Source organism: Euprymna scolopes, chromosome 30, assembly GCF_053919585.1.
Source record: "Euprymna scolopes isolate OS-2025 chromosome 30, ASM5391958v1, whole genome shotgun sequence".
Lineage (NCBI taxonomy): Eukaryota > Metazoa > Mollusca > Cephalopoda > Sepiida > Sepiolidae > Euprymna > Euprymna scolopes.
The window spans coordinates 85,478,842-85,623,020 of NC_136511.1; the positions used below are offsets into that span (position 1 = coordinate 85,478,842).

Sequence of the window (144,179 nt, forward strand, 5' to 3'; positions counted from 1 at the left end):
GGTCGATCTTTTTATATACGACATCACTGTTTGTCTCTTCTTATTTTATTTTTTTTTTTTTGTTACATTTTCACCCCAAACAAGGCAAATTGCCACTTTGGTGTACTTGGCTACTATCAGGGGCAACAACTACTGGGGTACGATGTAGGGATTTGGGCAGCAAGATGTCAGTTCACGTTGCACTTGAACTTCTGCACGTCAGTACTGTTGGGGAAGCAGGGACCTGGAATGGAATTCCAAAGTCTAGCGGTTCTGGGGAAGAAACTATTGGAGTAGAAAGATGCTTTACATCTAGGGATCTATACAGTGTGGGGGTGAGATTTAGCAGCCTGTCGGGTTTGTCGAGGGTGCTCACGTCGTCGGGGCACAAGTGTCTGCAGTTCGTCAGAGCATTCACCACTAAAATACTTGTAGAACAGGCAGAGGGATGCAACATTTCGTCGATGGGACAGAGGCTGAAGCTTAGATGCAAGTTCAGAGCCTATCAGGTTTGCGACTCTCTTCTGTACCTTGTCAAGGAGCGAGAGACTAGTAGCCGATGCACCAGGGTTTATAATTTTTCTTCTACTCTTATTTTTGGGTGTTTGATTATTAGATGTAGGCTGAATATATTCTAGTTTTGGATTTTTGTGACCACTGTCTTTAAGTGCTTTATCTTAGAATAGTTTGTGAGTGTTTAAAATATCTACACTAGAGCAATTATTGCTAATTCTTTTATTGGTGGAATTTGGAGTGTGTTTTATTATGCATTTTAGATGGTTTGAGTGTGGATTTATGCATGTGGGGTCTGTATTATCTTTTTTTGTAGAGTACATATATTTTATTCTTTAAATCTAAAGTTACATCTAAAAAATTACACGTTTTGATATTTAATACTATTTCCACTTTTAAATTAATTCTTCTAAATTCATTAAGGCTTATCTTTCTCATTTTTTTCACAATTAGGGCCATTGGAGTCCCTTGTGATCATAAGTCTATTGTCTCTGTACAAGCCAATATCTTCTCAATATGTCATATATATAAAAATTCAGTGAACTGTTCCTAATTGATAAATGAATACCACCTCCACCATCTACCTAATCAAAATTATCTGAAATAACGTTTTCTGCCTTTCCCATACCCTTCTCATTTATATTCATTTGTATCCATTCTCTTTGTCTCTGTACAAGCCAATATCTACTTCAATGTTCTTGGTTAAATCATACAAGATATATAATCTCACTAGGTCAGTCATTTAGTCGACTCTAGGGATCCCATAAAAACATCAAAAAGGCCAACCTGATCAGTTCTGGTGGGATTTATCAATCTAGTTGAGGGTTTATGTAGGAAATTTATGATCTTTTAATAGTATGCTTTTTTGTGAAGCTTTGTTATATTTTCATTTAAATTGTTTTGTTCTTACTGTTTAAAATATTTTCATTTAAATTGTTTTGTTCTTACTAATTAACAAAAAAAATAGATATGCAAATTCAGTTTCTTGCCACGTAATTTTGCATGTGTTTCTTTTTCTTTAAAAGACTGAGTTCTTTCTCTCTTGCTTGAGTAACTGTGAATTTTGTTCGATAAACTGCAGTGTTGTAAGTAAATGAAGATGTAAAACAAAACCCCTTTCCAAGGCTTTATTGAACAAAATTTTATTTCCCTTATGGAGAAGCTCATTCGTTTTGACAAATTTGATGTATCCTCGGCAGACTCTCGGGCTAGCAAGCGTTGGAGATTGTGGTATCGTAACTTTAATTGCTATTTATCAACTATTGCTTTGTTAAACCCTTATAAGCTTGAAGTTCTTTATTTAAACATCGGTTCCACCATTGCTGACATTATCGAGGGTTGTTCAGGATTTGAACATGCTGTCGAATTACTGAAAGGTGTTTACGACAAGTCTCCGAGCATTATACATGCTAGACATCTGCTTTCCATGTGTCTTGAACAAGAAAACGAGTTTGTTGACCAATATCTTCAGGTCTTGAATTGACTTGCTGCTGACTGTTACTTTAAAGATGTTACTGCTACTACTTACTGGGATGAATCTGTCCGTGATGCATTTATACGTGGTCTCCGGTCCTCAGTAATACGTGCTAGACTACTTGAAACTGATACGCTAACTTTCAAAAAGGCTACTCAATGTGCTAGGGCTTTAGAACAAGCTCACTTTTGTGCTGAATCATACGCTTCCCTGATTGGAGCAGCCGCTGCTACTACTACTACTACTTCTATTAGAACTAACAATGTGTCTACTGATCCTGCCGAGGAGGCCGCTATTACTAAAATTTCTAATTCTATTGGTTCTCGTATGGTGTGTGACTCTGTACAATTTTCTGCTGTCCTTCCTGCTCATGGCAAATGTTACAACTGTGGAGGGAGACGTCACTTTAAGGATGATCGCCGTCATTGTCCTTCCCACAATAAGGTTCTACTTCTGCTATTATGGTAGTCCATGCTAAAGGTGGTGATAGGTGCCCTCTCATTACTAAAATTGTTGAATTAAAAGGAAAAAAATTTAACTGCCTTCATAGACACCGGCAGTTCTGATAACTTTATCAGTGCTCATATTGTTAAAACAATGAAGCTGTCTACTTCAAAATGTAATTCTGTAATTTCCATGGCATTATCTGCCGTTTCTCTCAAACAACGGAATATTGCACAAAGAAATTTCCTTCAATGGTTGCGAGTATAAAGAAATTGACTTCACAGTGCTTCCTGATTCCTGTATGGATATTATACTCAGAGTGCCTTTTTTAAAACTACATCAGGGTATCACTATTTCTTTTGGTGGACCTCAGGATATTCTAAAAATCTGTGCCCTAACCAAGATCAGCTGTGCCCCTGTGAAATTGTTTCAAAACTTAACCCCTGATTGCAAACCTATTGCTACTAAATCCCAAAATTACTGTGCGGAGGATGCTCGATTCATTCAAAAGGAAATTCTACAACTGCTTGAGGATGATGTAATTGAAACAAGTTATTCACCATGACGTGCTCAGATTGTTGTGATTTCGTTGCCTAATAAAAAGAAACAATTAGTAATTGATTTCTCCCAAACTATTAATTGTTTCGCCTTACTTGATGCATACCCTTTGCATCGGATTGAGGATCTCGTGAACCAAGTAGCCCAATACAGTATATTTAGTACAATTGACTTATCCAAAGTATACTACCAGATCGAAATTTGTCCTGAAGATCGGCCCTACACGGCCTTTCAAACTGGAAATCATTTGTACCAATTCCAACGAATACCCATGGGTGTCACTAATGGAGTTTCTGCTTTTCAACGGTTTATGAATTCTTTAATTTCTGACAACAAATTATCTGGAACTTTTTCATATATAGATGATATTACTGTTTGCGGTAACACTCAGGAGGAACATCATGTTAATTTGGAATGTTTTTTAAAGGCTGCCTCGACATATAACCTCGAAATAAACCGAGAAAGTTTTCACTTCATTCCATACATTTGCTTGAGTACCAAATTTGTAATGGAACTATGCAACCAGATCCTGAGCATTTGAAACCTCTTTTACAAATGCCTCCTCCTTCCAATTCAGATTCGTTAAAGAGGTGTCTTGGAATGTTCTTGTACTACGTGAAATGGATACCTAAGTATTCAAACAAAATTCATCCCTTAGTCGAAAATAAACAATTTCCCATGCCTCCTATAGCTATCAATTCCTTTGAAAAACTAAAGAAAGATGTTGCCTAATCGTCTGTAAAAGTTATTGATGATGAATTATCATTTACTATTGAAACTGATGCCTCAGAAGAGGCTATCGGAGGCACGCTCTTACAGGCCAGTAGCATTCTTTTCTCGATCGCTAAACCCATCTGAAATATGACTTCACATAGTCAAGAAAGAGGCTTATGCCATAGTCGAGTGCATCCAAAAATGGAAGGATCTCCTTGCTGGGAAGCACTTCACTACTGTAACAGATCAGCAAGCCATATCTTTTATGTTTAAACCTGCTAACCGAGGAAAAATTAAAAATGATAAAATTATACAATGGAAAATGGAACTTCTTCCGGTGTCATATGACATAAAACACCGTCCCGGAAGTGAAAACATTGTTGGCGATGCATTATCGAGAGTATGTGGTGCTGCTGTGCTGTTGAAGGAACTAAAGTTACTACACAATTTATTAATACATCCTCGAGTACAACGCTTTTGGCATTTTGTAAAGTCACAAAATATGTCATATTCAATTGATGAAGTCTGAATGTACGACTTGTGCTAAAATAAAACCTCAATTCTTCGATTCTACTAATAATACACTGATCCGTTCTACTGCTCCCTTTCAGCGTCTCTCCATAGACTACAAAGGATCTGTCCCGGTATCTTTGATGGGATATCGTTACATATTTACTGTCGTCGCTGAATACAGTCGATTTTCTTTTGCTTTCCCTTGTCGCGATTGTTCTTCGCAAACTGCAATCCAGTGCCTGACAAATATTTTCTCCATTTTAGGACTTCCCTCATTTATCCATTCCAATCAAGGAACTTCGTTTATGTTGGAAGAATTCAAAAAATTTTTGACGTGACTTGGAATTGGATCCAGCAACACTACTGCATACAACCCAAGAGGCAAGTCAATGCGAGCGCTACAACGGCATTATTTGGAACACTCTGTTATTAGCTCTGGAATCTTGACAATTACCCCTTAGCGCTTGGCAGGATGTTCTACAAGATGTTTTAAATGCTATTCGCTCCCTGTTGTGCACTACTACAAATGCAACTCCTCACGAATGCATGTTCAACTTTGAAAGGCGTTCTTCTACTGGTACTGCTTTACATGTTTGGCCCTCTGACCCTGGGGAGGTATTATTAAAACGGTTTGGTAACAGGAGCAAATATGACCCTATTATCGAGGTAGTGGAACTCCTCGAAGCTAGCCCTATATATGCAAGAATACGACATAATGATGGCCGGGAAAATTCAGTAGCGCTGAGACATCTAGCTCGTTTTCCACACTGATAGACCTCAAAATCCTGCTAAAAGTATTCAACCCAACATTGCAAATGCAGACCCGACCCAGTTGATCAAAACAAGTCCTGTTAGTACTACGCCTAATACAGAAAATGAATTTGACTATAATAGTCAGAACCCTGAGAACCAACCTTCCCAGAGGACCACTGGTCCTTCAAATGGTAAACTACCTCCACGCCGATCCAATAAAATTCGCAGACCAGTCCAGTGACTGGATTTATAAAACAAAAAAACTATGTACAATCTCTTTTACAAGTGGGGGAGATTGTTATATTTTCATTTAAATTGTTTTGTTCTTACTGTTTAAAATATTTTCATTTAAATTGTTTTTTCTTACTAATAAAAAAAGAAATAGATATGCAAATTCAGTTTCTTGCCATGTAATTTTGCACGTGTTCCTTTTTCTTTAAAAGACTGAGTTCTTTCTCTCTTGCTTGAGTAGCTGTGAATTTTGTTCAATAAAGCCTTGGAAAGAGGTTTTATTTTATGTCTTCATTTACTTACAAGACTACAAGCTTACCAAGTCTATTGCTAATATCTAGTTTATCGGTTATTTTACTATCAGAGTCTATTTTCTGAACAATCCCAGAGTTAGATTTTTTGTAGTTGGTTGTAATGTTTTGTTTAAGTAATTTTTTGTATTCAGGTTTTTCAAGTTTATAGAAGTTATGGGTTTTAACTGCTTTTACAAAGATATTCTTAGATTTGGTAATTTCCTTGACTGTTTTGTCCAGCTGTCTTTGGAAATGATTTTTACTTTTGTGAAAAGTTATTTTGTTTATCATGGTCATATCTTTAATCACCTGGAAAAGATTGGAAGTTATGTAAATAAAAATATTGTGAAAATGACACTGAAGATGAGAACAGTTGTCCGAAGAAATCAAATAATACAATTATTAGCTATGTATGTGCATACATGTTTCAGCTGTGATTTCTTTTGAAATCCAGCAAATCAGGCCTCTAATCTCAACAGATTTTAAATTTATATTAATTGAGACTAGAGGTCTGATGATGTTGGAGTTTGAAAGAAAACACAACTGAATGCACATTTGTATGAATAAAGAAAATTATATGAGATTATATATATATATATATATATATATATATATATATATATATATATATGAAAATTATGTCTCTTCACTAACTATGTTTAGATTATTATTTCATATTTTAAAAAACTGATGCAAATTTTCCTTCTTGTTTTCGTTTTCTGTAACATTGAGGGAGCATAAAACCTGATGTAAAGTCATTATATCTCTTACATTACAGAAAATTTTAAATGTATGACAAATTATGATCATCAAAATGAAATGGATTACTCAGGTCCTGAAATGCACCTGCAATTTTTAGAGTTGTTTCCATTTCATGGTTCTTCTGCCAATGTTTAATTCCAAGATACAAATAAGAAATACAAGACAATTCCAATAATGATTGGAGACAAAAACATCTTATTGAAAAATACTTTTTTTTTCTACTTCCTTGAAAAATTATTCAGTGTTTTCAATCAATTAAGGTAATAATGTAATGCATATATGTTTACGGTAATTAAGGTAATAATGTAATGCATATATGTTTACCTGTTTGCATCCTTCTGTTGCAGGGACTTGATCTGTTTATCTGTAGCTTTCTTTGTTTTTAAAGCAATTGTTTTATGTCATTGTACCTTTCAATTTTAACATAGTATTTTTAATTTAAGTTACTTGACCCAATTTCAAAATTATTTAAGTCAATTGACATCACATAAAAAGTAATGTCTATGCAAACATTTTGCAATTTCTTCTGTCAACTACATTTCAAATAATCTTTTTAATTTTTTATTATTTTTATTTGCATTACATTAGGAACTGTCTTCCTTAGCTGTCTTGTCTTAAAGGTTCTCAAAATTGTTTTCATCAAAGCAGTATGATTTTGATTGTATTGAAGTATTTTGAGGCATTTGGTATTTTTTAAAGGGATCCTCAATTAAGCCCATACCCTGTCTTTTCTCTTGATTTTATTTTATCTTTGATTTTAAATACTTGAAAGACAAAAATGTTTCTTTGGCCTTTTCACTCAGATTTGTAGTATGTGTGCTTACTCTTATCTTGGAGGCCACTCTTAAGCAATCACTTGTCAAGTTAAAGATTGAAACTTTTCTACCTGGGGGACTTTTGAGCAGTTATCTTCTGGCCATTCCGGAGTAACTTGCTTTATTATGAATTGATTTATTGTTGTTTTAGATTTTCTTTTAGCAGTCTCAGATTAAGCAGTCGACAAGTTTGGGTTGACTAATACAAGTAGACAGTTTGAGTCTTAATTCTGCGGTTCAGTGTGAGACTGGAGTATAAATTAGGAGTGTTGCTCTTCACAGAATATGGTTGTTGGGTTTGGAGATTGCTATATTCAGTAGCACCTCAGCTGCATCTCACTTTCTTAAAATTCTAATATATATATATATATATATATATATATATTTGTTGATTTTTAAGCGATAAACCATGGAAAATCTTTTTCCTTAGAAAATCGCCTATATTTTTTTGGACATAAACAAATAAACAAATATTAATTATTTTACTTATAAAACAGTAATCTACAAACATACATGTCTCAAGGTCCTACCTCTCATCAGCGTAGTTTGACTGTTTCTAGGATTTGAACCTCAGACCATATGTATGGACATTACCAAATTGCTTTAAATTCATCGCTACACATTCACCGAAATTAGTTGCCATTGGCAACTAATAACCAATCAGCATGGATACTTGCAGTATAAGAGGTGCTTTCAATAAGTTTCCAGACTTCCTTCAAATGGGCACTCACTTTTACTGATAGTAGACACATGAAACTTTAGTCCCCTTCAACATAATCTCCTCTGGCTGCACTTGTACTGTTCCAACAACTTCTGGAAGGCCCCATGGAAGTCCTCTTGTGTGAGCATGTCAATGACCCTCGTCACAGCCTCTTTCATCTCCTAAATTGTCCCATAATGACTAAGGTTTTCCTTGAGCTTAGGGAATAATCAAAAGTCACTGGGAGCAAGGTCTGGACTATAGGGAGGGTGAGGAACTGTCTTGATGCCCATCTTAATCTGTGACAAGGATGCAGTTATGGACTGCACCCTTGGGATAAACTTTGCGCAAATCTTCTGCATCTTCAATTCCTCACAAATAATTGTGTTTACAGTTCCCACGCTGACATCAAACTGTGCACTTATTGTCTCTATAGACACACGACGGTGTTTATCCATGAAATTCTTTACTTGGCCAATCAACTCTGGTGCTCTGACTTCCTTACTCCTCCCACACCTCTCATTATCCCTCACAGACTTCCTGCCTTCCTTGAATCTCTTATGCCACTCAAAAACTGATACTGGATTCATGCAAGATGGTCCAAAAGTAGTCTGAAGTATTCCAGAAGTTACTGTGGCATTTTTTCAAACTTTAAAACTGAATTTTATTGCATGTTGTTCTTCTAAAGTGTCCTCACGCCCACATTACTTGTTGGAATTCACCACCTGTGACAATAATGCTTCAGTAGGGTGTATTCCAATTACAATTCCTGCTTTAGCTGTTCATTTGAACTTGAAATCATAAAAATTGATTGGCCATCTCATGAGATGTATAGCAATAACATTGAATTTTCAAGAGTCTACGACAATTTTAAATGCATGTACAAAAAAAGTCTGAAAACTTATTGAAGGCAACTCATATATTACAAATGTGTAAGTTTGCTGATATTTTCAGCTTTCAGTTCTAAATAATCACTACCATGTGGAGGATGAGCAAACTGATGATGCAATTTAAGAACCTTTTGCTCAGCATCCAAAGTTTAACAACTTTGTCATGTTACCTCGATAAACAAGTCTTTTGGGATCTCCTCAAGATTACAGAGATCTACTCCATAGAAGGGTGTTGAATGTAGTATACTTTTATGCTCATATATGAGCTGTATCATCATTACAATTTAATCTATATAATTATAAAACTCAAATGACCCTGTAACGGGTGTTGTAACCCAACATCCGGTTTCCGACTTTCGGTTGCGCATGTGTACATAAACAAATAATCAATGCGACAATAAAACATATTATTTTACTATGTACGCTTTCAGCGTGCCAATTGTTTTTTTTTTGCGTTTAAATTATCCAAATAAACAATTGTTAATACTTTCTGCATTTTTTTTTTTTTTTACATCGTTCATTTCCGTATTACATTTAAGTTATTTTAACGCAATTTTCTTACAAATAAATCTACTTTAACCCATTGATAACCATAAGAGCATTTTTCAACGGCGATTTACCCACCGCTTTCCTTTTTTTTTTAAGTTTATTCTCCATTTTTTAATACACCTTTCTTAAAAACATTCATACATTTTCTTCTACACTACCAACATAAATAAATAACCCTGAAAATGTTTTTTTTTTAATTTGCGTAACCAATGAATAATCAACGCGACAATAAAGCAGTTTTATTGTGTATGTTTTCAGCGTCCGAATTGTTTTTTTTTTTGTGCTTAAATTAAAAGATATATCAAAATTTGAATTTAACTTTAAGTATTATGGTATCTGTTCAGTGCACATTTGCATATAAGTATGGCAAACTACTTATAATTCAGTGGCTTAAGTTTTTTTTTTTTTTTTCAAAAATAAACAATACTAAACAGAACGACTCCGAAATCTATCTATATTCTTTTTTCATTTTAATATACTTTCATAGAAATGTTTGTTATGTCACAAAAAACTATTTTATTTACGTCACAAGTGTCATGCTCATACATTAATTTCATAACTAATATAACATACTGACCCAACGGGTCACGGGTAGTCTAGTTTTATATAAACTTTCTTCATGAACTGTTCGGATTAATAACAGTGATATATCAGTATCCACAATCAATCAAAGCTTGTCATAAAGAAACATTTGTGTCATCTCCAAACTTAGACACATTTTTGCTTTGCTTATATTGAAACCTTTTTTTATCTTCTTCATTTAAAGAATCATAATACCAATCAAACTACGTTTGACCATGCACCATTTCATTAGTGCTACAATTCAAAATATCACAATTTACTGATTTTCAAGTCTTTATATGGTTCACTTGAGTTTGATCTGAATAGAATTATATAAAAGTAGATACGTTCTGTTTCTGATGAAAAGTTTTGTTTTTTAATCTGGGTATTTATTTACCCAATGATTAAAGCTATCACATTAAAGACATTTTGTTGAATTTCTAAATTTATCAAATAGATTTATACATCTTTTCTCTTGATTTGGATCTGATGCCATTAGTTTCAGATATCTATAGATCTTTTATAAAAATACTAATCGCGTCTATTCTTTGAGTAATTATATCCGTATAACACATCTGATTCCTCAATTTAAATTTTTTCTTCGATCTTTATTTACTTTGAGATTAATTTTTTAAAATTGAATTTTCATGTTATCATATGTGAGCATATTAACAGTAACTCTTGCTAATTGTTCTTAATGGAGAGGGAAAATTTGCCAATTTTAACAAACAGAAACCAAGCAGATTGTCAGATATTTGTTCTACAGGATATTGCTCTATTTCACTGGATAATAAAATCACTGTAATAGTTTGCACTTGAGAACATGTTTTATAATTCATAGAGGTATAAAATAGTGATAAAAAACAAACATATAATAAATGTTACCAAAGGCAAGAAAGGTTACTCTTCTACCTACCTAGATGTGTTTTTTGGCTGTGATGTATCTCTTAAATCTTTGAAGTCTCCACAATGACTTAATAATAAAAACTTAAACAAAATACTGTTAGAAATCCAGCCAATAAATTTCACAATAATATTTATTGAGTATGCTCTACCACTATTTTGTTTAATTTTTTATTTTTAAGTCATTATCAAGACTTCATAGATGTAAAGAGATATTTGACAGCCATTTTTCTTTGTTCTTGTGCAATGCTTGACATTACTTATTTTTCGAACCAAATAAACATTTAATCCAGCTAGGTAGAAAAGTAACTTTGCTTGTCATAACACTTATTGGTCATGCAATTTTTTTGGCATTTTTTTAATTTCTCGGATTGTAAAAAAAAAAACGAGAACGTTTTAAGCCTTCAATAAGTTTTGGAATTTTCTAGAATCCTATTACTCAGATAGAACATATCAAAGATTGCTATTGTTTTTAATTCCTTCTTCACTATTAATGGAGTTTATTTCTAGCTGTAATACAGAATCCACACTGAGTATAAAGACTATTGCTGGTCCTTGTTTGTTTTTTTTGTTTTTTTACATGGAGTTCACCACTTATCAAGGCCCAATGGCCACTCAGGGATAAGGGTTATTGTGTGTACAGTAATCAAAGGGATAGTGTAGCAATAGTATTGGAGAAATTGTAAGGTGTCATTAATTAGGGGAGGGGCGGTTCATCAGGAATTTGTTTGTGTTGGACTTGAAGACATCCAGGTTGAAGTCGGGAGGGAAACAGGCAAGCGGAACAAAGTTCCACAGGCGTGCAGTTCTAAGAAAGAAGCTTTGTTCATGGTATCTACGTTTTGATTTAGGCACAGATAGGGAGTGGGGAAAATTATTGACGGTGGTTTCAGCCAGTCGGGTGTTTTTTGAAAAAGATTGGCGAGGGTGGACCAGAGAATGGAGCTCAGACGAGCACCTGCCATGGAAATAACGATAGAACAATGACAGGCTCGCTACATCTCTTCTGTGGGAAAGAGGTTGCAGGGTAGAGAAAAGGGCATCCCCCACCAAGCCACGAAGTCTATTTTGTACTGTCAAGGCAAGATAGGCTGTTTTTAGAAGCCCCCACCCAGATGTGGCAGCAGTACTCCATCTTTGGACGTACTTGGCTCTTATATAGATAGAGAATTGCATCATTAGTGAGATATCTTCTGGAGCGGTAGAAGGATCCCACCATTTTCCCAGCAACCTTGGCCACAGACTTGATGTATGTGTTCCATTTAAGATCAGGTGTAAAGGTCAAACCCAGGAGCTTAGACGAGAGCCATCCATTTCAATTGATGCCAGATGGGGATCAAAGCGTTTATGATGTAGAGATAGGAGCTTGGTCTTAGATGCATTAAAGGTAACCAGCCACCTCTTTCCACACTGTACCACACGCTCAAGATCAGAGGAGAGTGAATCAGAGAGAACATCATTTACAGCCTTTGATGTGTTGCCATAGATGGTCGTGTCATCAGCATAGATGTCAACGAAAGATTTTAGTATGTGTTTTGGGAGATCATTGATGTAGATCAGGAAGAGAGTTGGGCCCAGTATGGATCCTTGAGGGACTCCAGCATTAATACTGTGGGCCTCTGATTTCTGCCCATCAACCACTACTCTTATGAGCCTATCTGAGAGAAATGACTTAATGATAGAGAAAACATTTCCAGTTATACCGTAGCTGGAAATCTTGTGTAGTAGGCCTTTATGCCAAATCTTATCGAAGGCCTTTGATATGTTGAGGGCAATTGCCCTAGAAATGAAGCCTTTGTCGAGAGATTCACTAATCCTATGAGATATAACCTTTAGCACATCTGCTGTAGATCTAGCAGAGCGGAAACCATATTGCGTGTCACTAAGAAGGTTATTTCTGCTGAGGTGGTTGACTACTTCTCTATTTATTGTGGATTCCAGCAACTTACTCATGACACACAGGAGACTTATTGGTCTGTACTGAGAGGGAGATGACTTATCTCCTGAATTCTTAAATACAGGGCATACTGATGAGGTTTTCCAAGGTGTTGGAAAGCACTTCTCCTTAAGGCAACGCTTAAACAGTTTGGAAAGTATGGGGGCAAGTTCTGGTTGTAATTTTTTAACACTATAATTGGAATACCGTTGGGACCAGTTGCTTTACTGGAGTCAAGGTTCTTGATTAGCTTGGCGACCTCACGCACAGATATTTGTATGTTGCATAGCGTGTTGTCTGTTATAGGAGGGAATATGGGGAGTTGATGGCCTTCGTCACACAGGGTAGAATTTGCCGCAAAGTTTTTGGCAAATAGTTTTGCCTTGTCGGATGCTGTCGAGATGACCTCTGGTCCATTGATAATGGTTGGGATAGAACGCATGTTTCTGTTCAGGATCCTATTTGCTATTTGCCAGAACTGGTGGGAACCAAGCCACTGCTCAGCTACTTTGGACTTAACGGATTGCGCATATAGTTCTCTTGCATTTTTTATTACTCTTTTACAGTGGTTGCTGGCGGTTCTGAAAGCAGCTTTAGTTTCAGTGCATCTATTACCTTGGTAGCTATGGAAAAAGTGATTTCTGTGTGCGATGGCAACAGCACATTCGGGGGAGAACCATGGCTGGCTGTTAGGTTTTTGCTGGAATTTTTTGTTTCCTTTTTTTTTTTTTTATTAAAATAGTGAAACTTGGCCAGAGTTGTACCTATTTACTATGCCTCCCCACGGGACAGAGTTAGACACCAGGGTCGTTTTTTAACGTGGAGAAAAGGTACAAAAATAAAAATTGTCTCAGTCGTGAAGGATTTCTCCTCCACCGAAAGACCAGCCAGAGTTGTAACAGATTTTTATACTTCCCATAACTGTCCCATTTCTTAATTAGAGGTGGATCTTTTTTTAAAGTTAATATAGATCGAATAAATGAACTTGTTTCAAGTCCAACACAATTTTGTAGAAAAGCACCTACTATATTGAAGTTACTATTTTCTTTGAAATAAAATTTCGTAAGCCAAACAAATAGACTTGGACCTCATTACAAACTTTAATCTCTTGTTTGTTTCTTTATTATGGCAGAACCATACACTCTACACTTACTTTACTCTTTGAGCAGTATATCTGCCTTAAATGCATTGAACTTATTGGTTTTTCTTTTTAAAACAGCAAAAATACCTTCCACATTTTAAACTATCAACTACATTAATTTTTATTTGTAGCAGACTATTATCCTTATCTTTTTTTTTTTAAGTTGTTGTTTCATAACGTTTCAACCAACTATTCCTCTGGCCTTCGTCGGGTGGTAACCGTGACAGGATAGGAATTCTGAATCTCCTAATTGCATTCTCAGCAATTATTGCCATCCATAGTTGTTGTCGTCTCACCATGTTTTTGGTCAAGTAAACCTCTGGCTGGCTTTGGGTAGGATTGAAACTGTTATCTTCAGACAATTTTCACCTGGAGATTCAACGTCTCTATCCACTGCACCACAGACCCCAAGGAGGAATAGTTGGCCAAAACATTGTGAAACAACAACTTAAAAAAAGATGAGGATAATAGTCCGCAATAAATAAAAATTAATAAATAATACTCGTCTCAATAATGAATTCGAATTAAATAATATATAAATCAGCTATAAGTTGTTAATGAACTTACACAAATTCCAATGATGTATTGATTCAGCTAATGGTTTACCATTTTTTCAGATATCTGATATAGAAACGATTTTCAAGAATAGTAAATATATATGCATGGCGTTCCAAAAGAAATGTCTCTTATTTTCTTATTCCAGCCAAATGGATCAAAGGGAACTGCAAATTGTATTATGATGACTGAACTTATGTATTCATGACTTGAAAGTTGCAGATATTAACAGTGTAAGACTATAAGAAAGCAACCCCTGACATGGATGTGTGTCAGAAGCAGAGATGCGTCATTGAATTCCTGACAAAAGTGCATCAAGAATGGTAGTGACTTTGTAGAAAAATGAATTCTGGAGCACAAAAGGTCATTTGTTTTAATGGTACCACTCCTATTTTCATAGTTCTTTAATTTTTTTGAGTTAAAAAATAAAATAGAAGGCTTTACTTTTGGAACAACTCTTGTACTTGCAATGCAAAGAGTTTTTCAAGCGCATTATATGTTAGGCCAGTATGATGGAGAATCCTGATTACTTGTGTTGTAAATTTCAGAGCTAGAAGTTTGGCACCTAAAAAATGTCGCGTGCGAGACTTCAAAGCACTCAAACTCCAAACAGTGTTCAAGCTGTGAAACTTTCTGTTAATCAGTCTCCTACACGTTCAGCTTTAAACATAGTTTGTCTTTGAATTGTCTGATGAAATAGTCAGACAAATTCCATCCATACAAATTAACTGAAGAGACACAGTCAAGTACCATCTTTCAAATATGGGAGGTATTTTTGCTCTATCTGTTTTTAAACATAACAGACCAAAATATGGACAGACAGTGTATCTAATAAAAAGGTATGAAAAAAAAAATGTTATTGTAAATCTAAGTATGATCGACTAACAAAAATATAATTTCAAACATGGAATTTCAATTATGGAATAATTTGGTTGTGGAAAAGAAAGGAAAGAAAAATGTTGAAATTTATTTACAAATTTAATTTAAGGTTTTAATGTTTTTGCTTTTTTTGTTTTTGCTTTTTCTCTTTTTTTCGGTTTCTTCTCAAGATTTTATTGTAGTGTTTGATTGAGTGATCGGCTTTCGTGATCAATTTCTTCAGTTGTTCCTCCTACAATGACAACAAAGAAAAATTATTATTAGAAATATTGAACTTGACCTTGAGTCAGTCAAGTTCAAACAGGTAGTCAGCAAATTTTAAAGTTGGCACAATTTGTTGTAGCTTCTCTTTAGGGCAGGAAAAAAGATTTACTTCCTCACCATAATTCCATCATCTACTTATTGATAGGATAGAAATGCACCTTGCAACAATGTAGAAGTTGCTTTTTATTTATATACGCAGTGTTAAAAATGAATTTGACACTTTTTGACAAAAACAACATATCTTGGACAATTGATATATTCTCAAAGCCTAGCAGAAGTACTTTTCATCTGAGAAGAAGCAGAACAGTTTAAAAAATCCTTTAGACTTATACAAGATTTGAACTTGTACGAAATTGACAATGTCTTAATGATGTGTACCCTGTCAATTCCTTTTTGTAAACCAATCACGTTTCTATTTGCATATGAGCAAATTCAAAAACCACCATAACTTTTTAATACTATATAGATTATTAAAAAGAAAATTAAAAAAAAAAAACGTAAAAATTTGACCAACACAAAAGACAGCATTTAAGACAGAGAATCAATTTTCTCTACCATTTGAGTAAAAACCAAGTGAAAACAGGTGAGATATTCTAATGGTCCTGATAGTAAAATTGGACAGAAAATGCTATTTTAAAAACTTTATTTACTAAAGAAGTCAAAAAGTCGCTCAAGGAAAAGAGTTAATATTAGGTTGAGAAGAAAGTTCTTTCAGAATTTTTTATTTTGATTTCAAATAAGTTTTTATTATAATATCTTTACTTTAAAGAGCGTTTTTTGCTCTAATCGTTCAGATTACAATCGTTTTAAAAGAATTTTGTCTTCTTTTCAGAACGTTGAATACAAGATAGAAAAAAAGTAAACTTGCGCAATTTTCTTATCTATTCAAGCTAGGCCGAAAAGCTGCTGAAACAGCTCAAGATATCAACGAAGTACAATGGTGGTTTAAGAAATTTTGTGGCGGCAACAAGAATCTTGAAGATGATGAACATAGTGGTTGGCCATCAGATGTTGACAACAATAAATCAGATGTTGACAACGGTCAATTTAGAGCCTTAGTCGAAGCCAATCCATGCACAACTTCAGGCACTTGCTTCTGAATTAGACATAATGTATACAACAATTTCTAATCACTTGAGAGAGATTGGAAAGACACAAAAACTTGATAAATGGGTGCCTTACAAATTGAACAACAACCAAAGGAAATGCTGTTATGAAGTGTCATCTCTTCTTTTATGCAACAAGTATGACCCGCTTCTCAACCAGATCGTGACTTATGATGAAAAGTGGGCTCTTTACGACAACTGGTGACACTCAACTCAGTGGTTAGATGCCGATATGAAGTTCACTTCCCGAATAGCAGAGTAGCACCAAAAGGTCATGCTGTTTGATAGACAGTTGTCAACGGAGTACTCAGAAGTTCAAATTTGACATAAATCGTGGGTATATTCGTAAGATGAGAAGTGCAGTTCAGATATCATGCAATAAAGGGGCAGAATACAATTCATTTGGATGTAAGTCAAAGACAAATGTTAGTATATACCTCTTAAAAACAGTACTGACCCTCTGTTTCTGACTTTTAGATCATATTGAAGATAAAGTGAAATAAAAACCTACATGATTCGGATATAAATGACCGTTTCAGAATTTTTTAGATGAAGATTGATAATTTGTATTACTCGGACTACTGTTCTCATCTGGGATATTATTCTCACAATGTTTCAGCTCATGTAATCACCAACTTTCTTCAGGAGCATCTTCATGTTCAACAAAAAGATTTCCGAGTTCAACAAGATGCACCTGAAAAAGGTCAGAGGTTACATCATCCAAAACAGTGTGAGAATAACATCCAAGATGAGAACAGGAGTTCAAAAATTCAAATAATACATAAATGACTCTTTTGTTAATTGTAATTAATAATAAACTGGCCACACAGAGACATCTCTATGAACTTTTTATTTTATAAAATCCTCATAATTGTCATACTGACACCAATCTAGACAGAATTCAACAAACTATAAATGCAATTTTTTTCTTTTAAATATTAGAATTTAAAAAAAAATGAAGGATGGCCAAAGAGAAGAAAAAAAAGATTCTTATGCTGATCAAATGACTTATCTCGAAACAGTATATGAAAAAATGTCTGCTTACCCGGTTGATGTTGTCATTCTTTCGGTCTTTTATTTTTTTTTCTTTTTCTTCCTTTTTTCTTAATGTTAACGATTTGTAATTCTCACAACGTTTCACTTTCGGAGGCTGAATAAGAAAATTAAATTAATTTTTAACTTCTTAAATTAAGACAAAAAAAAAATTAAGATTGATTCTTCTCATGGCAAAAAATATTTGCAAGAAATTAAAAAAAATTTTTAAACAGAAAATTTCAAATATTTAGTATCAGTGACCATGATGAGGAAAGGTATGAGGTATCTATGTAACAATTCATACTGATCATAATCACAGATTTCAAGGAGTGGGGTACTAAAATAGTCATATTTAAAAACCTAATCACATTAAGTTTTCAAAATACCATCATCTTATTCTGTTTTCAATTGGGGATAGATGAAAGTATACTTTCTAATATCATTTTCAACTCTTCATGGATAGCTTCCATATTATTATACGTCCTTAGATGGCTTCCATGTTATTATATGTCCTTAGATGGCTTCCATGTTATTATATGTCCTTAGATGGCATCCATGTTATTATACGTCCTTAGATGGCTTCCATGTTATTATATGTCCTTAGATGGCTTCCATGTTATTATATGTCCTTAGATGGCTTCCATGTTATTATATGTCCTTAGATGGTTTCCATGTTATTATACGTCCTTAGATGGCTTCCGTGTTATTATATGTCCTTAGATGGCTTCCATGTTATTATATGTCCTTAGATGGCTTCCTTATTATTATATGTCCTAAGATGGCTTCCATGTTATTATACGTCCTTTGATGGCTTCCATGTTATTATAGGTCCTTTGATGGCTTCCATGTTATTATATGTCCTTAGATGGCTTTCATGTTATTATTGTCTTTAGCTGGATAACGATCTTAGAATACCAGATGATATATGCAAAATGTGGTCCTAGTGGCTTTGCAAGCTGAGGATAATTTGCAAATATAATGAACATAACAGACAGTCCTGGATCATTTGTTGTGATCTGCACTCACCAAACACTGGCTAAAGAGAGCAGAATTCAGACATTTATTATATAACAGAGAGTCCTGGGCCGTTTGTTGTGATCTGCACTCACCAAACACTGACCAAAGAGAGCAGAATTCAGACATTTATTATTACAAGTAAATTAGACAGATAGATGAAGAAAGCAACTGTGGAATTTCTATGGGTCACACTAACAATAAAGATTAGTAATCTTTTTGGTAAACGTCTATAAAATAGATGCAAGCAAATAAAAAAATGTTTTTAGAAAAGTGAGAAATTCTTATGTAATGTTAGTATCTTGTGATAAATGAAAGATAATTTTAATGGAAGCAATAATTATTAAACATTGGATAAAATCCCATTATAACCATTGACAAAACATGCAAAAATGACAAAATCACAACTTTGACTATCTAGATTGATTTCAACAGGTAACACATTGAATCTTTCTAATATGATTCATAACACACTTTTGTTTTAATAGTAAGTCAATTGTTTAAAACTCAGACATGAGCAATGTTAAAACAAAGAGAAGCACAACTTAATAAAAGGACAAAATTTCTTTAATATTTCATTCACTAAAGTTTTTCATTTGGATTTTGGTATGTGAAAGACAATTCAAAACCTTATATTAAGCCCGCAATGTTGATGAATGGCCCTTTTTCTTTAAGACGAGTTTGGTTGTTTAAAGCAAAACAACCAAACTCATCTTAAAAAAAGTGGGGGGGGGGGGGGTCATGGCATATCAACCCTTTTCAAGTTATTTAATGCTGAATCCAATAATTAAAAAAAAAAAGTTTTTATGCTTCAAGTGGATTATATCTTCAAATATTTATTTATGGTGTTTGGTTTGGTTGTTTTGTAACATATCAACCCTTTTTCGGGTTTAATCATTTTGACAAAAGTTTCTATGCTTCAATTTCCTCATATCTCCAAATATTTATTCATGGTGTTTAGTTGTTTTATAAAGAAAAAAATGTTTTTTACTTTGCAGAACATTTTTTAATTGAGTTTTGCAAAGAAAAAGGAAAAAAAACGACATTAATGTTTGGTGCATTTAAGTCAGGAAGCCAATATCTTCAGACAGCTCAATTTGGTAACACCAGTTCTTGAAGATAGGACTTTCTTTATCTTTAGAGATACACAATATAATGCAAATTTGAAAAAAAAAACACTATGTAAAAAAATGAATTGCATGTTGCTTAAAATTGTAACTTCACTAGAAGTAATCTGTAAAAAAGACGTAAGAGAAAGAATTTCACATTTATAAATCTTGTTTACATGAATCTCAAAATAACCAAAAAATATTAAATGGAAAATCACAAGTTGAAACTCAAGAGAATTTCCCATTAACCATTTTCATACTATAAACTAGATTGGAGTGTGATATTTATTAACAATAAACTTTATAGAAACTTCTTGTTTGTCAACAAAATGCAACACTATTCTAAGATTTTACAAACATTAAAGTGTTCATGTTCACACCAGAAATTGGTATATTTAAAAAATAATACATTTCTTTGCATGTTAGGTTGATTGTAAAGAACTAAAATATCTTCACGTGAAAAATTATCATAAAAACATTTAAGTGAAAAATGTATGAGCCAAACAAGTGAAAGAAAGTGTATCTTACTGACCTGAGCTCCAAGACTAACTAGATATGAAATCATTGCTTGACGTTTTTCACCTCCATCATTATAAGCACCTAACGACAATTTCTGAACCTCAATTTTTGCTTGGGAAAAATTAAAGTTTGGTTTGCTTTTGTCTACGACTTTTCCATGCTTCATGTCTGCTTTCTGTTTCCCTCGTTCTTCATTTTTCTTAAATGGCTTCTTTTGGAATTCCTGAAATATGAAAAGAAAGTGGATTAATAGTTTAGGATCTTTTCTCTAAAATGAATGAGTGAATTTGTTTTTACCTATTTACAATGTCTCCCCACGGGACAGAGTTAGACACCAGAGTCGTTTTTTAATGTGGAGAAAAGGTTTGTAGCAGACATCTATCTATATATATATAAAAGGCAAAATGTGTGTGATCATTTTGTGTATGTCTTCAAAAGGCTTCTTTCGCACACGCTCCCAGGGTCGTTACTATCGCTTAAAACTGTGTATATAGGTCCTATATCATAATATCTAGGAATTAGGAAAGCACGTAGCGTATAGATTTATTTACGTCGATTTTTACAAAATTATTGTTATCTTGGCTTCTCGCATGTTGATTGGGCTTTTTAGTATAAATAAAATGAAACTAAACTCAAACGGACGTGTTCGCGGCAATGCGCCATGAACAGACGCTTACGCTGCGTGACTTCTATTTGACCTTCTTAATTAGGTCAAATAGAAGCAGCAAAGTTAACTTTTATTACGCACGCCTGTTTTTATAGTTATAGTTAGATAATAAATTCAAACACGTCTACGCTGTATGTTGCGGTGGCCCAATGGTAACATCGCACGTTTTTTTTTTCACACATTAATTTCCAACTCAAGGGTACGGGTTCGATTCTCATACTCGCCTACCAAAACATTTTTTTATTATTATTTTTTTATTATTATTTAACCCCCCCCCCCCCCAGAGTTTTGATTTACCTCAAGACACCCGGGCATCGCAGGATACCCCCCCGCTAGTATATATATAAAAGCGAAAATGTGTGTTTGTTTGTGCGTTTTTGTGTATGTCCGCAAAAGGCTTTTTTCCGGGAAGGGATCGATCAGCTCGCTCCTTCTTAAAACTTTTTATATCACGTCTAAATCATAATATCTATGAGTTAATAACAGGGGTCGCCTGTCTATTTAATTTGCCCGACTTTGAAAAGTTAAATATTGTGCATTTTTGGATCGCCACGTATAAAAGCAAAACTAATTCAAAGCTTGCGGCATTGTTCCCGGCACGATCGCCGGGAACATCCAAAAGCAATCAGCTTTGATCAATACGGAGTTTCTCCTTATATCAGACAATTGCTATTCAATTTAGACAATCCCCTTTTTATGGGGAGCTGGTTCTACCCCCCCCCCCCCAACATCTTGAGGAAACAAAAAAACTGTCTCCAGTAAATAAAAAAACTGCCCCGCAGTGAAAGTTAACTCTGTTACTAATATGTGACCTCATTAAGTCATTAAGTGTGGGCATCTGCCAATTCTTAATACTTAAATAAATTCAAACATGTTTCAGTTACTATTTCTTGCTGGCTGAGCGGTTAACGTCGCACATTTTTTTTCACACTTTATTTTCCAACTTCGCCTCAAGGTTTCGGGTTCGATCCTTCCTACTTACCTACTAAAACTTTTCTTTAACCCCCACCCCCAACACAAACACCCGAGCAATGACTTTTTTAAGAAGTTTTCGGTTATTCTTCTGTTTTGATTTACCCAAAAGCACACATACCTCTAAACACCCGGGCAACGCTGGGTACCCATGCTAGTGTTACATAAAAGTCAGAAATTAAGATTAAATTCTATGTGAGTCCATGACAATTTCTATATAAATGGACATGAATGGTGTTGCTGGTTTCAGAATTATCAGTGATCTTCATTGGATTATATCACATTTATCTCCCTTTCATTCTACTAGCTAATGAAAAATTTACTCTCCTGTTCCAGAAATCAACGTGGTGAATGTGATGGGCATACTTGGAAGTGCCCGAGAACAGTGTGTATGTGCTTTCCCTGGACACCCCTTGAAATATCAGAATGAACTCACCCAAGAGCTATATAAAGATGACACCCGAGTCATTTGGCAGTAACTTCACAAGTTGCTCTTGGATTGTGTCAGCATTCATAATTATTGACATTACTGTTCGAGTCATGTTGGGTCATATCCATGTTACTGTTGGGTTCATGCAAACAAATGTTCTGATTTGAGTGAAGAGTTTGCTTGCTTTTATTGAGAAAGTTCTCTCTCTTTCTCTTTTCCAAGTTAACAGTCAAGACAAGCACGCCTTTCACAAACTCTGGTAGGAGTTATTTTCATACTCTTTCTTCTGGTCATAGTGAAAGGCTCCCAAAACAATGTGTAACAGAAGTTATATTTTGTTGCACATTGTTTATGTATCTCTATTCTCTAACCTCGACAACACGTTTTTATTGTAACGTTAATTTATTCTTTTAATAATTAGGTCTGTGGTTTATGCATCATTTTTCATATATCCCATTTATATTTGTCTCTGAGAATAACTTGTACTTGTTTAACCATTCACCCTGAAGCGATTAGGCTGGTTCCATCCAGAGAATTTGCCGCATCCTAAACGAATGCTGACCTGGCACAATGGCCCATTGCAATCGTAGATGCAAATGTTAACCAATCACAGTTCCAATAGAGAACCCTTAGAAGGCAAGAACCCAGGATCAACTTGATAAACTGTTTCACTGTTCTGAGCCAAATTTTCAGCTGACCTCAGCATCATTTTTTTTCAATTCTAATGATGATGGGCTGGATGAAATCATCTGGATGATGAGAAAGAACATGACTAAACCAGTGAAGATCTCTTGAGAGGAAGGCTTGCTGCAACGAGAATGAACAATGATACTTGAATGTTTCTGTCCTTTTTTTCCCAACACTCCTTTCTGTATCCAAGAGAACACAGCACACAAACTGATGACCATGTTTGGTAACGATATACAAACATGTGGTTGCTAAATTCTAGAATAGCTTTACAGAGTCTATTTGTGGTGTCCCTATTTACCTTAATGAGGACAAAGTTAAACATAAGCTGGGTCTTTAATGTGGGGAATAAGCTTATGCAGTTCTTCCACAAAAGAAGAATTGGATTGGAACAAATATTAAAACTGCCTCAGTCTAAAGGATTTTATCTCCATTCACTTAGGGCAGAACAGATACTTCATCCAGGAATTCAATTAAAAACAAAACCACATGATTTTTCAAAAGTATTTTTGATAGGCTACTAATGTAGAAGAGATATAAGAATTTAACAGAATCTCGAGTTTCAATAAATTTTGGATTTGGCCAAGATATGAAGAGGATAAATTGGCAGATGCTTTTACCAGTTTATTTTCATATATTCCTGATTTGGACCTGTTTTCAGATAAAAAATATCACTCTTTCCTTCTTATATTTCGACAACATTAGAATTCAATCCGATAAAAAAAAAAGAAATACCGAAAAATCTTTATGACATATGTACCGATCACAGAACGAAACTGCCATATTCCAAAAATAACAGAAAAGTTTTTTCTTTATATAGATTATTTTTTACAATTTTTAGTGATTAATAATAAATCATAGCCATCACATGGCTGATTTTGATCTCTGCTTCTAGAGAAGTTATTAAAAGGCAAGTAACATGTGATGAATTTTATAGATGGTGAAGCAAGACACACCGTCCTCATGAAATTTGATCTTCTTAGAATAAAAAAAAATATTTATAGAAATGGTACTTCTGCAGTTTAAATCCTGCTTTTCCGTGAGCCTTGCTTGGCAACGCCTGACGAACGATGAAAACTGACGGATTATACCGAGTGATCAAAAAGAGACGCAAGCAGACAGCAAAAACTAGGAAGAAATTAAATATTTTTTTATGACCTAACTCAGCATAGTATAAACATCCCCAACCTCAAAAGTCATTCTTAACATGGGGAGGTTGGTGGTGTTTATACTACGCTGAGTTAGGTTGTAAAAAATACTTTATAATAACATATTAGGCAGAAAAAAAAGGTAAATTTCCATATTTTTTTTAGGAGTTAAACGACGTGGGTTACATTGTGAAAAAATACAAAAATAACTTTCCATAGACAAACAAAACTGTAGTAAAAATTGAATGTGACTGCAGTTACGGAGGTGGGCCGCGTGTGCGAACTCGAAACCCGAGTGATGAGAGACGAGAAGGCAACAAATCAGCAGGTTCGAATGCGCATTAATTTGCATAAATGAAATAATATAAGGCCAGGAGTTAAGATGTTTGAGTGAGTCGAGCCGTTTAGTTCTCGAGAATTGGATGGAACCTGGTTAGAGCGGAGAGTGTCGCTGAGAATCGAGTCCCAGTTTTTTTGTTTTTTTTTCGGTTAGGAGCTATTTCAGCGTTAAATATGGAACCAATGCGGCCGAGATGAAATAGGAAATTTTAAATGATTCGCGTCGAACCTAGAAAATTAAAAGTCGCGTTGAAAATTGAAAAGTGTTGTCAAAGAAAGAATTGAATGAGTCGTGCCAAACTGCGAAGGTTGAAGATATGAAGTGAGTCGGACTGTTTTTGTCTTTTTGTTTGTTAATCCCAGTGGGATTCGTTGGATTTCTTTAACTATCGCCGTCAAAGGAACGTGGAATTTGGAATGAAATTCGCTTATATTTGTTGAAAAACAAAAAAAAGTCGTCGCTGTTAACAGAACTTAAAATACGATTTGGACGACTTGTGCATTTAAATTCGTTTTTCACTGAGGAATTTAAAATGAGATTCTGTTGTGTTAAAAAGAAAAAAGTTGATTTTTTTTTTTAATGAAAATGATTTTATAAAAGTACAATTCGATTCGGATTTTATTGCTTGAAAAAAGTCATCGTTGTTAAAAGAACTTAAAATACGATTCGGATGACTTGTATGTACAGAAATCCTATTTCAATGCGGAATTTAAAATGAAATCCTGTTGTGCTGACAAGGGAGAAGGGTGTCGTTTTTAAACGATGGATTTATTTTATAAAAGTACAGTTCTAGTCGGATTGTATTGTTTGAAAAAAAAGTCATCGCTGTAAAAAGAACTTAAGATGCGGTTCGAATGGCTTGTATGCATTGAATTTGCTTTTCAACGAGGAATTTAAAATGTGTTAAAAAAAAAAAAAAGGTGTCGTTTTTAAACAACTTTCGTTTTTAATGAAAATACAAATCGAGTCCAGATTTTTTTTTCCGATTAGGCTGTGATAGTAGAATCTTTTTAAAAATTATTTTGACCTTCTAATATATATCATTTAATATCTTATATTTTTTTAGATAAGGTGATGTGGTTCTCAATTGATTAGCTGTGTCTAGGAGGAGTGTAAAGCGCTAGCTGTGTCTAGGAGGAGTGTAGAAGAAACAAAACTTTTAATACCGATATAAACCCAGAAAAGAACATTTGGCATTAAAAAAAATAAATAAAACAGTAAAATTTATCAATTTCTTACGGTAGGTGAATTATTTTAATTTTTCTTTTTTGTTCGTTTTTTTTTTTTATTGACTTCTGTTTGCTTGGTATGATATGGTGGTTTTCATCGTTCGTCGGCCGTTGCCAAGCGAGACTCAGGGAAAAATAAGATTTAAATTGCAGAAGTACTATAGAAATTGTTATGGACTCGCATAGATTTTAATTTAAATTTTTAACTTTATGTAGTATGTCTGCTACAAGCAATTTCTCTCATTTATATGTTTTTGGAATACGACATTTTCATTTTGTGATGGGTACGTACATCATTCTGTATTTTTGTTTTTTAATTAGGTTGGATTCTGTGAAGAAAAGGATTAATGATTGCTCAAAAGAGAGGGAGATCTGTGTGCACTTACCTTGCTTACTAATAAAAAAAGAGTATTGTTGCCTTAGCAGTAGTTTTGAAGCTTTTTTCCAGAGTATTTCTCTCCTATGGACCAAAATCGGAACGATTTTGGAGATGGCTCATCAGGAGGATGAACTCTCTGGAAAATCATTCTCTGCACTGCAAAATCTATTGTTGAGTATTTGACGGAAGTAGACATATGCACCAGTAAAATTCAACTTAAATCTTCTGATGAAGAGGACTGGGTGCAAACTGAAAAGGAATCCCTTGTACATACCCTGAAATTCCAAAGAGAATTGGAGTGTTTTGAGCTAAAGTTCCTCCCTGCTGCCGCCAAGTCCATAAGTCTTGCTCCTAGTTCCCCAGAAGTTGGAAGAGATGTATCCTCATTTACTGTGAAGCCTCCTCAGATTCAAATTACTGGAGCGACTTTTGATGGGTTGGATATGCAATCTAACCCCATGAACTTCAGGAATTTTTTGTATCGTTTCGAAAACCGTGTAGCCGGCATGGCCAACAATGCTAAGAGACTAAACTTCTTGAAATGTTCACTGTCTGGTCAACCTCTATTGTTAATTAACCACCTTACTATCTATAACAGAAATTATGAGGTGGCTCTTTCTGTCCTGCAGAGTGAGTAACTCGATGGGGATGAAATTATAGACAGTATCTTCCAGGACATATTGGACTTCTCCTATAAACAGGACGGATCCTTTGCTACCTTAACTAACTTCGTAATAAAAGCAGCCTCACTTCTGGCAGAGTTGGAGGGCTTCTTTGATTGTTCCTTTTCTAATGATTATTCTTCTGGAGCCCGCCTTATGGCTAAGATTCTCTTCTCCAAGTTCCCCAAAGAGGTCACAAGAGATTTAATTCAAATTTCTGGTAAGAGAATCCCCACCTTGTCATCTATTTTACAAAATACTAAGAAGGCTGTCAAATGTTTTATCAAAGGGGATGTTGTCCCTGGCTCAACCCTTAACACTGGTTGCGGTTCCTTGGGGATGTACAGTCTAGGCCAATGCCCTGTTCCTCACGAAGGGATACTTCTCTTCAAGTTAACTGCCTGTCACACACAGTATGAAAATTTCTCTAGTCTCTTCCTTGTTTTGTGTTACCCTTGGTAAGGACGGTAACTATGTTTCTGCCAACTGTTTGTTTGATACTGGCAGTGACCGGACTTATCTGTCTAGTAAGGTCCTCTTGGTCCTTTAGAGTCTATTGAACTGGATTGTGAGATCTATCTGACTACCATCCTTGGAGATTGTGACAGGCACTTTAGGGAGGTAGTGTTGGAAACTAACGTTAGATCTCATTATGCCTTTCTCTTCCGGTACTGATAACATTGATATTTCAGTACGTGTTGAGGACCTGGATTTATTTTTAGATGAGTTCCAACGCCTTAATTGCTCTCTAGCTGGTAGCTTTGATCGCGGCATTAGTTTTATTCTGATTCATGGAATTTTATCCAGCATTTGGGAACCCTTCAGCTGGTTCCTTGTTTGCGCAGACAAGCCTTAACAACTCCAATAGGACTCGTTCCCTTTGGTGAGGTGAAGCAATTCCTTTACTTGGACCATTCTCTGAACAAGAGACCGGAGAGACCTTCAATTCAGTTCATGCGTCGACTGCTGAAGTCGACCCTTCTCACCTGCATTTTGTGCTAGAGTCTCAGAGCATGTTTGAGGATCCACTAGGCAATTTTTTCCTAGACAATGATGTGCAAAAATGGTTAAAGAAAATGTCAATCTGGAGACTCTAGATATAAGTGAACAAGAACTATGCTTAAGTTTATACTAATGGATGCCCATGTTGAGTGCCAACACTTAGAAATTGCATCCACCTTAGCTGAATTAAGAGGTTGTGATTATTGAGTGCCCAAAGGTAGACAGGCAGTGAAGACTGTCCTGGCCTTATGTGCTCTGTGTCTAAAGTACAATGCTAGAGAGGTCTTGCTTCCCAATGTGGCCAACTTGCCTGCTTCCCATGTCAAACTGGAGGTTCTCTTCAAACATACGAGAGTGGATTTCATGGGTCACCTTTGGGTTAGGGAAGGTAGTAAGGAGGTGAAAATGTACCTGCTCATCTTCACTTGTCTTTGTATCTTGAGGTAGTACCGGACATGAGTGTGTTGGCCTTTCTGCAGGCATTGGTGCGGCTTACGAACCTATATTGCATTCTGACCACTGTTTATTGTGACAATACAAAAACATTTCTGGAAGGTGGTCAGTTATTTAAAAGGTTAATGTTGAGCCAGGATTACCAGTAGAAGTTTAGCTCCTGTTTGATCAAGTTCTATCCCATTCCTCTTTTCTCACCCTGGGTTGGAAGTGTCTGGGAGAGGAGCAGCCAGACAATCAAGAATTGTCTTTACAAAGTGGTTGTTGAGGTAAGATGGATTATTTCACCTTACTAACCATTGTATCTGATATACAACAAACTATTAACAACCGCCTTCTAACATCGAGAATCAGCAGAAATAGAGTTAGAGGTTGTAACTCCCAACATGTTTTTGTGACCTAATGAGAATTCTGGGCTGCTCTTGAATCTGAATAATGAGGATTTTGCCTCACACCTCCCTCTCAGCCAAGAAAGACTCCTTAAAACCAGTGTCTGGAGAAATTCCAAACTCTATGGGATAATGAATACCTGTTGAGCCTCAGAGAGAAACCCCAGGGCCGTTCTAGAGTGCCATTCTGAAACAGACTGAAGGTTGGAGATGTGGTGTTGGTCAGGAGTCCTCTTAAGCCTAGGCCCTTTTGGATTCTCGGGATCATCTTGGAGACGTTTTGCGGAGAGGATGGTGTAGTCAGGTCAGCAAAGGTCAAGCAAAAGGAGAATGCTGTGCATATTCACTTGTTATCAAACCTATCCCCTCTTGAGTTACCCTTAAGCAGAGAGGATCAAGCTCAATCAGTACTTTGCATCATTGATACGCCTGCTGAGGGTCGGTTCAATCAACTTCTTTGAATGAAGAAGTCATTTGGCTTTGTCCCATACATGGTTCCCCGCAGGGTGATCAGGACATGATTGGTTGTGATGGATGTGACAACTGCTGTCACTTCTGATGTGTGGGGATTGAATCTATGCTCCCTGAAAGACAAAAGTGATATTGTCTGGATTGTGCACTACAGAAGCCTCCTCCCAGAATCATTAGGGACCTAATAAAAAAAAAATAAATAAATAAAAATGTACTACCATGTTAACTGCATACCTTCATATTTTTGTTTTTCTTCATTTTCTTTTTCCCCTTTTCTTGGGGATTGTGTGAAGAAAAGGACTAATGATTGCTCAAAAGAGAGGGAGGTCTGTGTGGACTTACCTTGCGTACTGACAACAAAAAAAAAAGAGTATTGTTGCTTTAGCAGCAGGCTTAAATCCCCCCCCCCCCGATCATCGGTTTACGGTTTACTTTTAAAAAGGAGGTAATATCACCATTCAGGAGGTTTTTTTGTTTTTTTTCTTGGATACCAGTTGTGTTCTCCAACATTGGGAAGTTATTTCTATATCTACGACTTTTTGCCTGGTGAGACGTTAACAGACTGTCACGTCGCAATTCTTCCGTAACCTAAGGTAGGTGTACATTGCTTCCTTTTCTCGACTGAGCAGTCATCAATTCTTTTCTTTAAGAAAAAAAATTTTTTTTTTTCACACATTGTTTCCTGCAACTTTTAATATTTCGTAAACATGCCTAACTCCAATTTATCACCCCTACTTCCATTTGCAGTGCCCCCTACCATTAAGCTCACGTGGCAACAAACCTTCCTAAAATGAGACAGAAAGAATAATAAATAAATAAATAAATAAATAAATAAATAAATAAATTTTTGACTTCTGGTTTTCTTTTGTTACTCCCCCCCCCCAATAGTTTTATTTTGCAGCAGTATGTAAAACATGTGCTGACGTTTTATTCGGGTAGCTACTATGTTAAGACTCGGGAATCTCTGTAAGTGCTCAAAGTATTTTGGATATCACAGCCACTGTCCCAATACACAATCTTAAAATCGGTTCTTAATAAGATAATAATCAAACATATTTTCTTTTTCTCTAATTCAAAACCGCAAATGGGTTTGTATTACTGTACACATAGATTCGAAAAAGTTGTCAAAAAACAAATATATAACAAATAAATGTTATCAAAGGCAAGATAAGTTACTTTTCTACCTAACTGGATATAATTTTCGTGTTTTTATTCAATGTAACATGTTTATTCAGCTCAAAAAACATAGTTTTTACCGATGTATTGGAAAATTCAAGATGGCGTCCCACCCACACCCTCTTTAACACCGTAAGTTTGGGAAAAGGTGTTATAAATAAAAAAAACTATACAAAATACTATTAAAAACCCGCCGAATATATGTCAACCTATGTCACGGTAAACATATATTGAGCGAGTTTTTTAACAGTATTTTAACCGGTTTTTTATTTAAACCACCTTTTCCCAAACTTACCATGTTAAAGAGAGAATCAGACGCCATCTTGAATGTTCCAATACATCGGTAAACACTGTATGGTTTTCGAGCTGAATAAACATGTTACATTGAATAAAAACACGAAAAATATATCCAGTTTGGTAGAAAAGTAACTTATCTTGCCTTTGATAACATTTATTTGTTATATATTTGTTTTTTGACAACTTTTTCGAATCTATGTGTACAGTAATACAAACCCTTAATTATTTTAAATGTTCTGAGTTTTAATACAATCGTCTCTTACCGTCTGTTTTCGTTTAGTTGGATCTTTAAAAACCACGATTTCGGGTTGAAATTTCAATGGTTTTGTTGACATGGAAGCCATGCTTGTTTTTGGTGACCGGATGTTATATAAATTAATCTCGCAGCAAATACCGGAAGTTCGCAGTTTTTTATGTGCGCACGCGCATATTCTGGCTCGGTGTTAAATAAAAGAAACGCCTTTACAATTTTGATCGAGGCTTCTAGAGTTAGTATGGATGGCCTGAAAAGTGTTATAAAATCTTGGTTGAATGTAATGTTATTTGAACTTTTACAAACATTGCAAAAAATATAGGTTTTTTAATTTTTAAATCATTTATTTTTTTATCAATCTTTTTGCTAGAGAATAAAACAATTTATTTACAAAAACAAAATTATTTTTTGAAACTAGATTTTTTTAAAAACATTTGGTACTTGTACAGTCAAAAAAAATCAAAACATTAAAAAATGAAAATATCGAAAAAAGTTATATTGTACGTCTCCGTTTTGGACTGAAGTTCTCTGAAAAATTTTTTATTTAATTTGATCGGGTAGTTTTTTTTTTGTTGTTTTTTTTTAAGCGGAAAAATGCGTTTTTATTTTTTTTTATTTTTTTACACAGTGCACCACTTATCAAGGCCCGGAAGCCACTCAGGGATAAGGGTTATTGCAAGTACATTAATTTAGTGAGGAGATTTGCTGAAGTGTTTACTTAAGGGGGCGGTTCAGGAATTTGTTAACATTGGACTTGAAGACATCCAAGTTGTAGTCCGAAGGGAAGCAGGCAGACGGAACAGAGTTCCACAGACGTGCAGTTCTAGGAAAGAAGCTTTGTTCATGGAATCCGCGTTTTGATTTAGGCACAGATAAAGAGTGGGGGAAATTTTTCACAGTAGATTCAGCTAGACGGGTGTTTTTTGTGAAAGATTGGCGAGGGGGCACCAGAGATTGGAGTTCAGACGAGCATCTGCCATGGAAATAACGATAAAACAAGGACAGGCTCGCAACATCTCTTCTGTGGGAGAGAGGTTGCAGGGTAGAGAAAAGGGCATCCCCCACTAAGCCACGAAGTCTATTTTGTACTCTGTCAAGGCAGGATAGGCTGTTTTTAGCAGCTCCTGCCCAGATATGGCAACAGTATTCCATCCTTCGACGTACTTAGCTTTTATATAGATAGAGAATTGCATCGGTAGTGAGATATCTTCTGGAGCGGTAGAAGGATCCCACCATCTTTCCAGCGACCTTGGCAACAGACTTGATGTACGTGTTCCATTTCAGATCAAGAGTAAAGGTCAAACCCAGAAGCTTGTCAAAACATGGAGCCTCACCCAGACGAGAGCCATCCATCACAATTGATGCCAGCTGGGGATCAGAGCGTTGATGATGTAAGGATAGGAGTTTGGTTTTGGATGCATTAAAGGTAACCAGCCACATCTTCCCCCACTGAACCACGCGCTCGAGATCAGAGGATAGAGAATCAGAGAGAACTTTGTCATTTACGGCCTTTGATGTGTTGCCATAGATGGTCGTGTCATCGGCATAGATGTCAACGAATGATTTAAGTATGTGTTTAGGGAGGTCATTGATGTAGATCAGGAAGAGAGTTGGGCCCAGGATTGACCCCTGGGGGACTCCAGCATTTATATTGCAGGCCTCCGATTTTTGTCCATCGACCACTACTCTTATGAGCCTATCGGAGAGAAATGATTTAATGATTGAGAAAACATTTCCCGTTATACCATAGCTGGAAATCTTGTGAAGTAGACCCTTATGCCATACCTTGTCAAAGGCCTTTAATATGTCAAGAGCAATTGCCCTATAAAGGAAGCCTTTGTCAAGAGATTCACTTATCCTGTGGGATATAACCGTCAGCACATCTGCGGTAGATCTTGCAGAGCGGAAACCATATTGAGTGTCACTAAGAAGGTTATTTCTGCTGAGGTGGTTGACTATTTCTCTATTTAATATGGATTCCAGCCACTTACTCATAACACAGAGGAGACTTATAGGTCTGTATTGAGAGGGAGATGACTTATCACCTGAATTCTTAAATATAGGGCAAACTGAAGAGGTCTTCCAGGGAGTCGGAAAGCACTTCTCCTTAAGGCAGCGCTTAAATAGTTTCGTAAGTATGGGAGCAAGTTCTGGTTGAAGCTTTTTTAACACTATAATTGGGATGCCATCAGGGCCAGTTGCTTTACTGGAATCTAGGTTCTTTATTAGTTTGGCGACCTCCTGCATGGATATTTGTATGTTACCTAGCTTGTTCTGTGTTATAGGAGGAAATATGGGGAGTTGATGGCCTTCGTTGCATAGGGTAGAATTAGCTGCAAAGTTCTTTGCAAATAGTTTGGCCTTGTCTGACGCTGACGAGATGACCTCTGGTCCATTGATAATGGTTGGTATAGAACGCGCACTTCTGTTCAAGATTTTCTTTGTTATTTGCCAAAACTGGTGGGATCCAAGTCGCTGATCAGCTACCTTGGACTTAACAGACTGGGCATATTGCTCTCTTGCATTTTTGATTACTCTTTTACAGTGGTTGCTGGCAGACCTGAAAGCAGCTTTAGTTTCAGTGCATCTATTACGTTGGTAGCTATGGAAAAAGTGATTTCTGTGCGCGATAGCAGCAGCACATTCTGGGGAGAACCATGGCTGGCTGTTAGGTTTTTGTTGAAATTTTTTAGATGGTATGAATTGGTCTATGCCTACAATTAACCATTCGGTCAGTTCTGATACTATAGAGGACACATCCTTTTTAAACATGGAGTGCAGAGGTAAATCAGATATGAATGTCAGCCATAGAGTATCGGTATACAGTACGGTGGAGGGGTACGTCTGGGGGCTTCTTACATTTCGTTTTTATCTTAACTGATACGACGGAGTGGTCGGAGGATCCTAGAGGAGAATGAACAGAACATGAACATAGCTCAGGGGAAGTTGAGAGAAAAAGGTCTAAGAGGCTTGCATATTGACCGGGTGTATCGGGCACACGGGTGGGTTCGCGAACAATCTGAGTGAGGTCATAAGCAATGGCAAAATCATGACAAAACCTTCCCTCGTCATCTGTCTTATTTGAATGGGTCAGCCATTCCACGTTATGGACGTTGAAATCACCACATATGTGGATGTTAGCCGAGGGATGTGAAGACTGTGGTCAATTTTCTCAGATATGCTCTTAAAGATAGTAACTCCGCTGTTGTGGGGCCTATAGAGGGCATATATAAATGCAGTGGTGTTAGAAAGTGCAACTCTGAAGCACATATAGGGTAAATTAGGATCTTCTCTAGAGATATCCCTGCCACACGGGAAGCCATCCTTAATGTAGGCACATATTCCATGCCCATGGCGATCTTGGGGGTCAGATTTAGCTGTTAAATTTGAGTATCCATTAATTATGAACTCGTCTAGGGTAGTGGTCGGTCCTATTCCAGTTTCACTTAGAAATAATATGTCCGGTTTTGTCTCCTGTAATTGGGTTTCAACCTCTGGAAGGTTGGAACGTAGACCCCTGATGTTGGAGAAGGAGACCTGGTAGTAGGGGTCTACGTTGAAAGATGGGGTTCTAGGTTTAATCGAGTTTTTATTCTGGATATATTTCATGTTGAGGTTTGGGGATTTGTGGAATAGGTCGGCATACTTGGTTAGAGCAGTACAGAGAGGGAAAGTAAGAGAGAAAAAGACAGGAATTTTTTTTTTTTTTTTGTAGCACACGAAAAGGTAAAGCCGTAACAATTACCCACTAGTATGGCATCGAGAGGCCCCACCAGAGACTACTGCATGGTCCAGATCCACTCACCAAATGGCAATACAGCAGTCCCAGTACTTTGCGCCTGCTGATAGGACAGCCTCCTCAGTGGTTAATCCAAGGTTCGGGTCCCTGACTATCAGGCGGATAACGTCAGCCCAGACAAACGTTTACCTCCAGCACCCTTACTAGTGACATGGCCACAAGGACAGACAGAGACAGAAAAATTTCCGACATCTCAGACTCCTGGTCACCAAGTACTACCGACCTTTAAGCAGCTTTTTCTTCACCCTTTATCAGAAAAATCACTCATTGAATGAGGACTGAATGACAAAATAGGAGAAGCGAGAGTTACTGGAGCTGCCGATAACACATCCACTGTATTATCTACTCTCCATTAAGAAAAAAAAAAAAAAAAAAAAAGTGGGGGGGGGGGATGGGGACAAGTGACTTATCTATATCTAAGTAGTAAGTCCGGTGCTTAGTTAACAATTCAGGACACTTTTGATGATAATGTCCCCCCCCCATATTAATGGGGGGAAGTGTCGTTATCTATCGAGTTTAAATCATTAGAGTTTCATCTTATAAATTAATTAAAATCCAATAATTAACTATTATTAATTTGTAAAGTCGGCTTAATATTACTTTACATTCGAGTTTAGACAATTATTCAATTATTTATTATGACGGAGCGCTGAAAGTAACCATGGTTAACACGCCACGGGGAGATAACTCAGTCTAAAGCGCCGATATCCCCTCCCCATGTTAAATCATAGCTTTTCTTCTTAAAAATCGAAACATGTCTACCCTTTGATCGGTATCATAGCAAGTTGTTTTTTCACTGTCAAAAAAATAAAATAAAAATAAAAAAATACTACTTGATCAAATTAAGTGAATTTTTTTGGTAAATGTTACCTTACGCTACGAACACCGACCACTCTAATTTGTTTTTTAGGGGTATTCGAGGTCACTAACAACGAATCTGATAATCAAACCCTCCGCAAAATTTACCGTTTGCATGGTATGAACCCTTAGACGTTGGGACTATTTTGCGCCATTTCATCGTCTTCAGTAGTGTTTTTGTTTTTCTTACATGATACGTTACCTTTTTTTTTCCGGAGAACTTCATATCATAAGGGATACGTACAATATAACATTTTTCGATATTTTCATTTTTTAATGTCTTGATTAAACTATACAAGTACCAACTTTTTTAACGGGATTTCCTTTTTCATGTGAATTCTTGTTCTAATAAAATTTTTTGCGCTTCTACACTATTGGGACGAAATTCCGGAAATTGTAATACTTTCACATGAAAACAATATTATCTACTTATTCCTCGTATTTTTAAGATGATTATAATATCAAAAAATTACGAAAATCGATAAGGTATAAAATTATTTATTAAAGAAAATAAAAAATAGAATTTGATGAAAACGATCGTACCACACAGGAGAGTTCAAAAGGGGAGGTAATTTTTCGTTTTGATTCAAATAAGATGGCGGCAATTTTTCATCTGCTAACACGATTAAAGTTGTTTTGTTTAATAATTCAGTAATATTCAGGTAATTTCGACTGCATAATTTGGAAGCTTCCATTGTAACGTATTAGAATTGACAAAAAAATCAGTTGAAACCATTGTTTTTTTATTATCTGAAAACTCCATTTATCGACTACAAAATCTCGTCCCAAATCTGTAAAAGCGCCGATTGTTTTTTTTTTTTGTTTGTTTTTGTGTTTGTACCCCCCCCCTCTTCTACGAGTAAAACAAATTTTAATGGTCATCTGCAAGAATTCTTCTGGTGTTGAAGGAAACAAAACTAGTTTAGAAATATTTTGTTTTGAATACGCTTTTTATGGTGTTTGATTAAAAAGAATTATTAAAATAGAACTGCAGTTAAATGAGCTGGTAAACAACAAAACAAAATAAACCAAATACAATAAGCAAAAGTCCAGCCAGAATTCGTCACTGTCAACTTTCTCTCTCAACTTCCAGCACGTGTTCTCCCAACTGCCTCTGCCAACAGACATTTTATCAGAAAACTAACCCCATTCCATTTGTATATGTGTGCAGTGGAAGATGAGATCTCGTGAGATTCCATGAGACTACACCTTATAAATCCATGGCTGCCATCTTTAATTTCTCTTTCTCTCAGATCCCATCCAGGCGCTTTCTTCTTTGATTATTACATTCAACTCTACACTCCCCGCTGATCTCCAGACCACACACGTGGCATGGTGGACGTGGTCGTTTGTTGTGGGCACTCCTACGAAGGGAGATTGACTGGACTACTTCATCTTCATTGGAGTTCTCAGAAGCTGTTTCGGAACCATTAGCATCAGTGTTAGGGTGTACAGTCATACCATCGACTAGCATGCTTGCTCACTGATGATGCCAGTGATTCGCCCTTTTTGAAAGCTGTTGGAGCATCGATTATTGGGAGGCTTCACCCAGTGTCCCCTAACTCATACGACCCTTGGGTTTCCTGCCGATCAGGCAGACGGGCGTCAATGTCCTTGATGTGCACTCGATAGCAATGGATCGCATTGGTGGGTGCACTTGCAGCAGTCATGCCATCGTTTGGAGTTGCATTATATCTATAGACCGCCTTTGCGATATGCATTGTTTTCTTGCTGCGATCCTCTTCACGCTTCGATGGCACTGTTCTGCTATGCCGTTGCCACTTGGTACATATGCACATCTGTATCTAAGCTGGATCCCCCACTTGTTATGTCCATACCCAGTCGGCTCCAAGACACGTCTACTCCCAGCTGACCTTTCTGGCCGGGGCGGGGTTGTTTGACTGGCATGTTTGGCACTCTTTGACTACTGCTTTCACTGCACTTTTGGACACTGACGGATTAGACAACTGCACAAAATAACATGTCCGTCTCACTCCTGGGTGTCCACTGAGGTGGTGTATCTTCCTGATTTCATCTGCCCCCTCAATAGAGGCGGCACATAATGGTACTAGCTCGGCTTTCTTCTTGATGGTGTCATACCATCTCTGTGGGACCTAAGTGAGCCTATCAGCAAGGTTGCAATTTGAAGTGACCAGTACCGCATCCACAGACAGGTTGTACTCTGTTACCAGCTTTTTTACGGTCTCAAACCTCCGTCTGATCAGTATTTTGCTGGCTGGCTTCGTGCACACTCTGGTCTTGCCTGTCAGTGTGTCTGATATCCAGTGGTACACGCATAGTGAATCTGTGTGTATGTGTAATTTCCTGACTTTCCACTGGAGAGCCAGGTTGATACCTTTTATCACCGCATCGAGCTCTGCCAAGTTGATATGAGCAGCATCATTTGCCAGTCGCAACCAGCAGGAGTCCTCAATCGCAGCACCATTCTTCTCCAACAGCACACCAATTGCCAGAGAGCTCGCATCCACTCACACGTTCAGTTTGTCTCCCTGCATGCACCATCTGCTTTGGCGGGGTGATCCTGCTTTACCCTTGCGATGGTCTCCTTTACCATGCAAACCAACAGATCGTCGGCTGTTTCATCATCCTAGCCTTTGGTGACTGCGCTTGCCCTCCTTTTTATGATGCCTGTTGCCACACGAGTCCATCCACACAATGGTAGGTGTCTCACAATTTTCCACACAGGGAGAATACTGCTTGCCTCATAAAGACATTGGTTACTTCAGGAACTGCAGTTCTGTGCCTCCATTTCAAAGCCCCTCGTTCCTGTCAAACATTCAGGTACAAGACAAGGACGCCATTCTCCAAACGTTCTGGGTCCTTGCACGTCAAACCAAATTCAGCCAGTTTGACCCTCACATGTGATGATGACACAATGTCTTCGTTCACATATATGTTGTAGAAGACTAGGATATAAATACCCAAACTCGCTACAAGAAAAAATAATGAAACAAATTGAATGAAGCAAACAAAGAACTCAAATGCTGGAATAAAATAAACATGTCGTTTATTTTCTGTTGAGAAATGAAAGTCTTGGGTGTACACGTGTTCGTTCGACCGTTGACAACTACGCGCATGGAAGGAAAGGGGAATGCAATAGAGAAACGCGAAGTGGCAAGCCGGCCTGTAGAAAGAGAGGGTTAAGCTCAGTAGAGAGTCGCACCTATGTCTGTTTTGATGGACCAAAGTGAAGGGGAGATAGAGTGAGAATGTCAATCCAGTTCATGGAGAGAGAAAGCGTATAAAGTTTATGTACTGTCTGTTGGCTTTTTGTCCCACATAGTAGCAAGTGGTGTGAGGCACGCGCGTGCGTGCGCACGCATGCCGAAAAGGCACGCTGTCGGTCCGTAGACCGTACAGCTCAAAAGCTGGTCCTAAAAGGAAGAAGCCGCTTATTGCTCTTTCTTTTATAGGTGTTTCCGATGGTCTTTTGCGCATGTGTGGATTTCCTTTGAAAGAGGAAGTGATGTCCATGCATGCGTGTATGTGAGTACATGTGTGTACGTTAGCGTGTGTGCATATACATGTGAATGTGAGTGTATGTACGTGAACGTGAATATATGTACGTGTGTGAACGTGGGCGCGTATGTTTGTGTGCGCGTATGTATATGACAAGTAATATAGCTTGAAATGTGAACGCGTGTTTTTGTGTGAGACTAGAAAAGGCTCGCACAATGTAATCAAGGTACACTGATGTCCCATCTTTTATTGTTTCTTTCTGTGACAACACAGCGTTAATGATGGTCTTCATTATTTGGGGTGCAACATTCAGTCTGAAGCCTAGTCTGGTAAGGCAGTACCTCCTGCCAGCAAACACTAACGTCTGAAATGGCCACATTGTTTCACTGATTCGGACCTGCAGGTATGCTTTTCTTAGATCCAGCAGGGACACATTGGAACCCTGCTGGCGCCACTCTTGTAACTTGCTGGCACAAATGTCAGCATCTGCTGTGAATGCATCAACATACGTGTTCAGTTCACGATAATTCATCACTGGCCTCACCTTTGCATTATTGTGCTGAGCGACCCCCATCAGCAGAATCAGGCCTCTGGGAGGTTCAAGTTTCTCGTAAGGGTAGGGAATTAAACAGCCATCCTTGATCTAATCATGAAGTTCCTCTTCATATGCAGGCCTCATTTGGTCGGGCACATTGTACTCTGTTACCTCATTTCGCAGTTTGGCTGGTTCCTTGTTTTCCGACCACTTCCACGCGGCTGTCCAAGCCTTCTGCTGCTGGTCAAATTCAGCAATAAAGTCTGGCTGATCAATCTTCAAAGCAGCGCACACTGGAACTTTCTCCTGAAACTGTACCGCCCCTGTTTGCATTATGTGAGCACCACCTAGGGCTCTGATGGCATCATAGTCTAGAAGCAGGTCAAAGCTCAGCGATTTCTTGAGTACTACCAGCGCTTTGATGTTAGCTGAATTTCCAGTTTTAGTGTGAATGTTCACAGCGCCCACCTCACAACATGTCCGCATCGCTTCACTGAGAGTGGTTACTATAGTAGTCTTCTTCTTCCAAGTGCGGCAGAGGTCCGCACTCACTATGGTGCAGAAGCACCCAGAGTTGAGGTGTGCTGAGCACAATGTCTCATTGATATAGACCTGAATGGTCAGAACCGCCTTGTCTAATTTCTGTTTGGGGATGAGGTCGATGCTGGTACCTGGTCCCCAACCCCGTTTTCCGAACAATCCCGGGCCATATGACCAGTCTTATTACATTGGTAGCAGCGAATAGCTGTCAGTCGCCACCGGCAGTTCCTCGCAATGTGGCCCTGGTCATTGCATCTATAACACATGACTTCACCACGCAGGCCAGGCCCCTGGGACGGTCTATCATCACTTGATGCGAGCTGTGCAGCAACGACTACCAGTTCTCTCATCTCATAAGTATTCTTCATCACGGTCCTGGCCCAGTTCTTGAGCTAGCCCGCAGGAGTTGCTTTGCTCCAATTGAGAGCCCTGCCAAAAATTTGCATGCCAAGGCCCGCTCAGGCAGCCCACCAAACAACACCATCAACTTTGTCAGCTTGGCCAAATGAACGTTGACAGTTTCGCCGGGATGCAAGGTTCTTGCCTCAAATTGCTCCCAACAGTGGCAGGGTCGATAGTGAATGCCTTGTATAATGCCGCCTTGATCCTTTCATAATCCTGTTTTTCCTCAGGACAAAGCTGTTGATATACCGCAAAAGCCTTGTCAGACAGACGTAGAGGAACCATGTGTTCAATGTTCTTCACACTAGACAACAGGCAATGTAGTTCCACCTTCTCCACCCAGTCAAGTACCGTGGTTGAGCCGTCGAATTCTGGTATTAATTTAAGGTCGAACTTTCCCCCATTACGTCGAAATAGCTTGCAGTTAAATGGACTGGTAAACAGCAAAACAAAATAAAATAAATACAATAAGCAAAAGTTCAGCTAGAATTCGTCACTGACAACTTTCTCTCTCAACTTTTAGCACGTGTTCTCCCAACTGCCTCTGCCATTTTATTAGAAAACTGACCCCATTCCATTTGCATACGTGTGCATTGGTGGAAGATGAGATCTCTTGAGATTCCATGAGACTATACCTTATAAATCCATGGCTGCCATCTTTAATTTCTCTTTCTCTCAGATCCCATCCGAAGGTAAGTTCTATGACTGCATGATACACACACAAGCGGCCGCTTTCTTCTTTGATTATTACATTCAACTCTACAAGAACATTTCAAAGTGAGAAATTAAACAAAAAATTAACACCTTTAGATAAAGACTATTTTTTTTGTTTGTAAAAAAATTTAAAAATGTTTTTTCTAATGCTTGATTAATGTTAAAATGATCAATGATTGATATTGAAAAAAATATATTTATGATAAAATATATATTTTTATGTTTATTTTTATGTTTGTAAAAATAAAATGCATTTTTTAATGTTTGATTAAGAAAAAGATTTTATGATAAAAAAAAATATTTTAGTGTTTATTTTTTATAAAATAAATGTATTTTTTCAAATAAAAACGTTTGTGAGATTTCTCTCACAAGGTTTTTGCCCTGGCAGAATGGAAGAAAACCAAACAGAAATTACAACAAACTCACCTTAAAACTTCAACATAAATTTTATTAAAGTAAAAAAAGGTCCATGTAAAAGATGCATTATCTTCAGCTATCTGCCACTAAGGGCTGGTAACATTCCCAAAGGGAATAATAGTTCATCTTCAATAAAGGCTCGGTAGAATTCCCGCTGACAAAGTAGTGCACAGGTTGGATATGTCGAGTTGACTTCCAAGTCGGGCTGCTAGCTGGGCATACACAAGGAGTATCTCTCCAATGTAGAATCTCTCTAATGGCCGACAAATGACAGGTCAAACAATAGACCTTAATTTCGTCTTTACAGACATCAAATTGTAGCACAAAAGTGCAAATATCATTCGCCCTACTTAAAGGCATTGGTATTGCAATGATAAAGTTCCACTCCACATTTGGCATTAAAACATCCCGAAGCAACAAGTAATTTTTGCTGCCTCAATTCGAGGGAGAAATCCACGTCTGTTTTTCCCTGTGTCTTTCTGGATTCTGGTCTGAAAAGGAATTTTGGCGCCGAGAACATTCTTGGCAGTTAGTTATAACATGCAATTTGATTGGTTAAAATAAATCTGTGGGCAGAGAAACCGTCCAATAAAAAGCTTGCTTATTTCTGCAGAATTTCTTACACACTGTCAAGGAAAGGAAGAAAAACTAATGGATAATCATTACTTTTTTAAACAAGATAAAAAAAAAACTGTCAATAAGTGACGGGTAAGAAATTTTTCCTGACGGACTTAACATTAATACAAATAATAGCAGTGAATTCAATGTGTGTCTGCTGCCAAATTCAAAATTATAACAAGTCATTCTAGTCTAACTAGAGAAATTATCAATGATAAGAAAAAGTGACTTATAAGAATTTATTTTGACATTTTGTCCATACAACTCGAACACACCCACTCACCTATGGTGTCCCGCTGGTCAAGCCCAACACAACTGAAATGATACCAATTATCGCATGAGTCGCAACACACCATAGGTGTTGTTCCATCATTTGCGATCGAACATGTAGGGCAGAAGAAATAGCCTCCTTCTTCCATAAATTCTGCTATTGCAGATTCAGAATTGTGTTTTACCTCTAGGGGATAAATATTTTTTCCTTCATCCTTCAAAACTGAAGCCGAGTGGACCTTATGGTCATTACCAACCAATAATTTTATTACTTTGCCCAAACTCCAGAAAGGTCTGGACTTATTCGGAGATTTGATAAGAACAATTTCACCCTCCGAGACTCTCGGTGGGGCCGTGATCTTTAATGTTGGCGTCTACTTCTCTAATTAAGAGCAAGTAGTTATTGTGCCAAATACGTCTAAATTTACTAACGAATTTGTCCCTCAGTTCAAGGGAATACAAGAGCGTATTTCTATTGAGAGGTTCTGGGGAAAGATCCTCTGAACCACAATTATTGATAAACAAGCGGGGGTGATATCCTGTCTGCAAAAAAATAATTGGGGGGTCAAAATATCAAGGCTTCTATCTGAAGCTGCAATAAATGTGTATGGTAGGGAATTGATTCTCCTACATATGATACAGCTACGGAGAACAGATTTCACTGCTTGTCTCCCCTGGGGGAACCAAAAACCAGATAGCCTTAATTTGCTAAGGGTAGAATTTGCTTCCATATGACAACAATTCAAGTGAGATTCAATAATGACCAATTTGGTCAGGTGACAATTTTTTCCTAACAGTATAGGAAATTTTACATTATATGAAAAAACATTGGAGTTCTAAATGCGTCCTTGGGTCCGCATCAGTCTATCCTTATCCAGAAATAAGCCAAGGGCCGTCACCCTTGGGAGTGCAACTTTATTTGTAAGTTGCTTCAAATAAGGCAATTCCAAGGGAAAAGCTTCATTTTGCATAAGAGAAAAAAGCAACAATTTAGCTCTTTTAACGGTGTCAGTCTTTCGGTGTCGTACTTTGTCACCGAATCTAAAAACTTTTTCTAAGGCATTAATCACCTTAGTTAATGTGGAGAAATCAGATATTTTAATTGGTAAACGACTTTCGTTTGAATCAGTTTCATCCGAGAACATACATGTTCCAATTTTTTTGTTATTGTTGTTAAGACAGGGTAAGGGAGATATGAGCCAGCAGATATTAATTTGATTAAGCCAATTTGGTCCGCGGATCCAAAATTTGAACAAGTGTTCGAACTTAGAGGTAGTAATGCCTCTGGTTAGAAGACTCGCTGGATTGTTCGGTGAAGGAACATATTTGAATTTATGGGTTACCCCACATTTAAGGCTAACCTCCATGAAAGCATTTATTTTTTCTTGATCAAGAGAAGACAACTTTTTTGTTTTGTTAATACCAATGGAGTCTAGGGATAAAAACCTTTCCACTCCACGTTCCACAGCAGAATTGTCGACAAAAAGGTTAAAGTAAGTAGCTACAGGATTTAATACACTATCAATTAAGTAAGATTGGCTGGTACGTAGTGCTTTAATAACTTGATCAAAAGCCGGTAACTCTTCCTTAACCTTTGCATTGGAATTCAAAAATTTGGACCCCTCGCCGAAGGGAATTATGTACTTGGGGAGTTTCCATGCAGCACCTCCCAAGCATTTAATTAACCGGAGATTATCTATTCGTGGAATAAGGTCCAGGCCAGTTATGCCGTGAATAGCAGACCCATTCAATTCAGAGTATCCAGGACAAAGACGAAAACCCTCTTTAGTCAATTTTGACGTGATCTCATCAAATTTGCCCACTTGAAATTTTAACTTCAAATCATCTGCAAACAAGGCAGAAAAAGGAAAGGAATGCTGATGTCCCAATTTAAGAGACACTTCCAGCTCCCTAAGTTTTAAAGAATTAGTCCCCACAAGAGTATTAACAGGCATTTCCACCATCCCAGGTTTTAATTTATTTCAGGGACTTAAACAGTTTAGTATTACATCAGAAAAGAAGGATTTCTGGCTACCCATATTCAAAAGACAGTAAAAATAGACTGAACACCCTTTCGCCTTCATTGATATTTTGAGTACAGGAAATATACATTTTTCCTGTCCCGATAATGATGTATGTTCCACAAAGGATTTGGGACTTTTGGGGCACATAATAGAAAAATGGTTCTTAAAACCACAAACGGTGCAAGGATAAGGAAAACCCTTTATTCCCTTGCAAACAGTCTTACGGTGCTCACCGAGGCACCTGATATATAATTCGAGTTCTTTGGCTTTTATAATTTTGGAGTCAGTCAGTACTAAAAGACTTGTCCATCTCAGTCAATTCAAGCTTAACGCACTCAAGAAGAATTTTAAGATCTTTAATCAATAAAAATTGCTTTGGTCGAGGAATAATATCCTCAGAAATTTGATTCATGATTATAGATGGATTTAAAAATTCCCCCTTCAAACAAGCCAATGCCATCTCATAATTTTTGGGGTTTATATCTAAATTGGATATGAGACCAAATGCCTTTTCCGTCAATTTAGACTTTAATAAGAGTAATTTATCGGCATCATTCAGATTAGAAGTACAAAATTACAAATTTCCTAAGGAAGCTACGAAATTCAAATTTATTTGAAGTCAAATCCCCACTTAATAGAGAACATTCTAACTCCATTTTCATAGGGACAATAGCTTTTGACTTTCTCTGGTCAGGTTCGAAACAGGCCAAATTTTCCCTAACTTTTGCCATAAATTACACCGAATCTTGACAAATATTGAATCTATCCTCAACTGAGGATTTTAAAATTAACTGGTTGAATAAGTCGTTCAGTTCGGACATCCATTTGTGAATGCCCAGAGAAAAATTTTTTTAAATTTCTTATCTAGCCTTTCTTCCATCCAAGCTATGGTTGTTGTTATGCAAAATTTGTAATATCTGTGCGTGAGGTTGCCAAGCTAATCAAGAACCTTGATTCCAGTAAAGCAACTGGCCCTGACGGTATTCCAGTTATAGTATTAAAAAAGCTACAACCAGAAATTGCCCCCATACTTACCAAACTGTTTAAGCGTTGCCTTAAGGAGAAGTGCTTTCCAACATCCTGGAAAACCTCATCAGTATGCCCTGTATTTAAGAATTCAGGTGATAAGTCATCTCCCTCTCAATACAGACCAATAAGTCTCCTGAGTGTCATGAGTAAGTTGCTGGAATCCATATTAAATAGAGAAGTAGTCAACAACCTCAACAGAAATAACCTTCTTATTGACACGCAATATGGCTTCCGTTCTGCTAGATCTACAGCTGACGTGCTAACAGTTATATCACATAGAATTAGCGAATCTCTAGACAAAGGCTTCATTTCTAGGGCAATTGCTCTTGACATATCAAAGGCATTTGATAAGGTATGGCATAAATGCCTACTTCACAAGATTTCCAACTACGATATAACTGGAAATGTTTTCTTTATCATTAAATCATTTCTCTCTGATAGGCTCATAAGTGTATTGGTTGATGGGCAGAAATCAGAGACCCACAGTATTAATGCTGGAGTCCCTCAGGGGTCAATCCTGGGCCCAACTCTCTTCTTGATCTACATCAATGATCTCCCAAAACACATACTTAAATCATTCGTTGACATCTATGCTGATGACACGACTATTTATGGCAACACATCAAAGGCCGTAAATGGCAACGATCTCTCTGATTCTCTCTCCTCAGATCTTGAGCGCGTGGTTCAGTGGGGGAAGAGGTGGCTGGTTACCTTTAATGCATCTAAGACCAAGCTCCTATTATTACATCATAAACGCTCTGATCGCCATCTGGCATCAATTGAAATGGATGGCTCTCGTCTAGGGGAGGCCCCATGTTTTGATAAGCTTCTGGGTTTGACCTTTACTCCTGATCTGAAATGGAGCACATACATCAACTCTGTGGCCAAGGTCGCTGGGAAAATGGTGGGATCCTTCTACCGCTCCAGAAGGAGCGGCAGAAGGATCCCACCACTGATGATGCAATTCTCTATCTGTATAAAAGCCAAGTACGTCCAAGGATGGAGTACTGCTGCCACATCTGGGCAGAAGCTGCTAAAAACAGTCTATCCTGCCTTGACAGATTACAAAATAGACTTCGTGGCTTGGTGGGGGATGACCTTTTCTCTTCCCTGCAACCTCTCTCCCACAGAAGAGACGTTGCGAGCCTGTCTCTGTTTTATCGTTATTTCCATGGCAAGTGCTCGTCTGAGCTCCATTCTCTGCCCCCCCCACCAATCTTTCACGAAAAACACCCGACTAGCTGAAACCACTGTCAATAATTTTCCCCACTCTTTATCCGTGCCTAAATCAAAATGTAGATTCCATGAACAAAGCTTCTTTCTTAGAACTGCACGGCTGTGGAACTCTCTGCCGCTTGCCTGTACCCCCCCCCCTCGAATTCAACTTGGATGTCTTCAAGTCCAACACAAACAAATTCCTGATGAACCTAAGTAATGACACCTATTAAATCCCCAATACTAACTATTACTACGATAGTATCCCACTGATTAGTGTGCCCACAATAACCCTTATCCCCGAGTGGCTCCTGGGCCTTGATAAGTGGTGACCCCCATGTAAAAAAAAAATAAAAAAATCTTCGTTTCTATTCGATAACCCAACCAACGAAAAATCAAGATGGCCGTTTTCACGAGGAATAATAAAAAAAAAAAGCCGCGAACTACAAATTACTATTTTCCGACAACCTAAAACTATAGTCGTCAAGAAGGAAAAAATAATATGTGAAAACCCAAAACCGGCTAAATAAATCTAATTAAGACAACGATATAAATTTAATAATACAAGGGAGATAACCGAAACCTTCGCTAAGCCGAAAATAATTTCGATCACGTGGTGGACCAAATTTGTATAAAAAAAACAAATTCTCCAACACAATTTTTAAGCAACAGACCACACCTGCACCACAACTAATAAAAATATTTTTTTTTAATCAATGAATATCAAAAATATCTTTACAAGGAATTAGAATAATGAAGGAAGAAAAAAGATGGGTTTTTTTTTCCACGTTACGATTTAAGAATGACGTTTTTTTTTCAGTTACGATTTAATAAGATGACGATGTTTTTTATTTTTCAGTTACAATTTAAATAGATGGACAATAGTTATTTATTTATTTATTTATTTAATGAAAGGATATGGTCTTTGTTAACCATTACAATTTAATGTGATAGGTAGTGTTTTTTTTTTGTTTTTTTTTACGATTTACAAATTCAGGAACGTTTCAATATTAAAAAAATCAACAGTCCGCCAAAAGAAACGTTGACATTTATTGCAAGTTAATGATATGAGAATTTAAACTACAATTATAAACCAACGTGACTCTTGCAAGAAAAAAAAATGAAGATGGGGGGGGGCGATACCTTTTGCAAAATAAACGATAGGAAGGGGGGGGGGAATAAATCGCAGCTTTAGAAAGGGGGGGGAGAAAAAAGACGTTACTTTTGCAAAAAAAAAAAAAAAAAAAAAAAAAAAACCCTAGGAGATGCGAAGAAAAAATATTACACCTTTTGGCAAAAAAAAAAAAAACGATGTGCGATTTCTCTCACAAGGTTTTTGCTCTGGCAGAATGGAAGAAAACCAAACAGAAATTACAACAAACTTCAACATAAATTTTATTGAAGTAAAAAAAGTCCATGTTGCAAAAGATGCATTATCTTCAGCTATCTGCCACTAAGGGCTGGTAACATTCCCAAAGGGAATAATAGTTCATCTTCGATAAAGGCTGGGTAGAATTCCCACTGATGAAGTAGTGTGGAGATTGGATCTGTTGAGTTGACTTCCAAGTCGGGCTGCTAGGAGGAGTCCTGTAGAGTTAGTCCAATGTCGAACAAGTGACAGGTCTATTTGACCTTAATCTCATCTTTACAGACATAAAATTGTAGCACAAAAGTGCAAATATAATTGATCCTACTTAAGTGCATTGGTAATTGCAATAATAAAGTTCCGCTCCAAGTTTGGGCATTTAAAACATCTCAAAGCAGCAAAGTATTTTTGCTGCCTCGATTCGAGGAAGAATTCCACGGGTTTCCAACATTACATCTTTTTGGATTCTGATCTGAAAAGGGAATTTGGCACCGAGAACAAGTTATTTTTTGTATTCTTAAACGAAATTGACTTGTTTTCATAAAATTGCGTTTGGCGTAAAGTTTGATTTTTTTAAATAATAAATGTGTTTTTGCATATATAATTTTATGTTTATTCGCTGGATAAATGTATAAAGATTCTCGTAAAACTAAACTTTATTCAATTTTATTCTATAGAAAAATATTTCAGTGGTACGTCACACAGAGATTTATTAAAATAGTTTTGTTTTAGATGCAAAACATTGACTTCAGCTTGGTTGTTGAATTTTTTAAAATAATAAACAGAGTTTTTTTATATAAAATTTTATGTTTATTGGCTAGATAAATGTATAAAGATTATTGTGAAAATAAAATTCATTTTTATTCTTAAGAAAAAATATTTCAGCGGTACACCACACACAATTTTATCAAAACAAGTCAGTTTCGTTTAAAGAGGGGGGAAAAAAAACTTCATCCCTGTTGCATAAGTTTAATTTTTTTTAAATAATAAACATGTTTTTTCATATGTAATTTTATGTTTATAGACAAAATAAAAATGTAAAAATAAGTTGTTTTTTTCTGTAGAAAGTTGTTTTTATGACGGAATGAGATTTGGCGCACCGGCATACTTTTTAGCATCCTGGTGTACTTTTTGGTGTTCTGGCATGCTGCCATCGCAAAAAAGAATTATCCTTTTATTAACATTCATAAGGAAAATTAAGAACATTTTTCATAATGCATAATTATCGTTCGACATCACCTCATTGGATGACAAGCACTACATGATAAAATTCACTGTCAAACTCGTAATCGTTCAATCATCACCACATAAATCTTACCTAGGCTATTTATTAAAAGTTGCTAAAGAAGCAATGCTATAATCTACGGTTTCAAAAACTTATTAATGTTATTGGCGTACCAATAAAGTTAAAGTAGTTAACATAGCAAGCTAAAATCTGAGTTTGAAATAATCTTAAAGTTTAATTTCACTTATATTGCTTATAAATTAATTGAATAGACACTAAAAATCACAATAAAAAAATAATAATCTTCCTACCTTTTTAAGGAGGACGGGGGCCGTGCTCAACATTAATTGTAAAATGATTACAGGTCGAAAAGAAAAGTGGGTTCCTGTCCAGAATTCCCCTCATATTAAGAAAACAAAAGAAAAGAAAAATCTGGGTAAAAGTGCATTTATTGAATATGTAACAACCATTATGTACAATGAGAACAAATCTCTGGACGAAACATCTTCAAACCAGTCACCGTTTTTAACGCCCACATGTACAAAGAATGCGCAAGCACATAACGTTGTGATATGACCACCCACACACATGAAACAAAGGAACTATGTTAGATTTCCTCATGTAGACATACAGTAAACTGGCTGAAACGTTCGAGAACATTGCTATATAAAGATTTGCCGTGAAAATCAAATCAATTTTCCTCTTGTCTTCCCCAAGACTGGATGTCAGAATAACTCTGCCACTGGGAGGGGTTAAAATCTCTCGTCTTAAATTTGCACACTATGCACATGCACCTTAATCCTCATCATGGAAAATTACCATACTGAATGAGAATTTAATTCTCTCTTTTTAAACAATGTTATTTCGGGCTACTGTTTTTTGTGTGATGAACACATGCACACTTCTGCTCTCATGATTATGGAGATCATTTTTCTCTCAGAAAATAATCACGTTTATTTCAAGCCACATGTGACACTCTGGACACAGAAAAATCAGTAATTTTAAACTCCATGCTACTCTCACAAAATCCTCATTTAGCTAATCCTGCATAATGAACACTCATTACAAGAAAACAATTGCGTTGGAACAACTTGAATTAATATTCCTAATAAGTGTTGTTTATTTCATATCAATACAGTCATCTTGAGTTCTTTATAAAGTATCATTATTTTTCAGAGCTAGTTCTACTTTTTTTTTGTTTTTACGTATGTGAGTATGTGATTTTGTGGCACTCTTCTATTGGTCGGCGATCTCGTTAAATTTACCTTTATTGGTCTCTTGGATACTCTACTATTTTGACTTCAAGAGATTTTTCTGCACCTGCAACCACAATTCTAAAAATTACAAGTTAGTGACTGAATGGTCAGTACCTCCAATTGGTAACTCCAGCATAAGTCCTACAAATTAGTGACTCCTCAAGTCCTGCATTGGTAACCCCATGTGAGCCCTACATTGGTAACCTCGACTACAAAAGCAGCACGCAACCCAACCCAAACTTTTCATCACGGCCAGTACACTGATTGATTGCTGACTACCTCAACTCAACCTTCAGGGAATAACTAGTCACATAAATCACTTAGCGTTGCTTTTATTTCTTCCAATTCTTATTGATTAATGATTTTATCCCTCCTGACCCTTTTTGCAGATTGTAACTAGGATATCTGTCCATGACTCTTCTATCTCAACTCAATCTAAACATTTCTCTCGACTTGTGAATAATAATTCTTAATTTTCTTTGTGCACTTTTCTAAATGTATATTCTAGCACCTGTAATCATCTTTAATCCACAATAGAACTCTGGCATTTTGTCATAAATATAACAATGATAAACATTAGTAGGTGTTTCCTCTGGCAGACAGCAACTTTGATAAAGTTACTTGGTCAGACGATGACCATATTCGGTATATCAATTTCTATTGAATCATTTTATGAATCTATCCTGAGACCTTTATGGTTCGCAGACAAAGAATTTCCAGATAAGTAGAAACATCTTAATTTTCCATCTGTTTTCTTCTGTTATCAAAATTGCGTTTCTGTAAATTCATTTTTCTCCTTTTTATGAAAACTTGATATAAGAATGTTGAGAAGAAATTTAAATATTTTTTATCGTAACATAGTGAAAGATGAGACAAATTGATCTCTTAATTATGTAATTTTAACACGAAAGTTATATTTGGGCCATTGATATTTTTGTAAAGTTGGAAACACATGATTTTATTTTCTTGAAAGGATCCAAGAATTATAAAAAGATTTGTGATGCAAAGTTAATATTCAACGTTATATTTAGAAAAAATTAAAACCTATTTTATTTAAAGGAAAAAGATTATTTAACGAAGGTTATATTTGCAAAACGGAATCCAAATGTATCCTAAATTTATTGAAAATATCTGAGAATAATTCAAATGTTTATATTTTAGTCAGTGACTAATTATTTAAAAGGTGTGATTGAAAGTAATAATCATTTATCCAAATGATAAATGAATAATATATATATATATATATATATATATATATATATATATATATATATATATATGTTTGGAGGTACACAATTTATATACACATTTGAACATTGGCGGAAATCTCTCTAGAGCTCTTACGGCTAACATCTCGTCAGAAGAAAAATCGATAGCAATGAAAAATAATATTAATGGTGAAAATAAAGAGCAATAGAAGGATCCATCTATTGCTCTTTATTTTCGCCATTAATATTATTTTTCCTCACTATCGATTTTTATCCCTCTATTGCTCTTTATTTTCACCATTAATATTATTTTTCATTGCTATCGATTTTTATCCTGATGAAATGATAGCCGAAAGAGCTCTAGAGAGATTTCCACTAATGTACAAATGTGTTTATATATGTCTTTGTAATTTTAATTTAACATTTGCAGTTCAGAAATTCTTATTTCTTTACTAAAAGAAAAATAATATATTATTAGAGTTTGATTAGGATGTTAATGTTTCATTTTCAGAGTCATAAGTAATATTTTATTCTTTATTAATTGAGAAAAAATAATAAACAAGAAAAAAGAGAAGAAATATCTAGGGTTTTGTAATGCTTTTAGGGCACACCCTAATAAAATAAATAATTCGATACAAGCTTCTGAAATGACAAACGCAACAACTTCATAAAAGGTCACAGAAAAGGTTTATTGAGGAGAATGTGGTATTTTCCTTGTAGAAAGCTGGACTCTGGCACCTGGTATTATCGCGGTAGTTATTCCAGTGGAATCGTCGATACCGTAGAGATAACACCGAGGTAGAGAGAGAGAGAGAGAGAGAGAGAGAGAGAGAGAGAGAGAGAGAGGGAGAGAGAGAGAGAGAAGAAAAGGAGGTCCGTTCCGTTTGGTGTCTCTCTGCGTAAGCATGAGTTGTTCTTCTTCAAACCGGATGCTGGCCGATTTCATTTGGGGATAGGAAGTATCAATGCGCCGTACCACTGACTGGTCAAGATGTGGCCGAATAGCACAGGGGAGAGGCATTGATTCGAGGAAGAAAAAGTCCCATTTGTTTCTGCTACAAATATATAAACCCAATATTAGCCTAAGACTTCAAGTAACTTCTTCAATTAAGAACTGTTTTCTTAAAATTTTGTCCTCAGTCGTGCAAGATTTTCATCAAAGAAAAGAATGAACAGTTTCATTATTGAGAAAGATTTTTGACAAAATAAAATTGCTTTCAAAACAATACTTATCGTCTGCCAAAAAGAACTTTTAAATGAACTTAAAACACAAAAGCACAAGACAATTTTTTCTTCAATGTATATATATATATATACATACAGGGTACCCACAAAGTCTGGCTACATAATCTACAGGATGCTTCCACAAAGTCTGGCTACATAATGTAGCCAGACTTTGTGGACACCATATATATATATATATATATATATATATATATATATATTGTTACGACCTGGAATGTCTAGGGGTAAAAGTCGTAACACAAAATATAAAAAAAATTATTTAAAAGAAATTAGTTTTCCCGGGTTTTTAGATACAGGAGGGATATATCCATTTTCTCGAAAGACATTTATAAATACAAGACAAAAAAAAAACACATCCAAGTAACAATACCGAGGCCAATGGAAAAATTAACACAATTTTATTTACATATATAAAAATATATTGTAACGAAAGTAAAAGAGAATGTGTAACTGGATGAACAAACAAACTTGAAATAGATTCGAGAGAGAATTTCCGCGCAAAAGAAATAACAGTTCACATTCTGTCGTCTGCTTTTAACTCCAAAATGGAAGGATGCCCTTTTTGTGTTTTGTTTTCATATATGAGAGAGAGATATATAGAGAGAAAAATAAGCAATCGACTCACTCAGCGTCGGGTTTTAAATATTTCTGTCGCATTCCTTTCTTTTGAAACAATTTCATTCCTTCGTCTATATTGAATACATCGTCATTCCTCATTATCGCCTTTTTTTCGTTTTCTCTGTCATCAAAATATATCGTTTATTTCTTCGCCGTCGTTAGCATCACAAACGTCGTCACCATCGCCAACACTGTCGCTTCCCTAACCCTCCTCTTCGGCTGCTATGTCGTCACTCACTCGCCACCCTGCGCCGCTCCTTTCCCTCTCTCTAATGGTATACCTTTCTCTCTCTCTTTGGCGCCCCCTCTCTCACTGTATGTACCTGCATCTCTCTCGCGTCACTCGCTCAATAATACGCGAGGCGTATGCCTGCAGCTTTCCCTCTCTCTAGTTTCATATCTTCTCTCTCCCCCTCTCTCTTTCTTTACAGTTTATAGGCGTCCCCTCGCTGTATTTTCGTATGTTCTCTCTCTGTCTTTCTTTCTTTTTCCGGATGTTTACAAATTCACTGAGAGCAGACGACAATATAAAGCGCGATAAAAACAGAATTTTCTCTCTCGACTTTTTTTTTTTTTATAATATTAAAAGTAATTATTGTCTCAAATTATTTTTTTTTTTTCACATATTTGTAACACCCCCTCCCATATTAAAAAAAAAAGAAAATCTTTTCCAAAGATTTTTTTTTTTTTTTCATACTTATTTTGTCCGGTCCCACACGTTTTCGTGTGATATTGAAGTCTCTTGGAATTATCTTACGATCTTCTAAAAGAAACATACTGGACATGAAATTCGATGCTTGATCAGACTGTATTACCCTCGGTAGTCCGACCATGGAGAAGAAGTTGAGAAGAGCCCTTGTGATTTTCTCAGCAGATATGTTCCTGAGCGGGACTGCTTCTGGAAATCTGGTAGATGCGCAGAGGATAGTGAATATATACTGATTTCCTCGTTTGGTCTTAGGAAGTGGACCCACGCAGTCGATTAAAACGCGGCAAAATGGTTCTTCAAAAGCGGGTATAGGATGTAGGGGGGGGGCGATTGGTATCTTCTGATTCAGCTTGCCTGCTATCTGGCAGGTGTGGCAAGTTCGGCAAAAGTTGGATACATCTTTGCAGACTCCAGGCCAGTAAAAGTGTTTGGTGATCTTATCATAGGTTTTACGGACGCCTAAGTGGCCTCCCAAGGGGGTTTCGTGTGCTATTTCCAACACTTCGGCCCTACGTACCTTTGGTAACACTAGTTGGTATATCACCGCCCAGTCTTCGTGAGTTGGGGATTGCGGGGGTCTCCACTTCCTCATCAGTACACCATTTTTTATCAAATATCCGGAGGGTATTTTTTCCAGTTCTACTTTGGGCAGTGTTTCTTCGAGGAGGGGGGAAATCCGATCATCCTTCCACTGTTCTTGTATGATCAGTTGCCGTGAAGTGGGAACTTGTAGGGAGGTTTCGTAGGTATGGGTATTATTTGGATCTGTCGGTGGCGAGTTGAGCTTCCCCTCAAGATTCATGAATGATTTCGATAGGTCGATTTCCTCATCTTCCCTGGACCGATCTTTTGCCTCTAACCTTTCCTCTGCTGTTCTTTTTGCGGACTGGGCACGGGTTACTGCACACGCTGGGAAGATGCCGGGGTATTGTTCCTCTATCATCTCAGTGTTTTCTGAAGTGTTTGGCTCCACCATCACTCTCGGGTGGGGAACAACTCTTTCGCCGGCTAGATCATTCCCGAGTAACATCGAGATACCCTTCATGGGTAGGCTATCGACTACGCCTACTTCCACCAGACCACGTACTATGTTCGAATCAAGAGAGATTCGGTGGATCGGTACGTTAATATACCTTCCCCCAATTCCGCGAATTATGACGGATTCTCCTGTCGCCGTCTGTGACTCGCATGGCATACTCTGTTTTAAAACCAGCGATTGGGTTGCTCCAGTGTCGCGAAGGATTTTTACTTTCCGCCAATTTGTGTGGTCAGTTATCGGATATATCAGACCATCCGACACAAATGGTTGGAATTCCTCCCTGATTTTATCGCCGTCGTTCTCTGCAGGGGGTTGGTAGGTGGTGATAAAGCCTTGCGGTTTACCAAGTGGTCTTTTCATCGAGTTCACATTTTCCCTTGCGGGGCAGTTCATTACAATATGTCCAACCTTCCTGCAATAATAGCACATTACAGGCCTATGTGTCTTTGTCATTTGATAGGTGGGTGGTCGGATCGAGTTGTTTGGGGATCTGTTTCTGATGTCAGGGGGTCGATATATCTTACTGTCTGGACTATGCCCTAAGCTGTGGGTAACACTACTTGTTTTCCAGGAGTTCGAGCGGGTCTCGGATAATTTTAGGGGTTTATTTCCCTCGCATGCATGCGTCAGGGTGTACTCGTCGGCAAGGATCGCCATTTCGTATGTTGTGTCGATCCGCCTCTCGTCCAGGAATAATTTTAGTTCACTAGGGAGGCAGCTCTTGAACTCCTCCATCAAGATCATTTGACGGAGTTTTTCGTAATCAAAGGTGGCATCTTTAGCTAGGGTCCACCTATTGAAATGAGTTTCTTTCTGACGGAAGAATTCAACGTACGTCTGGTCTTCTTCCTTTTGGCATGACCGAAATCGTTGCCGATATGCCTCAGGCACTAACTCGTAATTATGGAGGATGGCACGTTTCAGGCGGTTGTAGTCGGTGCAATCTGCTAACGATAGGGAGGTATATACTTCCTGTGCTTTTCCTTTCAGCGCCGTCTGTAGCAGCATCGGCCATGCATCCCTGGGCCATTTAGCGCTCAGAGCTATCTTCTCAAAATGTAGGAAATACCTGTCCACATTTTCTTTGTGGAACGTCGGTACGAGCCGGATATTTCTGGGGATGTCGAATTCTTCCCTTCATTCCTGACGGGGTTCAGGTGTGCTCTCTGTCAAAATCCGCAACACGGACTCGTCCACTAGGTCATTATCGACCAAATGTTCCGTCACTATCTCAATTAGTTTGGCTTTCCGCATACCCGGTCTGTAGTCTAACTCATACTCTCTCGCTATCGATAATATGTCATCTTTTTTCATCTTGCATAGTTCTTCAAATGACGGTGACTCTAGGAATGCTTGAACCAGTGCCATCTTTTTTTTTTCTTTTTTTTTTTTTTTTTTTTTAAACACCTCTTGTTACTTTAAATGTGTCCACTGTCTAGTGTCTTTGGAGGAGGATATTCCCGGATGAGCCCCCATTTATGTTACGACCTGGAATGTCTAGGGGTAAAAGTCGTAACACAAAATATAAAAAAAATTATTTAAAAGAAATTAGTTTTCCCGGGTTTTTAGATACAGGAGGGATATATCCATTTTCTCGAAAGACATTTATAAATACAAGACAAAAAAAAAACACATCCAAGTAACAATACCGAGGCCAATGGAAAAATTAACACAATTTTATTTACATATATAAAAATATATTGTAACGAAAGTAAAAGAGAATGTGTAACTGGATGAACAAACAAACTTGAAATAGATTCGAGAGAGAATTTCCGCGCAAAAGAAATAACAGTTCACATTCTGTCGTCTGCTTTTAACTCCAAAATGGAAGGATGCCCTTTTTGTGTTTTGTTTTCATATATGAGAGAGAGATATAGAGAGAGAAAAATAAGCAATCGACTCACTCAGCGTCGGGTTTTAAATATTTTTGTCGCATTCCTTTCTTTTGAAACAATTTCATTCCTTCGTCTATATTGAATACATCGTCATTCCTCATTATCGCCTTTTTTTCGTTTTCTCTGTCGTCAAAATATATCGTTTATTTCTTCACCGTCGTTAGCATCACAAACGTCGTCACCATCGCCAACACTGTCGCTTCCCTAACCCTCCTCTTCGGCTGCTATGTCGTCACTCACTCGCCACCTTGCGCCGCTCCTTTCCCTCTCTCTAATGGTATACCTTTCTCTCTCTCTTTGGCGCCCCCTCTCTCACTGTATGTACCTGCATCTCTCTCGCGTCACTCGCTCAATAATACGCGAGGCGGATGCCTGCAGCTTTCTCTCTCTCTAGTTTCATATCTTCTCTCTCTTTCTTTACAGTTTATAGGCGTCCCCTTGCTGTATTTTCGTATGTTCTCTCTCTCTCTCTCTCTCTCTCTCTCTCTCTCTCTCTCTCTCTCTCTCTCTCTCTCTCTCTTTCTTTTTCCGGATGTTTACAAATTCACTGAGAGCAGACGACAATATAAAGCGCGATAAAAACAGAATTTTCTCTCTCGACTTTTTTTTTTTTTATAATATTAAAAGTAATTATTGTCTCAAATTATTTTTTTTTTTTCACATATTTGTAACAGCATATATATATATATATATATATATATATATATATATATATATATATATATATATATATATAGGGTGAATCTGGTGTTTGAGAACATCACTTATTTTACCCATTTTTTCCTGTATATTAACTTTTATTATTTTTTTTACAGACAATCAATTATGGAAATAACACAGGAAACGAAAAGACATGCTGCAATAGTTGCAATAATGGCAGAACACAGCGATTTGCAAATTGCACAATTTCTTAAAGTCGCCCGAACCTTTGTTTTTAAAGCTTGCAAAGAGTTAGAAGATAATGATGGACAAATTTCCCCTGTTACTAAACGTAAAAAGCATCAGCAAAGCTCTGAAAGCATTTTCTTTCAAAAATTTATTCATTTAAAAAAAAATGACTGTTATCAAAACAAATTCAAAAGTGTGGGGAGCGGGGGTCATCCTTGTCATTGTACCCAAAATTTGCGTAGCATTTTATTTTAAATTATTAGAGAGAAAAAGCACGTTCAGATGGACACATCATTATTGCATTTAAAAAATTGAAAACTTTTTCTCAATAGAGACCCTCAAGATTGGGACAAAAATTTAAATTACCTCAGTCTAGAAGGATTTCTCCACCACTGACAAAGAAGCTAGATTGGAACAGCATGGTGTCTGCTTTTGAGGATTACAAAGTTTTGTACCCTACATTAAAAAAAATAAATATTTAATATACCCTTTTATGATCTGTTTTACAATCCACAATGATTCGAAAAAGTGGTCGAAAATCAAATATACAGCAAATCAATGTTACCATTGCCAATAAAAGTGTAGTGGTACTCAAGTTTGATTAGAACCCTTTTCCACCACAAATAAATAAAAAAAATCAAATATATGAAATAAATTTTGTTTATTTACACAAAAGTAAAAAAGAATCATTTTTCAGTGTCCAAAAAGTGTATGTTGGTAGACAGTTCTCTTAAATGTGAAAGTTATTTAGCCTGTTCGTTGTATTGCAAGAAAGAAGCAGAGAATGTCCTTTGTTTTCTTAGTGAGAAAACAGGTTTACTTTTTCTGTGTGATATTAGGAAAGAGGAACGTAAATGTCTTTGTGCACGGCTGAATATCTGCATTATTCTCTCTGTGTGTGTGTGTGTGTGTGTGTGTGTGTGTGTGTGTGTGTGTGTGTGTGTGTGTGTGTGTGTGTGTGTGTGTGAATAGGTGTGTCTTGTCATGCTGGCAAGAACAAGTAGCCACAAGTTGGTAAGAGAAAAGAGAGGTAGAAAGTACATGTTTATGGGCACGACTGAATGTCTGCATTATTCTGTGTGCATGCATGTGTGACCTTGAACGTGACCTTACACGACCTTGAACCTCTGATCGCGGCCCAGTTATGATCTTAACCCTGGGTCGATGCCCAATTATGATTATACTAGTCACCGGGTAATTAATTATGTCGACTGGGCAACCAGGTCTGCCAACCGTTGGTATGTCGCGTCACCCAGTGAGTCCTCATCAAGGCATTGGAGGACTCTTCTCGGTTGCACGGTCCTCAAGGCCTGTTCTTCTTGGTCGTCCTCTTGACTGGGTGTTCGTTGACGGGAACGGGGTCACAAGTGGCAAGTAAAAAGAATTAAAATTACATGGAACAACAGCACATCAGCAAGCAAACTCCGGAGGTTGGTTGATATATAATGTATTTAGGAAATTCATAAATGATTATCTACAGACGTATGTACAATTGAAGATTAAATGGAAGCAAGCAATTAGATTTGTGAATGAGCTTCTTGTTGAAATACTCGGTGGGAGTCGCGGACCGTTGTAATTATCACTAAGGTGTTCTGGCTGGTCTCTTCCTAGGTCCTCTGAATTCTATTAAGTTGCAAATTGAGCTCTCTGGCGACCAGCAAGGGGGAGAGAGAAGTCGGGTGGCTGGAGTCCTCTACCGAGACCTTATCTCTGTCTCTCCAGAGATCTCTCTCTGTCTTCTCTCTTCTTATCTCCTATCTCTCTCTCTGATTAAATCGAGTTTTACAGATCTTATATAGTAAAACCCTTGAATAATGACGATGCCTACGTTCGTCTTCAACCAATCAAATTGATTGATAACAATCCACCTGATTCCTTCTCATTGGTCAATTTGGCCTGTGGCAGGTATTATTTTTCCGCCCCCAATTTCCAAAATCAAATTGACTCCTCCCCAACTTGTCTGACCCCGCCTTCTTTATAATGTTTTTTTCCATATTATCAACTGATAATCAGAGGAAATATTATTGTTTAGCTTGTAATAGATCACCAGCTTTCATCTATTTAAAAAATATCCGTTTGATATTCTTTCCCCTTTGAATTTATTTGTTTTGTAAAAACATCCGTGTGATTTTTAAAAAATATTCTTTACATGTCAGAATTCCCTTTTGCGCCCAAAACAATTTGCTAAAAGACATTGTTAGATAAGTAATATTGAAAAACAATTCGTGAGCTGACGTCATGAATTCTTTTATCAGGCCCGATCTGTTTCGTGTGTGTGTGTGTGTGGTTCTCAGATCAAAAACGATCCGACATTTCACCTGTCATCCAATACATTTCAAGCCGACCGACATTTCAAAGCTCTGATTCGGAATATTTTGTGTTTGGCTCGTGTAGTTCAAACGCGAGCGTATTTTGGTTAAAAAAATGTTTTAAGTAATCTTTCACTTTGAAGTTTAGCAGGCGATTTCTATTTTTATCCCCCGACCGTATGGTATCTCAACAACAAGATTTTGATACATAAAAATATTAACTAAAAAAAAATTTTTTTTTTTTTTGTAACCGGTGTTCGCCCGGGATTGATTATCACATTTAACAAAAAACGTCACATCGACCCTACTGATCTGATGTGGCCCCTCTTTGGTGTTACACATGCGTCTGTGCGAATAGGTGGGTTTCGTCATGCTGGCGAGGAAGTAGCAACGATGACATTGATGAGAGAAAGAGAAAAGAACAAAAAGTGAGAGGATGAGAAGATTTTGCTCATCGTTTATATATTTTTCGATAGGTTCCTAGGTGAGTTGTAAAAAGGTTTGAAAATTAAGTCTTTCTTTGAGCGTTGATTGGTTAAAAAGTGAACATCTTTGTCACGTGGTATGCTTTGTGAGAAATTCCATATACAACCGCCATCTTTCTTGTTTAGGCCGGCCACACAGTTCTAGTAGCCGGTCTGTGATTGGTTAATTTTGAATGAGTCAAGTAAATTACTTGGCGCTCTTTTTTTGTATCATGTTTTATTTTTCAGTCTAGCAGAAACTCGGCATCAGGATAGACTCAAAACCACAGCGGCACTCACTGGAGGGAACTAAGACAATTCCTTCATGGACACCAAACAGTTGGTGAACGAAGGACACATCTCTACAAGCATAGACAACTTATATTGCTGTATTTATCCTAATTGAGGATGACATTCAAGAACTGTTCTGTATGTTTATTTACCAAATATTGGATCTTATCTCATTTCATCTTGAGTTCCAAGGGGCTCGCATTATGCCTAATTATAGGCGCCATCATTCCCGCTGAGTTTTCCATGAACATTCATGGATCCTTACGAGGAACAACGAACTAACATTCCGATAATAGGAATTCGAACTAAAGGCTCCATGCGTATGGAAGCAAAATCGGGCCACCGTTTTGCAAAGAACTTTCATTGCTGTCACTTGCGAATAAATTTTGAGTTTAAAAAGTATGGCTTTTGTATTTGTGCAATTCTTTTGCTTCTGGAGGGAGGAAATTGAAATGTGTGAGAAAGAAAAGAGGGGGACATAGTTGAACTATGTTCACCGGACAAAACACATTTTAAGTTTTCTTACTCGCAGAATTTGTGTGGGTGTATTTTTTTCATCTTTGCGCCTCTGAAATTTATTAATTTCTTTTTTGCGCACGTAATTGGGATTTTATTTATTTATTATTTTTTTAAAAACAAGAAATGAATGCATTTTTTAAGTGTGTTTAACTGCACAGAAGTTACTTTGCAACTTACCTGCGTCATGTTTTTGGTGTTTTTAACTAGTTTTAAATGCTTTTTACTTCATCTCAAATATTAACCGTCTTTATAGCTTTTAACCCTTACAGTGCACCCCCGCCAAATTAAATTATAAATGAAAGGAAAAAAAGAGGGAGATTTGAATCCCCTCCCCTAAAAAGGCGAGAAATAAAAATAGCCCCCCCCCCATCTAGGCAAAAAAAAAAAAAATAGAATGGAACTCTAGTAATGGCGACCCCCCCCCCAAATGATTAACTTACAAATGAGGCTGGGCAGGTCAAATGGATAAGATGGCAGCCATCTTGGTTAGAAATTTAAGTCGTAAAGAGAGTTAATATTTGAGATGAAATAAAAAGCATTTAAAACTATTTAAAAACACTAAGAAATGGTGCAAACAGGTTGTAAAGTAACTTTTATTACCTAGCATTTATCTATCATACTAGCAAGGAGACCCGACGTTGTCCTGGATTGAATGATGATCAATAATTTTTTCACACTACTATTTTTCATATTTGGATTCATCAGCCTACTGTTCTCATTTTGAGTGCCATTTTCACAACCAAATCTAAAATAATACGAATAACCTATCCTCATATCAAAAATTCAGAAACTTACTATATTTTTATAGTCATCAAAATCAGTGAAACCACTTTTCAATCAAATCAATTGATTGCCTACTCTAGTTGAGGCGCATCGCGGTGCACTGAGAGGAAGCTTCACATGCCTCCTTGCAGTGAATTAGTCCACAATACAGTAAAGAAATTACACTATAGAGAACCTACTGTTGAGTTTATAAAATTATTTTTATATATAATGGTTTGAAGTGAAAAAGTCAAGTACCATGCTTCGGCTATGCTCTAAACAGAAACAGTCATTTCGAAAACGCCCCAGTCATATCTGTTGATTTTGTGTTGGGTCTTTTGGATTGTGTGATAATAAAACTGTTATGTGGAGATAGGTAACCAACCTGGAACATTCTACATAAGGAACCGAGTCACCGGTTTTCACCGGACCCTTGTAAAAAAACAGAGACTTCCTCCCTGAATATTAACACGCTTTATTTGTTTCTATGTAAATACGTAAATAAACTTCTCTTTCAGTATTCAAACCAGTGTATGTTTATTTATTCCTTTCACGGAATACTTTATCTTTGATTGTCCGAATTAATAGGCCACCTTAGGACATATCAAGTTGGCGACGGAGACGAGATGCGAACTTAGTAAAAAAAAAAAGAAAAAAAAGTGAGCACGTGGTGAGCGCAAAAAAAAAAAATTCTCAAAATGTTTAATATCCGATTAAGGAAATACTTCTTAAGAAGCGAAAGACAAGTATTCATGCAAGTCCAAAGAATGTTTATATTCTTATTGCCGTTTTTCTTTGAACTTTCTGAAAAGTTGACGTCCATATCATCTCGAGTTGAAAAGCAATTTGGAGGTGGTTTGTTTTGGTTAACACGATAAAACGAATTGTACTGTAGAAATTGTTTTTCTGTCATAAAGAAATTCTTAAAAGAAGTTTACGTGTATTTGTAAAAGACGAAAAGGATCTCTGAAAATTTTTAAACTATTGATATTTTGTATAGTGAATTTTTTTTTCTCTTCGAACATTTCTCAAGTGCTGACATTTTTTTTTTGTCGTGACGAGATCTGAAGGGGAACATCTTATTTTTTGGAACAAAATTTTGTATACGTTGACTTTGTATTTATGCATTTAAAAAAAAACAAAAAAACATGTCTTCCAAACAAATAACAGAGTTAACGAAAACAATACCTGAAAGCTTGAACGTGCAAAAAGAAGAAACTAATGAAATTGTCACATATGTGGGTAAAGTCAACGCCCAGTATGAACTATTTAAATTAAAAGATTTGTCAGTTGACATGTTTAAGTGTTATATATTTGTTCAGGGACTGACAGCACTGAAGGACAAGGATTTAAGGTCAAGGATTTTAGCGATTATGGAGCAAGATCCAGAAATTAACTTGCAAAAAGTGACAGAAGAATGTCAGAAATTGATAAATGTGAAAAGGGATACCACTAGGATAGAGGGAAAAACTACATCCCACGTCCTAATGGTAAAACAAAAAACATTTCTCAAGAACAAAGGAAAAAGTTTTGAATGTTGGAGCTGTGCGGGTTCATACTTAAGAAAAAATTGCCCTTTTAAAGACCAATTTTTTGTCAAATGTGGTTTAGTTGGACACTGAGCTTCCCAGTGCCAAACTAAACAAAATAAACAAAGACAAAAATTTAATGTAAATGTGGTGTTGTCAAAAGAAGAAGTGAGACAAGGAGGTAAAAGAAAATTTGTCAATACCAAAATAAATGGTCACATAGTGAAACTACTTTTGGATACAGGTAGCAATATTTCAATTATCGACGAAGCGACCTGGAAGAGGATTGGGTGTCCAAAACTAGAAAAAACATTTACAATTGCCAAAGGAGTATCCGGAAAGAGATTAAAATTAATGGGAGAATTTAATTGCAGTGTATCCCTTGGATCGAAAACTTTTTCTACAAAAGTGTCAGTTGTTTCAGGTATAAATTCTTGCCTCTTCGGAGTTGATTGGATCATTTTGTTTAATTCATGGGAGCTACCCATAAATTCATTTTGTAACAGTGTGAGTGCAGCTGAAAAGAAAAATTCCAAACAAAATGAGGATTTTCTTACGGTCTTAAAAAGTGAATTCCCCAGGGTTTTTTTCTGAGGGGTTAGGTATGTGTACTAAGACGGAAGTGAGTTTTGAACTAAAGCAAAATGTGAATCCTGTTTTTAAGCCAAAATGGTGTAGTCGAAGAAGTTGACTATTCTGAGTGGGCAAGCCCCACTGTATATGTTAAAAAGAAAAATAAGAGGATTCAGATATGTGCTGATTTTTCTACAGGCCTCAAATGACTGTCTTATGGATCATAGTTATCCACTCCCATCCCCTGAAAACATTTTTACAAAGCTGAATGGAGGGAAAATTTTCTCCAAAATTGATTTATCTGAGGCTTGCCTTCAGGTAAAAGTCATTGAAAAATGTTCGAAGTATTTGTATATCAATACCTATTTAGGACTCTTCAGACTCAAAAGGCTCCCTTTTGGTTTGAAAGTAGCTTCAGCATTATTTCAGCAAATAATGGACACAATGTTTGCTGATTTAGGTTTTGCAGTTGCATATTTGGATGCCATTCTTGTAAAGAGTAGAAATGTGCAGGAATATAAAGAGCATATCAGAACAGTTTTCCAAAGAATTGAGGAATTTGGTTTCAAATTGAGCGCCGAAAAATGTGAATTTTTTTTAAAACAGATAAAATATCTGGGTCAAATCATTGACAACCAAGGCAGAAGACTGGATCTCCAGAGAACAGAAGCCATTGAGAGGATGCCAGCACCTAGCAATGTTGCCCAGTTACAATCTTTTTGGGTTTAGCACAATATTATGCTATCTATATACCAAAAAATGCATAAGTTGAGAGCACCATTGAACAAATTATTAAAAAAGGACGAAAATGGATTTGGTCAAAGGAGTGCCAAAGTGCATTTGAAGAGATTAAGAAATGCCTGCTATCTGATTTAGCACTGGCACACTTCGATTTACAGAAGGAATTGATTGTGGCATCAAATGAAAGTGATTATGGTATAGGGGCAGTACTTCTCCATAGACTGGAAGACAGATCAATGAAGCCAATAGTTCATGCTTCCAGATCACTTTTGCCTGCAGTAAGAAACTATTCTCAAATTGAAAAAGAAAGTTTAGCAATAATTTATGCAATTAAAAAATTCCATAGATTTATTCATGGCAGGATTTTTACGTTGCAGACTGACCACAAGCCTTTGTTGACTATTTTTGGATCTAAAAAAAGGCATACCCACTCACACTGCAAACAAACTTCAACGATGGAGCATAATTCTGTTGAATTATAATTTTAAAATGGAGAATATTTCATCCAAAAATATCAGACATGCAGATGGACTATCCAGATTAATTCAAAAGTGTGCAGAACCTTTAGAGGACACAGTGATAGCTGCATTGAGAGAGGAAAAAGAACTCTCTGGACTGCTGTGCAACACGGTTCAAGAGTTACCAGTGACTCTGGATGACATCAATAAGGCAGCAGAAACAGATGAATTCATTATAAGAACAAAAAACCAGGTGCAAGTTAAATGACAAGTCAAAGAAAGACTAAAAAATTTTGCCATTTTCAATTTTCTAATAGACTTTATTGTATACAGACAGAGTCGTCATACCGATCACACTGCAAAAGAGAATGCTAAAAGAATTCCATAGCGGTCATCCAGGCATGTCCAGAATAAAGGTCTTGATGCACAGATATATATGTTGGCCTAATATGAACCGGGACATCGAAAAAATGGTAAGAGAGTGTTGAGGGTGTCAGCTAGCAGCACAGATACAACCATGGCCGAAGACGGATGCACCATGGATGCGGTTACACATTGACTATGCGGGTCCGTTGAATGGACATTACTTCTTAGTGGTTGTTGACAGCTTTACAAAATGGACGGAAGTGCTTAAGTGTAAGCATCCGACATCGACTAGTACTATAGATGCATTAAAACATCTCTACAGTCGTTTTGGAGTACCTAAAACTAGTCAGTGACAATGGCACCAAATTTACCAGTAAAGAGTTTGAAGAATTCTGCAAGGCCCTATCCATTGAACATTTAACAACTGCAATATACCATCCAAGGTCAAATGGCCTCGCAGAGAGATTTGTTGATATGTGCAAAAGAGCTTTAAGAAAACACCAAGGCATGGACGCTAAATTTCCATTTGATGAAGAACGATTAATTATAGCTGCACAAGACCAAGGCTTACTCACAAATGGCTGGTCTACAAAAAACCGACCAATGCAGATTCTGTCACTCAGCTGTTGAAAGCCCAAGCCACCTAATGTCTGGATGCAAGATCCTTCTAGCCGATGGTCATTACACTGCCCGCCACAACAAAGTATGTAGATACTTACACTGGAAGATCTGTGGAGAGATGCAACTAGATAGGTCGTCGAACATCTGGGAACATGAACAACCACCGATAACATTAAATGGAAAAGTGACAGTGTTCTACGACAAAGACATACAGGCAGGCAGATACATAAAAGACAAGGCCATCAAGCCAGATATAGTAATATGGAACAAGCCTGAAAGGACTGCACTCATTATCGACGTCACAGTTCCAAACGATTTTGGCCTTAATAGAGCAGAATGGGAAAAGATAACAAAATATCAGGACCTAAAAAATGATCTAAAAACATGGTCTCTGAAAGAAATAAGCATTATACCAGTTGTGACAGGAGCAACTGGCCTAATAAAAAAGAACCTTCAAAAATACTTAGAAGCAATCCCTGGAAAACCAAGCTGTAAGGAAATACAGATAGCAGCCATAAAGGGAACAGTGTCTATTCTTAAAAGAGCCCTCAGATATAAATTTAAACTATAATAGAATCAAGTGTTAGCCCCAGGAAGGAGCCCCTTGATCTCCTCAAACTAACAAAAGTAAAATAAAAAAAAATGAGAAGCGTCTTGAAAATTTTTTGTCTGTATACAGGATCACTCCTAACCCAAACACGAATGCCGGTTTGTCACCAGCTGAACTAATGTTCGCATGGAAAATCAGATCCGTATTTGACAGGATTTTACCAAATGCAACCAAGACAACAGCAACGAGAGAAAATCACTCGACAAGGTTCTCCAAACCTGGTAACAAAATATTCTTCTTGAACTATAGGACTGGGATTTTAGGAGGACGGGATGATTATGAAACGAATTGGGCACATGCTATATTCGGTAAGAAGTAGGCATATTAATCAGCTAAAACCTCGACACACTGATGACTACCTGTTTAGGCAGAAGATAATGAACTGCCATTAGAGGTATTGTATAACTCTTTTAATATTCCTCTACCCATAGCACAACCTACTCCGAGAGTAGTATCTTCTACTCCAGGTCAGAGAGTACCAGTTTCACCACCAGCTCTACCCCCTCAAATGGTGGTGAGGAGAAAAAGTACAAGGGTGAAAAGAAAAGTTAACCGACTGAGCCCCAGACCTAAAAACAAATGATATTAAGCAAAATTCTCCAAGGAGAAATTGGCTTGGGGGGAAGTGTTATGCGAAGATAGGTAATCAACCTGGAACATTCTACATAAGGAACCGAGTCACCGGTTTTCAGCAGACCCTTGTAAAAAAAAAACAGAGACTTCCTCCCTGAACATTAACATGCTGTATTTGCTCTATGTAAATACATAAATAAACTTCTCTTTCAGTATTCAAACCACAGTGTATGTTTATTTATTCCTTTCATGGAATACTTTATCTTTGATTGCCCAAATTAATAGGCCACCTTAGGACATATCAAAAACTTATCAAATGCATTTGTAATGTTAGGCTGTGTAAGGTGTTAACTTTGGTCAAAATCACCAATTCTTTCTTTCATTGGATTATTTCGATTATCGATACTTATCAAAGACATTCCAATACAAAACCTATCTAAGAACACTGCCAGGCACATAAAGTACCATCGTGTGTAATTTCATAAAAATCGGCCCGGCCGTTTTCGAGTCCATAGGGAACGACCCCCTTCCCACAGTTTCTTTTATGATAGTAGAGAGATAGAGATATTTTATTTTGACCACTTTTTCAAATCGCTGTGGATTGTAAAACAAATCCGAAAAATTGTTTCCTTAAATTAATAATTAATGTACATGAAGACATAGACCGTTGTTTTGAGACTATTTTTTTGAGTGTGTGGCCTTTCTGGCGTCTCAAATTCATTTTTTTTTAGTACTGTTCTACCAGAGAACCCATTCGAGGATCCAAGTTCGACAATGACTCCGATATTGTTGCTACTAGAGGCCCACCTTTATCCAAACTGACAAGGTGCACCAATCTTTATCTTTTCTCGTTGAGAAAGGGGTTGATTTATTGCCAATCGTTTTAGACACCTCCGGGGCCAAAACCGGAAAATGCCAGTGGAATCGCTCAGACTATGTTTGCGGAGCCATCAACCCCGCCCCTAGGTTCCCGGCTCTGTGCCACATCTTCGTCCAGTAGGAAGGAAGTGGCAGATCCCTGCTCAGGATGAGGTATGGACTACCAGTTCAAGTTCATCTTTCGAGGCTATACCTCCTTGAAGCAGGTAACTAAACAAAGACTGAAGACACGCACACAAGTGTAACTTGAGTTCTCCCCCCCCCCCCATTCCGGGCTCGTCTTGGAAGGAGGTGAATAAAAATAAACTTGAAATTAATCATTAAAATCCATTTTATTAATTTATTTTTAATTAATCGTTTTCAGTATGATCGAATTGCTAGGGGAAAATGCTATAATATAAAATAGATTTTTGTGCTGTACATGCTTCCCCGATCGCCGGAAGTCAGCCGGGAATTATGGGAAGACCCGGTCTTTCGCTGCAGTGAGATAATTGTTGAATGGGAGAAAAAGTTGTTTTCTGCCCAAGTTAAGCAAAGTGTTAAATATGTTGGTCTTATTCGACACAGCGTCTGGATACGCTATTTTTAAGGTAAATCGAATTATCATTCCAAGTATATATATTGTTTGACTTGTAATTTATTTCATGAAATGACGTATTTAATTTTTATCTACCAACGTGCATACTGCATCGCCATGTTGGCGCACCACGTGGTGATAGCGAGCACTTCCAAAAAAATAATTGTCCCGTTTCCAATATTTATCTTTAAATTTGTTTCCTCAGTAGTTTTATATATATTTATACATATATATATATATATATATATATTTTTTTTTTTTTTTTGGAGTTCTAGTGCAGAGAGTGATCCGGACGTAAATAATAACGTTATTGTTTAAAAAGCCATTCTTAACATGGGGAGTGTGTTTTGTACCTGTTCTATACTTCAACTTTACAATTGAATAAAAAACCATATCAAAACTTTAATTAAATTTGGAAATACGATTTAAAAATAGCGCGGATCAATCTCTGCAATAGCACCTTTTTGTACTTATGCACTTATGTTACCGTGCTGAAATGATATTTAGAAAGCCATTCTTAATGAGGAGAGGGGGTTGTAATTATTCTGTACTTTCACCTAACAATTTAATAATAATTCAAGTTTTACAATATTTTTTTAACTGGAAAATACTATTTAAAAAAAATAGCACAGTAACATTAGTGCAAGCACCTTTTCTTTTTCTAGATGTTTGAAATATTTTTTTTAATTTCTAAGTACTCGTTAAAATTAAGTTTTAACATATTTACTTTAAAAAAATATTTCCTTGTTTATTGAATATTTTCTGTTTATTTTATTTATTTATTTTTTTCATTATATATTTTTATTCAAGATTCTATAACTTAAACCCACCGATCGCTACCCACTCTCATCGAAAACCACTTGACCATTTTAGTATCGCTATTTTTTCCAAAATGTATAAAGTAATTTAAAATAAATATTGAATTGAAGACTAAATTAAGTTGGTTTATTTTACATAAATTAAGAATATTTACTTAAGCAGTATAAATATATAGCAGTATACTTATTTAAGCAGTATAAATTAGAAAAATTTGGGATTGTTTTTTCAGTACTCATGCACTTATTGATCCGTGTTGAAATAATTTTATTTAAAAGGCCAATCTTAACATGGGGAGGGTGTTTTGTACCCATTCTGTACACTTCAATTAAAAAAAAAAAAGAACTCTAAACTTGGAAATACGATTTCAAAAATAGCGCGGATCATTAGCACCGTTTTTTCTTTAAAATATTTTTGTACAAGTTCTGTCTGTACGTGGTCGTTTGTGTTGTTGGTGCAAGGTCCACAAGTAATCTTTTTTACTATAAAAATCTGAAAAAAAATCTTTATAATATACGTACTTGTCACTGCATGAGAATGTCATATTCCAAAAATCACGTAAATCGATCAAGTAGTTTTTTTTTTTTATTTAAGAAAATCAAATATTATGAGACATTTTATCGAAGAAAAACTTCCCACCATCTTGTTTTTGAATGATTGATGTTGGGAATATAAGATCGGCAATCAACTTTCCACACAAAAAAAAAACTTGGAAAATTAAGACATGAGGATGTTAAAAACGAAAATAGCGTTTAAAATTCCAGCAAACGAGTAGTTTCCAAGATATGAAGCATTTTACGTAAATTGAACACCCACACGTTGACGCTCATCCAACAAAAAGTCGGCAAATGTGTATTTCAGCGACGTAAATTCAAGTTTTACACTAGTGGTGGCCATAAAGTGGGTGATCATTATACGGTAAATTATTATAGAAAAGTGTACCCCCACTTTCTTTAAACTAACATTTCTTCATGTCTTGGAAACTCTCGTTTGCTGGAATTTTAAACATTTTTTTTTTAATTAAAGTAACTTGGAAGGGTCAACAACAAATTAATTTGGGTTTGTATTACTGTACACATAGATTCGAAAAAGTTGTCAAAAAACAAATATATAACAAATAAATGTTATCAAAGGTAAGATAAGTTATTTTTCTACCAAAGTGGACATATTTTTCGTGTTTTTATTTAATGTAACATGTTTATTCAGCTCGAAAAGCTGACAGTGTTTACCGATGTATTGGAAAATTCAAAATGGCGGCCGACTCTCTCTCGGAGAGGGTAAGTTTGGAAAAAGGTATTATAAATCATAAACTAGACAAAATACTGTTAGAAATCCGCTCAATATATGTTACCGTGACATAAGTTGACATATATTCGGTGTTTTTTTTAATAGTATTTTGTATAGTTTATTATTTATAACATCTTTTGCCAAACTTACCGTGTTTAAGAGACAGTCGGGCGCCATTTTGAATTTTCCAATACATCGGTAAACACTGCATGTTTTTCGAGCTGAATAAACATGTTACATTGAATAAAAACACAAAAAATATATCCAGTTTGGTAGAAAAGTAACTTATCTTGCCTTTGATAACATTTATTTGTTATGTATTTGTTTTTTGACAACTTTTTCGAATCTATGTGTACAGTAATACAAACCCATTAATTTAAATGGTAAATTTTCAGATTAGGTCCACCCACCCACCTCGAGAATTTTCTTGTTAAATGACTTTTAAAGGTTTTCGACTATGCTGAATACGAAAATCGCATTAAAAGTTTGCAGAAATAAGTAATTATCGAGATATAAAATGTATTATGCATTGTATTCTTTGGCGGCTATCTTTTTACGCGCGTGCGCGCGTCATAAACAAATCTACTCCTCTATGACTGACACTGCACGCGCGTAAAAAAGATGGCCGCCAAAGAATACAATGCGTAATACAACTTTTTATATCTCGATAAGTACTTATTTCTGCAAAAATTCAATGCGATTTTCGTATTCAGCATAGTCGAAAACAAAAGTTGTCATTTAAAAGAAAATTGTGGAGGTGGACCTAATCTAAAAAAATACCATTTAAATGAAATCGTAAAGCGCCACCGCTTTTTTTTTTTTTTTTTTGAAACGGGGAAGTGGGTTGTTTTTTATTTCTAACTTCGGCCATAGTTTAAAATACTGATTTCTCCCTGGGATTTTTACGGCAGGTGCGTGAAATAAAATGGCGTCTCCAGTTTCGGCGATAAAGTGTAGAAGTACAAAAAAAAAAAAATTCTTAAACCTCTATAAATGTTTGGGTAAAATTTTACTTTAAGGCCCGTCTCACGTTCGTATAGAAGAAAATGTTTTTTTTGTAGATTCCAGTGTGCTGAAAAAGAATATGAAAACCGTTTCCGTCGGAAATTTACCGTTTGCATGGTATGAACCTCGGAATGCTGGAAGTACGCGCGAGCGCGCGGAAACATAAGCTAGCTTTTTTAATGGCGGAATCGCGCGCGCACTCGCGTACCTGACGGCCTTTTCATAGAGCAATGTAATGTTTGGCGGAAAATTTCAAAGTAGATGAAAAACCAAGAAAAATAAAACAACTTTGCGGGGGAGGGGGATGTCGGAAATACCCTTTTTTTGTGGCGGACAAATCAGTTTTTTTTTTTTTTTTTTTTTTTTTTGAGGGGGGGTGAAGTTGGAATATCATTAATAATCTCGGAAAGACTTTTTTTTTTTTTTTTCAAAACAATTCTTTTTCTTTAGTGGCGGACAAATTACTTTTTTGGGGGGGGAGGGGGGATAAGTCGGAATCAGAATGATAAAAAATGTCAAAATGACACTTACATTATCTCCGTTGTTGGCAAATGTTCCTTGGCGCGTGTAACCGGTGGCTGCTGGGTGGGTGCTATAAACAAATATAACTTCCGGCGCAAATTAAACCCCACACCCCCACATATACGCGGAAGAATATCAATGAAAGAATTTTTCGAAATTTTTGAAATTATTATATTCTAAAATATATTATAGCACTTTTTGGGTGGAAAATTTAAAATTAGCTGAAAAAGAAATAAAACAAGAAAAGGAAAGCACTCGAAGTTGGAGTAGGGAGGGGGGGTAATTTATCTTTTTTTTTTTTTTTTTTTTTTTTTTTTTTACCTGGAACATAGAATTTTCAAAAAGTAACGCACCGACATTTACCAATTAGAACACCATTTAACATTTTCCGAAGATTTTACTGTGTACATTGGGGGCGCCTACTCCAACTCCAACTTCGAGTGCTTTCCTTTTCTTGTTTTATTTCTTTTTCAGCTAATTTTAAATTTTCCACCCAAAAAGTGCTATAATATATTTTAGAATATAATAATTTCAAAAATTTCGAAAAATTCTTTCATTGATATTCTTCCGCGTATATATTGGGGTGGGTGGGGGTGTGGGGTTTAATTTGCGCCGGAAGTTATATTTGTTTATAGCACCCACCCAGCAGCCACCGGTTACACGCGCCAAGGAACATTTGCCAACAACGGAGATAATGTAAGTTGTCAGCGACCTCAATTACCTATAAAACAAACAAATTAGAGTGGTCGGTGTTCTGTAGTAGCGTACCAAGAACTGTTTTGAAAAAAAAAAAAAAAAAAAATGTCTTTCCGAGATTATTAATGATATTCCAACTTCACCCCCCCCCCCTAAAAAAAAACTGATTTGTCCGCCACAAAAAAGGGTCTTTCCGACATCCCCCTCCCCCGCAAAGTTGTTTTATTTTTCTTGTTTTTCATCTACTTTGAAATTTTCCGCCAAACATTACATTGCTCTATGAAAAGGCCGTCAGGTACGCGAGTGCGCGCGCGATTCCGCCATTAAAAAAGCTCGCTTATGTTTCCGCGCGCTCGCGCGTACTTCCAACATTCCGAGGTTCATACCATGCAAACGGTAAATTTCCGACGGAAACGGTTTTCATATTCTTTTTCAGCACACTGGAATCTACAAAAAAAACATTTTCTTCTATACGAACGTGAGACGGGCCTTAAAGTAAAATAATACCAATGTTTGATGTTTTAAATGATATTTTATATTTTTTACCGTAAAAAAAATTCTAAAAACAATCTACAAATGTTTCATGTTTTTATTGTGATTATTTTATTTTCAGTTATGAATCGCTCGTTGAAAAATATTGATACATTTTTTAGTACTCATGCACTTATTGATCCGTGCTGAAATAATAACGTTATTATTTAAAAATCTATACTTAAAATGGGAAGGGGAGGGTGTTTTATACCTATTCTGTACTTTAACTAATTAATTGAATAAAAAACAAAACTTTAACTTGGGAATACGATTAAAAAAAAAAAAATGACGCGGATCACTAAGTGCATTATTAGCACCCATTTTTTTTCCTTTTTTTTGTACAATGTTTCGATTTTCATATTTTTTTATTTCGTTATATATTTTTTGCATTATCGTAAACTTTATATTTGAGGTTCACATAATGGCCGTTAAATGTTAGTTCTCTTTCGAAGAGGGGTCGATAACTCGTCTCTGTTAATATATCACTGACATGCATCTTGCCTATTTCACGAAGGAGGGGGCAACAAAGAAGATAAAATTTGTCGAGATTATTTTGAAACCTGGACAGGAAAAATATCAATATTTTAGTGTTATTTTTTTTGTTCCAAATGTGTATTTCAGCGGCGTAAATTATTTGACATACAAAAATTTATCAAAATTATTTATCTATCTATATAATTATCAAACTCAAATGACCTTGTAACGAGTGATGTAACCCACTTTCCTGTTTACGACATCCGGTTGCGCATGTGTGCATAAACATTAACTCATAATAACATAAACAAATATACACAAATCGCTTCTTTTTGTAGATTTTGACCTGCACACTGAAATATTTACGTTATTATTTCGAAATTATTATTTAACATAGGAAGAGTGGGGATGTTTTGCAACTACTCTTTATTACAACTATACTGTCGCTATTTTCTTACAACTAAACAACTTTAACCCGTTGACAAACATAAGAACAATTGTAGTAAAGGCAAGACTACTACTACTACTCTCTATCCGTCCCTTATTCTTCCTTCCTTTTTATTTTTTGTTTACATTTCTAGATACAAAATAGTTGCGAGAACGGTGAATTTTTTGACACATTTTACTAATCTGTTTCAATATTACTTTTTAAGTTTTAATTTTTTTTGCTTCAGGTTTTATGTTTATTTTATTTTAAGTTTCTATAACTTGGTTGAAGGGTTCCAATATGGGTTTTTCATTCTTATATTTCTCATCGGTAGGTTGCGTTTTTGCTGCTAAATGACTTTCGTCAGCGTTCGATTTGTAGGAAAATCATGTTTAATTTCGATTTGTAGGAAAATCATGTTTAATTTCGATTTGTAGGAAAATCATGTTTAATTTCGATTTGTAGGAAAATCATGTTTAATTTCCGATTTTTGAGCGATTATTCGGAAAAATAGGTAACTTTACACGAATAGGGAGGATTTTTTTTTTCATGTTCGAGTGATCCGTCCGTGATTTTTCATTTTAATATACTTTCATAGAAATGTTTCTGTTATGTAAAAAAAAAAAAAAAAAAAAAAACTACGTCACAAATGTCATAGCTCATACATGAATTCCATAACATACTGACCCAGTGGACCACTGGACCACGAGTAGTCTAATTTTAAATCATTATAAAACACATTAGACCCTAAGGCTGAAATAAAACCCGAATTTGTTTTTTTTTTTTTTTTTTTTTTTCAACATTTAGTCTCTCTTGTTTTGAAAATTTGGCTTTTTTTTTTTTTTTTTTTTTTTTTTTTTTTTTTTTTTTTTTTTTTATTAGGAGGGGGTATTTTCTTGGGACCATGATTTTTGGTGTCCATGTTTTATTTTATTTTTTGCTTACAACCCCCCCCCCCCCCAAATGTTTTGAGGGGGTTCCAAATATGCTTAAAATAATCATCTGAATCTGAACAAAACATTGTGTTGTTGTAAGGGACAGGATTATAGATTTAAAAAAAAAAAAAAATTGTTTGCATACCTTATTTTGACGTCTGAATATCAGAACTTGGATTGTGTTTAATTATCCCGCTTTTGAGTTTTGAAGTGTGAAATTCGGTGAATATGTTAAGTAAAATAATTTAAGTTAAGCAAAACAAAAACAAAAAAAGTTTAATATTTATATGAAAAAAAGCCATTTTAAAATCTTTGATAAATTAACAATTTTTTTTTTAGCAAGCCGAATAATACATGACCATTATTAAATAGGGCATGCTTTGAAGAATCGATACAAAAAAAAATCGATAAATATTGTGCCCTTTGTGTTAAAAATAGCATTATTTTTTCGATCCTATTTGAAAACGTTTGCCGCCTTTCGACTACGGTGGACCAAACGCGCTGAAATAAAAAAAAAATTTTTTATTCTGCCCCCCCCCCCCCCCATTTTGGGGAGCCTGGCTCCCACACACATACACATTAAAAACCAAACTCATACAAATATCTGGTACTGGCCAGCCTCAGCGTTAATAATACATTGAAATTTTCGTCACTTAAAAATAAGTTTTTTTTGGCCTGTTTGGTTTTCCATAGATCGACGCGAAGTAACTGGTTGCCTATATGAATAAGTGGAATTATTTGAAATCCAGGTACTTATATTATAATATTTTTGCATATTCTCATAGAAAATCACCCTAAATCTTAGACACCAAATAAATAAATTATTTCAAAAACCTTTTTTTTTTTTTAAATATTTATGTACGTTTTTTGTGCAAGACAAAAAATGTCAATTAACTTTTTGGGAAAATTTAACATTTAAAATTTAATTAAAAATAGAAAAAGTTTTACATTAATCTGTTTTCTATATGATAAAATTCAGGGTTTTATCTTTCTGGAAAATAAAGTTACTCAGAAATAATGGATTTTAATAAATGTAATTTAGTTTTAAAAAACAACTTGATTTTTCGGCCATTTTTGGCGATGCCTAGTTTTTGTAAACCGCATTAAAAACTACGTACAACAAAAAAATAAACTCCCCCCAAAAAGTACTGTAATGTTTTTTTTTTTTTTTTTTTTTTTTTAGACAATTTTTTTCTTTGAATTTTAAATTGTCCGCCAATGAAAATAAAATAAAAAAAATTAGTTCTGTTCTGGGGGAAAAAAGTCTCTCCTGCATTATCCCCCCCCCCACACACACACTTGGAGTGCTTTTCTTTTTCGTATAAGTTTAAATGTTCCACAAAAGATTCGTATGCCATGTGAAAAGGTAGTTTGCTACGTGAAGGCACATTCAACAACCGTCGTTTGTTATGCGCGCTCGCGCATACCGTAAACGGAAGCTGTAAAATGGCGGAAAGTAGTTTGTGGATTCAGGGGTTAATACCATGCAAACGGTAAATTTGCCCCGGGTTTGATTATCAGATTCGTTGTCAGTGACCTCGATTACCCCATAAAAAACAAATAGTGGTTGGTGTTCTGTTGTAGGTAGCGTATCTGTATATTTACCAATTTTTTTTTTTTTTTTTCATTTTTTAATGTCTTAATTCAACTAAACAAGAACCGTAAAATATTTATCATTAATTCCATTTTTATAAAGATAAGTTTTTTCTTTCAGGTTTTAGATGAAAAAAAATTGTCCAAATCAGAAGATTTATTCAAAGACTTTGAAAGTCCTGAATCTGCGAATAAAATGTAAGTTTCTTTGCTTTTTTAGATATCCTTTTTAAGTTAATATCGTCAATATAACTTACGTACTATTTAAAAGGTCAAAATAAACTAAAAATGATTTAAAAAAAAAAAAAAAAAAAAATCGTATGAATATAATGAAATTGCGAGACAAAAATCGTGTTTACATAATTGACGCTTTAAAATAACGTTCCCATGTAGTAAGCATCCTGAACATGAAAACATATGCATGTTTAAGAAAACTAGCAAAAATCAACTAATGGTCAGATTTTCATGAAATTTTCTATACTTATCCATTGTAAAATGAAAATATGAGGAGAAATGTTTTTTTAGTACGTTAGTGACAATTGTGAAGATTGGACCACATGTTTCTGTGACGTCATATTTGTGTGTACTATTACGAACTATGCAAAAGCAGAAGCGACTTGATTTTTTTTAAACCTTTTGTTTATCTTCAAACGGTAATTAATAATTAATCTTTTATAATTTTGTTAGGTTTTACGATTTACACAGTTTAATGATTAATAATATTATAAACATTTTGTATATTAAATATGAAATACGGTTTTACTGAATGTTCTTTTGGTTACTTACGGGCTTCCATATTTTGTTCGGTAAAAAGAGAAACAAAATATGAGGGGTGGCTACAAATGCTTAATATTTGTGCAATAATATTTTCAAATTGGTTTTAATGAGGCGATAAAATAGCTGACAAGAGTCATGTTTATATTAAAAAACTTCATATTTAAAAAAAATTTAAATACAATTCAAAATCTATGTTCTAACGGAACCTTTTGAAATAATGGAATTTTAATCGTTTTAATCTTTTAAAAATTAATGTTTATGAAGTTTCTTTTTCTTGGCAGTTCAATTCGAAAAACCGCTATTTTAAAAAAAACATAAGTTTATATCAATTTTTTAATTTCAACTTCAAGGTAAATTTTTGTTCAATGAGTATTTAAATTTAAAAAAAAATATTTTTAATTTATTTGAACTCTTATGTTTCAGAATAAATAGAAATTTCGATAGATTTAAATATATTTTGTTCAAATTTCGGAAAAATACACGCACGCACTAAAAAATGTCCCCTCGTATATTTTATGAAAACTGCATTTTATATGTAATTTCATTCTAAAATGGATAAGTATTGAAAATCTCACAATTAGTTGATTTTTGCTAGATTTATTAAATACGGGTATGTTTTCACGTTCGGAATGTCTACTACATGGGAACGTTATTTTAAAGCACCAATTATGTAAACACGATTTTCGTCTCACAATTTCATTATTTTCATTCGATGAAAAAAATTTAAAATTATTACTGGTTTATTTTGCCCTTTTAAATGTTATAAAAGTTATACTGATAATAATTTATAATAAAGTTACATATAGGGTGGGGTATTTCTGTGACTTTTGGCAGTCCCTATAGTATGTGTTCCCCATTTATTTCTTCGGAATTTGAATAAAATTGATCAAAATTTCTATTATGGAACATAAGAGTTCAAATAAGTAAAAAAATATTTATTTTTTAAGTTTAAATCCACGTATTGGATAAACTTGAAGTTGCAGTTATAAACAGTTGATATAAATTTTTTTTTTTTAATGGGGGTTTTTCTAATTAATATATATATTATAATCAGTTGAATTGCCAAGAAAAAAAACTTCCTAAAAATTAAATTTTAAGATTAAAATTATTAAAATTCTATTATTTAAAAATGTTCTGTTACAGCATAGATTAATGGTGTTTAAATTTCTTTTTTTTTTTTTTTTTTTTTTTTTAATATTATAATATAAACATGACTTGTCAGCTATTTTCTGTAGTAGATAGAAAATATTGCACAAAAATAAACTTTTTGTAGATCACTACAATTCTCTTGTTTGTCTCTTTAGTATAAGTATAGAAACCTGTAATTAACCACATGAACAGTAGTACATTTTTTGTAAAACCATGTTATGTTTATAATATCAAATGTTTATAATCATTAAACTGTGTAAATCTTAAAACCTAACAAAATTATAGCAAAGATTAATTATTAATTGCAGTTTGAAGAAGATAAAGGTTTTTATAAAAGATCATTAAATTGCTTGCTGTTCTATACTCTATACAGTTAACACAAGTCTGTCGTCACAGGATTTTGTGCTCCGTTCTTCACAATTGGTTGGACGTCCCTACTTTTTCTGTCAAATAAAATATAACTTATGATCGGATTTAAATTAAAAATGTCTTAAACTCTTTTTTTGTTTGTTTTTTTTTAGTATTCAACTGAAATATTTCCAAAAATTTGAAGACACAACAAAAGGACTTGCAGGTAAGAACTTTTTTTTTTTAATCCTTAGAATAGTATACAATTCATGTCAGTCTTTCCATAAACACTTTATGGAAAAGAACAAATTATGATAATTCTTAGATTTTAGATGAAACTATACATTAAATTTTCATAAGATCTGTCACAAATTTTACTCATCTTATTGCCATTTAAAAAATTTCCTAATTTTTGTTTCAAGGAAGGAATAATTGTCTTTTCTATATATGTTGTACGGCAAAGTATACCAATATCTGTAACAATTAACTATCATATCAGGTAAGGAGTATATGTTAGTCAATCCAAAGTGCTGAATATATTAGATAGAGCAGGTATGTGTAATAACCGCAGTGCCCAGATAAAACATCGCTCTGTTTTGTTGTGCGATTTTCTACAAGATAATCTACTTGGTGTAGGCCGGGATTTATAATACTGTACCATATCATAATCATGAAGTATATTGGTACTAAGTAATGGCTCATCAGAAGCAAAGTTTGATTTGTCAGCTGAAAAGCTGTTTGAATCTGACATTAAAAATTTAATAACTTTATAGTAATAAAAATACAAGTTTTCAAATTCGACTGCGACCAACTTTATTAAATTAAACACTTGTTTTGACTTTTTGTAATATTATTGATAAAATGTTTCTTAGAAAAAATCTTTTCAATGTTGTGAAAAGAGTGGAGCCTTATCCATATTGAAATTTTAGGAAAATTTCATTAACATAGTGTCCATTGGTTGCAGCAATATTTGTGGGCCACATGTTCAAGCCCCCCCCCCCTTTCATTTAATGCATACTAATTACCAACAGAACAAAGCAAAAACACAAGTTATCTTTTAAATTAGTTTTCTCATTTTAAGAATTTTATTTTAACATTCAATCAACTTTTTTCTTCAGCTGCTACTGCTGCCGTTGAAAGTAAATTAAGCAAGGATTTAAAAAAGTTTTTGAAGAAAACTGTTTTGAAAGATGTTGTGGAAGAACTGGCAGTTGCTGACGCCAAACTTGGCAGTATCATCAAGGTAAGCTATGTTCTATTGTCAGTATCATTCACATTTAAATGGTTGGCAGGCATTAATTTTCACCATTTTGTGGCCATTGTTAGCATTTATACTATTAATGAATTCGATTTTATTGAAATTTAATTTTGTCAATTGAGAAAATGTATCACCTTATTACAAGGATTCAGATATCATCTTCAGATTTTTTTTCAACGTCTCATTCACTAACCAATCATTACAGATTGGACATAAGTAATATATTATTAAAACAAAAATATATTTCTTTTAAAGAAACTTAAACAATATGGTGCAAAACTTTTTTATTTCTCTCTGGTTTTCATTCCAAAATTAAATATTCATTCATGACCAATGAATTTTTACTTTTTTACACATTAACACACTTTTTAATATCCGTGGAAAGTCTTAATCATGTTTTTGGTTGTTTTATGATTGTGTCAATAAGTTTCTTATATACTCTGATTGTTAGATACCTAACAAACTATTAAATTCTTTCAGCTTCCAAGTTTCAATAAATAATATCTCTGCATTAAAGTTTCTAGCAGTATTTTACTTGACTCGTATAAAATAATGTGCCAAATAATCATAGTTCAATTTGTTGGGAGGGAAGGTTTTTACTGAATCTATTATGGTTTGTATCATTTTTCCACTGGACAACACCAGCACATGGGTTTTGCTAGTATATATATACTCGTTTTTTCTTCAGGAAAAGTTGGATTTGCCTTGTGTGAGCAGCCCAAACGTAACAGAGTTAATGAGATGCATTCGAATGCAAGCTACCAATCTTTTGACTGGCATTTCTGACAAAGAAGTTGCTGCCATGAATATTGGCTTGGCTCACAGGTAAACATTTAAAATTTTCTCCTAGATTTGCTAATATTTACTAAATTAAAAATGTTTTAAATTGTTTCTTTCAATTTCACCCATGTTATAATTTCAAGACATTATCCCAGTTTCTCTTAAAAAAAAAAAAAAAAAAGTTTTTAATCTTTTTTGTTTACCAATGATGAAAATGAATTCTGATGTCTTCAAATGAAGAAGACAAAACATTCGTCACTACCTCTGAGGTAAAAACTAATGATGTAAATCACTTTTCCTTAAAACCTTTCTATTCTATGTGGCACCATTCAACAATTACGTAGTTGATTCTATGTTGTAGCAAATATTGTAATTTGAGCACATCTATTCTGGATACTTACGTTTATTTTATTTTTTTTATTTTTAAGCTTATCCCGATACAAATTAAAATTCACACCTGATAAAGTTGATACAATGATTGTCCAGGCAATTTGTAAGTATTTTTCAATTTTAATTGGTACAATTATGTAAAATCTATCAAGGAATCATTTTTTAACAATCAGTGTGGTGATGACAATTTTCTGTGTAAGCAGTAGTGTTCGCATGTGTACAACTCTCCTACAGCCCACACCATTGAACCGATCAATCATGACTAAACCTGACATGATGGTTTCTGATCTAGGGATGGTGCACACCATTTTTCAAGGTTACGGTCATATTTGTGCATCTTTTACAACATCCACTTACTGCAAAGGTGCTTGTGAAGAGGGTACCAGAACATCTGGCAAAGTTTTTGCGCGAAATGTAATTTTTACTTATATGTAGACTTCATTGATGTATGAAAGGATGCATTTTCATGCACGGCTCTTTGATGGATTCCCATTGATAATAGTGGAGCAGGATGATATACTCACACCAACATTGTTCTCCCTTTATCTGACAGCTGTGCACTGGTGTTCTTTTTTTGCGATTGTGATAGGTGTTTATATTCTGAACAACTAGAAAAGTAGTCAACTTAAAAATTCCAATATAACTCTTAATTTCTTATTATTGCCATTTATAGGCAAGAAATATTTCTAAAACTGCACATTAATATGCTTGGAATAAATTGCTTAAATGTGTTTTTAGAAAGTGTAGGAAGTGTTAAAATTTACCTCGATGAATCTTGATGGATTTTCAGAGTTGCATAACAAATTTTCATTTCTTATTGCTGTACCATATTATTGCTAATATAACATACTTAGCTATAAATTATATTTTATTTGTAATTCTGTTGTCTGTGTAAGATTAATTACCTAAGACTATAAATCAGCAAGGGAGATAACTCATTTTAAGTTAAATGTTATTGTTTGCCCTAAGTTAAATGTACAAATAAATAAAAATTAAAAACCAAAATGATTCAATCTGTCTAGTTCAGAAATGCCAAATAATTTTATTTATTTATTTTTTTTATAGCTTTGTTGGATGATTTAGATAAAGAATTAAACAATTATGTGATGCGTGCCAAAGAATGGTATGGTTGGCACTTTCCAGAACTTTCCAAAATCGTCACAGATAGTAATGCATTTGCAAAAACCGTTCTTCTCATGGGTGAGTATTTTATCTAAATTTTTCATCTCTTCTGGCAAACTTTTTTAAACCTTTATTGATTACCTGTATAAAATTTATTCTTCCCTTACCCCCCCCCTTCACTTCACCAATGATGAAATTTAATTCTGATGTCTTCAAATGAAGAAGCCTAATAAATTATTCGTCACTACCTCTGAGGTGAAGGGAGAAATATCTTACGGATATGTTCTCAATTTAGTTTTCCACCCTAGATTTAAGGAAAGGGGAAAAATATCTAAATAAAAATATTGATATTATGTTTTTGTAGGTGATCGGACAAATGCAGCTAACTTGGATTTCTCTGACATTCTCCCAGAAGAAGTGGAAGAGGAACTCAAAACGACAGCTGAGATTTCTATGGGAACCGAAATTGCTGAAGAAGATATTATGAATATAAAGAGTTTATGTAAACAGGTAAAAAAAAAAAAATCCCTTGTATAATGCAGTGGAGTGGTACCCCACCTCTAATTTGGACTTTAGTGGTAGGGTTAAGGAAAGTTCTGAGGAAGGGGAGAGTGGTAGCGTAATTACTGTTTTGTTTTTATTAATCTTTCACAATATTTAAAAAAAAAAAAAAAAACATGCACAGAATTTCTCAGCAAAAAAATATTTTTGTATAACTGTTCTAAAGTTAAAATGACTTGGAAATCAAACATTTTTGTTACCCTCTTCTCTCTCTTTTTTGGGTGGACCCTATAGTCCTATGTTTAAGAATCACAATGTACTTTGGCATAAAAACTTGAGTTGCTCCCAAATTTCCTACAGATGCAGTAATATAAATAAGCATTGTCTGATGGTCTGAGAAGTTCTATGGTGTATTTAAAGAATTGTTGGATAAGAAACAATTTTGTGTTAAAATTTATAAGTCCAAAATTGATCATTATGTAGTTGGTCCTTAATTCAAGTTTGAGGCAATTAATCTGGAAAGAAAAAAAACTTGCAAATTGATCTGATATCAAATACTCAAATTAATACTTTTTCTCTGTGGAAAAATGTATTTTTATTAAAATTAGCATGTTATGTGCTCAGTGGTTGTGTATTGTCTGCCTTTCTATTGTAAATGTGGAATTGTTCAATCAATCTTTTCCTTTGTTATTCAGTAAATTGTTATACTTTGTTTCAGAAAAATGTTAACAGATTTTCTGTGCACTTTTTGGAGATTTCTCTGAACTCGCTTAATATTCATTTAATATTTTCCCTTTTCAGATAGTTGAAATTTCTGATTATCGAGAAACTTTATTTGACTATTTAAAGAACAGAATGGTGGCGATTGCCCCAAATCTGACTGTTCTCGTGGGAGAATTAGTTGGTGCCAGGCTTATTGCTCATAGTGGTAAGACAAAAATTTCTCTTGGCTTTTTTAAACTCAATTAAAATAAGTAATTAAAAAAAAAAAATTTTAATTAAAATTTTATGAACTCTGAAAATCTGACATTGTTTATGATTATTGATCTATTAACGAATGATAGTTTTGACACCTGTATCCACCACCCTCAACATCCTCTGTCAGTTTTGGATTGTATTTTCTGTGTCAAATGATGATGTGCAAAAATTGAGGTTTAATCCATCAATGATGACATTTGATCCATCACCCAATAATCTGATGGCACTGGAAAATAACCAATTCTCTTTGACATTTCGTTATGTGCTTATGGAAAATACAAATATCACATCAATTTGAGCTAATTTCCCCTTCACTTTAAAAAAAAAAAAAAAAAAAATTCTTCCACTATTTAAACAAAAAAAATCAAAATAGTAAAAAAAAAAATTTCTAGTAACTTTGCTAGATTAGTTGTTTCTGACAGATATCCTTTCAAAGTGTAAAATGTATACGAATTGTGTGTATGTATGTATATATATATATATGTTTAGTGGTTGAAGTTAAATTCTGAAAATCAAAATGTAGATACATATATTCAAGTTAAGAATTTGTTTGACAAAAGGAATATATAGAAGGAGTTATGTTAATTTCCTTAATCCATGGATTTTCAATAATGGCTCATATCATCAGAGGAAATGTGGTTAGCAAAATGGTCAGCTGTGAATAGACACGTATTTTGCTTTTCAGCACAAATATTGAAAAAGTTTTTTGGGTGGTGAATAATAATTATAAATAATTATTATTCACCACCCAAAAAACTTTTTCAATATTTGTGCTGAAAAGCAAAATCACTGCTGAATATTTTGCTAACCACATTTCATTTCCTCTGATGATATGAGCTATTATTGAAAATTCATGGATTAAGGAAATTAACATAACCCTTAACTCGAATATATGTGTCTACATTTTGATTTTCAGAATTTAACTTTAACCATTAAACTTATATATTGCTCTATTCTTAAATATTGAGCTTCTCTTTTTTGGCTAGGATCACCCTGAAAGTATTACCTCAGGTAATATCAGGATATTTCACCTGATTTTTAATCTGTCTTATCTCACTTATATATATCAGATAGGTTGGGTTGGCCACTCTTAAAACTATACAAACTGAAAATGTATTGCAAAATTTGAATGTAACGGATTTTTTTTTTTTTTTTTTTTTTTTTTTTTTTTCTTTCCTGGAACAAGTTGCCAGACAAGATCAACTTGTGTAATTTTTAATTTCTGTGCCAAATGATGATTTAAAGTTTAAAATTGAGGTTTAATCCATCAATGATGACACCTGATCCATCACCCAATAATCTGATGGCACAAAAAACATCCCAGTGCTTTAATTTAAGACTATTTTGAAATTTAACTAATAAATAATGGGTTTTTAAAAGCTTTATTTTCTTGATGGGTGTTATGGTGTGTGGGTAGTATTGAAATACTATATCTAGCCGCCCTGGAGATCTGTGATGTGATAAAATGGGTGTCTTTGTCTAGGTCATACGCATGAACACAAACAATTCTCACTGAAAATACTACTTTTTTATAGTACAAGTAACATGAAAGTTTAAAAGCTAAAATATTTAAAAAGTTTATGCAAAAGAATTTAGAGATTTTTACACTTGCACTAAGACAAACTATCAGGAAATCTAACACAAATATATAACAAATTAAAACAAACTATGAACATTAAATGACAATAGATTCATGTACTGTATAACAAAACTATGAAGTTCTCATAAAATAAAGGATTTCTTATATTTAGTGTGCATATTTATTTATTAAATGGACACATGTTTTGTCATACAACTTATCAGTGTAGCTGAACCAGACAAGAATTGAACCTAGGACTCCGGAGTCCCAAGTTTAGCACTCTGCCACTTATAAATATACTGTATTTTTAGTAGCTGTCATTTCTTTGTTTATTTTCCTGAGGAGCTTTTTTGAACGGGCTGCATTAACTTAATGCTAATTTTGGAATTTTTCCTTTACCTGTGTGGTGCCCTCAAAATAAAAAGCAACGTGTATATATTATCAAATGCAGTAGATCTCCATGTATTTTAAGATTATATTTCTTGTTTTGTTGGTTACACAGTTTGAATCATCCCTCAACTGAGTTCTATCCAGCACCCTTATCCCCACAACCATTGTAACAGGTGTATAAAAATAGAATTGAAAATAAATTCTATTTTAAGCGATTTTATTTAATTATATTTGCAAAAGCTTTTATAATTACAATCTTTCATTTTATTTAGTATAAATCAATTCATTTTATCTAGTATAAATCAATTCATTTTATCTAGTATAAATCAATATTGCAGGAATTAAAGTTTTCTTTATTTCTATTAAACGACTCTTCTCATCTTGGATATTATTCTCAATGTTTTGGATGATATAATCTCAGATTTAATGCGTATCTTGTCGAACTATGCAAATCTATAAAGAATTTTGAACTGAACTTTTTGATTCAAAGGGATAGATTAGACCGTGGTGTAATGATAAAGTGCTAAGTAATAATCAGCTCTAAGCGAGTCTTCTACAAGTTGATGGTTCAATCCCCAGTATCTGTGATATTAAAATACAATTGTGAATTCTTTAAAGCTTCTATCTTAACATGACTGAGGGGATGAGAACCAACTACTCTCTAAGGATTGAATAAAGAATTTAACAGAAGGTTGAAGGTGACATCAGCTGAAATTAACATCCAAGATAAGAACAGTAGTTCGAATTTTCAATCCTCATCTCAAAAAATCTGAAACAGCATTTTTCTTTGTATTCAAGAAAGCTAATATTTTTAAATTTTTATTTTAGGTTCTTTGATGAATTTAGCAAAGCACCCGTCATCAACCATCCAAATTTTGGGTGCTGAAAAGGCCCTTTTCCGTGCTTTGAAAACTAAACATGATACGCCCAAATATGGTTTGATATATCATGCATCATTGGTTGGACAAAGTAATGCCAAACTAAAGGGAAAGGTAAATATGTATTTTTAAAATAATTTTAACAAATGAGAACAGGAACAAATTTTAAAATTTGTTCATTTGATAATGAAACAAGTTACTGACAGCCTCCTATGTAGATGCATCTTTTTGATGAATTTTTGTTCACCTACGATGAAAATGAATTCCGATGTTATCTTCAAATGAAGAAAACACTTTATTCGTCACTACCTCTGAGGTAACAAAAACTGTGCATTGATAAAATGTTGAACTCCCGAATTTTCAATGTTTGGTAGTGGAGTACAAATTTTGACGCTTCTCACCAAAAAAAAAAAAAAACATTAATACTTGGGGTGCTTGAGGGTCTTGTCTAAATTTCCAGGTAACTCAAATGTATAGCATTATCAATGTTATACCGTTGTTATATAAACACTATTTTTTTAAATGACTAACTAGCAGTTCCGCCCGGCTTTGCTCCAGCCCTATGTACTGTTCATAAGGTTATGTGCATATTTATATATAAAAAAAGTGAATATGTAAAGTAATTCTTTTCTGTATAATAGTCTTCCTTTACTACCATAGAGAAAAGACAGACATTTTCACTTTTATAGATAGATTGGATGCAATATATAGTAATGATTTAAAAAGTATATAAAAAAAAAAAAAGACTCCTGCGCCACCACAGAGAACCAAAACGATTTATTTTGCCTCTGCCGTCAACAGCTGGGCTATGAAAACATGTTTACTGCAAGGCTAAAAATTAAAATGTGAACCAATAGCTACTACATGATGCATTCGTAATGCCGGCATTCAACCTTCACCTGGCAAATTTAATTTAAAAAGAAAAAAAAAAATTTCACACTTTTGCACCGATGTTTCCAGGCTAAAACCCAAATATAGTTTTGCATGGATTTAAATACCTTATATATGAAGTTTCATGTCTGTAGACCAAAAACTCTAGGAGGAGTTTGGTAGGCAAAATTTGTTAAACAAAAATATATACGTACGTATACATAAATATATATGGAAACAATTTTGTGTTTACTATAAACTTTTTACGCAAATAATATGCAAGTATAAATCGTAGAATATCTGCATGAATATAATTACACGTAATAGTTAACTAAAGATGATTATCCCATTAGAAAATCGAAGTAACTAATAGGGAATTAAAATGAATGTTTAAAATATGCAAATTAGCTAGATCTTTTGCAATTGCACAACCAAGATATAAGAAAATCGTATTTTCTTTTTAATAAATAAATAAATAGAAAAGAGGGTTTTAATATGAATATCAATACACACAGAAGAAAAAAGAATTTATAGGAGTATAGATTGTACTATTTCTTAATTAGAAATGAAATGAAAAATATTGAATTCATTCAATATTGTTTAATGATTGAACAGTGGACCAACCCTCTTTTAGACATAGATTCCTCTAAAAGAAAAATTTTTTTTTAGATGCATCTATTAAATCTATTGGCTGTGATTGATAATGAGAAAAGCTGATCGTAAACAACTGGAATTGCAATCTTGAAAATGGCATCAATAAACGTGTATGCTCGTAGTTTATTTAATCTGTATAAAATCTGTTTGTGAAAAATATCTGTGCCTTCTGAAAACTAGAAAAAGAATGTTTATTTCACAAATGTATAATTGGTTTGTTAGAGAAAATGTACTTATAAAAAAAATATTTTCTTTTTCAGATTTCCCGTACTTTAGCAGCAAAGGCTTCTCTAGCCATTCGTTATGATGCTCTTGGTGAGGGTGATGATGCTGAATTGGGTTTGGAGCACAAAGCCAAATTGGAACGGCGGTTGAAGGCCATGGAAGAAGGCAGTGTAAGTATCATCATCTAGCCCCCACCCCCAAATCTTTTCATCCCTTGTCCATCTTTTACTTTATCCGAAAGCTGCCTTGAATGATAAAAGAAAAATGAAAGATCAAAGTATAGATAGGATATCTGTTAAGGTTTAGAAGTTTATAACTTCGATCTAAATTTAAAAAATTTAAACAAAATTAACAATTTTCCATTTGTGGGACCAACCAACCAATCAAAAAAGTACTTGTCATAAACTGGCCTCGATAACTAATCAAATTTAATTCATCCTCTTTCTTTCATAATATTCTTGTCATTCAACTAACAATCTGTCTGATAACATCAACTGTTTTTTAGCCTTGATAAGTGATTGATTAGTTTAAAAGAAGAAAAATAAAATATTTGATTATGTTAAATAAAATCTTAAGTTGAAGATAGTATCTCAATTACGCAATTCTTATTCACTCATTTTCACTCATTTATAGACCCAACCATTCATTTTAGGAGAAATTCAGTGATGACTTCGATTTTTACCAGGCTGCATTTTGATAAAAAAAAAAAAAAAGATTATATTAAAAACTTAACAGCATACTAAAAAAAAAATCTGACCTAAAAAAAAGTTGTCGTTATATTTGCATTAGTTTTCTGTACAATCGACCAACCATTGAGGTACATACAAGTTCATCTATGCACATTGCATAACTGAAGTATCCACGAAAATGATTTGTAAGAGTTTGCTATATCTTAGTTAATCAATATTCATAAGTAAAGCAATTATATTAAATGGTGGATATTTGGCAATTATGATTATTTTCTTTTTGCAGTCTCGGCGATTGAGTGGAGCTTCCAAAGCAAAGAAATGGGACAAATATGAAAACAAAAGGTGATTATTTTTTTGTTTCTTTAAGAAAAATAAAAAGCAACTTTCCCTTGTAAGGCACTTTCTGTCTTTTGAATTTTTAGTATTATTATCGATTGACAAATGGTGGCATTTGTTGTAGTGCTTCTCGCTGGAAAGCTTGCAAGCATTTTCAAATTATATAAATGTGAAAGCTTTTTCATTATCACACCTTAAAAAAATTTTGCCATAAAACGAACTCTAAATTCAAATTTCTCTGAAATCTATATTTATTGGAGTTGGGATACATCTAATTTGCATAATTATTTTTTAACAGTTTATAAGTTTTTAATGCTATTCATTTCTTATTCCAGTGCCCTATTTTCTCTATGCAATAATATTAATAAATGATATAATAAGAGGAAAATTACTAAAATATTTCAGATATTTCCTGTTTGAAATGACATGATTTTAAGCTTTTTAACCTTTTTTGACATCTGCGCACATTAATATTTTTCTGCTTTTTCTGCATTGCATATTTCGGCTAGTTCTAATTGTAAATTTTTATTTTATTTTTTTTTTTACTTTTCAGCATTCTAAATTATCAAGTGTAGTTTTAAAATGACAATTTGTAAAGTAAAGAATAATTTAAAAAAATTTTTTTTTTTTTTTTTTTTTCTAGAATTTTATAAATTTTGCATATGCTATATGATTTAAGAATTGTTTCTCATAATATTCATCCTGGGTGTAATTGGAAAAGAACATTCTAATTAAAATTTTATATATACACACACACACTAGCAGGCTGTTCAGCATTGCCCAATCGTAAAATAGGCTATCTTAATTTATGCAGATTTTGTATTTATTACAGAGGCAATACTCTACTGATTATTATATTGTACCCAATGCATAGTAATTTCAAGTTTTTTTTATGACACATACCATCAGCTAGAATCCATCCATATTTATGGTCTGACCCATATGCATACAAAATTTCAAAAAATAAATGTATATGTGTGCATGCATAAAAATAACATGTTTAGTCAACTTATGCCTGACAAATTCCAATTAAATTTTTTTTTTTTTTTTTTTTCTATTTTGACCCCTTAGCAGCTATTGTTTCCGACTAAATTTAATTTGTTCCACAAGTCCAAATTCCTTATATATCCAGTTTCAAGTTTGTATACCAAAACTTGACAGTAGACTATTTCTTAGAAGACACAGTCACTTTATATATATATATATATATATATATATATATATATATATTAAATATATTCTAAATCTTCTGTATCCTTATATGACCCCACCCCCTTTTTTATATCCAGTATTTAAAATTTTTCTACTCTCTCTTGATAAAATTATCAGACAAGATCGCATGTCTGTTTCTTGCTTAAATTTTATTAATCGAATATTAAAATAAAAAAAAGTAAATAAGAAAAATTAAAATATTTAAATGAGAAAAAATTTATGATTTTTTATTCAGAGGATAGGTTTTGCTTGTATTGAATACAACCATAATATATATAAGTAGTGTAATGTGAAGGGAGGTCATATGCTAGGAACAACAAAATTCAAAGAATGAACCCGTCTACTGGCGTTGCATGGTGGAAGTATACCCTCAACCTACCTGAAAAAAATAAAAACAAACAAGGCTTGTTAGAGGGAGTCACTGCCGGCTCAGTATAATAGCGAGCACTGGCACCCGTAGTGAAAATGAATGTACTGTGGCGAAATACACATTTCATACCTATTTATGTTTTGAAAAGTTTTGCTTCTACATAAGAGTATATTTAAAATAAGTTTGTTGTTCAATAAACTTCCTTTTTTTAGGCATAATTTTTTTTAAAAACACATTTGGGAGCAACCTCTTCAATTTAGTTATTACGAAGACGTTTTTATGGTTTTAGAAAAAATCTTAATGTAAAAATTGCAAATATTTGGGAGCTAAACTCTTCATTATATAAATACACATGAAATGCATCATTTTGTACATCACCAATATACATGCAGTGTTTAATGGTAAAAATCAGTTTTGTTATGACTGAAGATGTCGTTGGCATGTTTTATATATATATATATATATATATATATATATGTGTGTGTTTATAGGAAGTCTTAAAATAAGTCGCAAATATTTGGAGGACCTAAACTCTTTAATATATAAATACACGTGAAATGCGTTTTTAAACATCACCAATGTACACAGTGTTTAATGGTAAAAGAACCCAGTTTTGTTGATGTTTTGACAAAGTTGTCGCTGACAACTACGACGGAGAATCTTATAGTGGGTAGCCTATTTTAAACCTTGTGAAAGAAAGCAAGTAAATAGATTATTTAGTGTTAGTTTAATGATTTTCTTTTCCATGTTACATGTCTGTAATGACCTATGCAGCAAATGAATGTAAATCCTGGCCAAAAAATGTCTCCTAGTGATGCCATATTTTAACGGTAGTGTTTGTTTATGGAGCTTATAACTGGAATCCGGAATACAATTTTCAGAGCTTAGCCAATCAGAATGGATGGAATTTGGCAAGGGTGACTTTATTATTATTTATGAATCAGAAATTAGAAAGATTATGTGTATCTATGAGCCAGTTACGGTCAGTGTGATCACAGTATCTGTGGAACATGGAGAATTGGTTTCGGTGACAACTGGTAGCGGTGGTAGGACTAAATATTTAGAGAGAAAAATAGGAATTATTTCTTCTAAAGATGTTCAATTGTGATGTTGCTCATGGGATACAATATAGCATTTTATTATCACGACTGAATGTGTCTATAATGGTGTTTGAAAGCTACATAAGATAGTTGCTATTAGGCTAGATGTATGTGGCATCTGTTGTTGCAAACCTCGGATATTTTGGTCCAAAAGGCAATTTATGCAGTTATTTTATTATATAGGAAATTAATTACTGATTTCAGAAGTTTTAAAAAAAATAACTTTGGTGCCATCAGGTAAAATTAAAACCAAAATATTTAGCATTCAAGCTGTGTTCCCTACCAATGTAGCTATCAAGAGCTAGGCAAAAAAGGTTTAATGTTAAACAAGTTAATGAATTGGGCATGTAGAAAAGAAATGTCAGCAAGTTGAAATTAACATTTTTCATTTTAACTTGCCAACATAACTTCTGTACGTGTTATTAATTCATTCATCCAAAGCAAGATTTTTTTACTCATTAGAAACCATTGTTGGTGTACGATTACTATTTCCTGTTAATTTCATGTTATGTGGTTAGTAGTTATCAGTTAATATATGCATATCTCTATTGTTTTATCTATATATAGATGAAGATTGTTTATGGTTGCTTGATGTAGATTAACTAATAATTTTTGATACAATCATTGTTTAAAAGGAATGAAATAAATTTTATTGGCTATAACCTTTTTTAAGATTTCTGGCTTAATTTCTTCTGCGTCAAAATAATGACTCTCATCCCTCCACATACACAACCAACCAAAGTCACATTCTCCAATCCATTATGTAACATGTGAATTACAGTTAACTTTGTTTAAACTAAAAACATTGTCATTTGATTTGTCTTTTTTTAAGCTTTGTTCAAAAATATGAAGAGAAGAAAGATTCCACATTAGGCAAAAAGAGGAAACGAGAAGAGGAGGAGGAGGAGGAAGAAGAAAAAAAACCCAAAAAGAAGAAACATGCTGGTAAGTGCATAAATTTTTTAATTTTGATTTATTTACCAAATTAAAAAAGAGAAATATTGTAAATCAAATTGTAAATAGTTACAGTAAATATTTCTACATTATGCCCCAATAACCTATCGTATCTTTGCATAAAAATGTGACCACTTTTTGTATGTTTCTTACTTATAACTTGCACATTTATATTTACTCATAATTGCTTATTTAAATAAACAAAATGGAAAAGCATTTACTAAAAATATCTAAAATAAAAAAATTAAATTCACCACAATTCGTTTTTATTTTAATCTTTTATTTTAAAACATAAATGTATTCATCCATGACCCTTCATATATTGGCATTAGTCAGTTAAACTGGCTTTAAAAACAAGTCTTCATGTATATATAAATATATGTAAGTTGTACTTTTAAGAAATTACAATTATTCAAATGAAAAGAATGAATTATTGGGTTATTGTATAAAACATACGTTGAAAAGTATGAGTGAGAGATAACTCCTTCTCTTGTAACTATCGAGATGTTTTTTCAGTTTTTAGTTTTATATGGAAATCTTAATAAAAGATAAATATTCTTTTTAAAAAAAAAACTTTATTTCGAAATAGCAATCTTATTTAAACGTGCAGATTAAAAAAATTTTTTTTTTTTTTTTTATTGGCCGTATTTAAGTTTTTGAGATGCAGGGAATCATAGATGGCTGATTTCTATGACTTAGTTTTATAAGGAATTTTCTGGATGAGAAATTAGGAATTCTCATTTGATGTATTGAGTGATTTATATCTTATTTATTTATTTTTTATTTTTTTTTTTTTCAGTTAAAGTAGAAGTAAAAGAAGAAGAAGAGGAGGAAGAAGGTAAGTTATGCTTTTCAGGACCTCCTCCTCCCCCAATTCCAATCACCTTCTCCCTTGTACATTATTTCTTTTATATATCTATCAATTTTTCAAGTCAAATATGAGATTCTGAAAAGGCAGACAAAAGTTAATTTGGATGTAGTAGTACCAGACTGCCTAAATGAATTTTGCACCTTTTTGTTCGTTTTTGGTTTGGATCTTTTTGGTATCTTTACCAATTGACAAACGGTGCCACAGAAAATCTTGCAAGTTATCCTCGGTGGCATTTGTTGTAGTGCTTCTCGCTGGAAAGCTTGCAAACATTTACAACTTGTGGAAAAGAGAGCATTATTTTAGCATAATTTAATAGGATAAGAAATTTGTGATTTAAAAAAGAAACTTATTTTCTATATCTAATTTCTACTTTAAAAAAAAATTGATGTTTTTAATGTGTGCATACCAGCTCCTGTACTTATATACGACCACATTCGTTCTTCATTTTACCAAGTGTTAATCTTTTCTTTTCCTTTGTCAAATATAGAATTTGTAAAATATTTACAATTTCAAGATATTCTTGCCTAAGCAGTCAATACCCCCCCCCCTTTTTTTTTTTTTTTTTCTAAATGTTAGTTTTATCTATATTTTGGGACAAAAGTGTTATTATTCCAGGTGTTTTATCAAATTATTGTTTTTTTTTTCAATGATGTTATTTGATTTTGGTTCATGTGCTCTTCTGTTTTTAAACATGCTCATTTGGGGTAGGCACATCAATTCTGCGGTGCCTTTTGCAGCCCTCATAAAGGATACTGTAATTTCATTTAATGACCCAAATTGCAGTTTTCACAATTAGAACTGTGCTTTTAGAATGTTTCTATTAAAAAAGAATATCACATTTTATTGATTTCAAAAGCAAAACTCCACCCTGGATGACCAAACAACCACTCATAATGTTAAAATATTCCAAAACAAAAACCCACCCATCATTCCTCCATGAGGAACTACCTAATGTCCGGAATACATATAAGGAATACACTGATGGATCAAAGGATGGAGACAAAGTAGGATATCAAAAATATCTCATACTTACAGACTCACTCTCGATACTCATATCACTAAAAGAAAAAAAATGATAAACCCACTTATTACAAAGCTGCTAAACAAAATAGATGCCATAACCATGAAAAAAAAACATCTTTTGCTGAATACCCAGCCATATCAGCATCTATATGAATGAACAAGCAGATAAGGCAGCAAAAGAATCCCTGCAACAAAACCACGTATGTGGAAAAATTTCCCATACAGACCTAAAGACTAAATTAAACATATATTTGAAGAGAAAATGGCAAGAAAACTGGAGCTCATGTACAGAAAATAAATTATTCCAAATAACACCAAATATTGGAACGAGACACACAAAAGTTAACAAGAAAAGAGGTAGTAATGACCAGATTGCGAATAGGTCACACTCACATCTACTGAAAGGGGAGGAGACACCTATCTGTATAACGTGTCAAGAACCCTACACAGTACACCATATACTGACGAACTGCATTGACCTTAAACAAACCCGAACAAAGTATTACCAAGAAAACAATATTAAACAAGATTGATCCCCCAAAAATTATCCATTTTCTGAAAGAGATCAAAATATACACTAAAATATAAAGATCCCCCCCCCCCCCCAAAAAAAAAAACATTAAGAAGAACAAACCAATATATAACACCTCATAACTAACGTTTCGGCATTAAATGACCCCAAAGTGGTTGATATGCTGCAAAACAAACAAAAGCAAAAAATATATGAATAGATTTTAACAAACTAAACATAAATGAAACTTGCCAAAAGAAATGATTGTTGGTGCTTGTTGTATCAGCTGATTGATAAAACGTGACATAATCATGCTGAACCTTTTTAGAAATCATTACATTTAAAATGAATCCCTACTGGATGAACTTTGCACCTTTTATCTTTATTTTTGGTTTGACTCTGTCTTTACCAATTGATAAATGGTGCCACAGAAAATCTTGCAAGTTATCCTCGGTGGCATTTGTTGTAGTGCTTCTCGCTGGAAAGCTTGCAAACATTTACAACTTGTGGAAAAGAGAGCATTATTTTAGCATAATTAATAGAATAAGAAATTTGTGATTAAAAAAGAAACTTATTTTCTATATTTAATTTCTACTTAAAAAAAAAATTGTGATGTTTTTAATGTGTGCATACCAGCTCCTGTACTTATATACGACCACATTCGTTCTTCGTTTTACCAAGTGTTAATCTTTTCTTTTCCTTTGTCAAATATAGAATCTGTAAAATATTTAAAATTTCAAGATATTCTTGCCTAAGCAGTCAATACCCCCCCCCCCTTTTTTTTTTTTTTTTTTTCTAAATGTTAGTTTTATCTATATTTTGGGACTAAAGTGTTATTATTCCAGGTGTTTTATCAAATTATTGTTTTTTTTTTTCAATGATGTTATTTGATTTTGGTTCATGTGCTCTTCTGTTTTTAAACATGCTCATTTGGGGTAGGCACATCAATTCTGCGGTGCCTTTTGCAGCCCTCATAAAGGATACTGTAATTTCATTTAATGACCCAAATTGCAGTTTTCACAATTAGAACTGTGCTTTTAGAATGTTTCTATTAAAAAAGAATATCACATTTTATTGATTTCAAAAGCAAAACTCCACCCTGGATGACAAACAACCACTCATAATGTTAAAATATTCCAAAACAAAAACCCACCCATCATTCCTCCATGAAGAACTAACTAATATCCGGAATACATATAAGGAATACACAGATGGATCAAAAGATGGAGACAAAGTAGGATGCGCAACCATCCACAAAAAAATAAAACTAAAGGAAAGACTCCTAAACAAATCTTCTATTTTCAATGCAGAACCAACATCCATAGATGTGGGACTAAATTTAATAACCAACGATGACCATCAAAAATATCTCATACTTACAGACTCACTCTCGATACTCATATCACTAAAAGAAAAAAAATGATAAACCCACTTATTACAAAGCTGCTAAACAAAAAAGATGCCATAACCATGAAAAAAAAAACATCTTTTGCTGAATACCCAGCCATATCAGCATCTATATGAATGAACAAGCAGATAAGGCAGCAAAAGAATCCCTGCAACAAAACCACGTATGTGGAAAAATTTCCCATACAGACCTAAAGACTAAATTAAACATATATTTGAAGAGAAAATGGCAAGAAAACTGGAGCTCATGTACAGAAAATAAATTATTCCAAATAACACCAAATATTGGAACGAGACACACAAAAGTTAACAAGAAAAGAGGTAGTAATGACCAGATTGCGAATAGGTCACACTCACATCTACTGAAAGGGGAGGAGACACCTATCTGTATAACGTGTCAAGAACCCTACACAGTACACCATATACTGACGAACTGCATTGACCTTAAACAAACCCGAACAAAGTATTACCAAGAAAACAATATTAAACAAGATTGATCCCCCAAAAATTATCCATTTTCTGAAAGAGATCAAAATATACACTAAAATATAAAGACCCCCCCCCCCCCAAAAAAAAACAAAAACATTAAGAACAAACCAATATATAACACCTCATAAGTGGTTGATATGCTGCAAAACAAACAAAAGCAAAAAATATATGAATAGATTTTAACAAACTAAACATAAATGAAACTTGCCAAAAGAAATGATTGTTGGTGCTTGTTGTATCAGCTGATTGATAAAACGTGACATAATCATGCTGAACCTTTTTAGAAATCATTCATTACATTTAAAATGAATCCCTACTGGATGAACTTTGCACCTTTTATCTTTATTTTTGGTTTGACTCTGTCTTTACCAATTGATAAACGGTGCCACAGAAAATCTTGCAAGTTATCCTCGGTGGCATTTGTTGTAGTGCTTTTCGCTGGAAAGCTTGCAAACATTTACAACTTGTGGAAAAGAGAGCATTATTTTAGCATAATTAATAGAATAAGAAATTTGTGATTTAAAAAAGAAACTTATTTTCTATATTTAATTTCTACTTTAAAAACATCACAATTTTTTTTTTATGTGTGCATACCAGCTCCTGTACTTATATATGACCACATTCGTTCATTTTACCAAGTGTTAATCTTTTCTTTTCCTTTGTCAAATATAGAATTTGTAAAATATTTAAAATTTCAAGATATTCTTGCCTTAGCAGTCAATACCCCCCCCCTCCTTTTTTTTTTTTTTTTTTTTTCTAAATGTTAGTTTTATCTATATTTTGGGACTAAAGTGTTATTATTCCAGGTGTTTTATCAAATTATTGTTTTTTTTTTTTTAATGATGTTATTTGATTTTGGTTCATGTGCTCTTCTGTTTTTAAACATGCTCATTTGGGGTAGGCACATTAATTCTGCGGTGCCTTTTGCAGCCCTCATAAAGGATACTGTAATTTCATTTAATGACCCAAATTGCAGTTTTCACAATTAGAACTGTGCTTTTAGAATGTTTCTATTAAAAAAGAATATCACATTTTATTGATGAACTTTGCACCTTTTATCTTTATTTTTGGTTTGACTCTGTGTCTTTACCAATTGATAAACGGTGCCACAGAAAATCTTGCAAGTTATCCTCGGTGGCATTTGTTGTAGTGCTTTTCGCTGGAAAGCTTGCAAACATTTACAACTTGTGGAAAAGAGAGCATTATTTTAGCATAATTAATAGAATAAGAAATTTGTGATTTAAAAAAGAAACTTATTTTCTATATTTAATTTCTACTTTAAAAACATCACAATTTTTTTTTTATGTGTGCATACCAGCTCCTGTACTTATATATGACCACATTCGTTCATTTTACCAAGTGTTAATCTTTTCTTTTCCTTTGTCAAATATAGAATTTGTAAAATATTTAAAATTTCAAGATATTCTTGCCTTAGCAGTCAATACCCCCCCCTCCTTTTTTTTTTTTTTTTTTTCTTTTTCTAAATGTTAGTTTTATCTATATTTTGAGACTAAAGTGTTATTATTCCAGGTGTTTTATCAAATTATTGTTTTTTTTTTTCAATGATGTTATTTGATTTTGGTTCATGTGCTCTTCTGTTTTTAAACATGCTCATTTGGGGTAGGCACATTAATTCTGCGGTGCCTTTTGCAGCCCTCATAAAGGATACTGTAATTTCATTTAATGACCCAAATTGCAGTTTTCACAATTAGAACTGTGCTTTTAGAATGTTTCTATTAAAAAAGAATATCACATTTTATTGATGAACTTTGCACCTTTTATCTTTATTTTTGGTTTGACTCTGTGTCTTTACCAATTGATAAACGGTGCCACAGAAAATCTTGCAAGTTATCCTCGGTGGCATTTGTTGTAGTGCTTCTCGCTGGAAAGCTTGCAAACATTTACAAATCCTAGTTAGAAAATTATATTAAAACTCCTATTTACTTGCTTACTCACTAATGTAAGGAAAATCCAACTCTAAAAAGGATCAACACTCTAATTAGGAAAAATAAAAAAATTGCCTCAATCTCAAAGGATAGTTTTTTCACTGGGACAGAAAAAATGAAACGTATCACAGCCGATACTATACTTAGTTCTGAGCAAAAAAAAAAGGTAAATATTTCATCAGATCTGCCTTATTTCACTTTTCATTTTTATAAGAGACACACTTTGCATTTTTAACCATATTGAATGGACATAGTACCTGTTTTTCTGTGCCAAATGATGATTATTAGTTTAAACATAGGTTTAATCGATCAATGATGACATCTGATCCATCACCCAATAATCTGATGGCGCAAATCGCAAGGATTAAATAACCCATGTAGATGAGTGCAAAATATTCTGATGGATATCATTTCATCTGAAAGTATTAGGTCTTTTTTGTATAGATGTTTATTTATTCTAGTTTGTTAATTTTTAGTAAATATCTTAGAATTTATGTGGGTTTGTTATGTAATGCTTTGCCTGTCTTAAGTATCTTTCCCTACCTTCAGCATCACCTTGTATAATCTACAGTAAGATGTTTTAAAATAAATTCAATTTCCTGTTTCATATATATCACATTCTTTAGTACACAAATCTTTTTCTTTTGCGGCAACATAATTAAATCTTTTCATGTTTTAACTTTTGTTTCACAACTACTTTCAGTTATACAAGTTTCTTATGATTTCAATTTTGATTCTATTGCTGAAGACAAGTATTTCCCCTCCTACTATGCTAATAGTTTTTTTTTTTTCTTAATTCTCATTTCCCGGGTTTAACATAAGTTTCAAATAGTAAGCTTATTATTTAAGCATGCAGATTAAAAATATAGCTTTTCTTGCTTATTGGCCATTAAAGGCTGTATTCACATCCAATGCCACCAGATTTTTGCTGTGAACCGTCCCATTAATGATTTCGGCTCACTTCACCCTGTCAACCTTTCTCAATCCTCTCAAAAGGTTCAGCTGACAATCATTTGTTTATACTTGAGTAGTTTGTAGCTTTGATAATTGGTCACTTTATTAGCTTTTAAAAGAAAGAAAACAACCTTTTGGGGTCGTTTCTTGTCAAATGATGAATGATTTTTTTGAATTTTTCGATAATGATTGTTCATTTAATCTTGATGCCATTACTGATGACAAAAATGTGGTGACCCAACTTTAAACTCCTTGGTTTGCTTTAGTGATACTCTATAATGCTAATGAATTTCAACAGCTATATATTACAGATTATATGAAAGAATTTTATTTATTTATTTTTTTTTTTTTTTTTTTTAAATAAAATTTAACATTTTTGCATGGGGATCACTTTCCTATACAAATTAAACAAAATGAGACCCCACTTCTTGTCGATGTAGCGAGATATGTAATTGTTAACAAGTTTGAGGGTGGAGGCATGGCATAAGTTCCAAACATTTTAAAAATACATAGAAACACTTGAAATGCTGGGGGTGGGGGTTGGAGGTTTCTCTCTCTTTCTCTTTGATTTGCTTTGAAATGGTTTCACCATTAAATATTACTTAATCAGTTATTTCTGGATATTTTTAAAGCTGTTAACACACACACATAACTAGGATGAACCTGTACAATGCACACTTCCTTGAATTTTTTTTTTTTTTTTCTTCAACAGAATAAATCCTTTATGTAAGAGGGGTGTTTCATTTAATCTAATGGCAATGATGTTAAGACCGTTATTATCCACTGTATTCCATATTTTCAATTGTTGCCATGTTTGTTTTTGCGCGTGCAAAATTATTTTCACTGGTCGCCATGTTTGTTAAGCATGCGCATTTAATTTTTGCATGCTTATACATCAATTCTGTATGCTCACTATTCCATAGCTAGCTATAACATATACTGACCTAACAGGTCATCGGTAGTCTGGTATTATAATATAAGGATAAGTGGTGCAATACAAAAGGAGCACCCTCCCTTACATCTGTGTGTAATGGCAACGAAAAGGGAACCTTAACTGATTAATCCTTTTTTTTTTTTTTTTTTTTTTTTTTACACCCAACCAAACATGCAGTTTTAGTATTAAAAAAGTGAGGGTTGACATGTTTGATTTTTACTGTCATTTTAGAGTTGCTTCTTTTAAGAACTTTGAACATTTTCTGTCAAATGATGAATGATTTTTCTGAATTCTTTAATAATGATTCTTTTTTAATCTTGATGCCATTGCTGATGACAGAAAACCTAGAAAAACATTATTTTGCTATGTTAATCTGTTAAACTTGGGAATGTGAATTATCCGCTTGTTTTTATAAGAAAGACCTCTACCAAATTACTAGAGCCTTACTTTTTTCCCCTCCCTGTCTCTCTCCCTTTTTTTTTTTCTTTTAATGACATTTTTATGTAATGTTAATTTTTCTGCAATTAATGGTTGAGCTTACATGACTTGTTTCTTTATCACCACAATTGTAGTTTTTTTTTTTTGTCCGTTTTCTCCACACATACATGGAAACCTGTCCTCCCCTTCTCTAGAAAACTAGTCTTTTTTTTTTTCTTTTTTTTTTTTTAATCAGTTTCTTATCTACCATCATAATGGATCTCTTTCAAATAGTTAACTGACTTGTGGATAGATTTCTTAAGACCATGTCTCTATTTTAATCCATTCAGCCACGTGTTTTACTTTAATTATTTAACTCCTTCTATACACTTTGTCGCATCCAATCAGATCTCACCAATGCACCAGGTTAGTGTGGAAAGCTAAGAGTATTCAATTATTAATTGTATGTAGATAATCCTGTATATCTAATATCACTCAACCTCAAAACCAGATTTCAAACCAAAGAGCCAGAATCTTCCAGATAACATTTTGATGGTAAACACTTAATTGAATCTATTTCCAAATAGTAATAGAAAACAATACTTTTGTTTTCAATATCATCACGACTGTTCTTTTGAAACAGACTAAAATTTAAACTATAGAAATAAAAAAAATAAAAAAATATTTCAAGTTTGATTAAAATGTATTGAGCTGAGTCTTGTTTCAATTTTTTCTTATTTGCATTTAATTTGATACTTTTTAAAATTAACTTTTTTTTTTTTTTTTTTTTTTTTTTTTTTTTTTTTTTTTTTTAGTTGAAGAAACGACAGAAGTGAAAAAGAAAAAGAAGAAAAAGAAAATTAAAGAAGAACCCACTGACGACTAAGATATTCCAAATGTCATATATCACACTTGTATATAGTTTCATAAAAAATATATTGAAAATCAAAGCAAACTTTTTTCTTTTCTTTTTTTTTTTCTTTTCTTCGATCAACAGCGAGTGAAAATTTTTTTTTATCTTATGACATTTTTATATGAAATGTTTTTAACGTGGCGGTTCAAATTCAAATGCTTTATGAAGAGTTAGATGGCATTGGTTTTGTCAAAGAGTTACTTCCTGTCTCCTTCCTTTACGTATGCATTCAGCATCTTTTAATTTTGAATTAGTTGAAACCGATTCAGATTTTTTTTAATCTGTTGGTCATTTTGATCACTGACAAGACAATATACTTGCCATATGTAGTTTTTGGCCAGCTGTTAACAATTTCGTAAAATGCAGAAATTTCATTAGTGCAACATATGCACATCTGACCTATATTCTTGTATGAATGTGAAACGGCGCGATACTGGCTACAGCACAGATAAAAGAAAGTGCGTCCCACATTAATGTTGATGACTTAAAAACCCCCAGACTGATGGTTTTTGCAGTCAAGCACTGAAAAATGATTGGAGGAACTATTAAAGGAACTGGATAAGGTGATGGGAATACAAAAGGAATTAGTTTTATAGATTTGTGGGTTGCAAACAAGAAAAAGGAAAGCTGTTATGCATAACTGATACATCGACAACTAAATTGGCTATTGATTAAGAAAAAGGACAGTACATCTGAGTGATTTGAATGTAATTGATATAATGGAGAAATTATAACAAAAACTTGTTTTGCTTATTTGAAATTTCATGTTGAGAAAAACTCAAGTTGATTTTGAAGTGTAAAGGTTGAATGAAGAACATGTAATCACAGTTGGTAGACTGTTAAAAAAAAATGTGGATGAATGAAAGGATCCTCAGAAGGAAGTGATGACCAAATGCAGGATTTTCTCACTACTGATGCAATTCTCTATCTATATAAAAGCCAAGTACGTCCAAGGATGGAATACTGTTGCCATATCTGGGCAGGAGCTGCTAAAAACAGCCTATCCTGCCTTGACAGAGTACAAAATAGGCTTAGTGGAGGATGCCCTTTTCTTTACCCTGCAACCTCTCTCCCACAGAAGAGACGAGATGTTGCTAGCCTATCCTTGTTTTATCATTATTTTCATGGCAGGTGCTCGTCTGAACTCCAATCTCTGGTCCCCCCTTGCCAATCTTTCACGAAAAACAGCCGTCTAGCTGAATCCACTGTGAAAAATTTCCCCCACTCTATATCTGTGCCTAAATCAAAACGCGGATTCCATGAACAAAGCTTCTTTCTTAGAACTGCACGCCTGTGGAACTCTGTTCCGTCTGCCTGCTTCCCTCCGGACTACAACTTGGATGTCTTCAAGTCCAATGTTAAAAAATTCCTAATGAACCGCCCCCTTAAGTAAACACTTCATCAAATCTCCACATTAACGTAATGTACTTGCAATAACCCTTATCCCTGAGTGGCTTCCGGAAACTCGATGGGAAATGACTGGAGTGTTAGCAATGCTAAACAAGTGATATCACTGAGAAATTGAATATTGTGTTTTTATGGAACTAAGAAAATGGAGAAGTATCTGGTTCAACTATGAAATGAAAAGTGAAACTAAAGGATACTCATACACTCTTCCAGAAATTTTGAAAACTGGTAATGATAGGATTGCAGATTTGACGAATCAGATCATTAAAAAAGGATATATCCTAATGAAGTAAGAACTTAATCTACAAAATGACTTGCTTGAGGTACTAACAAGCAAGATTTGCTAGACTGTCAATACAAGCTTTTCATCAAAGTTTAAAAAAAAAAATTTTTTTTGTTTATATAAGTATATAAAAAATTGCATTAAAAAAAAACGACAAGGGAACATGATTCGATTTATACTGAAATTGAATTTTGGAGAAATACCATGATAATATCTGGAGAACACTTAAGAAATGTAATCTGATAGGCTTTTTGCATAAACTGGTCAATTCAGGTTCAAGTTCATGTTAGAATTAATAGGATATTTCAGTTTTGGAAGAGTACTTGTTTGTAAAACAATGGAATGTCTATTCCATTATTATGGTTATTCAAATGGAGAAATGCCATGGAAAGTGAATATTACCAAGACTAAAGTGTTCAGTTTGTGATAATTATAAGCATTAGGTACACAATAAGTGCAGTGAAGTTATTGAGATTGTCAAGAAGTTTTTGGTGATCGCAGGCAACTTCTGATATTAATCAACAAAACGTTAAACTCTTTGAGGAATGTGATATAAGGAAGTGAAATATGTCCGTTGCATGCAGAGAAATGATCCAATGTGTAATGTGAGACCGGCTTAGATCTGATGACCTCAGTGGAAAATAATATCTAGAGAGTATAAGTTAACGTGTAGAAGAGTACAGAAAATGGACTCTGATTTATGAAAAGAAAGGGTTGTAAAGAGATAGCTTCGAATTTGGGGGGTATCAAAACCAAAGCAAAATATGATGAAAGTAAAAATAAAATAGATAAACCCCATAATTTATTATACCATACCTGTTCACACTGAAACACTTATAATATTCTGTGGATCTTTATTTAAAAAATCTTGTTAAACTTTGACATATTTCCATTCTATGGAGGTCAGGTGCGAACGAACACCCCATAATTTTATTATACCATATTTCTTCAAACTGAAACATAATTATCAAAGTATACTTATGCAGATAGATATGAAAAGTCTTTATTAAAGTTTGTGCCTATTTCCATTCTATGGAGGCCAGGCGCGAACACAGACCCCACAATTTTATTATACCATCCCTATTTAAGTTAAAACATACTTATCAAGGTATTATTATGTACATCTATATCAAAAACACTTATAAACGTTTTTTTATTTTTTTTTTTTATTTCCATACTTTGTGGACCAGGCGCGTACGCAGACCCCACAATTTTAATGAATCATCATTATGCCAGATCAAACATACCCACTCCTGTGTCTCGATACATCTATCATTATATGTGATCAGTTTTCTATAATAGTCAACCATATAGGAGCCTATTCGTGACCAGACACACACAGACGTTCAGCTTTTTATATATATATATATATATATATATGATTGTAACGTCTTGTCATAGGAGTGCCACTCCCTCAGACACTTCAAGTCCATGAGCCCAAATGCCCGATGGAGAAAGATGATGTTACAGAGTCTTAGCTTTGTACGTCTAAGTCTCTCTCACGGTTCAAAATGTTGAGATCCAGCAACAAATTAAACTGCAGATCGGCTTAATGCGGGTACTAGTCTCCTGCTTTATTGTTTTTTAAATCAGAGATTTGCTTCTCCTAGAAAGGTTGCCTTCACCATGGCTTACGGGAGCCCTCTCCACCCCAACACATATATGCATACACACATATACACGGTGCTAGTTGGCCGTTGACCCCGAGAAAAATAAATAAATATATATATATATATATATATATATATATATATACACACACACACACTAGCATGGTTGCCCAGGTATTTGGAGGTGTATGTTGAGCAAAAAAAAAAGTCATTTTTTTTTAACTTTGACTCCTATTATGACCCCTCAAAATTTATTGTTTTGGGCTCAAATCAACTTAAGTTAGATCCATGTCCAAGGAACCTATATCTAAAATTTCAAGTGTGTAGACCGAAAATTGTTGGAGGAGTTTGGTAGAGTTCTCAAAGGTCAAATCGTTGAACTTTTTACCCCTTAATCGCCAAATTTCTGGCCAAAAACCGATCACATCGACTTTTTCCAAATATATAAGAAATTTCGAGTCTGTAGACTAAAAATTGAGTTATTGCATAGGGAAATGTACAGACACACATACACATAGACAGACACTTTTACTTATAAAAGGAAAAATGTGTGTGTGCATTTTTTGTGTATGTCCAGCAAAAGCTTTTGGAGGGGGGGGGGCTTGAGGCGGTAACTCGTTCTTAGAATCTTTTATATTCTACCTAGATTATAACAGGTATGATTTATGAAAGGGGGTGGTGTGTATTTGGGTGACTTTTACACTATTTTCGCGATCCTTTTTACTCTCCGCGTGTTTTTTTGGCTTTGTCATATATAAGCAAAACTGAACTGTAGCAAAATTAGCCTCCCTGGCACTTGTGTTCGAGACGTCCAGAAAGCAACGAAGTTTGATCAATGTGGCCGAAATTCGTCATATCAGACAATTGCTATTTATTACGACACTCCCCTTTAAATGAGGAGCTGGTTTTCCCAAACATCTTGAAAGGAAACAACCAACATATGCAGAAACTGGCTTGCAGCCAAAGTTAAGTGTGTTTCATTTCCTATGGCGTGATCGTTGACCTCATTTAATTCATGCACCTTTCACATCACTTTTTAATCATTTCATTTCACACTTCCGGTTCTCTGCCAGCTAGTATGGCGGTAAGTCATAAGCCTGTTAACCTCAAGGATTCGGGTTTGAGCCTAACTATCTACCAAAACTTTTTTTTTTTTTCTTTACATCTTCAAACACCCGGGCACCTTCATTAGCCTTCTATAATATAAATCTCACCTGTCTGTTGAAATGTATTTTTGTATGTCTGCCTAAAACTTTCAACAGAGGTAACGGATTTTCATGAGATTGGTATCGTTTTCAAGCTCAACCCTTCGCACAACAAATATTGAAAACTTGGCTAAAAGCATTCATTCCTTCACCCTCAACTGGGCACTTTTCTACAGGAAGGGGTCGCTGTTTTTGCCGATATTTTCGAAAGTCATCCACTCTTTTCAATTGACTAGCCTTAGTTTAAACCTATGGCACTTATGGTTTGGCGATGGGTGCAACAGCAAAGACGTCACCTTTTTTTTTTATCTACGTTCTTTTCCTCCTTTGTGATACGAGTTCGAGCCTATCACTTTTTTTTTTTTTTTTTTGCTCAACACACACACCTCTAAACACCCAGGCTAGTAGCAGATAAACCTCAATGTTAATGAAGCCATGCTTGATCTATGTACACACCATTCATTATCAAGCATAAATCGTTTGATCAAACAATTGACTTAGCCAGACATCAAATTCCTGAAAGATGTATATTAGCATTATTGTGAGCAAATCTGATCATAGTGTCAATAATTGGAATTAAACATCACATATTTTGACCTTGTTGCAAGACATGAATTTACTCATTAGAATAAGTTGATGAAATTTAGAAAATTTTATTGCACTAAATTTTTTTATTTGAAAATCATTACATATATAAAAAAAAAAGCTTAGGTTTGAATAGAGAATGGAATTGTGGAAAAAAATTTCTGAAAAAAAAAAAAAAAACTGATCTAATATGTATTCAGAAAAAAAAAAAAAAAAAAAAAAAAAAAGCCATTTTGGACATCCTCCTTAATTTTTGCAAATAACAGGGTCCTGAATAGAAGTGTGTGCCAACCATTTAATGGTCCTACAGTAATCTTGTCAGCATCCAAGAAAGCCTAACTTTTTGAAAAGAACTTTACAGTTAATTCTACCCTATGCGATCATATTTCCTCCTGTGTCTGAAAACATGCTATGCGGCACAAATATCTTTGCATGATGTTGCCAAACTAATCAAAAACCCTGGATTCCAGTAAATTGACAGCATTCCTGTTATAGTCCTCAAAAAGCTTCAACCAGAACTAGCTCCCAAGCTTACAAAGCTGTTTAATTAAGGAGAATTGCTTCCCAACATCCTAGACAATCTCATTAGTATGTCCCGTATTTAAAAATTCAGATGATCAGTCATCTCCTTCTCAATACAGACCAATCAGTCTCCTGTGCGTCATGAGTAAGTTGCTGAAATCTATTAAATAAAGTAATAGTCAACTACCTCAGCAAAACTAACCTCCTTAGTGACATGCAATGTGGTTTCCGTTCTGATGTGCTAACTGTTAGGATTAGCGAATCTCTTGATGGAGGCTTCCTTTCTTGGGCAAATGACATATCAAGGGCCTTTGATAGAGTATGGCTACTCCACAAAATCTCCAGCTACAGTATAGCTAAAAATGTCTTCAATTAAATCATTTCTCTATGATAGGTTCATAAGTGTAGTGCTGGATGGGCAGAAATCAAAAGCTCACAGTATTAATGCTGGAGTCCCTCCTGGACCCAACTCTCTTCTGTACCTACATCGATGATCTCCCAAATCACATCCTTAAAAAATATGAAACATTAACATTTTCACTTTATTCATATAAAAAAGAACAAAAGCCGGTGAAAACAAAAAAAAAAAAAAAAAAGTACATTCTTAAAATATTTTATTTGCAAAGTACAAAAGAAACAGTTATGATTATTTTTCTTACTTCCATAATATAAATTTCACCTGCTTTACAAAATTAGCATGGAGAAAAACCACAAGTGACAGATTGCTGAAATATATGCAAATCAAATGACATTCCTTTATTGGTCGGCCACATTGGAAATTGTACAGATTTTCATCATATCAAACGAAATTCAATTTTCTGCAAAACATCCATTCGATTTTATTACAAAACTTTTTTTTTTTTTCATAGAATCATTCATTGAATTATTTTTCCACAAATATAAATAAATTACTATTTCATATTTCCACATAAAATGTTATAAGAGACATATTTTATGTATCGATTTTCAGTATTTATTTCTAGTGCTCAATATGTAAAGAGAAGGCGAATTAGTAAGTTATGAAAATAAATAAGTGTGTGTGTGTATATATATATATATATATATATATATATATATATGGCAATCAAACTAGGCAGAATTTTCCGTATTTCACCTCCTGTAAGGACTTGTCAGGCTACAATTTTAGCCTTACAGAGACGAAACACAAAATACTGGTCCAATTTGGCTGAAATTGTGTATTGACCTTTATTACAAGTAGAAGTTAAAATAAAACTTTAAAACTCCTAAAAGAAAATAAACAAACTTTCTGATTCTATGTACATTCTTTAGTCTCAATAAAACAAATTCCTAATCCTTTAAGAAAATATCTAATTTTAAATTATTTATATACGAGAAAATTTGTTCTCTATACAAATAATCAGGTTGTACCAAGCATTAAAAAGAAATCAAAGCAGTGCATAAGTTTCAATTTTAGACTACTACAACTGGATTTTGTTTGCTTGTACCCATGAGCATGTGATGAAATTTTGTGATGATATCCAGTAAAACAGAAATGGGGTATAACTGTACAGTGGATTTCACCAAATAGCGTCATTCATTAAACCAAAGAGAGAAAGAGATTCTTTTGTTTAATCAAGACTACCCATGACTGAAAAGAATCACGGGTTGTCTAGTGTGTGTGTGTGCATTATAAAATCATATTCCTGTTTGTTCACAATTTGATTAATACATACAAAAACGTACATTGTTTCAGAAATTAATTTTCATCCTGAAAACAAATTTTTATAAACTTTTATTCCAGCATGATTTTTACATATATACCATTTATTCAAAAGAAACCTACATCAAAGAAGTTACCTCATTTGCATAGAAAATCTATTTGAATAATTAGCTCTGATTAATCGTCATTAGTACTAGAATTATTTAATCTTCTTGTTTAGAAATATCATTTAAAATTGATTTAATTTATTTTTAATCATTTGCTGGCATGAGTTTCGTTTAAAAAACAGAAGTAAGCTTTATTTAAGCTATAAGAGTTGTTTCCTCTTTAAGTTATGAAAATTATTTCCCATTTGATTTTCATAGATGAAGATATGTTTTATGCTCCCATAAATCCAACATGTGGTCCACTTGCAGAAAAATCATAAGTTAGGATATTTGGTGTATCTTTAGTATGTGACTAAACCTTCAGCCCAGCAATGCTGGGTCTATACAGCTTTTATATATTTCCAATTTTATCTGCTTAGTTAAATTTTTTTGAGGAATTGCTCTACAATAGTATTGAGCACTTTTTCAGGTTTTTAATACTTACCACTTTATTATATATATGAATAAATATAAATAATAGCAATTATGAAGAGAAGACATCTTTTTTTTTCCCCCCTTGCTCAAGAGCTTTATCGAAGGATTTTATTATAGGAAATACAAAAAACTGGTGAACTGTGTATATTTAAAATAAAACCAGTATTACAGTACATATATACAATGGAGGAATATCACATCCAAACCTAAGAGACCTCTTTTTTATGTAAAAGTTATAAAAATATGTATATATGGCAATTAAACTCCACATTTACCCCCCTCCCCCCGTAATATCATAAGTTTTATTTTAAATATAGTTGTGCCATTATTATTATTATTATTTTTTTTAATAAAGTCTCTCGATAAAGTTTTTTTTTGGGTGAGGTTGAAACCAGTCGACTGACATTTTTTTTTTTTTTTAGTATTCATGATTAAAAGTAAATGTAAAAACAAAAAAAAAAAGCCTTTCCTTCATAATTACAACAAATGTTGTACTCCTCCAAAATTATGTATAATTTTAAAACTTAGCCCTAAATAGCATTTAATCTGTCATATCAAATTCAGTTTTTGATGAAAAAATCTTTTGATATAGTTGCACTGTATTATTGGCAATAATGTACTTTGCTACAATTTATTTGAAAAATTACTTAAATGAAACATTTTTAAATATATTTCTGATTTCAATGAATCAGAAACCATAATTAAATTATACATTAGGATGTTGACTCTAAAAATTAGAATAAATTACAATCCTGGAGACTTAACTTGTTGGATAAAAAATGTTAGTCGTGCAAGTTCTAATTTCGCTCATGTTGCCTTATACCAGTATTTACCAAGGAATCATTTAATTCTTGCACATATTAATGGTGCCGAAGGTGTTTCAATATTTTTAAATACCCCTTTCAAGGATGAGTTCATCTAAAGTGGAGTTAATCAATGTTTCTTACTCGAGTGCTTTTCCTTTTATACTTTAACTAGCAAGGTTACCCATCATTGCCCAGGGTCATAAAACCAAAATAGAAACGATTTAAAAGTATGTAACATTTTTATATTAAAGCTATCACAGCTACCACTCTCATCCTTCTCTATCTTCTCTTCCCCCTATCCCCCCCCCTGGTTCACCTCTCCTTTATACAATAGATACAATGGAAATAGTTGAAAAACAGACTTCCCTAATGAAACCTGGTCCAATCAATACCCAAAGATTGAATAATTTCGTTTTATTTTTAGATATTATACATCCCAGGTAACACCAATCAAGAAAATATAAACTTTGTGGGTCTTTGCTTAGTAGTTTTGGACTTGTAGCTGGATATACACATACACACAGACAACTGCTCCTTATATAATAGATGACACAAATACATGTTAAAATATTTTTTAGTTCTGGGATATTTTTTAAAAAATTTCATTTTAATTCCTATACTTATCCATAAATTGTAATTAACTGAACATATCACCTATCTCTCACTTGGCTATCTATGTATTTCGTATTGATTCAACCATTTTTTAAATAGTTTTTAATGTCTTTTTAATGCCTCTTAATATTTTTAATGTGTTAAACATTCATAAAAAAAGAGTTCATACACACCGTAAACATATGTAAATTAGATAGCAAAATACTAAGTCACTTTATTTATCCTTATCAATAACATAGAAATAAAAAAGACTACTTTTAATTATACAAAAAATTTCTTAAAAGATGTCACAGTTTATGAATTATTAAATGAAAATGGAACAGTTAGTGGTAGGTATGAGTCATTAGTATGTCTAGTACTATATGTTGAAATGTTTAATATTCTGCTAGGCTACAACAAAAGAATCAAAATAAAAATATTCAACCCTGGATGATATCAGCAGCAGCTTTCAAATAATTTCACTTGTAGATTACAAGTTTCCCCATTGTAAAGTTTTCGTATCAAGAGGAGAGAAGGAATTGTGCTTATGGTCAGCGTTTTGCGTGGCTGTTACCTGAAATAAACAAGAATAAAAATTGTGACCAATTTCTAAGGTGACGAATCAACAGACAGACACAGACACCTTGATCAATATTCAGATTGTGAGGCTAGGGGAAGGCGGGGGTGCACTGACCATGTCCAACTTGTAAAACAAAGATGATAAAGCTGACCAATTCTCAGATGGTAATAAGGTAGGAAACACTAACCAATTTCAGAGTAGAAAGTGGACTTTGAATTTACTTTCACTAACCTTGTAATTTTTCGTCGCCCCCCCCCCCCCTTATTTGTCCTTTAGTTCTCAAGTATTAGTTGTAGCATCTTTCTGAGTTGACCCTCAGGAGTGTCCTCAACTGATCTCTATGTATGGGATACTATGTGATATGCAAAATATAATCTCTTCATAGTGAATAACTGTCCATGCATGGTGACTAGACACACCCTTCTCAAAGGTTGCCTTGTTATCATTCAACCACGGTAGTGGTTGAATATATGCTTAAGTCCGAAATTGAATGAATCGAGACACATTCAAACCCCCACCACTAATTCCGTTCGCAACCAAATTTCAAACAGGTTATATAGTTGGATAGAACACCTCATTAGCTACATTTTGAAAAAAATAATTCGAAAATTGGTTCAGTAGAAAAAAAGTTACAACAAAATATGTGGGTTCACAAACAGGAGAGTAAGTACATAAGTGACTAACGCTTTTTTTATTTTGCATAACTTTTTTTGTATATAAATATTTTTTACTGCGATTTTGCCAATATGACATGTTAGCGTAACGGTTAGAGTACCGGGGGTTGGTGGAAAGATTTTAGGTTCAATCCCGTGTATCGTTTTTTTTTTTATAATTAAAAAACCGAACTTTTTTTTTAATAACTAATTTTTTTTAACTCTCCTTATGATTTTAGAGCAAAAAATGGTGAATTTATCGATTAAAAATATTAGTGAATTCTATGATATACATATTCTTTGAATGAACTCAAATTTTTCGTTATCACATTTGATGAAAAATGTAGTCCCATTTTGGCAATGTGTCTGACCAATGATGCTTTTGAACCCGCGACCAGCACTGCGATGTCATCAGCAGCAGCCTGGGCATAAATATTCCTATTTTTAAACTCCTTTAAAAGAGGATTCAGCATACAGTTCCATAGTAAAGGTGATAAAATCCCACTTTGGGGGTTTCATTTAACTACTTCCCTTTTAAAAGTTGCCCTCAGTAGTTCTACTTGAACTGTTCTGTGCCTCACCATATACTCAATCCATCAGATGAGTACTGGTGGCACATTGAGTTCTCGTAGCGACTTGAACATACTACTGAAGGGTATGTTGTCAAAAGCTCCAACGATATTTAAAAAGACACCGAGTGCATCTTCTTTTTTGTTAGTTTACGCTCTATACAGATCACGAATTCATGAACCGCAGTCTCGGTAGAGACCCTGGCTCGGAACTACTGTGATTGAATGATAAATATTGCATAAATGTGTGTTTGAGAGCTAATTTATTTTTGACAATCATTAATAAATATTATAAATTTATATATTAATACAATAGCAATGCCTGGAAAAATCATGGATTATATGGAAAAATGCGCGCATGAAAAGTAATATTCTTAAGATTTTATTAAACCTGGAAAAGTAAAGGACAAGAAATTCAACCTGGAAAAGTAAAGAACAAGATATTCTAGTAAAGTAAAAAATAAGAATTTTTTAGACTTAAAATATTGCAGCTAAAAATAAAATTTGAATATTGATAAATATTTTATTTATTATTTGCATATGTTGTTGTTTATTGTTGAGTTAGAAAGAATTAAATGATCCTAATTATGATATAATAAAATTATTAATTTTTATGTAAATTATAAAATTATTAATTCCATCTACTAACTAACTAACGAATTAATTTTATTCAAACAATTTTCACTACATAAATATATGCAAATAATAGGGGGGAAATAAGTTCAATCCAGCGACTGACACCCTTTCTAACTCAAAAAAAAGACCCAATCCATCCCATCAGCTTATCACAACATGCTCTAGCAAAGGAAAGTTAATTCTGATTGTACTATTCGATTTGATCTTTCTTCAATTTCCTCTGTAATTTGTAAATGCTAGAAGGCAATAGATGTAGCTCAATTGTGCCAAGAAAATGAAAGGCTTCATCACTGCTTCATATTGTGTGTGCAGTCAGCACCAACCCTATTCAGAGTTTAACCGGCTTCCTCTGAAGGAGGAAGTTTCATGGGAGTATGAAATTCACAAGCGGTCCCCAGTCGCATGTATATCCCCGTTAGGGGAGATGATGAAGTTAGGTTTTTCCAACTTTTTGCAGGGAAGTGTCGATGTCCTTCTACATACAGCACCTGGACTTCCCAAATTGGTCACCCATTTTGGTAATGACCAGGCTCAACATTGCTTAACTTCGGTGATCTGATGGGAACCGGTGTGTCAACGTGATTATGCTGCTTCATATTACTAAATATTAGTAACATTTTAGGGTTCTAAATCTGAAACTGACTCAACCAAAGCGACTGGATTCCTTCTTAGACTTTATAGTGGATAGTGGAGTATAAAACCCAGTGAAGAATTCTTTTTGTTTTATGGAAAAACAAATTAATCCCAATTTCTGCTTTTTAACAAAAAAAGATAACAATCTGATGAAATGTACTCAAATTGAGCTTAGAGTGGAAAACAAGACATAGCATAAAAAAAAGAAAATTTTCAAATTGAAATTTGTTTTACCGAGGCAAATTGTCATTTGGACGTTCAATCTTTGTGTACAATCATCAAATCTTAATAGCAATGTCCACTCATTAAGTCCAACCCTTCCTCATTGTAATAGGGGTGATGGCAATATGGTAGTGTCAGAGCTAAAACAGGTTCTGGTGAAAATCCAAGAGTTAATATCAGGATCCGATGTCCTTTGGTCATCTCTGCTTTTTGTGGCAAATAAAGACGTATCAGCTAAGAAACTGCAAATCAATGGCGTGAAGGTGGCAACATTGCTTCTGCGACATTCTTTTGTATGTTCTGAGCCAAACTTTCCCAAACTTCATGTGCAACCATTGAGTCTTGCTCTCAGTGTCGAGAGTCAAATCCTGAAATTTTGCAGGTTAACAAATAGCTGCAACCAATGAAGAGACTAAAATGCAGACCAGGCAATCCAGAGACATGATCTTTGTAAGTTGAATGCAGAAACCCAATTCACTTAACAGTAGTTTTCAAAGATTTTTTATTTTTTCTTACTTTGTAAATAAACAACAAACAAAATTATTTTCAATATAAGAATTCTTTACCTACAAAAAAATTAAAATAATTTTTTTTTTAAATAGTTCAATTTTTGGCATGGTGACTCAAATAATCATAAATGATTAAAATTATACTGCATTTTGATAATAATTAGGTAAAATTTATTTTAAATTTTATTTGTTGGGACCCACAGAAATTTCGTTTTTTTTCATCTATCTACAGAATATTTTTATTAATATAATTTTTCTCTTGTAATAATGTCTATAAGGTTTAATATTATTAAGCAAAAATTGTCTCTTTCCAGAAAAGTAATTGTCATTGTTAGCTAAACACTGTTTAAATTTGTTGCTTCATTTATTTTATTTTTTTTACATGGAGATCACCACTTATCAAGGCCCGGAAGCCACTCGAGGATAAGGGTTATTGCGTGGGATAGTATCGTAGTAATCATTAGTATTGGAGTATTGGAGATTTGATAAAGTGTCTTACTTAAGGAGGCGATTCATCAGGAATTTGTTTATGTTGGACTTGAAGACATCCAAGTTGTAGTCAGGTGGGAAACAGGCAAACGGAAGAGAGTTCCACAGGCATGCACTTCTAAGAAAAAAGCTTTGGTCATGGAATTTACGTTTTGATTTAGGCACAGATAAAGAGTGGGGAAACTTACTGACAGTGGTTTCAGCTAGACGAGTGTTTTTCATAAAAGATTGGCAAGGGGGGACCAGAGATTGGAACGCGGATGAACACTTGCCATGGAAATAACGATAAAATAAAGATAGGCTCACAACGTCTCTTCTGTGGAAGAGAGATTGTAAGGAAGAGAAAAGTGCATCCCCCCACTAAGCCATGAAGTCTATTTTGTACTCTGTCAAGGCAGGATAGACTGTTTTTAGCAGCTCCTGCCCAGATGTGGCAGCAGTACTCCATCCTTGAACGTACTTGGCTTTTATATAGATAGAGAATTGTATCAGTAGTGAGATATCTTCTGGAGCGGTAGAAGGATCCCACCGTCTTTCCAGCAACCTTGGCAACAGACTTGATGTACGTGTTCCATTTCAGATCAGGAGTAAAGGTCAAACTCAGAAGCTTGTCAAAACATGGAGCCTCGACAAGATGAGAGCCATCCATTTCAATTGATGCCAGATGGGGATCAGAGCGTTGATGATGTAAAGATAGGAGCTTGGTTTTAGATGCATAAAGTAACCAGCCACCTCATCCCCCACTGTACCATGCTCTCAGATCAGAGGAGAGAGAATCAGAGAGAACTTTGTCATTTACGGCCTTTGATGTGTTGCCATAGATGATCGTGTCATCAGCATAGTTGCCAACAATGATTTAAGTATGTGTTTTGGGAGATCATTAATGCAGATTAGGAAGAGAGTTGGGGCCCAGGATAGACCTCTGAGGGACTCCAGCATTAATACTGTGGGCCTCTGATTTTTGCCCATCAACCACTACTCTTATGAGCCTATCAGAGAGAAACGATTTAATAATTGAGAAAACATTTCCAGTTATACCGTAGCTGGAAATCTTGTGAAGTAGGCCCTTATGCTATACCTTATCGAAAGCCTTTGATATGTCAAGAGCAATTGCCTTAGAAAGGAAGCCTTTGTTGAGAGATTCACTAATCCTATGAGATATAACTGTTAGCACATCTGCTGTAGATCTATCAGAACGGAAACCATATTGTATGTCACTAAGAAGGTTATTTCTGCTGAGGTGGTTGACTACTTCTCTATTTAATATGGTTTCCAGCAGCTTACTCATGACACACAGGAGACTTTATGAATAAATAGTCTTCTCTTTCACAAATGAGTTACCACTTATTAAGGCCAAAAGCCACTGGAGGATAAGGGTTACCATGAAAATAATTGTCAGTTAAATATTTTTTCTAAATAAAAACCATTACATTAACATTTAACACAAGGCAAATAAGTTTTTAAAACTGTTTAAATTGATAGAATAGAATTCAAATTCGAATTCTGAACAATTCATTTAAAATTGCAATCTCACCAGCACCTCTTTGTGCTCCAATAATATCATCAAGGTAACAAAACCTTCAAACAACCTCAATAGTCCGGCCATTCAAATATACTTTCTATACTCTTGAGCTGGGGAGAACTAATGGGTTCATAACTTTCTCAATGTTATTAGTGCTACATTAGAGAGGATTAGAATTTGACATACCTAATTCAATAACAAATAAGAGTATGCATTAGGTCAATCATGCACACCCTCTACATTTGTGCTACTTGATAGAAATATGATCCATAACATGATTCAAGCAACTCATTGTCTTACTCTGCTGGACCTTAAAATCTTTGCTTGAATTTGTTTTGTCATATCTTAAGTTATCTTTAATCATGATCTTTCTTTGTTCCTTTTACCATTTTTCCCCTTTTTCGATACTTTTCTGTTGGTCTATAGTGACAACGTTCTGTTGATTTGTAATGACAAAAGTTCCTCGAACTTACTCCATCCACTTCTATGTCTTGTGATCAAACCAGCACTAATATCACCAAGGTAACAAAACCTCTAGACAACCTCAATAGTCTCACCATCCAAATATACTTTCATTAGTTCATCACATCTAAGTTCTCAACTGTCTCCATAAATTAAAAAAAAACAAAAAAACTGGTTACTCATCTCTACCAGGTGAAAGATATAATCATAATCTTGAAAAATACTTTTTTAAAAATAAAACAAAGCTTTTTTTTTTATATATCTTATTCAGATCAAACAAGGCACATTGCCACTTAGATGTAAGAGGCTACTATTTGGGATCATGTCTACAGGGGAAAATGTGGAGAGTTAAGCAGCAAAATGTCTGCTCACATTATATTTAAATCTGTATGTTAATACAATAAGGGAAGCAGGAAACAGGGACGGAAATCCAAACTCTAGCAGTCTGAGGGAAGAAGCTATTAGAGTAGAAAACTTTCCGGCATCTATGAACCTCAATAGTGAAGGGGTGGGATCTTGCTGCTTTTAAGCTACAGTGAAATAAATATTGAATACATATTTGTTTTTATATATATGCTACAAATTTATTAACAACAACAACAAAAAACAAATTGTGGTTATTACTGAAAAAGAAAAACAAAAGGTAAATAATTAGGTAGAAAAATATATTTTTGTCCTAAAAGGACATCTCTTTACTAATTCAGAAAAGAGTTGGGAAAGAAAAAAAAAACAAAACAACCTAGTCTACACATACACTTTCTTGTTTGATGAAGATGAATATATATAACGCCTTCCAATAAGTGAGAGATTTTTAAAGAAGTTTTTCATTTTTGTCTTTGTATCTTTGTATGTTAGCAGTGTATAACTGAGCGATCGGATTTGATTTCAATTTGACACAATTGATTTGATAGTCCACAATTCTATCCAAATGCGGACATTCCTACCATAAAAAAAATAACTGATGACATAATAATGAAGAATGCAATTTGAAATGTTTAAAAAAAAGAAAAGGAAATCTGTTCAGGAATGTTGTAACATATTGCCATGGAGCCGAATCAAAATCTGCTTTTCTTTTTCTCTCAGATTTGCAAATTGTGTATAAGAAAAAGTATATTATAGAGTCAAACCTGTGTCTTGGTGAGAAACATCATTGAATGCTTTGAGTAGTTTGTCTTTATTCATTGCCACCCATTCGTCGAGTGTGGACAAATATGGATAGAGGATACGAGACTGTTCAATGTTACGTTCACAACGAGCTTGCTTATAATAGCGGAACATATTGGCAAGTTCTTTCACTCCAGGAATGTTCTGGGCTTCATAATCATCACAAGAAATCTGAAAAGCAAATGATGAGAAAAAAAAAAAAAAGATTATAAAATAAATACTCTCCAAAACAAATCAAAGATTAACAAAACTTTTTTCTTTTAAATAACTAACAATAACATAAAACGTTTGTGATAGATATAGAACCTCTATCAAGTTTTTTTTAATTCAACACAAAAAGGGGGGGGGGAGATAATTCAAAAATTTTTTTAAAATTAAACAGAAAAAAATTGTTTCCCTTTTCCTCTCCAACTATGAGTTAAATAATATGTTTATAATTAACTATTCCAAACTTTTTTATTATTAATTTTGATTCATAATAAAGACAGAGTAACAAGAGCAAGCATGGATAGCTACTGTATGAAATAAGCATAGAGAGGTCATATTACATAGAGTGAGAGTAATAAACTGGAACTTAAGAGATGGCTCAAATTATAGTCAATTAGAACAAATAAACAGGATTGTTTAAAAAAAAAAAACAAAAAAAAAAAACATAGCTCAATCAAAAAACCAAAGAATTAGTTTAGCATGCATTCATGTGCTTAAAATATATAGAAACAAATTAGGGAAGCAAATGTTGCTTAACCCAGCTTTAATATAATAGATTAAAATGTTTTGAGTGTCTGAGCAAACACATTTTTGTTCTACTACTCAACTTCACACATACATGCCAAAAGTGAATGGACGCACAATGGTCTGTACTTTTAATTTAAAAGTAAGAAAACTTTTTTCTGAAATTCAACAAATGGCTTTATGTGAACGTTCTTCCTCTTCTTGGGAATGCTTTCATGAATTTTCAACAGAATTTACATTCAAAATGAAAACCTACACATGGAGATTAAGGATAGGTCCAATGTTTAAAATACTGATTGCTTAAAACCAACATGATAGAATTAAAGGATTAAAATTGGGTATATATAGGTGACGTCTCAAACCAGATTCTTGTGCAATAGATGCCCAATACATGTCTCATCAAATCGAGAATACCTCAGGGCCCATTTATGGTGAATACTATTTCATTCTCAGAGATGCTTTTACATTCAATTGGTATACGAGAAATATAAGGCCTTATACTTCTAAAAAGCTACATTGCTTTACATATACTTCGATATTTGTGAAAAAATATGTGGGCTGATCTCCAATCGTTCTCTATCTTGATTCTCAACTTCTTATTTTTTCCTTGTCTTTAAAATGTACTTTTTAATTTATATAATTATGAAACTCTGGACTATCTGATCGCCTTTGCTTGCATGTTGTCTATCAAAAACATTGTTGCCATGGAAACCAGCTTGTATTATTATACATTCCATTCGACAGTCCAACCATGTTGAGTACAAATAAACTTCAGTCTTTGCTTAACTTGTAGGCATTCTTTCAATCATGAAACTATGCTTTGTTATGTTTTGGTTTCGGTTCTAGTTGATGGCACTCAAACAAATTTTTTTTTTTTTACTTTTGAAATCATGACTATATATTGGGTACAATATAATATGCAATAATTGATGTTAATAATAACTACGAAATCTGAGTAAATTAAAATATCATATTTAATCGTATTTTATGATCGGACGACCCAGCTAGTTATTAATAAAGTTTCTAAAATTCACAGTAAATATTTTTGTTACTATGTGGATGATCAATTTATATTTTATAAATATCCTATTTTTTTCTTTAGCAAAATCTAAAATTTGATTTTTTTTGTCAACATTGCTAACGTATATTTTGACAATGTACTGAAGAAACAAGATATTATCAATTCATAATTCACATGAAAGGTTTCAGGGAAATATTCTACCATTGTTTTGTCTATGAATAGGCAAAGCTGTTGAAAGTGGAAGCTACAACTGCAATTGGGTTTGGTATGACACGAGTGTCAACAATATATAGGTGAAGTACCCGGTACATACAAATGTTTAAATGAAATCCAAATAAAGATTATTTTGTCATAAGAAAAGGATTTACCTATGTGGCGCCAGGTAACCCAGCTAGTTTATAAAAGCAATTGCACGGTGTGAATTAGTCAATTTTTCACAAGTTTGAAAAGTTTTAAGGGGGAGCTGTGAAGTACCCTCCCTCTTTCTCATTGCAGGAGAATTTAATTGAAATAAGAGCCTGTTCATGTCGACAAAGCCCACAGAAGTTGGGAAAGTCATGAATTAAAGATTTGCATTCATCATTCAGAAAACCCATAGACACTAGGTCTTATTCAAGTTTCAATACAAAAATATATTTTTACCAGCAAACTGGATTTTTGTTTTCGATTTCTATATGTAAACACTTTAACCTATCTTCATTTTCTGGAAGCAGTGATACATACTTTATTACTAGACAAATCGGAACATGGAGGTGAAGTGTGGTCTTCCTCTAATGAAGAACATCGATTTGCTGTCTTAGTTACAGCCAATGAAACAACAGTATATCAACCCAGGAGGATAGCTGAGACCTGAATAGGTATACATTATCGGGATTGATATAGAGGAGGGGAAAGGTCATATCTGACGACTGTCATGAAGAAGACCCCTTGACAAGTATCCTTTTTATACTAGTTTGAATCTGAATTTGGTATTTTAATCTCACTCTCAGTGCAATAAATGGCCAAAATTTATAAATTGAGATAAAGAAAAGATCAGTATTTCTACTTTCTTACCTGTGCATGAACAAACTCTGCTGGTGCAAGGTGTTGAGAAAGAATTTTACAACAAGTATGGATCATAAAATGATCTGCAGCCAGACCAATCGTCTTGGCATGGTATTTTTCAGATTCTTTGAAAATGGCCAGGATACATGGACCAATCTCATCAACGCTGATCCCATACATTAAGGAATTACCAATAGGAATAGCTGAAAAAAAAAAAAAAATTTGTGTTAGCAATTATATATGCGTATATAAAATAAAAAGCTGATTGGCTGCTCAGTAGACATTCTCATATTCTGATATTAACATCTTCCACCATTTAATAAACGGTTTGACACTTCTTCACACCGCCATTCTTTTTACATATCCATTTCTTTACAAACCTTTTGCTCTAAATGTATTTTTTTTATTCACTACATTAACTTTGCATTTCTGGACTTTCCCGACATTAAATTAAATCATTGATAATGCTGTTATATTTATTCATCCACGGACACCCGAGACAATACACAGCTATGTGAACCTGCTTTTTTTTTTTTTTACACTCACCCCCGTCTCCGTTTCTTCTACATATTTTTATTTATTTATGTATTTATTTATTTTGTTAGAACGTAAAACAACAATTGCTTTTTTTTCCTATTCCTGTATTTCTTAATTATATTCCATTTACTACATTGCCTTACAGACCACTTACATTCCAGCATAAACGACAAGGCATCTAGCACGAACTTGCAGGTTTCACCAACCAGTGAGCAAAATACCAAGGAAGCAAATATATATATATATATTCAGGCAAACATTATTAAAAACAACAGAGATACCTTGCTTAATGATTCTTTTTTTCATTTTTTCGATCTTTCGTAAGATTTTTTTAATTTCAAGATGGAAGGTATTTATAAATGTTCCATGGTTCACACGAGCAGTTTCGATTCTTTCTTGAATCATCATCAGTTGGAGATAAAATATTAAAAATAGAAGTGAAATATATAGTTACGAATGATATATATATAAAATGAGGGAGGGATACATATTCTTCAGAATAATGAAATGAAATACATGTACTGGTATGTAAATCCAGTAATTTTCGGTCTTACAAAATATTATTAGATGTAATCTATATATATAAAAGCAAAAATGTATGTTCGCTTTTTGTGTATGTCCAAGAAAGGCTTTTTTCAGAGAAGCAGTCGGTCGCCTAACAACTTTTGAAAACTTTTTATATCACATGTAAATCGTAATATCTCAGATTTAACAACGGAGCTCGCCTGCGTATTTAATTTGCTCGACTTCGGGAAGATAAATATTAAAAGTTTTCGCTCGTCGCATGTAGGTTAGGCCTTTTCCTATAATGTTTCCCCCTACCGCCAACGTCTTGGGGGAAAAAAAAAAAAAGCATTCCCGCACTAAATGAAATGCTACCCCGCAGTCAAAAGTTGACCTCATTAAGTCATTAAAACGTGCACCTGCTAATTTAAGCAATTAAATAAATTCAAACGTGTTTCCGTTAGCATCTCGCAGTGGCACAATAGTTAACGTCGCACGTTTTTGTTTTTCACACTTTAATTTCCAACTTTGCCTCAAGGGTTCGGGTTCGATCCTCATACTTACCTACCAAAACTTTTTTATTTTAACCCCCCCCCCCCCCCCCCCGGGAGTTTTGATTTATCCCAAACCACACACACCTCCAAACACCCGGGCCACGCCGGGTACTCCTTGCTAGTCTATAATATAAATAAAAGCAAAAATGTGTGTATGCATTTTTGATTTTTGTGTATGTCTGTAAAAGGCTTTTTTTGCTGGACTTCTCGGTCGGCTCTTTCCTTCTTAAAACTTTTTATATCACGTCTAAATGATAATATCTAAAAGTTATGAATGAGAGTTGTGTGTGTATTTAATTTGCCCGACTTTCACGCGCTATTTTTTTCAGAATTTTAGATTGTCATGTGTATCTTTCGCTTTTCAGTATAAAAAAAGTGAAACTAGATTCGAATTGGCACTTCCCGATGGTCTCCGGAAAGCGATGTAAACGTTTGGTCAATGTCGTCTTTTTTTTTAGCGTCATATCAAACAATTGCTTTTGTCTGGACACTCCCCTAATAAACGGGGAGCTGGTTTTCCCCAAAGTTGGGTAAAAACAAACAAACCGAGTTATTGACCTCATTAAAAACTATCCCGCAGAAAATGTTAACTGCTGAATAGCTATTGCTTATGTCGTCGTAACGTTCGCACAAAATGTTAAATTTATGACTTCTACTTAGGGCACCTGTCAATTCTCTTAATTAAATAAATTCAAACTTCTTTCAGTAACTCATTCTTGCTGGCCGATTAGTTAACGTGTCATGTTTTTTTCACATTTTATTTTCCAACTTCACCTCAGGGCTTCGGGTTCGATTCTACCTAATTACCAAAACATTTTTTATCCCCCCTGGCCCGTGTTTCTTTTTGATTTAAGAGCACACACACCTCGAAACACCGGGCAAACTTCCGTTAGTCTATAATATAAATCTCACCTGTCTGTTTAAAATGTATGTATGTATGTTTGTATGTCTGCCTAAAACTTTTGACAGAGGTGACGGATTTTCACGAGATTGGTATCATTTTGAAGCTTGACCCTTTGGACGACAAATATCGAATAATGGCTAAAAACATTAATTCCTTCACACTCAACTGGGCAATTTTCTACCAGGAGGGTCATTTTTTTTTGCCAATATTTTCCAAAATTATCCCCCCTTTTCAATTGACTAGCCTTAATTTAAACCTACATCACTTCCAGTTTGGCGATGGACGCAACAGCAAAGGCATCACTTCTTTTTTTTGTTTTTTTTTTTCACGTTTTTTTTCCTTCTTCGCAATACGGGTTCGAGCCTGTCTGCCATTTTTTTGCTCAACACACACCTCCAAACACTCGGGCACCCTGGCTAGTATTTTATATAAGACAATCCCAGCTAAATAAAATTGCTCAATATACAAACTAGATCAAATTAATAAAAATATGGTCATATATATATTTGGCAATGGAAGGCATAACTGGAATTCCATGTGCAAGTGTGGTGTCCTGCATATACAATGAACCTTAAAAAACATAATCACTGTTTCACCATCAATAGATGAATGATCAAGTTATATATTAACTAGCAGACTCATAGAAATTCAGTTGTATTGCTTATCTGGTGTATATTGCTGCTGTGCATTCTAATGTCCAGCACGAATGCAGACCCCACTGTTTTGTTCTATCATTTTAATTCAAACTAAAACCTACTTATCTAAGAATTCTGGTTTAAGAATATATCTGCTCATGAAGGCCTATCTTCAAAACATATTTCCATTCTATGGACATTCGGTGCAAATACAGACACCGCAATAGTATTGCATCATCTTTGAACAAAACAGATCTCAAGGGCCAAGAAAGAGTATTTTAGTTAGAGTTTTACATTCAATATAAGTGACATTGGATGAAATAAAATAAAAATTTTAGCATTGCATTTTTGGCAATCTTATCTTTTGAAAAAGTGGTGAAGAGTGATAATATATATACAAACATGAAATTGGCATTGCATATTTTTATATGTATACATCACAAAACTATTATTCAGAGCTGTCAAGGAAAATCAGACGTTTATATTGTTGATTGTAAAAAGGTTCTATTGAATTGATGCAGTCACTGGCAGAGTTTAATTGATATTTATCATGGATAAATTTCTCTTTATTCAATCTATTTTTCAAAATTAATTGCTTTAAAAGATTTTTAAGAGAATTTTATTTGTTGATTAGCAGGGAGACCTGATGTTACCTTCATTTGAATTAGGATCAACGAATGGTCCAAACTTCCAATACATTTTTATGATCATCGAAATTGGTGAAATCGCCCATTTTACAATCAAGAGCAAGCTTCACATGCCTCCTTGCAGTGACTTCGTCCACAACACATTGTCATCTACATTGCACTGTAGGGAACCTACTGTTGATTTAAAAAAAAAATATTTTATATCATTGCTTGAATTAAAATATAAAATGTAAAAGTCAAGTCTCATGCTTTAATCGTGCTCCAAACAGAAACATTCATTTTAAATGGACCTGTGTTACCAAAGAACCTACTATTGGTTTTATAGGTCGGGCCCTTCTGCTTTTGTGGTGATGAAACTTCTCAAATGCATAAGTAATGTTTTGGTTTGGTTTGGTTCAATCAGGTCTTTTTTGATTATCGATTTTCAATACTTACCAAAGGCATTCTGATACAATACCTATCTTGGACACTGCCAGACATATAAAGTATGCTTAAGTGAAAGTTTACAAAAATTGGTTCAGATGTTTAGGAGTCCATAAGGAACAAACTCACACACACAAAGTATCTTTTATATATAATTAGAGATACGACAGTTAAACACTGATTCTGCCATCCTATATTATGTATTAAAAAGATGAAACAGACAATTGAACCATTTTAAAATTTTGTCTGTTGCTTATTTGGTTGTCTTTCTGCCTGATACCAAAACCTTTTTGGTTTTTATTTCTTATCAATAACACATCACTGCAGATAATCATGTATGCAAATAGAGGAGGAGGAAGGGTTGAAACAAGGGAGAGCAATGGAGAAGGAGGAGGAAAGAGCTAGTAAGTCACACAGATGTATATGTATATATATATATATATATATATATACATATATATATAACACTCGTCTAGCCAAAACCACTATCAATAATTTTCCCACACTCTTTATCTGTGCCTAAACCTAAATGCAGATTCCATGAACAAAGCTCCTTTCTTAGAACTGCACGCCTGTGCAACTCTTTCAAGCTGACTACAATCCGATTGTCTTCAAGTCCAATGTAAACAAGTTCTTGACGAACCGTCCCCCTAAGTAATCCAATTTACAAAATTCCCACTACTTATATTTACTACGTTATAATAACATTGACTAATTAACCCTTACCCTCGAGTGGCCTCTGGGGCTTTATAAGTGGTGATTCCATGTGTAAAAAAAAATATATATATATACGCACACACAAAAGAAAAATCTCACTAACTATTAATTTTCTTATTTGATAATTGCTTTCATTTTACTATATCGACATTTTTTATAAATAAAGCTATTTAATAGAGTTATTTCCCTTTATTTAATCTAGTTTTCATTTTTAAAGTGGACGCAACATTTTTTTTTCTATTTTAGTTACATAAATTATTAATAAAAGTAAAAATAATCCTGGGTAACACCAGATAAGATTAAGTAGCATGTGTATATATATATATATATATATATATATATATATATATATATATATATATATATATGCACAACATACTGACCTCTAGTGGTTAACTACTGTTTACTATGTATATCTGCTGATTTGGGATTTTTAGGCACTTAATTTCTCTCAATTTGTGTGTTAATTGCCAGTGGTCATTAGGTAGAATGAGAGACGCTCAAGGGTACAAAAATAAGAATTGTCCCAGTCGTGAAGGATTTCTCCTCCACCGAAAGAGAACAAGAAATGGAAGTGCGGCATCCGAAGAACAGATGCTGCACTTTGATCCTGACCAAAAGGCCAAGAGTAGCGGTGAGTCCGAACAACGGGCGTGGAAAAAGAAAGGGAAAAAAGGCAGCTGTAAACGACGAAAGGAAGAGAAAGAAAGACAGAGAAAAAAGATAAGATCATAGCTTATGGCGGGAGAACGTGATGACGATAAATTGGCCATGACAGCCCGTGGGTGGCGAGGATACCAATGAAATTCCGATGTACAAAGCAAACAGTGTCGACGAACAGCTGGGCGATAAGTGACCCTATTGAAAAGACACGTGGCCTTTGTGGAATCGGATTCAGCTGTTTTTATGTTCTCTCAAAAATAATTAAGTAAGACATCTCTGTTTTTACGACCTGTCAAGTTCCATTAGGCCCCCCCGAAATTGAGAACGCCCGAATGCCAACAGAGGAAGAAAGACAGCTCCTTTTTTGGGTATAGGCCGCCTGGCTAAGATTTGACGGACAGCGATCCCTTAGTTCTGATTGGCCAACGACCCGAAACGGGAAGAGACCCAGTCCACGCCCCCACAATATAAGCAGTGAGCCTTGAGAGATTGACAGTTAGTTAGAGAGAGAGAGCTTTGCTTCCTTGGGTCCGACGAACGAAGATTCCCCCATCGATTGACCCTGTCACGTAGATAATTGAGTTTTCTGTCGGAGAGAGAAGAGAAAACCTCGCAGTTAACAAGTGGCCAGTCCCTAACTGAACAGCTAACTGCGATTGTACTGATTGAAATACAAGGAAGTTTGTACAAAAAGAAACGCTTATTGACTTGGTCCTTTCAATTGTTTTGCATGACAAGTCTGTTTCAGGGAACCGGCCGTTGACATCATCGCCGAGGAAACACCAGAACCGACAACCGGGGTCATTCCACCACTGGACGACGCGCGGGTGACGTAAGTGTCACAGAATGCTATCCTATGAATTCAAGAGTGACTGGACTTAAATCTCTCGACCAGCAGTAATTATCACTTCATACACTAATGATTGCGTATGCACGAAACACTAGTGTCTAGGCATAGAAATAATTGTTAATATTTTAAAATATTATATATATAATTTAAGAAAAGTCAGTCTGTCAACTTTAGACAGCATAGCATCTGATAAATCAACATTTTACTCAAACAATTCTACCTTCTATCATCTTTGTAACACATATTTGATTCAGTTACTTTAACAAAATTTTAATTACAAATTTTTTTTTTTTTTTTAAATATTCTGGCTAGAAATGCTGTCACAATAAAAAGGAGTGGTGGTGAAATATCAGTTAACAGAAGATAGATACACATGAGTTAGCAATAAGAGAAAAAAAAACAATCAGGGAGAAAGAGAGGCATAATAATGCATTTTTCTTTATTTACAAAATAAATTAAACTAGCATTTCAGCCCGGCGTTGCCCGGGTGTTTGGAGGTGTATGTTGAGCGTAAAAAAAAAAAAAGTGGTCAATTTTTTAACTTGGACCCCTATTATGACTCCTTAACATTTATTGTTTTAGGCTCAAATCCAGTTATTAAATTAGATCCATGTCCAACGAACCTATATCTTAAATTTCAAGTGTTTAGACCCAAAATTGTCGAAGGAGTTTGGTAGAGTTCTCAAAGGTTAAATCATTGAACTTTTTCCCCTTAACAGCCAAATTTCTGGCCGAAAACCGATCACATCGATTTTCCCAAATCTCAGAACCCTGGTATATCAAAATTCCAGTCTGTAGACTTAAAATTGACAGAGTTATTTTATAATATTTTTTTTTTTACATAGGCATCACCACTTATCAAGGCCAAGAGATAAGTGTTACAGAGTGTACAGTAGAAATTGGACAATATAGTAATCATTAGTAAATGGAAATTCGGTAAATTTGTTAACAAGTGGCACGGTTAACTTGTTTACCTTAGACTTGAAGACAACCATATTGTAGTCAGCTGGAAAGCAGGAAAACGGAAGACAACTCCACCATTTTTCCAGCGGCCTTGGCAACAGATTTGATGTACAAGTTCCATTTAAGATCAGGAGTAAAGGTCAAGCCCAGAAGCTTGTCAAAACATGAGGCCTACTCAAGACGCGAGCCATTCATTTCAATTGATGCCAGATGTGGATCAGAACGTTGATGATGTAAAGAGAAGCTTGGTTTTATATGCATTAAAAGTAACCAGCCACTCCTTTCCCCATTGTACCACGTGCTCAAGATCAGAGGGGAGAGAATCGGAGAGAACTTGGTCATTTACTGTCTTAGATGTGCTACCATAAATGGTAGTGCCATCAGCATAAATGCCTACAAATGATGTAAGGATGTGATTTGGAAGATCATTAATGTAGATCAGGAAGAGTTGGGCCTAGGATGGACCCCAGCATTAATATTGTGAGCTTCTGATTTTTGCTCATCAACTACTACTCTTATGAACCTATCAGAAAGAAATGATTTAATAATTGAGAAGACATTTCCAACTATACGATAGCTAGAGATCTTGTGAAGTAAACCTTTATGCCATACCTTATCAAAGGCCTTAGATATGTCAAGAGCAATTGCCCTAGAAAGGTTGCCTCCGTCGAGAGATTTGCTAATCCTATGACTGTAAGATTGCATAAAGAAATGTAGACACATAGACACGTTCACTTTTATAGATATACTAGCAGTTCCACCCAGCTTTGCTCGGGCTCTATGTACTGTTCATAAGTTTATGTGCATATGTATAGCAATACACATGAAAAAATTGAAATAGATTAAAATATTTCAATATTGTTATACATAGAAAGAGCTTGATGAGCTAAGAAAGAATCGTTTTAAATTTTTAAAATCTGATTAAAATTAAGGAAGTTATGACTATTTTTGTGTCTCACACGTTTGGATATTTTCTCCTCTTGAAGACTATATGCGTTTTTTCACATTTTTTACACTACTTTTTCAGTAAAAATGTCATATCTTTGTTAAAACACAAGATTAAGCAATGAAATTTACCATTAAGTGTATTTTTGTACAACGAATCAGAATATGCAACTGAAAATCTCCAAATGTTCATGGTTTCCAGCTAATCTGCAGTAAATATGCAAAAATATGCTGCAATTCCTTAAAAATTCCATGTATCCATAAACAGAAAAGAAGTTGGAGAACTCAAAGTTGAATTGTAATGTGCTTTATGTACAAAAAAACTTGAATCTAAACATAGGACCATTCAAAAATGAATATATTGCAATATTTCTTTGGTATTATTGTAGATTAACACCTGTTTAACCTCACCCAACCCCTTCTGACCACCCCCTCCAAAATGTGATTCTACCTTTTTAGGCAATTACGTATGAAATACCATGAAAAACTTTAATGAAAGATAAATTATTTTAGAATTTAATGTAAAATAATACCCCATTACAGGTCACTCTAGCGTTTTAGGGTAGTTAACTGTTTTTCTTCTTTTCTATGGGAGATAAATCCTGTATGCTTTTCGTTTTTTTTTGTTTTTTTTAAGACGATTATGTGTGGTTTTTAGAGGGTTTCTATGCAATGAGAATATGGGGAAGGTTGCCATTCGGACTTTGAATTAGTTATAGGGCTAATGAAAATTATGTGTGAACATACTGAAGACTTGACAGAAACAAAAACAGTATTAGAGGGGGGGGGGTTAGTTTCACAAAAATTTAATGTAAAATAATTCACAATTTCCAGGTCATTCTAGCATTTTAGGACGGTTAATTTTTATGGGAGATAAATCGTGTGCATTTTTCTTTAAAGAAAGATCTATTTTTTGTTTGTTTGTTTTAGACGCTTGTACATGGCTTACAGGGGTATTTTGTTGAGGGGGGCTTGCCACTCGAACTTAGTGTTATTGTTAGGGTCAAGAGAGCGTTCATCACTCATATTTACTGTTAGTGGTTCATAATTATTGGCTTTTGAAAATGTTATGGATTAAATTTGGAATATCACATTACTATTAAATATGTAAACTTATGTAAAAAAAAACAAAAAAAATATATATATATATCTATATATATATATATATATATATATATATACATACACACACGCATATATATATAACAAATGTTATGCAAAGCAAGATAAGTTACTTTTCTACCTAACTGAATAAGTTTTTTACTGTTTTTATTTAATGTAAAATATTTATTCAGTTCGAAAAGTAGGTAATATTCAGTGCTACCTGAAAAGAAAATATGGCTGCAATTTCTATTTACATTTTTCAAATCTTGATAATCACTTCAAAATAAGAAATAAAGCAAAATGGTGAATGAAATCCACCCAATAAATGTCACAGTAACATTTATTGAGTGGGTTTCATTCACCATTTTGTTTCATTTCTTATTTTTAAATCTTTGTTGAGACTTCAAAAATGTAAGACATTGCGACCATTTTTCTTGCTCTTTGGTAGCACTCGCTCAACACTACTTGTTTTTTGAACCGAATAAACATTTTCTATTAAAAAAACCCCAAAAAAAACTAAAAATTAATTAACTGATTACTAGAAGTGGCTCTAAATGGAGATAAGATAAGGAAACTAATAATTGATGAATATGAAAGCCAAAAGGAACAGCTAAAGAGAAAACTAAGTAACAATTTTGTATACTTAAAAATGGATGCATGCACATCGTGTACAATTATTTTACTGTTAATGTTAGGCATGTGGATGATAGGAAACATCTGACCAAAACCTTAGCCATTAAGGACACTGAAGACCAACACTATAGTTGATAAAAGTGTTGCAAAACTTTAGCATTCAGAAAGATCATGTATTATGCATTGTCACACATAATGCTGTTCGTTGGTTGTTTTTGTTTTATGGCATATCAACCCTTTTCAGGCTATTTAATGCCAAATCCAATGGTTTTGAAGAAAATTTTTTTAATAGAATATATATTTTTTTTTTTCAAGTCAGTTTCTATTTAATCCATAGTTGGAACTCTAACAGGTACTACCACTCCGGGTCAGAGTGGACCTGGGAGCAATGGCAATTAATGGGTGGCTCCAGACACCCCAAAGCCCGCAAGCTGAGGCCTCACCATCGGATATATTTTAAGGTCATATCCAGGACCCACACATAATGCATCTAACATGCTGAGTTCAAATGACTGAAGGAAAGAGAGGATACAAGTGCTACAGGAGAATACACGCATTTGGAGACTGCTTGTGAATTTCATACTCCCATGAAACTTCCTCCTTTGGAGGAAGCTGGCCCACCTAAGGTAAGTGCCACTTCAGTATAGTTACAGAAGAATGTTCAAGAGAAAGTCAGGAAGAACAGTCCTAACCTCACATCATCACAGTAAGTAGCCAATTGACTGGGATGACTTATCAGAGACGCAAGTGGATTTAAATTTCTTTGAAGGGTTTGAGGAAGTGCCAAGTTGCAGAGATGAATTTGCTGCCATAGCAACCTTCATTTCAGAAATTGAACACCAGTGTTGTGTTAATATACACCAACTTGCAGTGAATTATACTTTTAAGGAATATTATTCTAGTAATCTTTTAGCGAAAATCGGGAAAATTGCTACTGCAGCAAGAATATCAAAGCTTGATGTCATTCTCAAAAGAGCTAGAAATGAGCTTTAAAAGACCAGGTTACTTGCTGGAGTAACATGGTAAAATAATTTGTTCAATTGAACCCTGTTCTTATCAATATGGCAAATCCAGATGTCATTCTTTCAGAAGTGCAATGGATGCAACTTCAAGAACCAGAGGACCTTCTTAAGCTTCCTTTTCAAGTAACACAAACTTCAAAAAGAGGATCTCACTACTGGAATGTTAGAACATTCCTCATTCAGATATGGTGGTTTGCTTACAGAAACAATTTGTGGGTCAGTGCATCAAAGAGAATCACAATTGCTTAATAAAATTCAACTGGCTGAAGAATATGTAGACTCAATGAATAGTGTTGTTATCTGAAACCCAGAAAAATTAAGCCAAATCGGCATTTTGTGATTACGCTGTGAAGACTTTGGGCTTAAATTCAAGGTATCTACCAAAGATGTAGACACTATTTCAACCACAGATTTAGAGAGACTGTGATGAAGATTTTGAAAAGATCCTGGATCAACAAGATTATAAAGCAAGGCCAAAGTGGCATAAGTTAGAGGAAACAACTAAAAATCCACCTTCGCAAGTTTCAAGCTACATTTTCATACTGCATCAGAATATAAGTAGAACAAATAGATAGAAAATCAAATTATAAAATACTCACTCCACAACCATAGCTAATACAGTTTTTACGTATATTCTGCAAGATATTTATTTCCTTCCAATGTAAACAAACATGGAAATCCAAAATCTCTAGCATACTGAAATAAACTGCCATGGCATCACAAACATTAGGTGTAGATATAAGAATTCTTTATGGTTGGACACTCAATTTTATGTGGTCGACATCCAAGAACTATCTATACTGGTCCTACCGACATCATTAGCATTTAACGTTATGCTGATGAACTGTGCCATATTGATTCAATAACAACCATCAACAACATAGATGATCTGATGCATCAGCAGATAAAAAAATTCATAAGCTCACAGTCAACTCTAACATACCATGTAACACAAACACATTGAGAAATAACAAAGAACATATCAGGAGTACTCCAGTGATGTCAGAATAACCACCACTGCATGTATATTTGTGGAACCACTTGCATGAACAATGCCAGATTTGTGTTCCAACTGAAATTTGGAGACAAGTGGAGTGATATGCCTTGCCACACGCAACTTCCTTAACAGCCTTGTTCTGTTAATGACATGGCTTTACAAGTACCTTTTCATTGCCACTATTCATGAAAATGTCCCAAGCTTGCTTTCATTGTTTTCAACCTGAAGGACATTCAAATAAAAACTTTCTGATACTTCCATATTGATTTTGAAAAGGGACATTTCATTAATTGTTATTTATTAAAATCTATTTAAAAATGTTTAAATCAAACTATAAATATGCCATTGATTTGCTAGGAAATTAACTATTGACAATGAATGGACACACACAATACTTATTGCATTTACTAAATTAAAAAGAAAAAAAAAAGAGGAAAAGACCTACGCAGTTTAAATTTGTTGTCTTCAATTTTCATGGGTGGAGTGTTCTCGTACAGATTTTCGTAGTACCATGGAAGTCGAATGATAGTGTATTTGTCGAGACCCACATTCTTCATATATTCTTCCACATCAGCTTTGCCATCAAAATGGTCGCACACCAAACCACTGATACGAATCGTGCTTTCTAGGCCACTGTACACAACATGTGCCACTTTCATTTCACAGCACATATTCAGGATATTTTTGCCCTGCAGAAAGAAAGACAAAAAGATGTATTAAGTTTTAAAATATCAAAATTTACGAATATTTAACGGCATGACAGAAAGAATGTGGTTCCCAATACATTTAACAGAGTTTATGTTTGTTCAGCCATAACAACATCAGCTATCATTGAGATTCACAAGAAATTATTTGACTTTTGCTTTGGGATAAATAGAAAAAAATTAAAAATGATAGAAAAAGTCGTTTTAGTTTAACATCTATTTTACATGTTGGCATGTGTTGGACGGCTTTTAGAAATTGACTTCCAACCTATCTCTAACCATGTCTTCATCTCTTTCAAATCCATCATCATCACTTCCTGTAAAGATTTAAAAAATGATCCTTAGAAAGGTTACAAAGAAGAAAAAAGAAAACACTTTTTGACCCATGTTGGTTTTGAATGAATATAAAAAAAACTGATAGCATGAAAGAGTCTTTTTTTTATTTATAGAAAATATCATTGAAGTTTTTGAGAAAATATGGCATCCTTTAGAAATATATCTTTAAAAAAAAAAGAAAAAAAAAACTGAAAAAGTAGTGTTAAATCAGCACGTTTACACATGAAATTGTTGCTGTTCTTATTCCTTGGAAATATCAAGCTGCTGCACTAAATGTTTGTTTTTTCTTTAAAATGATATTGGAAGTCACATTTATCTATCAAAAAATCTATTTTCTCACTGTTATTTTCAAACAATAGAAATTAAATTATTTTGTCATAGTTTTTTTATTTTCTAATGATGGATGATGGATTCTTCCATTCTTATGAGTAATTAGTCTGGGTGCCTGGCATTGCCCGGGTGTTTGTAGGTGTGTGTTGAGCAAAAAAAAAAAAAAAAAGTTGTAGTACGCAGGCAAGCTCGAACCCAAGGGGCAAAGGCGGAAAAGAAAGTGGAGGTGTGTGTAAGGGTGTTGGTTGAGCAAAAAAAAAAGTGGTAGTAGGTAGGCAGGCTCGAACCTGTACCATGAAGGAGGAAAAGAAAGTGAAAAAAAAAAAAAGAAAAATTGACGCGTTAACTGTTGCGCCCATTGCAAAACTGGAAGTGATGTAGATTTAAATTAAGGCTAGACAATCGAAAAGATGTGATGACTTTCGAAAATATCAGTAAAAAAAAGCACCAGTTGAGGGTGAAGAAGTTAATGTTTTTAGCCAATTTTTCGATATTTGCCGTTCGAAGGGTCGAACTTCAAAATAATCCCGATCTCATGAAAATTTGTCGCCTCTGTCAAAAGTTTTAGGCAGACATACAAACATACATACATTCAGACATACATTTAAACAGACAGGTGAGATTTATATTATAGATGTCTGAAAATTTTCATTTCAGGGATTGACTACAACAAACAAAAACTTCATGACTATTTAAAATGTCAAAATTAAACCAAAATCCCAACACTAAGCATCTAATCAGCTTAAAATAGTGTGCAAGAGATCCTTAATTCATGTATGTGTCAGTTTCCAGCAAATATTAATTCCTATCCATCAAGATAATAAATGAAATCTTGCCAGTAATGGTTAATATATGTTACATGGAGAGAAATAATATGAGAAGGATACAATGGATGTATAGTCATAAATACAGGTTTAGATCAGATGGGGATGAATCATGGCTGCTATAGATTATCATAAGCTACACTGATTGGCACATTTACTGAACATAAATGTAAACATTCGATGCACTATGGAAAAATTATTATTCATCATATTCCAAGCTAAAAGATAAATTTTTCAGTTGGCTAATAATTTAACTATTTTTCAATGTGTGTGTTTTATTAAAAGAATTTAAAATTTTACCAACATTTATACGTGATTTAGCTTTGTGTGGTTGGGGGATCATAGTTAACAAAAAAAAAATTGGCTTTTAATAAAAACTAGAATGTGTGTTGAAGATGAATTTTTCCATGTTATAAGCAATTAAATTAAATTTAAAAAAAAATTTTTTTTTAATTTTTTTTCTTAAAAATGTTAAAATAGATGTAAATAGATGTTTTGGAGTTTCTTATAAAATGTCAGAACAAGTAAAAAATAGATACCCGGTAGCAGAAGATAAAGACCAGCACACATTTCAAGTGACACCAGTGGTTTGACCTTGACGCCTGGCATTGGTTGTTTGTAAACACGTCAAATCGCAGACATGATCGAATGTTCATGAGCAAGATTTTTTAAAGTATATTTACAAAACTAAGATTTAAAAGAAAAAATATATATTTACAAAACATTTTTTTTAATATTAAATATTTACAAAACTTTTAAAGATTAAAAAAAACTTTTTTCTATTTATGCAAAACTTTTTAATGTAAGTAACAAAATGAACGTATTTAAACGAAATATATTTAAATAATTGATGTCTTTCTGAGTGCATTTTTTTAAGCTACATAAATTGAATTTCAAATTGCTTCCATACTCACCCCATTCTCTAGGTCTGACTTTGCAAACCTTAAAATGCTGTGGGGGAAGAGATTTAATAAAGTGCTCTCGAAAAATGAAGCGTATTTTAAGGTCAATGACAGATCATTCTACAAAAAAAGCAGTGAATTGTTAGAAAAATGTTAAAATCAACCTATTACTCAAGAAGGAGGCTATGTTGATGAATACAGTCAAATTTGTATTATTTGGATTATTCAGACTACTGTTCCCATGTTAGATATTATTCTCACAGCATTTCGATTGATGTAATCTCTAACCTTCTTCGGATGAGTCTTGTCTAATTCAGGAATCTCTATAGAATTTTGAATGGAGGTATCTTGCTCTCATTCTGTCAACAATGACCAGCTCATCATCATCAGTACCACTCATGCTTTAACAGCATCGGTGACCACGACTCTCCAAATTGTAATGGTAATCTCGCAAAGACAAGTAAAAACGGTAGTTTCTCATTGCTTCCAGTCTTGATTCGGGAGGTGCATCTTCCCAAGTGAGCACCCCCAGATACTAACCTGGAAATTTCTACGATTTGGCACGATACATACAGCACCTAGTCTTCTCAAATGATTATTCATCTGATACTGACCAGGCTCATCATTGCTTGAATTCGATGAACCGGTGAAAACCAGTGTGTCAATGTGATTGTGCCGTATATAACAACCAGGTAAAAGTCTTAAAATAATTTGTAATTATATTCTTAGTATCGCTTGTACTGAAGATTGAAGACCGTCACTTAGAAGTGATTAGTACTTATATCCGTTGTGCCAAGTGTCCTTGGCACAGCAGTAGTGAAAATAATATAACTTATCAATCCTCATCTCCAAATTTCTGAAATATTCAGTCAAATTTTGTCAAAAACAATTGTTTTATTAGTTAGAGCATATTGAATGATATGTTAGATATGTTTTTGTCAAAGATTTTAGCCATACCTAGTAAAAATAAAACACACAAGTATCAATCAAATGATATCTGATTGACATTTCTCAATTTACTTAGAATTGTCCATCTTTTCCAACATACAACAATTAGTAGATTATATGATATCAAGAAAATGCAGAAAAAATGTGTGCCAATAGCAACCCCTCCAAAAAAAATTTAAACTCTAAAAAAAAAAACAACAAAAAAACAAAAAAAAAAAAAACAAAAACAAACATGACTGATATCTCATCAACTGAAGAGGTTGATTGATATCAATCCAATGACTGACTGAAACCTATTTAAATATAGCATTTAAGTCAGACAAAAAGTGATTATTTTATGTATGTGCAGATTCGTGATGTTTTAAACCAATGCATTTCATTTAATTAATTGGAATGCTTAATAGTCCGCAATAAATAAATGAACAATGCATTTCAGGTGAAAACATTACATACTTATGTGATGTCAAAATTAGTATAAAATCGAAAAATTATGAAAAATAATTCAGTAGAAAAATAGTTACAATTAAAAATAGAATTTAGCAAATCACCGAGTTTTATTTTCATACACTTTAATGCAGAAGAGTTGTGCAACAAATTCTGTATGACAACTTGACTTATCTCCTTTAATTAAAAATTACAGTCCACCCTTTTTAAAAACAAAATGCCAGAATTACAGATAATTTTTTATTAAAAACACATCTAGCACATGTACTGGATGATTTTTCATAGTTTTTTGAAGTTATAATTTCAACATGACATGTAAGTAGGTAATGTTTTCACCTGAAATGCATTGGTTTATGACATCACTAAGCTGCACAAGCTCCATTATTTTTTGCTGCTAAGTACACGCGGTTATAGTTTCTTGAAACCATTTCTTTTTTCCCCTCAAAATAGCCACTACAAATCGATTAACAGCTAAAATACAGGGCTGATTACACAGGAATGTAAATATAATTTCTAAACTCATGAAGTTGATTGTTTAAGTAAAAACATCTATCACCTGTCACCCATGTTGGATTTTCAAAATAGCATAAATCATGAGGCGTCAACCTTTCTATCCCATGCTCCATTTTTACATGACGAAAATTGATTTTTTTGTATGTACACACAAGCCTTTGCATAATAATAAGCTGTGATTTGGTTGACGAAAACAGACATGTCAAAATTCATGTAAAAATATACCAGCCAATTTAAACATTTCTGCATGTGTGCAGATTTTTTCCTAATTCTCACTCAGCTATTTTGTGCGATATTACTATTCATGCGAGATGCAGATATGACAGGACATTATACAGCCTTTCTCATTTCCTATCAGGAATTGGCGACAGGTGAGATACAAATTCACTTTCAAGACCAACCGAGCTAAATTACTATATGTGCCTGCCAAACAACCTTGTCTTACATTATTGTATTTATGTTAAACTAGTGAGACCTGTGAAAATTCCACAGGGGACTCATTCATATGTAATATATTGATGTTGGCATTCTGTAGGTGTTCAGTATAAATGGAGACGCTCTGATATTATTGTAGTCTTTTATTACAACTACAAAAGTATTTATCTAAGCTAGCACAAATGCTCAGGAAAGCTTGGTCGTAATGTATGCTTAAATATGATATTTTAATTCTTGGAGATTTCGTACATATTATTATAGAATTAATGTTCTATCGATTTTTATATATCATAAAGTTGCGATTTCAAAAATAAAAAAATATATCCATATGACTTGGGTGCATCAGCTTGAATCAAAACCGAAATCAAAACTTATGAAAAAATATAACTTGAGTTCCTTATGAAGACTTCTTGGTAAATTTATTTATCAAAAAAAAAATAGATGACTTAAGTGTCATCAGCTATAATCAATACCGAAATCAAAACTTATGAAGAATTCTTGGTAAAATTATTTATTACAAGAAATGGAAATCCATAACAATTAGACAGTCACTCGGGTGTAAGCGTGACATGCAAAATAAATAACACACACATCCTATTAATGTATAATGTTGATTTTATTGAAGAGAAGATGCTGATATTTGATTCGGAACTTGGTGACCCTATTTTCTTCATTTCAAGCCAATTCAGAAATGGTTGACTCAATAAAATGGCTATCTCCCATCTTAACATTCAACTGACACAACTCCCCACTCCTTATGTATATACAATCTCAGTAGTCAAACTAATTTGCATACTGCTTTGCAAATAGATACTTTATTAATTAACTAGATTTTTTTTTTCTAAATTTAATGATTGTTTTAATTATAACAAGTAGTTCTATTTAGGAATATTGTTTTATTTTGTGAACAAATGTTCAGCAACTCAATAGAATTCAATGACGGTGGGTCCAATAATGGTGAAAATTCCTTCTTGGATAGATGTTTATGCAGCACTATTGTGTTCACTTCTGGTCTTAGGTAAAACTGACTTTATTTTTAATAAGTTGAAATTCAATCTCTCCCAAACACCATTGCCAAGACAAATTTGCATTAAAATTACCAAAATATTAATATTTATCTATATGAATAAATACAAACGTGATTGTTTCGTGTTTGCAACAATAAAATGTTTATCATTTTAAAATTTCATTTCAAATATTTTAAGCAGAAAACTTTGCAAAGGGAGGCACAGGCACACACGCACGCGCACAATTATATAATCCAATTTCAACCAAAGTAAATTCTTACAGATTTTTATAAAATCCAAAAATACAAGTATCTTCATTCATTCAAATCACTTGTTTCTAGAGCAATCCGATGATCTCAAATTGTTTATTTGAATTTTATAAATGGTTTCTCTTTTATAAACCATACAAGCAGATATAACTTTAAATTTTATAGTAAATTAAGATTCATCAAAACTTTAAATACATTCAAATAGTTTTTAAAGTCACAACGCTAGAAGGGTTTCTCACATAGATTTTGACAAGCCAACTTTGTTGTTTTCAAAATTTTTTTTTTTTTTTTAACTTGGATTATATTGTTTTAATCAAGGCAAAAATGTGAGTTTATGAAGCCAGTTGCATTTTTTTTTTTTACTAAACAGATAAAATCCAAAACTAGTCCTTCTGGTCATCATACCTCCCTCTCCCTCCAGATATAGGTTAAATATTGATAAGCATGATATTCCCTATTGTAATCTGTGACTGTTGATAAACACGGAAATACTGTATGAAAATAAAGAGTGAAAGAGGGTGAGAAGAATAGACAGAAACTTAGTAAGAGATTAGAACATTGAACATTATGGCTAATTAGAACAATGAAAATGGTTATTCGTATTATTAGGATTCATCAGACTACTGTTCTCATCTTCAGTGTGATTTTTTACATTATTTTGGTCGATGTCACAGCCGACCTTCTATGGAATTGGAACTATGGTTGAGTTTGCATTATATAATTAGCAAGTGTTTTGTTCTCATGATCCTTTGTCTGATAAACTAAAAACTCATAAACTTCAAAATGACTAAAAATTGTAGAGAACCTTGATTATGTTAATCACTTGTGCAGCATGCTTCCTCCATCTAAACATATGTGAAGGAAAACCTTAAATGGGGGAGGGAGTAACTTTGAAGAGGTTTACAGCGTTATTACTTTTTGGACAGAAAATGGGTTCAGTTCCTTACCTCTTGGACTTCAGAAGATTTGTCCATTGTCTCAAAATAATCGGTGACAGCAAAGCAACCCCATGCACCTTCCAGGCAGGGACGCAGGGATTCGTAATCATCATAATCGCCTTCAACCACTTCACACCCTATAAAAAACATTTTTTTTTTAATATTCTCACAAGTAAATTTCACATTTGACATGCGCAAATGTGAGTTTGCATAGATCGGTATTCATTGTGTATCTGGTTTAGGATTTTCAAAAGTATTCATTTTGGATATATCTTTTTAAAATGATGCCATATACTTGATTTATATGTTTAATACTAAAACCATATATAGTTCAAATTTTATTTATTTTTCTCTTTTGTTTGTGTTTGATACTTGTGTTTTTCTGTTATCTACCTAGTCCTTTCTCTCTCCTGATCAGATTGTAGTAAAACGATTGATGTCTTCTTCATCTACTACATTGTGTTTACCCCCCCCTCGCTATCTTGATTCCTTCTTGTTCCTTCTCATCTTGTTGCTTTATGTAGCATTACAAGCGTATGCTGTATTTTCGATGACATCGGCAATATTACATACCTAATGTGCTTCAACAAGTCATATCTTTTTTATTTGTGGGTCAATTTTTAAAAGAATTATATTGATGAAAAGAGAATAAAATAAGCATTCCAATGATGTTAATTTATTTTTCTGTTATGCGTTCAATGTTTTTATGTTTCAAGTTAAAAATAAAAAAAAAACGGTAAAAAATAACAGCAGCAAAAAGGGAAACTGTTTTTCCAATGTTTACATTTCCACGTTACGTTTGGATACATATGCGTGGGGTCAAATTTAATTGGATATGGCTGAAATTTTACAGGCTGTATAAGTATAGAAGCTCATCTCTACTGGACTTTGATTTATATTTTTACGACCACAGGAAGCAAAGTTACGATAAAGTTGACGAAGAATATTTCAAAACTGATAAGATAAATCGGTATATATATCATCCATTTTCATATAGATAATAGTTTCAGGATTATTTTCACGTATAATATCAATATTTGATAATTATAAATTGTGCAGAAATTTCTTTAAAATATTATCTTTTATAGAAATTCAAATCCCCTCATGACAAGATTTGAATCACACTACAAACTCATGTAGGGAGTTCCATCTCGGCTACGGCCGCGCTGGATGGATTATCCTCATCTTTTAGTTGTTGTTTAACAACGTTTCAGTCAACTATTCCT

General features: G+C 34.2%; 4 protein-coding genes, 1 non-coding gene and 1 pseudogene across 5 annotated transcripts in view; 2 read left to right on the forward strand and 4 right to left on the reverse strand.

Moving 5' to 3' along the window:
• Window positions 1–15,231: 15,231 nt before the first annotated feature.
• Window positions 15,232–30,928, reverse strand: LOC145254874 (uncharacterized). The gene is made up of 4 exons (XM_080113750.1): window positions 30,776–30,928; window positions 20,224–20,433; window positions 17,579–17,683; window positions 15,232–15,395 (listed from the first exon to the last, which is right to left on the reverse strand). The coding sequence occupies exons 1-4, from the start codon at window positions 30,854–30,856 to the stop codon at window positions 15,276–15,278; spliced, it is 516 nt and encodes a 171-aa protein (XP_079969876.1). The 5' UTR covers window positions 30,857–30,928; the 3' UTR covers window positions 15,232–15,275.
• A 17,493-nt stretch (window positions 30,929–48,421) lies between these two features.
• LOC145254532 (uncharacterized) lies at window positions 48,422–56,340 on the reverse strand. Its single transcript, XM_080113058.1, has 2 exons — window positions 54,342–56,340; window positions 48,422–48,504 (listed from the first exon to the last, which is right to left on the reverse strand). Exons 1-2 carry the CDS (start codon window positions 56,338–56,340, stop codon window positions 48,422–48,424), a joined length of 2,082 nt encoding a protein of 693 aa, XP_079969184.1.
• A 12,904-nt stretch (window positions 56,341–69,244) lies between these two features.
• On the forward strand, window positions 69,245–103,740 carry LOC145254875 (nucleolar protein 58-like). Its single transcript, XM_080113752.1, has 15 exons — window positions 69,245–69,400; window positions 77,795–77,871; window positions 80,121–80,173; window positions 81,066–81,190; window positions 81,894–82,030; window positions 82,414–82,478; window positions 83,441–83,575; window positions 83,862–84,007; window positions 84,800–84,926; window positions 87,774–87,937; window positions 89,608–89,742; window positions 90,545–90,603; window positions 94,112–94,224; window positions 95,033–95,071; window positions 103,601–103,740. Exons 1-15 carry the CDS (start codon window positions 69,356–69,358, stop codon window positions 103,669–103,671), a joined length of 1,491 nt encoding a protein of 496 aa, XP_079969878.1. The 5' UTR covers window positions 69,245–69,355; the 3' UTR covers window positions 103,672–103,740.
• LOC145255060 (small nucleolar RNA SNORD83) lies at window positions 86,203–86,285 on the forward strand. The gene has a single exon (XR_013863850.1). It is a non-coding gene; the product is annotated as a small nucleolar RNA SNORD83 (small nucleolar RNA).
• A 6,167-nt stretch (window positions 103,741–109,907) lies between the features above and the next one.
• The window catches only part of LOC145254876 (nmrA-like family domain-containing protein 1), a 43,352-nt gene continuing 9,080 nt past the window's right edge, over window positions 109,908–144,179 (reverse strand). The window contains exons 2-6 of the mRNA XM_080113753.1: window positions 142,963–143,090; window positions 135,749–135,992; window positions 123,215–123,408; window positions 120,372–120,579; window positions 109,908–113,543 (exon numbers count right to left, since the gene is read on the reverse strand). Coding sequence (XP_079969879.1) covers window positions 113,521–113,543; window positions 120,372–120,579; window positions 123,215–123,408; window positions 135,749–135,992; window positions 142,963–143,090 — 797 coding nt within the window. The 3' untranslated portion in view covers window positions 109,908–113,520. The remainder of the gene's footprint in view (window positions 113,544–120,371; window positions 120,580–123,214; window positions 123,409–135,748; window positions 135,993–142,962; window positions 143,091–144,179) is intronic.
• LOC145255088 (5S ribosomal RNA) lies at window positions 115,884–116,002 on the reverse strand (annotated as a pseudogene).

Coding starts and splice junctions, on each gene's coding strand:
- LOC145254874 (XM_080113750.1), bottom strand. CDS start 30,856: ATGGCTTCCATGTCAACAAAACCATTGAAATTTCAACCCGAAATCGTG. Junction 20,434..30,775: donor CAACTAAACGAAAACAGACG/GTAAGAGACGAT, acceptor TTCATATTTCAG/GAATTCCAAAAGAAGCCATT. Junction 15,396..17,578: donor AGAATGACAACATCAACCGG/GTAAGCAGACAT, acceptor TTGTCATTGTAG/GAGGAACAACTGAAGAAATT.
- LOC145254532 (XM_080113058.1), bottom strand. CDS start 56,340: ATGCTGCTACAGACGGCGCTGAAAGGAAAAGCACAGGAAGTATATACC. Junction 48,505..54,341: donor TATGTTTCTTTTAGAAGATC/GTAAGATAATTC, acceptor TTCCCTTTTCAG/ATCAGAATCCAAAAAGATGT.
- LOC145254875 (XM_080113752.1), top strand. CDS start 69,356: ATGTTGGTCTTATTCGACACAGCGTCTGGATACGCTATTTTTAAG. Junction 69,401..77,794: donor CTGGATACGCTATTTTTAAG/GTAAATCGAATT, acceptor TTTTTCTTTCAG/GTTTTAGATGAAAAAAAATT. Junction 80,174..81,065: donor CACAACAAAAGGACTTGCAG/GTAAGAACTTTT, acceptor TTTTTTCTTCAG/CTGCTACTGCTGCCGTTGAA.